The 144,179-nt window shown below is 37.9% G+C and overlaps 4 protein-coding genes and 1 long non-coding RNA gene across 12 annotated transcripts; 2 read left to right on the forward strand and 3 right to left on the reverse strand.

Moving 5' to 3' along the window:
* Positions 1 to 4,754: 4,754 nt before the first annotated feature.
* GUCY1B1 (guanylate cyclase 1 soluble subunit beta 1) lies at positions 4,755 to 47,065 on the forward strand. The gene is made up of 14 exons (XM_048071860.2): positions 4,755 to 5,165; positions 5,427 to 5,500; positions 19,674 to 19,774; positions 20,550 to 20,668; positions 25,584 to 25,781; positions 34,824 to 35,054; positions 36,530 to 36,646; positions 37,482 to 37,615; positions 38,423 to 38,620; positions 39,213 to 39,450; positions 40,318 to 40,458; positions 41,642 to 41,796; positions 42,388 to 42,514; positions 45,737 to 47,065. Exons 1-14 carry the CDS (start codon positions 5,163 to 5,165, stop codon positions 45,758 to 45,760), a joined length of 1,860 nt encoding a protein of 619 aa, XP_047927817.1. The 5' UTR covers positions 4,755 to 5,162; the 3' UTR covers positions 45,761 to 47,065.
* Positions 47,066 to 49,800: 2,735 nt separating this feature from the next.
* On the reverse strand, positions 49,801 to 54,234 carry LOC106032281 (uncharacterized). Of its 2 annotated transcripts, none has more exons than XR_001204745.3 (3): positions 54,096 to 54,234; positions 53,175 to 53,298; positions 49,801 to 50,034 (listed from the first exon to the last, which is right to left on the reverse strand). It is a non-coding gene; the product is annotated as an uncharacterized lncRNA (long non-coding RNA). The 2 variants fall into 2 exon arrangements; XR_001204746.3 differs by lacking the exon at positions 49,801 to 50,034 and adding an exon at positions 51,460 to 51,583.
* A 2,947-nt stretch (positions 54,235 to 57,181) lies between these two features.
* TDO2 (tryptophan 2,3-dioxygenase) lies at positions 57,182 to 102,781 on the forward strand. 7 transcript variants are annotated; one of them, XM_066996095.1, is made up of 14 exons: positions 57,182 to 58,709; positions 65,273 to 65,383; positions 65,617 to 65,690; positions 90,277 to 90,382; positions 91,504 to 91,594; positions 92,448 to 92,518; positions 94,331 to 94,458; positions 96,147 to 96,333; positions 97,590 to 97,697; positions 98,651 to 98,762; positions 98,886 to 98,943; positions 99,445 to 99,524; positions 100,649 to 100,739; positions 101,971 to 102,781. In XM_066996095.1, the coding sequence occupies exons 4-14, from the start codon at positions 90,335 to 90,337 to the stop codon at positions 102,122 to 102,124; spliced, it is 1,128 nt and encodes a 375-aa protein (XP_066852196.1). In that variant the 5' UTR covers positions 57,182 to 58,709; positions 65,273 to 65,383; positions 65,617 to 65,690; positions 90,277 to 90,334; the 3' UTR covers positions 102,125 to 102,781. The 7 variants fall into 7 exon arrangements, with proteins under 7 accessions (XP_066852196.1, XP_066852195.1, XP_066852194.1 ...); XM_066996094.1 differs by lacking the exon at positions 65,617 to 65,690 and adding an exon at positions 81,353 to 81,416; XM_066996098.1 differs by lacking the exon at positions 57,182 to 58,709 and adding an exon at positions 61,892 to 63,649.
* ASIC5 (acid sensing ion channel subunit family member 5) lies at positions 67,631 to 79,015 on the reverse strand. The gene is made up of 11 exons (XM_066996551.1): positions 78,952 to 79,015; positions 78,042 to 78,348; positions 75,865 to 76,096; positions 75,072 to 75,191; positions 73,981 to 74,130; positions 73,268 to 73,415; positions 72,546 to 72,602; positions 70,989 to 71,157; positions 69,014 to 69,137; positions 68,454 to 68,541; positions 67,631 to 67,830 (listed from the first exon to the last, which is right to left on the reverse strand). The coding sequence occupies exons 1-11, from the start codon at positions 79,013 to 79,015 to the stop codon at positions 67,631 to 67,633; spliced, it is 1,659 nt and encodes a 552-aa protein (XP_066852652.1).
* Positions 102,782 to 104,324: 1,543 nt separating the features above from the next.
* Positions 104,325 to 114,622, reverse strand: CTSO (cathepsin O). The gene is made up of 8 exons (XM_048071862.2): positions 114,290 to 114,622; positions 113,198 to 113,303; positions 112,057 to 112,190; positions 110,711 to 110,878; positions 109,123 to 109,244; positions 105,848 to 106,011; positions 105,310 to 105,402; positions 104,325 to 104,784 (listed from the first exon to the last, which is right to left on the reverse strand). The coding sequence occupies exons 1-8, from the start codon at positions 114,440 to 114,442 to the stop codon at positions 104,750 to 104,752; spliced, it is 975 nt and encodes a 324-aa protein (XP_047927819.1). The 5' UTR covers positions 114,443 to 114,622; the 3' UTR covers positions 104,325 to 104,749.
* Positions 114,623 to 144,179: the final 29,557 nt, after the last annotated feature.

Consider the following 144,179-nt stretch of genomic DNA (forward strand, 5'->3'; position numbering starts at 1 on the left):
TTTACTTCTCCCATCACTTTCTTTTGCATTCTCTGCAGAAAGAGAGTATTTCCAGCTGTAAGCTGAAAGCCATTAGAATTAAGGGAAATTTCTCTTGAATCTTGGCAAAGGGACCTTCTTTCAAACCCCACCCATCCTATAACCCAGCAGCTACTCTAACTGCTACCATTTTTTTGTGTGTCTGGTCATTGTTCTGAAAAACCAGTGGAAGGGCAGTTTTTGTTTCCTGGAATAGCAATAATTTTTGTGGCTATTTGCCATACAGCATACAAGAGACTATGTTGCTTTCAAAGGCATGCTTCAGTTCATCCGAATTCAGTTCAGCATGAACCAAAATGAACTTCTCTGAAATGAAAGCTAGGACTTTCTTTTCTACTTCTGAAGTCTGCAAGATATGTGCTACAACAGACTTTAGAGGCCTCTTAAATCATGTCTGGTGGTATGGCTGCTCACAACTGCATAGGAAGGAAATGAATCAGATATAAACCTTTTCCTTTTTTTTTTTTTCCTTAAATTATTTTCCCAGTCCAAATTGCATGAGTTCACTGGCAGTCCTTTTCTGTAAAGGGAGAGAGTAAAACCCAGAGTCCTACATTACTCAGCAGCACTCTGATACAGAAGCACCAATAAAAGGCAGGAGAAAATCAGTGGTTCTGAAACCTCTGCTTCATCCAGATGCAATAGTTTAAAGATATGTTTTCTCCTGAGCACAAGCAGTAGGATCTGAATGTTAAATATGCAGCTAGGCTGGAATATGAACCTGGAGAGCCACTCAAAAAAATAGTAAACTGGAAGAATCTAAAACCAAGTAAACAACCTTATAAAATTGCATGTCTTGAGCTTCAGTGGATTTTTGATGCTGACAGTAAAGTCGAGCCAGCTGTTTCCTAACCTAAATGGAAATGAGGACATACATTTAGTAATGTCCCAAGTATGCGCAAAGGGGCAGATCAAGTAATAGAGAGTTCCACTCTTCTATATTTTTTACCCCAAACTAAACCTGCAAAGAAATATCAAGGACTGTAACTTCCCAGGAACTTCGGACTACAAGTCTATGAAAATAAGCAGGAGTCTTTCCACTGATTGTAGGAGGTGTTAGGAAAGAATTGGTTAAATATGATTACTTTGCTCTGCATTGCTAACATGATATTCCTCTTACAGGAGGATGGAACAGAGCCTGCAAAGTTTCTCAAATCTACACAGATTATTGTATTGACGTATTGAGGGTAGTTTCAGTTATAGCTTGTAAATACCAGAATTAGAAAACAAACAAAATGGTGTATTGCTACATTAAAAATAACTAGTCTTGTTGAAGGGATCTTAAAAAAACGCATGCCTGTTTCTGCACCTTAAAAGCATATTATGACAATCCCAAATTTCAAGTCTCAGACCATTATGATTTGAAATAGAAAAATAAAAAATACCCATAATTCAGTTTGATGTTAGTAAAATAGCTTCGCTAAATGAAATCCAACAATACCATATAAAGCACCATTTTTATTAGGGTTTATATTAACAATATAAACTTTAAGAGCAAAGTCCAAAATTAAAAAATGTAACTTATTAAAATGCTTTGTTTTATAGTGGTTGTGTATTAATACAAACCACACTGAACTGAGTGTAAAAGTTCTTGGCTTTTTATCCCAAGTAGTTATCCCAAAATTATTGTCTCAGCAGTTGTCCTCTCATACAGCATAAAAGGATCTTATGTTACTTTTTCCTTCCACAGACCTCAGCAATTCCCAGATGAAGTTAGTATCTCACATCAGGAAAAACCACGCATATCAACACTTAAAAAGTACAGCAGTTGTTTTTTCTCCTGTAATCTGAGACTGCAACTCTTTTGGCTTTCTGATGGCCAATGCAGGAAACTCCTGAGAAGTATGCAAGGGTTCAGGGGGACGCAAAGGGGAGAAGTTGCCTTGTGGGATTTCAGTTATAGGAAACTTTCTAGAAAGCATTTCACGCCATCATTCCATCCCACGCACATCCCCGCTGTGGCTAGTTCCACAGCTACTCTCCTGCTCTTGAACACTAAAAAGCAGCTGGGCAGCAAGTCATGAACCCAGTGCATGATGGTACCCAAATTGGAATGAGACTGCATGCTATAGAGAATGAGCTGCAGGCTTTATGGAAGTGCAGCTGATACAGCCTAAATGGTTGTGTGAAATGCCAAACTCCGGTGACCAAATGCCTAGTGACTGACGGGGCTGGGCTTTGAAACACAGCCTGGGGTTAACAGCTTAGAGTCTGACATGTACATAGTGTGTCTTGTTGACTTAAAGCCTGTCTGTCCTTCCACCGAAACCAAATGTTGTCTAAGACCTACCAGATAATCTTGATTCAGCTAACACCTCAAAGGAAGGTTGGCCCCTCTCAGCAAATCACGTGGTTGAATTCTTTAATTCAGCATTGTCCAAACCTTTAAAATGGGAACCCTGTTTTAGAAAAGAAAATTAATCACTGTGTGCTTCAACACTGCCTATGCTGTTGAGTCTACCACTTTTCAGTTTACATTTAACAAATCTACATCACCTCTGATGCCAGAACACTTGCATGTAAAGCTTAATCCCAAGAACAGCCTGCAATGCAACCTACAAGCCTGAACCAAACCAAAAGAATTGTATAGAGCGATTTTGAATTTTGCTGATATCAGCACTTTTAAAAAAGTGTCATGCTTGTATGCAAAATTGCCAGGATAATCTACATTCTGAAAACCATATTCAAAAAGAATTTGATGTAATTTCTCTAGTACCTTTTTATAAGCATAGGGGCTTACCCCATATACAGAATAAAGAAGTGAATTTCCTTGAAAGTTTAAAAGAATTGGGATGTTGTTATTACTGATTCTTAATCCACTCTTGTCCCTGCCTTATCCTATTCCAGTATACATCCATCCCCTGCCCAGGACTTCAGAAAAGCAAAGCTTATAAAGATAGAGCAGGATGTGTTTTCCTGTTTTCCCCAAACTTAGTTCCTACCAAACAGGAAAAGTAGACAGCAATCAGAAGTACCCAAATCCTAGTTAACTGGTAAGAAGCTGACCCCTCCTAAGCCTTTTACCCAATTACAGCAGCATGATTTATCACATGATGTCTAATGCAAAGAGAGATTTACATGCCTTCAGATTTTGCTTGTTTTCTACAAAGATATCTTCAACCAATAGTTTGCTTGGTTTTTTTCCGACAATTTTCTTTCCTCCTTTCAAAATTAGCATATTCTGTGCATGGTTTTAACTGGTTATATTGAAACATTCATTCTTGGTCATCATTCAAAATAAAAGCAACCAGAAGTGGCTTTCGCAGTAGACGTGGACTGTGTTAAACTAAGTAGAATTGATTATGCCTGCTTGATGCAAATGCAGGGTGTCCCTCTACTGTTCTTGGAATGCCAACTGAAAAAAGGTTTGCCAACTTTCTGATGTCCATCCATCCATAATTTCTCTCCTCACTTACTAAGAATTTTAACAGATCTTAACACAGATTCAGAAGTTCACCAAGCACTACATGAGATTTCAGAAGATTTTCAATGTTATAATTTTTTTACTTATGTGGCAATTCAAACACATACTCCATTTTTTCATAAAGTATGTCAAGAGCTTAATCAATTTTTAAAGTTACTTTGCTTTATCTTACTAAGGTCTAAACTTTTACAATTTTACTTACATCTAGAATCCATACAGATCCTTACAGCTGGATCTATGAGCATCTGTGGCCCTTCTGGCTTCATGTAGCAAGGTCTCTGCCCAAGAGTTACTACAGCAGTAGCCCATCAAGTATTCGTCCTATAGTCCTCCCAGAAATCTTATTATGTCCTGAATATTCTTTCATTCTTTTTAAATAAGCAAAAAGAATTATAAGTCTCCTTAGGATTTTTATTCCATACACCAATTCTTTAGATGGTATAAAGGGCTTTAAATGTTTTTTACAAGTGCTGCACTACCTCTCTTGTTCCACATAGATTATCACATGTGATGACTGTGTTATTTCTGAAGTCTCCTTGGCATGTTGTCAGCAATCCTCTATTCAAATTTCAGTTGTAAGGGTCATAACTTACTTGGAGATCCCTTTGAAAATCTCTGTTTAGTAGGTTATAACATTGTAACAACACTGTACAGTAATGTCTCTTTCACATTAGCTACTGACAAGGACTTGTCAACGCACACCAAAATGTATTGAAAGCACTTATTATTGTGTTTTTAATTTCATTAACCTTTGAAAATTAACACACAGAAACAGAAGTATCTGCAATCATCTTGCTCTTCTGGTTTTCCACTCTTCAGGGGGCATTTATCTGGCCAAAAGCTGTGATTGCATGTGGATATGAAACAATTCAGGAACCATTTCTATTCCTGCAAAAGCAACCACTGCAAAGGGCATTGACACCAAAGCATACACTGCCCTCCGTGTACCTGCCTAATCACTGTGATTTTGCCAGGCACTTTGACAATCTTCAGACTGTCAGGTGAGTCCTAACAACTCCAGTTGGAGAAAAGCATTTGGAAAATCCCTTTTGATGTGCAGGAAACTCTAGGGCAGTTGTTTGGATGCTTCTCTGCTGGGAAGAGCAATGGGGAAAAAATTAAATGGATGCACGTATTTCACAGGCATCACGTCAGCAACAACGCGGTTTTCCTCTCACGCAACGCACCCCGAACAGAAGGGGGACGTGGCATAAAAACTCCCCTGCCCTCTGCAGGGGTACTCTGGCCATTCTGCCTCCCGTGGCCGAGGCTTTTCGGGGCCCGTCCCTCCATCCCCGTCCCACAGAGGCCTGCCGGGAGCGGAGGAGGAGGAGGAGGAGCCGCCGAGCTGTCGGGCAGCGGGCCGCCTCACGCCGCGAGCCCCGCAGCTCCCCGCTGGAGAAGGCGGCCGCGCCTCCAACCCCCTCGCGGCGGCCGTTAGCCGTGAGGCGACCGTTTGCACGGGGCGGCCGTTAGGCGCGAGGCGACCGTCAGCCGAGGCCCTCGCGCCCAGCCCCCTCCTCCCCGCCGCATCCCCCCTTCCCTCCACGGCCCGTAGTCCCGCCTCCGCCTCCCATTGGCGGACAGCGCGCCGGCCGCGCTCCCCATTGGCTATGGCGGCTGCCACTCGGGGCGGTGGCGGCCGGGGGAGGCGGTGAGGGCAGCGGGGCCGCTCTTCGGCAGCGGCAGCGGCGGCACCATGGTGAGCTCCGGCGGCTGCGCTCCCTGCCCGGCGCTGACGGGGCCGGGCCGGGCCGGCGGCGGGGAGGGGAGAGGCTGGAGCAGCTTGGCAGGGGAGTCAGGCCTCCGCCTTTTATATTTTGGGGGGGTTTTGGGGTGGGGGCGATGAGGGGAGGGGGGCGGTGAGGAGGGGGGGGCGGCGAGGAGGGGGGGGCGGCGGGGGGCTCCCGGGGGCTCCCCAGGCCGCCTCCTGACCGTGCCGCCACCTCGCCCTGCCCCGCAGTACGGCTTCGTCAATCACGCCCTGGAGCTGCTGGTCATCCGCAACTACGGCCCCGCCGTCTGGGAGGACATCAAGTAAGTGTGTGGATGGGGGGCGTGGGGTGTGTACATGGGGTGTGGATGGGGGTGTGGGCGTGTGTCCGGCTCTGGGCCCTCCGTCCCGGGGGCCTGGGCCCGGCAGCGCCCGCTGTGCCGCCCGGTGCGGCGCTCCGGTAGCGGCAGGTGAGGGTTAGCCTCCTGCTGCCGGGAGGCGGCTGCCCGCAGCGCCGAGAGCAGTCCGCATCTCGCCACCTCTCGTCCCGCTCGGGGCCTTTCCCAGCGCTGCAAAGACCCGCCTCGTTGCACCTTTACTACTCTCCAAGAGCCGCAGCGGAGATGAAACTGATCCCTGCGCTTCTCTCGAATGTGTAAAGTCTGGGATAGAAGTAAAGAGCAGGCGAAACATCCCAGAAACCACGGAAACCCTTCCTTGAGTCAGCTGAATCATTTAACACTTATTTTTCTTTGCGTTCGTGGAGGGATTGAAATACATTTTTTGGCTAATAAACTCTATCTACAATTAATGTGAGATTTTGATAACATACTACACTTGAATTAGAAATGTCACTGCATACAGGAACTGTAACTTCATGTACACATAAGAGTGATTTTTGTGTTTCTTCTCTTGAACCTGCTTTCTTGTATCCAACCCTTGCATGTCTGGCAATGACTGTCTCCATTTAAAACTTCTGATGAATTGTGGGATTGCAAGAAATATATGAAATGCATAGTGCCAACAACATTCTGTTTGCCATAAATATGGTAGTTCTGATACATAGCCACAAGTATAAGAAATGTATTAAAAAAAGACATAAATGCTTACAGAGTTGTAAGCTTTGTAAGGCTTCAGGCTGCTCTGTAGTTAGAAGAGATGGTTTAATATGGTCTCTTGATATTGTATGTTTTAAGGGAGAAGGAGATTATCCAACTTAGAGAAAGCAGTCTTCTTTCAACAGGCCAGCTTCTATACTACCCTATCCCATTTATTTTGGGTCAGTTTTAATAATATGTCAGCGTAGTTGTCTTGCCATTGCTCTAATACAATTTTTTGAGTTAAAGGGCTGCCCTTGAATGTGAAGTTATTGTGACCATGATGCTTTTTTTCTTGAATTCATTCATTAAAAATGGGGTAATCTTACCAGAGAATCACAGAAATGTTGACTTGAAGGGACCTCTGGAGGTCATCTAGTCCAGCCTGTGTTCTAGCCAGGACTGTTACCAGCACTGTATCAGGGCTCGGCTGTGACTTTGTCTAGCTGAGTCTTTAACATCACCAGAGATGGATAGTCCACAGTTCCAGTTCAGCAATCACTGTTCCAGTGATCCAAGACAGTTAATCTGTAAATTACACATTGCAAATACAGTTCTATGGATTGCATAGATGAGTCTTCAGTTGAATACCATACAGTTTTGGGCTGCAAGGTAAGTAAGCTATGTAAGTTTATTTTTCTTGCACACCTTAACTAAACACAACGATCTATTTTGAATTCTTATGCCTTGATACTGAGTTTATATGACGTGCAAGTTAAGAGACTTAGTAAGAAAAAGAAACATGTTAGTGGTACATCAATTGTTTTCCATGAAAATTATAATAAAATAAGTATAAAATGTACTAAAGAATGTTCACTTTTTCCTGGCATATCATCTTTAGCAACATGCCTTTGAGTCCCCTTTTGTCCAGATCACCCGCTCAGCAGAACTTGTACAGGAAAGGAATCCATCATAGAAGATAAAAAGTCTTCTCCTCTAATAAGGATCGTGCTGCAGACTGTCAGGACCCCCAGCCATAATTCCTGATGCAGCCTACCTATAAGATTTTTGTACATACCTACTAGAGTACCAGAGATCAACTGAAGCCTATGATCAGTAATACTCATTTAACGTTTTGGAAAAAATTAATAAAAAGATATGAAATGTTTGGCTAAAGGTCAGCTGTGAAAATTCAGGAAGCTGCTACATCCTGTTTCTGTCTTTCAGCTGGGAAACATTTTTGTACTGTTGCAGCCCAACAGCTAGGCTCTGCTATTAACTCCCAGAGAAGATGGCTTTCTGGAAGGAAACAATACCATAACACCACCCAAACAGAAGAGTGGAACATGATCTGCAAGAAAGAGCCAATATATTTTTATATGCAACAACTGCTGTAGCTCCTTATGCAAAAGGAGTTTGCAACTGGATTTTTATTCATCAGGATTTGTCTTAAGAGTTAGTATATTCTAGAGTTGATAAACCAGCGAAGAAACCCTTATAAATCTCCTGGAACAGGTTATAGTGGTTGCGCTGCTTTAGGGGATGGTACAGGGTCCTCTGCTAGCCATTGAAAGGTCCACTGAAAGGATCTGCTATTTTAGGTCCTTTCAGTTCCTCTGTTACACTGACGGAGATGTTGTTAGGTTAGACGTTTGATGCTCTTGTGAAAGTGTTTTTTTTGTTGCCATCATTTGTTGTTAATTGAATCAGAATGATGATTTCATTGTACTTCAGTCCTTGGAAGGAGAGACCTGGAATACATGTAGAAATGCTCTGATCAGCACTCCACCAGTCCTGCAGTCATTTTCTTAGCAAATAAACTGTTACTTAGAATGATTAACCACATTTTTGCTGAGAAGACACTTCTGATTTGTCCCTTCCCTGCTTGAGAACCTGTCTCAAACTCCTTATTTTGTCATTGTCACATCTAGAGAGCTATTTCAGATTGTTTGGCAATTGCAGTGTCCCTAAAAGATAGTTTTCAAGATTCCTTTGGCATTAGATATCTTTATTTCTCCTGCAGCCAACACAAAAGCTAGCTAACGTAAAATTGTCAGGCCTGACCACTCTCGCATACGTGCAGTTTTGTGCTCATGTCTGATCAAGGCCAAATTTGTGCTGCTGGGTAATCCTGCAGTGTGTGAATGTGATGGTAAGTAGTGGGCACAGAATTACTGTCTATATACCTGTCCAAAACAAAATAGATTACCACATCAAAACCAAAACAGCAATAACTACAACAACAACAACAAAAAACACAAAGGAAAGCAAAGCAAACCAACCAAACAGAAACACACAAAAAGGCTTTTTTGTTTGTTTGTTTTGTTTTGTTTTTGGTGGATATATTTAAACAATTGTGTGGTAACATTTTTAAAAGGGACTTATGCTATGATAAAATGTGAGCTCCTTTGCAACAGATGCCACATGTAGCTGAGCAGCACAGCCAGTACATGTGAAAATCTGAGCACTCTGTTCAGCAGCTCTAAAGGCTTAAGTGTGTAAAAAACTGAAGTATTAACAGTGATGTCTTCTTGAAACAGCTCCAGGGTGGTATGTGGGAGCTAGGGCACTGCTGTCTGCTGGGAATATGTACATAGTAGCTTTTCCTGTGTTTCCCTGTGTATCACTTCACTCTGTGTTTGATTAAATGAATACAGGATTTTCCCACAGGCTCCTAAATCTAAATTTAGGCCAGGTTAGATGCTCAAACTGTGACAATTTCAGATATATTGCCAAGAATAGGAACGAGAACTTGAATGTCATATTAAGAAACACATTCAAACGCTTCATCGCAACAGTGTAAAATAAATCAGTGTTTTTCCCATAGAGGTACATGAAAGGTCTAACAGATAGTTTTTGAGAAATGAAATGGTACAGTCACTCAACTGTAGTCTCCATCTTCCTTCTGTTTCTGTTAGAAGTCCCCGCAAAACGTGTAGCCTGCGAGCATAGAAAAACTAGAGCAGAAGTTAAAAACTCTGTTGCAAAAACTAAACATCTAGAGGTAAAACCATTTTTAATTGATTCTAGAAAAGAACATCTGTGTTGAAACTTTCACAGTAGCAAAATACTCATGTTGTGCCCCGAGAGCCACGTATTCTTTGCCAGATGAACCTTAGTCCGGGATGTAGAAAGCAAGAAGTAGTATTATTTTCCTGGTGCTCAGTGCTTAGTGTGGGACCAAAGCATCATCCTGCCCTTTTGCCTCATCCTGCCTCATTTGCCCTTTTGTGGATCAATCTGGCATGTGCTGTCCACACCTGCTCTTAAATGCCAATGCTCAAGGTCTGAGTAGCCTGCTGGGTAACACTAACTTCCCATGGATTCAGGGGCTGGAAGTGTGCACCAAGGAAGATCTAAAGGCAATCACTTTTCCTTTGAGGAAGGAAAGCTTTGTTGTCCTCCCCCAGACTTTATCCATTATCAGCTACCAAGCATCTAGGCTAGTTCACTCATCAGAATTTGTTTTCCGTAACTATCCCGTTATGGTTAAAACAGTGAAACACAGGGGGCTGGGTAATTATCATGCTATAATTATCCTGGTATAACGTAAGCAGAGAGCTTCTCTCCTCAGATTCAACTTGGGTTCAGCTTAGTGTGGTAGAAAAAACTGATCAATTTAAGGGAGTGAAATAGATGGTAGGGCTGGCATTTTCCTTTAGGAAAGGGTACGGACACAGCTTGATGTCAGTAAGGGGTAGCATAGATCAGACTAGTTACTGTAGGCTTTGCAGTAAAAAGTAGATGATTTAAGAATACATGTTTATTGGATAAATTTTCAATGGCATTCCTAGCAGGTGTAATGGTGTTGTTACAAGTTGGCTAATTAAGTCAAGAGAGGTAGATGGTTTTGTTTATTTATACATGTAAAATTGCCCTCCAGTAACTTTCATTAGAGTTTGGGTACTTACGAACTTATGAACTCATTGACAGAATGTGATATTCTCATTAAGTTTATGTGCAGTTATATTCCAGTATAGTAAATAATATAAAGTCAAATAATATAAAAAGAGAAAATCTACTCAACTGTGCCTTTAAGAATTTGTATTACTTTTTTTTTTTTTTTAACAGGGGAGAGAATTGGATTTGGTTTAAACTCACATTGTTCCCTGGGAATTTCTAGTATAACAAAAACTAGATTTTTATGTTTCCTATACAAACAAACAAACTAAAAGAACTTCTTTTGCAGCTGGAAAATAAAGGGACTATACTTCAGTATATAGACTAATGTCTTTATACTGAATTTAGAATGTTACCTTGCCAAAGATAATTTTCTCTGCTTATGTCTATGGCAAAATACAGTTTTTGTTTGTGGCAAATCCTGTAAAAATCGAAGTTTTTGCCTATTACTGTTGCTTAGCAAAATGTTTAGATGTAATAATAGTTTATAGTGTACCAGTTTGCCTTTTCAGATATTATTGACAAAAGCTACAATGAAAGACTTGTTACAAGTTACAACAGTAAGCTCTTAAGAGGTGCTGGAATTGAGATGGATTGCGGATCTGATGCTGGTGACGTGTGAAGTCCATGAAAGCTGTGCTTTGACCATAAAAAGTACAGAGTATCGTGAAAAAACAGGTTCACCTGTCTCAAACTGGGCATTCAAGATTAATGAAACCTTTTGTTCATTTATTGTTACCATTACATGTATTTTTTGATCTGTGGTTTTGTCATCCATTTAAAACAGAAATTATATAATTGGTCTCACTAACCTGTTCATTAATACTTCTCCATGCAAGTATAGGGATATATAGAAAGACAGGCTTCTTGGGAAGGAACAATTCTGTCTTCAGAGCTGGATTATAAAACTATGCTGTATATCAAGCCTGATGTTATATATTGACCAATGGGATAAAATATTGAATAGTTGTGTACTGTCTGTGTAGAGCCTGTCCTCAATACTGAAAGATTCAGTAGCCTTGGGGAAAAGATTTTAGGTGTGATGGGTAGGTTGCATCATGTAGGCTCGGGGAGAGACAGGGAAATGTAGTAAGGAGCAAACTTCACCAAGGTTGCTATAAGCAGTACTTGAGCTCATCTTTCCAGCTTGCGCAAAGCAACAAAAAGAAGCTCATCACATGCTTCTGGCTCTTTATGAGACATTTGTTTTATTTCTTATAGTAATTTCAGAAAATGTTGTGTTCTCTAAGATTTCAGCTAATTTCCATATATAGGGCAATATAAATAGAAAAAAAAAGGCATGTAAATGTACTAGAAATAATGTAAAACTGTACCATAGTCTGTATCAATCTGTACTGTGTTAACAGCATCACTTCTGCTAGGGGAGAAGGTAGGTTAATCATCAGCTTAGAATGTAAAGTTTCTGGAGAAACTATACTTCCCTTTATAGATACATAGGCATAGAAATACTTATGTGTACAGGTATATACGCGCGTGCGTGTGTGCATATCACATCTACATAACCACAATGTGGCCTGGGCAATAAAAATGCAGATTAAATAGGCAAAATCAAAGACCTGTACAAAGTATGAGGTATGGTATTTCAGTTAGGTATCATGTTGTTGAAGCATGGGATAGTCGTTCCATTTTTTTTTTTTTGTGGTATTTCTCAACAAGAGCTGATTTGCATAAGAAGCTTGGTGCCAAACTCCTTTTAGACATCTGAGTGTAGATTTGGATGTGCCTAGGACTTCAATTATTTTATTTTATTTTATTTTATTTTATTTTATTTTATTTTATTTTATTTTATTTTATTTTATTTTAATCTTAATGCCTTTGGGATCACTCCCAGGTTGCTGGCTTTTCTGTACCTTTCCTATGTACTTCTCTTGGCAGGAACTGTAGAAGTCCAGGTGCCTATCAAGCCGGTTTTGGATTTTACCACATAGACATGTAGAACTATATTGCAGCGCTGATAATCAGTCCTGTGTGAATCAACTCTCTTGCTTTGTTGAGCTGCAGGACCTTGCTCAGTATTTGCCCTTCCCAGCCCACAACTAATTTATTACAAGGAATGTTTGCTTTACACTTTACCCAAAGTTACTGATTCCTTCATGCTTAAAGACATTACAGGCATACTGTGTTAATTATCTTAAGTGCCTTTTCACCATGAACACTAATGAAAAAATAGACTCTTCACTACAGCTTTATATATGGGAGACCATACTTTTTCTGGGTTGCGTAGAACCGAGTTATAATTAATTGCAGTGGTCTGTGAAAAGCCAGGAAAATCGATTTTTTCCTGCCTCCATTAGCATTGTGTCTACCCAGTACTGAAGATGGAGTGTTCCCTTTGATCAATCTCATAATAATTAAAAAAAAAATACAGGTTAAGTATAAATAGAGGTCAGAAAGACAATTTGGAAAGCCATTAGTGGTGAAAGGACAATAGATTGATTATTTTAATCCATTACACCTCTTAATGTTAGTAAGTGTTTATCCAGAAAGTGGCTGCTCCTTCAGTTCCTCACAGCAGAAGGACCTGTTTGGAGGTCAGGATTTTAAACTGTGTGGATGACAAATTCTTTAATTCATTTGAGAAAGACCTGGCTAAAAAGAAATAGTGCCATGGTTTGCAGCATGGTGTGACTGTGCTTGCAGTATCTCTCAGGTACTTTTTAGATTTCCCAGAACTGGGAAGTACTTTTAGATCTGTCAGGATACCAGGTGTTATAAACATATCAGTCACTCTTATAAACGAAATGATTAAAAGAAATACCATTCCTTGGTATGGTAAATACCATTCCTTTTAGTCCACTTATGTAAAAGGAAGCAAAATAATACTAGCTTTGTGTTTTTAATAATATTTTTAGTATTTGGATTAGTAACAAAGAACTTGCTCATTTGTTAACTGTATCTTCTAGGATAATCTTGTTTTGAAAACCTACATTAAACACTCTCATCTCCAGCTTGTAAAACTGGGAAATAGCTCAGAGCACTGAAGTCTATAAATACACCTATTTACTTTACCCAGAATGTCATTTTCCTGGACAGATTCCCATTTTTTTCTAATCTTGTAACTTAATATAATTTATGTTTTTCCCAGCTGGGTGTTTAAAATATCTCTAGACCATCCATAGCACGTACAAGTCTTCTTTTTTTACAAGTTTTCTTTTTTTTTTTTTTTTCTGGGAGGAGTGGGAAGCTTGGATCAATATTTTAAATACTTTTAGTAAAGCATCTTTGTGAAATACATGAAAAAAGATTAATAGTGTTTTGAAAACACAAACCATGTGTGAAGGAATACAATAAGCAGTGATTTTGCCATCTTAATGTAAGAGGGATGCAAGGATGATGATTCGGATTTCACTGATATCATCTTTAGTTCTGACACGTAATTCTGCTTAATAATGTTGCTGTTGGAACTGAATTAAGCTTGACATGCTCCTCTCAGTGAGATCAGAATCATGCTGGGTTTCTAAGTGCAGTAGTGTTATTTTGTCAAGAAGATTGTTTTGACTGGTTTCTTCAATTTAACAAGCACTTTTTCCATCCTTGGTACACCAAGAATAGTTAAGCACAATGGTGGCAAAAGTCCCAACAGAAACAACGCCTAGCATGGAAGGAGTCATAGAGGTGGTCTTGGAAGTCGCTGTTGTGGCGTGTTCAAGGTGACACACCCATGGCATGCACTTAAGACCACAGTTTTGATAGGAAGAGGTCCAGTTGTACTTTTGGTACACTAGATGATCTGTTAAAGTGATACCAACAGCTTCTAAATAGTATAGCTGTCACGGATAAGCTTGTGTATCTTGAGGATACAAAGAATTGTTCCACCTAGTCTCCAATCATCTAATTTTCCTGTTTGTAACCATTACATTTTCTCAACATTTACTGCGTGCAAAGTTCTATGACGAGAAGGGTTCTTCTGTAGAAAAAAATGTTTTTTTTCATTGTTGTTGTGTTTTTTGTTGTTGTTGTTTTTTAATTCCAGCCTTACGACTGACTACAGAGATAAAATAACCAAGTGCTACATAACCAAAAATAATAAAGTTCTGAAAGCTGCAACCTTCTACTTAATTATGATTTATTACAATTGCTTTTAAATGCTACAATCTGACCGCAAAACTACATTAAAATCCACTTTGTGGAGGATGTACTACATAAGTAAGAAAAACATGTATACAGGACCAACCTGTCATGGCATCTTGTCCAACTGTGTTGCCTGTAAAATCTCTTAAGATGGCAAAAGAAAATCCTTGAAACATCAAAAGAGAGAAAGTATTTCCCATATGTTTCCAGGACCTTAAAGATCAACATTCATAGCAAGCCTTTTCCCATGCATACAAGTTAGGAATCTCTGTGCTAAGAAAAAATGGGTCTTTTCCAGACCACATTTCATTGAGGTTTACAGTGTGAAGTCTGAGGGTGAAATAAAAATGTGTGCAACCTGTGGTCTAAAAATCCATAGTACAAGATCTGTTATCATTTTAAGAGTGGTTTTTGTCTGAATGTTTGTTAGCACTTAAGATTTCATTCATCTTTGTGAATTATTAACACTACCTTTGAACGTGAGTAGTGTGTTTTCAAATACTAAACTAGCTTCACAATGGAAAAGATTTTCAAAGGGCCCATTGTACACCTTTAACACTATTTTGTGCTTCTAGACCAACGGCAATTTGGGGGTGTTAGCATGACCAATAGCGGAAGGGCTGCTTTTAGGACTTGATCCTGCTTTGATCACCTTGGTAGGAATTTTTCCATTGATTTGGATGATGTCAAGGTCAAACCCGTACGTGAGAAATGTCCTCTGTGTTACTGTTATTTTCCATGGTGCAATGGTTAAGGTTATTTTTCCCCAAGTAAACTTCCACAGATTAACCTGGATAATTTAAACATTCGGGAGGAAAACATTTTAGAAAAAGTCCTGGCTGGAATCTTTGTTTGCCACAGTTGGGATAGCTCTGTGTAATCATTCAAAATTAGCCTAGAGTGAATAAAAAGGACTGCCAGACCACAGCAGTTAGGACAGGCATAACAAAGGATGCAAGTTTTGAACCATGAAATAGCACATCCTGTGTGCTGACAGCAGGAGTCTGTTCAGGCAAGAGCATCAGTCTCCTGGGATTTTTTTAAATTTTTAAACATAAACTTACTGGGGAGCAAAACACACCCTTCTTTTGTTTCTAGAAATGTAAATGAGAAATTAATTGTAAATCATGTTCTATTTGTCTTAGAAGTTGTTTTGAAAGCAAGGGCATATGAAAGTTAAAAGTTTGCTACTGTAGTGCTGCTGCTTCACTAAAGAATTAACCAGAGCTGGAACTGGGAATTTGCCAGAACTTGTTGCTTTTGGTTCATTTCCAGTCAAGCCCTTAAGAAAGTCACCACATGTTATTGCTGTTAATACCTTTGTGATCAAACACCAGGGTCTGCAGAAAACATCTGTTAAAAAAAATGAGAATAATGATTGCAGCAAAACATTTCGAGAGAAGTGCCACAGTTTTTCATAAAGCTGTGGATGATGACGTTTTTTATGAAATATAGTCAGCCAAATGTAAATTCTGTGCATTGAAGGAGGCCATGTTATATTCCAGTTCTAATCCCAGCTCAGGAACCATCTGTCAGCCAGGAGAGAGAAGCTGTTCGGATGAGAGCAGTTGCAGCCTTCTGGTATTTTAAGGTTCAGACACCCAGGCTTATATAGTCACATCTTGTTCCACACAGGCAGGTTTGTTTTCATACATGATACTCATAGGTCGTGGAGTAAAAACAGTTAAAACTGGAAGAATTGCTGGTTTCTTCATATCACCCTTCTTGTAGAAGCAGCTCCTTACTGTAAATGCAGACAGGTTTGATAGAGCAGGTAGGGGTCAGGCAATTAGGTGAGAAAACTGCAGCCGTGAGGAAATAACTTGGGCATTGCCCATTCACCTAAATGATTCACCTGTTTCCTGGGCTGCTGGTGTTAACATTGTGGTCAGCCTCTGGTGCTCATACCTCTGACGCTCTGCTCTCAAAGAAGTTTACTAGAGGACCTGCAATTAGATACATTTGCTGAAGGACAAATGCCTCGGTGGAAATAAAAGTGTTTTCACATTGCATTGGTCATTTTGGATAAACTTACAGCAGCATTTCCTCATCACCTGTAGCCTTAAGGATAATCATGTGTTTCAGAGAGAAGGGTTTCCCAAAGTTCTCATTGATGTCAGATTACCAAGAGAAACAGAAAGGCTTCAGAAACCGCAGTTTGTTTCACTGGAGGCAGGGGAAAAGGCTTCAGCCAACTTCACTGAACTGCCTGTCGTGTCCTCAGCAGCTCTGTCTACCTACATGTTGTTCGGTATGCACAGCAGCTTCTGTGACCAGGGGAGGAAGAGACTGGGAAATCCATCCAGCAGAAAAATAACCCAGTAAAACAAATACTTAGCTGAATTACAAGTCAGTTCTGCATTGAGCTAAATGATTGGGATGTACCAGCACAGCAGGGCTGAGAAGTATGGAGAAGGAATCATAGTGGGAAAAAAAAAAACAAAAAAAAAACTTGATTCTAGTATTTTTCAAGCACTGGTTTTAGAAAAAAGCTGTTTGTCTTTTGACAGAGGTTTACATCAGACATTGTCAGGGGATTTACCATAACTGTAGGACAAACAAAGATTTTTTGACCACACAGTTTTGAGTGAGGAATGTAGTCCCCTGCTAGAGCAAATATTTACTTCAGCAAATTCTCTAGAAAGAAAAAATTTCCCAAAAGGAGGTTGGCTTTTTTTTGGGCCACAATTTTTTAATATCTTTCTGTGTCTTTTTAAAATAAAAATTACTAAAAAGCAGGGCATTATTTTTTCTCTTGGATGATTAGGCTGCAGTACAAACAGCAGTTTCTTTGCCTGTACTGCTGGAATGTCCATCAAGACTGCTGATACTGAGGGAGAGTGAAGCCTTGGAGCTTGCAGTTTCTTCCCAGAAAATTATGTCCAATGCAGACATAATTGCTAATGAACTTTTTTTGTTTAACTTTACCAATAACGTTATTTTAATAGGAAATACATACTAAGGCTACAAAGAAGATGGCTGCTGAGTGATGCAAAGCATGTAGAGAAGAGTGGAGAAAACCCAAAGTATCTGAATAATATAAATGGGGTAGGCATTTAAATAACCAGTGCTAATTTTAAAAAGAGATGGCTCAGAGAAGCTGTAGGCATTGAAGACAAACTTTGATGAAATACAGTGAAGCTAATTAAGAAAGTAAGCATGGCTTGGCACTGAGAAAGAAGCAGGAAAAGTTCCAGTCAATGTAATTGGAAGGAACTAACCATTTTGAAAGAGATACCAGAGTGAACAAACTCGTTCAATTTTTTTTAATACAGAAAATTCTCACACACAAAAGCTGTGTCTAGTGGCTTGTGCAAGTATGCAGTATTTCTGAGGATGTTCATTGCTTTTCCAGATGTGTGTGTAATCCTTTGTGGTTTGGCTGAGAACTGAGAGACTAAGAGAAAGCACAGCGTGTATCAGGGATGTGGGAAAGTTTGTGCACCCTTTGCAAACTTCCCTCTAAACCATATTTGACTTCCAGTTACATACCATTTTATGAGAATCAAAGAATCAAGATGATTTTCTTTTCTCATGTGATTTCAGTTCAGTTCTTAGGAAGTGTAAACACCTTCTTGTCACTGACGGACCTCATATGCTTCAGGATGTTTACCATTAAAAAAACTAGTTATTCTGCTGCTTAGGAAAAGATGGAATATATGGCATAGGAGCTGTTTTCAGGAATCAGTGAGACTTGATATCCTGCAGGCTGATCTGAAGTTTTCAGAGAATGACTGGGGAGGAGGACCAGAAGTACTTTTTTGGAGTATGAAAAAAAGAGTTGTAGGGGACTGTGTGTACACAAACAATTTCTGCTTGATTTTTATAAAAACACTATTTCTTAACGAATAAATTATTGCAATTGGTTACTCATAAAAAATAATACTGTGCTTTTTATTTTTACATATTGTGACAAAACTCTTGCAGCCAGTTTTGCTCTGCTTAATGCTGTCTATTCTTTCATTCCATTTGGGAAGCTCCCAGAGAGTGTAATAAAATAAATAAATAAATAAATAAATAAAAAACACGTTAAGTTTATTAATGTTTTCCATGTCATTTAATAACAAGTGATGTTCCTTTTATATCTATTCCATAGGATGTTTACTTTCATCTAAAGGCTATATAGCCTTGTGAAACTTGTAAAACTTGTGAAACTTGAGAACTTGGGAAAGTTGCTTAGCTTGTTTTTAGCTCATTATGCCTATTCATAGAATGGGTATAAAAAGGCGTATGTCATGTAGATGGTATGAGAGCTCATTAATTAATAAAAAAAAGTCAACATATTTTAAATATAATACCAGTGTAGTATAATTTTTGGTCAGTGGTAAGAATATGATGAGCGTGATTAAAGAAAGTGGAAGAGGAAGAAGAAAATAAAGGATTCCAGACTTCCATTGATAAGTGGGCAGATGGTCAAAGACTGATGATTACTAACTGGAGGGTTAAATGACAAGTAATTTCATTTAGGTCAATAGAATAATATCACATGAGATTGGAATCAGGCCTTATCGACAGTACCATTTGTCATCTAGCAGTTTTAACATGAAACAGAATACTTAATCCTCAGGCCTCTCTTCCCATTGAGTAACACAGAGAATGTTTCTGTGTTTGTATGGATGGATATTTCCAGTACAACTGTAAATACTTGAATTGTTGTATAGGCATTATTAGTTTGTATTATTTTATTTTAAAAAGAAAATATGCTAGCTTTAGAAAATCAGAAGCTAAATGTCAAAGAGTTTTGTTCTAATGATGCATGAAATATGGTGGTAGAGATGGAAGATTTTGTTGTAAAAGGGGATACAGAATTTTAAATAGTAGGTTTAGAATCTAGTTTTTAAAGGTTTATAATCCTAATGATTGTTAGAAGTTTTGAGCCATTAGAATATTTGCTCTTATGCAGTATGTTTCAACCTTATCTCAAGACAAGTTTCTGTCCTTCTCTGGTAGGAGCCCTTCATTACTACAGTACTAGTAAGTAATTTTTCCCCATGGTTGTCTTTCATTTTTCTATTAGAGAAATAATTAGGGTACAGTGGTGAGTTGATGATTGTCTTAAATTCATATGACATATACCTCGTTTTTATTAAAAAAAAAAATTAATCATCTGTCTTTTTGAAAATTTTTCTAATTCTGGTTTATTAGATATTTCCCTTTTTAAACTACAAATTCTATCTTTAATTAGTTCAGCAGCTTCTTTGTGAGGCTCTGTGCTGAAAAATCGTATTTATTTTCTTCCAGCTAATTATTATTTTCAGAGTACAAATGATCATAAGAGAATGGTGTTGTACTTTATTTATCCTGAGGTATGGATCAGATGTATTTCTAATTTTCTACAAGTAATTTCTTAAAGGTATAACCTATGGACTTACCTTATTTAAAGACTAATACCAAACAATATGTAATTGATTTATAGATTTGGTGCTTCTCCCTCAACCAAAAATATTTTGTTATATTTTCTTTTTAGGAAGGAGGCACAGCTAGATGAGGAAGGACAGTTTCTTGTCAGAATAATATATGATGATTCCAAAACCTATGACCTGGTTGCAGCTGCAAGCAAGGTCCTTAGTAAGTAATATGGAAATGTTCTTTGCACACTTATCACATGTATGATTAAAAATAAATAAATCCATGTAGCAGAGAGACACAGGATTTAACAAAGAAGAAATGGAAACATGGTAATGGTCAGAGAGAAAACTAAAAAATCTCGGAAGAAAGGATTTGATCTCTGCATCTTTGATCACTCTGCTGAACTAGCATGCCCAGTTACAGAAGTGTTTATGGCATGTCATATTTCATATCTATCATTAACTGGGGTAGCATGTTTTCAGTCATTCCAACAATGGTCTGTAGTTTAAAAGGCAGAATTATGCCCATCATTTTTATTTTATCTGCAGACCCAAATGCAGTATGAATTTGTTCTGAAAGAGTAATTAGCCAAGAACTCAAAAGACAACGATGACTAGTACATGTTGAATTGGAGCAGCTGATGTGGTTTCACACTATTGTAACCCAGAAGTAACTCCCCTGAGGCGAACATTGACGATTATTTGCAAACAGTGTTTCCTTATCTGTATCAAAATCTAAAACACTACAGATACACGGAATGCACAATGCCCTAAAACCATAAAGGTAATCAGTAAATTGTACTGAAATTCCCGTACTGAATACACATTACTGGGTATGTGGACCCTGAATCTTGTTGTCCCCATATTCTTGGCCTGCTGGATCTGGGTAGAGTTTAGGTACTGTCTTTCTTATTTACGAATATGAGACTAAAGTAGTAAGCAAAGTGCATGAAATGCAATATTTGAACTAAGTCACATTTTCTTGTTTTAACTAGATCTAAACGCTGGGGAAATTCTTCAAATGTTTGGGAAGATGTTTTTTGTGTTTTGTCAAGAATCTGGTTATGATACAATTCTACGTGTCCTGGGCTCAAATGTCAGAGAATTTTTGCAGGTAAGATTTTTACACCTAATTATTTCAAATACATTGGACCAGGCAGAAGTATGGTCTAGCCAACAGGTTAGAATAGGATTTGGAGATAAAATGCCATAATCTGGTATTATCTTCCAGTTACTTGTGGAGAGGTATATGACAAATGTTGGTATTTGTGTTCTATAGATCTTTTCACTACTCAGAAGTTCTGGCATTGCTGTTCTGTTTCCCTCTCGGTTAATATATTCTTCGGTTACCTGATATTTCAGTCCTATTTCAGTACCTGATTTCAGAGTACTATTTTTCTCTTTAAACAATCATCTTTGACTGTTTAGTTACATGAAAAGGGAATGAGAAGGCAGGTAAGCTGGATTTGCAGAGGCATTCATAAATCTAAAAATTAATTTGAAACTGCAAGTAAAAGTTTTGAACAGGAGTTTTCTAGGTAACAGAAGTATGGAGTACAAGAGGCATGAAAATCCCGCACCAAATTGTCTGTGCATGTTAATTAAAAAGGCTTTACGTTGTTTATATTAACAGAGAATGTGGTCTTCAGATTTGCAGGATATTTCTTATCCCAAGTGCTCTTTGACTAATTACAGATACTTGTTATTTCTAATTATACACTATGTACAGAGTGAAGATCATACACAGCTTATCTCTTAAGACAGAGATTTTATTTTCTCCGTGAACTGAGGGTGGGATAGAGTAGCAGTGTTTAAGCCCATTTTTGTGCTTCCCTAACTTAAGAACAGTTTGAAAGTGTGCTATAAAATAAAACAAACTGAACGTAATTTTTCAGTAGCACGGAAGAAGTGTAATGACTTCTCTAAAGTGTGATTTCCAAGCGTAGAAAAAAGGGGTTTCCCTTTCTTGTCACTTCAACATTGTTCATTTCAAAAGCAGTTTGAATTTATGGTTTGTGATATATGTCACTCTTGCGGAGAGGTGCATGCTGTATCGGGTTTAAAAACACTGAACTGATTAAGGTTTCACGGGAGATTGTCCAATTGTTGTGTCAAACCTTTATCAATTTTCACTAGAAATTTAGCAGCTTCTTGTCATCTTTGTCCTTAAAAATCTCTCCAGTAATAACAAGTGAAAAGAGCAGAAAGCATGTTTTGCTGAATTACTGGAATGTTTACTTGTATACCTCAGTACCTGCCCTACAATCTGGATTATTGCAGAGCATCCTAAATTTATTCAACCCAGAATTCTGTTGCAAATCCCATGGACTGTAATTGCTGGGCAGACAGTCAGGTTATATGTATGCTCCCACTGATGCCTACAAGTGTGTGGTCTGTGTACCATTGTCTGTCTGTGGGAAAGGATATCCTTTATATTTTATAGCCTCATTCACAGGCTTCCCTCAAAGCAAGCATTCAGATCAATGTAATTTTTAAAGATGTACTGAAGCTGTGATTAGGGTTGAGAAAGAATAGTAGAGGATGAAAAAAAAAGATGTAGCTGGTCTATTCCTCCATCACTTTGGGTACACACTGGTGGGCTAGTCCTTTCGTCTTCCTCTCATCCCCTTTTCCATCCAGTATACTTCTGTTTCTATTCCTTACTGTGAATAATGGTGGACATGTTTGTAGGACACACCAAACCTCTGTAAAAGTGTGAACAGCATACATTTATATTCTTCTAATGACAGTATTTTAGGCCTTTCTGTTTGCATTTCAATGCTAAAAGATGACATTAGCTATTATGTACTTCTGTAAATTCTATCAAGACTAATATATTAATAGCTGTGCCAACAATGTACTTTTTAGCTTTTAATTATGATGGAAAATCAACATTATCTGTGATTTATTGTTTTTGCAGCTTCCAGCAGTCAGATTAGGTCAGGAAGCTCATTTATATGCTTACAAAAATAGGTTTGATTGGACTTGATGTGCCGAGATTTTGTCAGATTCTTAAAATACATAATACAGTTCCAAAAGGTGCTTTTTGAGACCTGTACAGAGCCCAGGAATGTGTGAAATAATAGAGGGCTGCTGGTTTTTTAAGCGTGTGAAAATAAATCTCATATTTATATTCTATTTCCCTTGACATCTCTGAGAGAATTTAGTTTATTCGTAGATGAAACACAGATACTTCAGGCTTCAAGAAAGAGGAAGAAGACAGCACAACCAAATCTAATATTTATACTTCCTATGAAAAACACAGGGCTGGAAAAATTGCAAATCATACGGAAAGGAGACACTGTGCCAAAGAGAAGTGGTGTGAAAAGAGATACCTCCTAAGAAACCCAAAGTGTGCTTTTGTTATGTTCAGTAGCTTTCTGCTGAAAGAAAATGAAACACTGGAGTAGTGGTTAGTTCTGTCTCATTTAGGAGATCATTTACTTGGCTATTTAATTGTTCGTAATTGCAGTGCAATAAATTTAACGGGACTAATTGCTCTTTTAAAACACTTCCCAGATGCTCTGTACAGCACAGAGCTGAACAGTGTATCTTTGTATTTCAGGTGCCAGTCGTAACTTTGCTGTTTTCAGACAGGCGAGGGCCTGCCTTAGTGTTGCTGGTCCGTGTTCATTCCTGCTTGGAGATCACTTTGTGTTTCACCATGGAGATGATCACTGCTCTCTAGAGCTCTAGAATTAGTGTCTCTGGTTGCAGCACAAGCTCTGGCATAAATCTGAGTAACCTGGGAGCCAAGATTTCAGGGAGAGTACTTAACCTGTTATTATGTGTACCTGACCACTCCTCTGGCCCACAGCAGGTGAACAAACTAGAAAAAAGATGCATTTGTTCTTCTAGAAGCTGCAATGTCAATTTAGAATTGCTCAAACAGAAGAAAGGAGTAGTTGTTAGAGGTGACAATGATGTCTAAATGACAGGATCTGGGAGCAATTTCAGCTCCTGGGTCTTGATGCACATCTCTACTGAGTCTTGACTCCGGTGGAGCAAAGATCTGGATGCAATAAGCTCTTTGCTCAGCCCATAATCTGCATGCACAGGGAGAAAACACACTGGGGACTCAAAAGCAGCTGCAGCGCATTCTGGGCAAGTCCTCTACTCCAGCTGTTTTGACAGTCGAGACTAAAGGGCAAATCATGTGGATTCACCTCTGATGTTGCTTGGACAAAGCCAGTAATGAGGTATTAGGGAAACAAAGTGGTCTTTCACAATTAGGCCACTGCCATTTGTTAGCAACACTTGTGCCAGACTTAAATGTTAATCATTAGACAACCATATTATAAAAATTCTCTGCTTTACTCCTTTTGAGATTCTTCAGGTGTTGATGACTGTATAACTGGATAGTGCACCCTCTGTTTCCGTATATCTCCGTAAGAATCTTTTTTCTAAAAGGTCAGTATATCCCAGCTGTTTCTGAGGCATGTATACTGAAAGAACAGTTCTGCACACAATTAAGGAGATTCAGGAGCACTCCCTTGAAGTCAGCTCTCTCATGTTTTCATCCACGCTCTTTCAAAGCAGTCTCTTCCAATTTCATTGTCTTGAACTCTGTGAAGATCTTAACAGCATTTGCCTTCAAGCCCATTGCAGCTTTTTGCAATTGAATGCCCACTAACAGCTGGAATGAATTGACTCTCAGACTGTTGCCTTTTCAAGGTTTAATTTGGAGGTGTTGATAGAGCAACAAAAACATGAATTTGAAACAAATTAAAAAAACGAAGGAGGAAGTTCCAGGCTGAGTGCCTGCTATGGAATTCATTTCTAAGAGCCTCATTTCCTCTGGAGGCCTCCCAGGAGAAGAGGCAGATGCTTGAGCGCTTCACAGCTCACATGAAATCAAGTTCAGTATGCTTCCACAAATCTAATGATTGACAGATGGTCATGAAAGGTAGAGAATGGCCCAGCCAGCACACGGAAAGTATTTTCACCTCACTTCTTGTGCAAAACAACATGCAAAACCTGATGATAGCAGTTGCTTGTGGTGTGGGGGGAAGTACATTTTAAATATACGGTAATGTTCTGGACTTAGGATGTATACATTGCATACATTTTACAAGAGGTAAATAATTATGTGGGTAGCAACATTAATCAGCACTCCAGATTGCTCTTTCTGTATTAAACATTATACAGTAAACAGCAAGCTGGAGCCTTGATAATTGCTTCCTAATCAAAGTCAGAGCTAGCATTGTATTCTTAGTGTGATTTTGATCTTGTTCTCTTTTTTATTATCTCATTAGATATGCCTGTCAATTTCTCATTTTAACTTTCCTGCCCAGATAACAATTTGTCTTGTGAAAATTTAAAGTTAAGTACGTAAGATGTCCAGGGTATCAGCTAAAAATATAAAAGACCTTTTCTCTTTCTTGAATAGTGTTTTCTGAAACATTTTTGTAGTAGCTATGTGTTCTGTGTTGGTTTTTTTTTTCCCCCCTTATTCCCAAAGTCTGTATTTGAGATCAGTCTTTTTAATCATTTAAAACTTTACTTTGAAGTTTGAGACTTTGTCAGGTCCTGTAAGCTTGGGTTGACTGTTATGATGATAGAGCTAGCATGTTGTTTCATTGACAATATGGAGAAAGATTCATGCTTATTCAGACACACTTATTTGTATTTGACACCTGAATCTGAAGGGGAGATTATAGAGACAAGAATCTGGAAGGGATGCAAATGGATGAGCTACAGGTTTGAGAAACATATACAAGGTCTTTAATCACCAAATGTTTTGAAATACAGCATAACTGAGCATAAATTCTTACTACCTAGAGTAATTTTTATAGTGCTAGTTTTGATGTCATTCATGTCCAAACATTTCCACAGTAGATGGAAAGAACTTTGCAAGCTACCTGAAAAGCCTGCTGAGGGCTGTTTTAGAAATAGTAAGGCAAATGTGCAGGGAGTGTGACCAGTATGAGAAAGGGAATCATGGAATAGATTAGACAAGATATGTATTTATTTTCTTTAAAACTAAGAAGTATATGCCTTATAATTATGTTTTTAATTTCTTCTTCTAGAACCTGGATGCTCTGCATGACCATCTTGCTACTATTTACCCAGGTATGCGAGCCCCTTCCTTCAGATGCACTGATGCAGAGAAGGGGAAAGGACTCATTCTGCATTACTATTCAGAAAGAGAAGGTCTACAGGATATTGTCATTGGAATCATCAAAACAGTAGCTCAGCAGATCCATGGCACAGAAATAGATATGAAGGTAATGTTTGAAGGGTTGTACACATTGAATGTTTATGTCATTAGGATGCAATCAAGACAAGTGAAGTGATGGCAAACAATCGTTGTTGCTGTCCTTTGTTAGATTATGGCTTTACTACTGACTCAGGAAGAGCCACTGTCATTTGGGTTGCTTTAAGGATGGGTCGGTCACATGCTGAGAAGGCCAGCATTTAATGTGCAAGCAGACCTACTCGAGAACAGTTCAGAACAAATTCCCATTGTTCAAAGAAGAAGGTGATGTACAGAAACTTGGTACTGGTTTATTAGGGTTGCTCTTTCCACATTCCTAAATTCTTTATCTGTATGTAAACTGTGAGGCTGATGTGCATTGGTGATACCTGGCTGGAGAGCAGAGTCTTCCTCTCGGCATTCATGCCAGGTCCTTAGCAGAACCAAGATACGTTTGTGTGTCTGGGTTTGTGGGTTCCATTGAATGGGAATGTGACTGGATATGCACCTACAGCTCCAGAAGAGGAAAAATGTTCCTTAGTCATAGTAAACTGTATAGTTTACGTAATATTATGCATGCTAAGTTACTTGTGAAATGGAAAAAGAAACTTCTGCTTTGAGTCCGTACAGAGTAACAGAAAAATTTAACTGATCAGTCTAACAGTGTAAAATCAGGGTTTGATCTAACATGCAGTTAGCCTCAGATACATCAGGGGGAAAATGGCAACATAAAAACTTGTTGGTGTTAGCAATACTGCAGTTCATACCAAATATTTTACATCAAGTACAGAAGAATATAAGCAGGTACAGCAAGCTTTTTTCTTTTTTTTTTTATTAAAAAAACTATTCCCTAACCATACTACCTTTCTAGCACAGTTTCACTACTCTAGCTGAAGTAATACTTTATTTTAGCATTAATTTGGCTAAAGTCTAAAAACAAAAACTTCAGTGTAACGTTCATTCAGTCATTGCTATAAAATATGATTGATTGTTTGCTTGCTTTCATAAGAGATTTAAAAATGACCCAGTGACAAAGGTAATTACTGCTCCTATATTGGAGTATAAACTCCAATATGAACTCCAATATAAAGAGTAAACTCTTAGGTTTCCTGTTATAAGCTATCTCAGGTTTATAATGAATGGCTTTTTCCATATTGCAGTGGTGATATACTTGATGTCCTTTGTTTAAATTCTGCTTGGTAGAAATCCATATTTAAAACTTTTACAGCAAGTGTTAGTACTCAGATAGGTAAGGGTGCAACAGATCACAAAAGTCCTCCTCTTTGGTCCCTGTTTATTCAGTGTTAAGACAGACTAGGAGGACCATGTTGGAAAGTTGGCTGCAAGAATGCTGAAGCTGTTGCTTGACAAACATTTCTTTTGGTGGCGCAGGCAACTTACACAGTCCCCCCTTTTCTTCCTGCTCGAGCTTGTCCTAGGACAGCTTTTTCTGATGTGTCTCTCCAGCTGTTGTGGAGCTATAAAATAAACTAGATGGAGGAAGTGAGCTAGGTTCAAAATAACATTTGTTTTTCTGGGTTATTTTTACCCATATCTGTTCACTTATGTTGTTTGGTGTTCTATCACAGAGAGTTCTGCCAGCATAGTCAAAGGGTTATGCAGAGACAAAAGTGATCACTGGAAAAGAGGAGAAATCCAGGTTGTGCAAAGCAGCTACCAGAACAAAAGTCTGATAAATTGTGTCCTCAGTCTGAATGTTACTTTATTGAGAAGATTGTATTGGACAATACCAATATCCATATAGGACTTCTCACAAGTAATAAATGTCCCAAAGAAGTTTAAATATTGTTTCTAAATTTTACTTTTCATTTTTATTTGTTTTTGTTAGGCTTTTCTGGAGATCTTTTTGTTGTGCTGTAATTAAATAGAATTGTGACAATATTGGTCAAATCCATTGTAAGTGAACACAAAGTTTCATTTAAATCCAAACTGTTCTTCCAGACTCTCTGAGCCAAAGGCATATAGGCCCATAAAATTGGTATTACCTCTTAACTGAAAAAGTGCACATTGTCTCGTATTTTATTACGTCAGTTACCCTGATTTTTCTCATTGCTGTTAAAAAATTATGTCCCTGTTAGAATATTATCTCAGCCCTGAACTTTTCATCTTTGCCAGTTAAAACCTAGCTTTTGACACCTTTAATGACACCAAATAGTGCTTTAATCTGCAGGTAATCACAAACTTCAGTGGTACCTAAGCAGAGAATAAACAGGTACTATGTTTCTGCGGGGTGACAGCACCAAAATTTGCAATTAATCCACACAGACAATAAAAGTCTCTCCCTGTTACACCACAGGTCAGCTATTAATCATTAATGTTACCGAATGAGGATTTTAAAGTAAAGTTTGTCATTGTGGTACCTGGCTAGTTTTACACCATTCTAAAAATGGGAACAGGAGAAAAAAAAACATTTTCTTTCATCTCAATCCCTTGCTCCATAATTTAGTAATTATGCATTTCTGACTGTTAGTAACACATTGTTTAAATAGCACAGCACAGAGGAACAATGCAGTTGCTTTTTATCCCCTCAGTTTTTATAGACCAACCAGTGCCACCTTTTCTGTAAATTATTTCAGTTTGGACTTTAGCTAGATTTTTGCATGAAGAAGAATGTATTTTGGCATCTATTTATTTATTTATTTATTTTGAACTGATTCAGCCTTAATACTCAGCCCTAAGTTTCTGATTTTGTTATGGGAGTTACCTTCCTACTTGCAAGAACAGAGCTGAGATTCCCAAGTTATCCTTCCAAATCTCTTTATTCAAACATTTATATTACAATCCAATATGCGACTGTTTTAGTAAGATCTGTAGTTCTCTTTATATTAGTATAAAGTCCATATCTGCGACATGATGTTTAATACTTTGTTATCCACTTTTATCCTCCAACTGTTCAGAACAAATGCTCACGTAAATCTTCTTGAGATAGTGCAGGCTTCTAAGTTTACGTTTACATAAAATTTTGCTTGAAGTTGTCTTTCATGTTACAGTTGCTGTGAAGTTGGCAGAAGATCTTAATTGTTTACAATATTTTTTTTTTATTTCATTAAGCGTTTAGATTTTGTTTCATGCATTGCACAGAATCACAAAATGGCTGAGGTTGGAAGAGACCTCTGGATTTCATCTTGTCCAACCCTTGCTCAAGCAGGACCACCCAGAGCAGGGTGCCCAGGACCACATCCAGGTAGCTTTTGAAGATCTCCAAGGAGGAGACTCCACCACCTCTTTGGGCAGCCTGTGCCAGTGCTCAGTCACATTTATATGTATGTTCTTGTGGTATACAGTAGGGCTTTCTTTTTCCAGAACAGCGTCCTTCAGGAAAAATGCCTTTTAACACCTGAGACGTGTATGATGAAGGCAAGGAAAAAAGAAAGGTCTGAGTTTGTCTCTGTTAAACTCTGTTAGCACTGAAAGGGATTTTTTTTTTTTTAATTTGAATTCACAATTCCAGCTGAATAGTTCAGGAAAGCCTTGGTTGACATTAATCAACTGATTAGTTCAAATCCAATTTGCCTTATCTTCCCTGATATTGTAATCCATTTTAGCTAAATAGAATTAAGATTATTTTTTTTTCAGCAAATACTGTCCTAAGAATTGTTCCTGACTTTGAGAACACACTAAAAATATTTAACTTCTGCCAGTCTCAGTATGAGAACTAAAAATCGTCATGCTGCTGGTTACTAGCTTTGGCATAAGATCTCTGTAAGCAGCCTTCTGGCTGTGCCTTCTCTTGCTTTGCTTGTCAGAGGTTGTTTGTATATAAATGAGGGTGACCTATAAAGGTGAAGTCAGGACAGAGATTCTCTCAGGGCTACAAATGGTACAGGACAATGAAGTGTTGTAAAATCCTACAAAGCCAAAAAAATCTGTTGGGAAAACAGCATGCTGCAGCTCTGTTAGTATCTGAGAGTGGATTATCAAAATCTGTCTTTCGGACTGTCAGGGAAGATGGTTTACAGTATCAAATGAAAAAGTGCCGGAGGAGATCCTTGACAAGATCCCGGGAGGGCCAACTGTACCCTGGGGAGCATCAGGCACGACATGGCTAGCTGGTTGAGGGAAGGGGTTGTCCTGCTCTGCTCTGTGCTGGTGCAGCCTCACCTCGAGCACTGTGTGCAGTTTTGGGCACCACAGTATAAAAAGAACATAAAGCTATTACAGAGCATCCAAAGGAGGGCAACAAGGATGGTGAAGTGTCTAGAGAGCAAAATGTATGAGGAGCAGCTGAGGCGACACTGCTTGTTCAGCCCAGAGCAGAGCAGGCTGAGGGGAGGCCTCATGGCGGCCTGCAGCTCCCTCACGAGGGGAGCGGAGGGGCAGGCGCTGAGCTCTGCTGTCTGGGGACAGCGACAGGACCCGAGGGAACGGCATGGAGCTGGGACAGGGGAGGGTCAGGCTGGGTGTTAGGAAAAGGTTCTTCACCAAGAGGGTGGTTGGGCACTGGAACAAGCTCTGCAGGGCTGTTGTCACGGCACTGAGCCTGAGGGAGTTCAGGAAGCATTTGCACAATGCTCTCAGACACAGGGTCTGATTTTTTATTTTATTTTTTTTGTGTGGTCCTTTGGGAACCCAGGAGTTGGACTTGATGATCCTTGTGGGTTTCTTCCAACTCGGAAATTCTATGATTCTAAGATGGTAATTTCTGACTGTCTTATATAATGGCAATCCAAAAAACAAAGCCAGAGTGTGACCAGCTGGGGATCTGGCCTAAAAAACTACTTAGGAACTTGTCACGGAGGACAATCAGTACTGAGCTTGTACATTAAAAGGTTAGCTGTGTATGAAGATGAGGCGATCATGGAGCACAATCGGCCTCTGACCCAAGGACAGCTGGAAACTTCAGGAGCTTCATACTCAGAGGTTCAGTGCAGTGAGACAGTCTCCGCCTTGAAACCAGCTGCCAGACATCCCTTCAGTTTTAGCCGTGGGTGTGCAAAGCTAACGATGGTACCACTTGGACACTGAACCACCCTGGAAGAGCTGCAGTGAAATTTGTCAAGTAGCATTGCACGGTCAGTTTTGATCAAAAGAGATCAAGAATGTCATCCTGTATTCAGTTTTAAATGGCAAAAAAAAAATGACTATATATTCATCTTCACAATGCAAAGGAAAAAGATCCTTGTCTAAGGACATTCTTGTTTGTCACTGATGCTGAGATCTGAGTATATCTCGGGGACCCGCTTTTACCTATAGAAATGAGTCTTGTCTTGCAGGTACATTAGAGAAGGCTTAACAGACAGCATGTGTTTGTTATACATGCTGTATCACAGTGATACTGTTTGATTTAATATCTTGTGTGAAGCTCACCGAATATATTAAACCATAGAGGCATGTTTAAAATAATTGTTCTCTAAATTGTTCCTCCCTGAATATTGGTCTGACTTTTCACTTGGCTAAGTAAGAGCAAATGTTGAAAATATATTTTCTGAAAAGCACAGGTGGGTAACCAGTTAGATGTTATATATTCTCTTTGAAACCAAGAGAGTGATTTTCCCTTCAGTTTTTAACTGCAGTTACTATGGTGATTGAGCTCTTAGACGTGGTGAGCTGATGTCACTTCAGCTAAGACCACAGAGGGAGGCAAAAGAATTAGACTTAATTCCTGTCTTTGTCACTTCTGTCACTGAACTTTCATTTGTCAAGCATTTAATTGAGGCTTCCTCAACAATATTAAAATGATGTTGAAATTCTGTGGCTTGCAAACTTTGCTTGCAGAATGAGACAATAGAAGAGTTTTATCCTCGTTAAGCTTACTTCAGAGTAGCTAGAACAGGTCTTTATGCCAAGTAGGTATCTGGCCAATTAGGTTGGACCCGTATGTACAAGGGTGAAAGGACAGACTGTAACATATTATGTTAATTGCCAGAAGTGCTGATTTTAAATTTGCTGACAAGTAGAAGCTCAAGGCATTGTAGGAAAATTGAGTAGGACTTAGTTACTGTGAATGTCACTGTAATTCAAGAATGCACTTGGACAATGTGGTCTCTCTAAGCAGACAGCCCATGTTATTCTGTGTTACCTTCATTACTTTCTTTAGGATGGATTTCATCTCTAGGACAGGAAATATATATATATGTATATATATAATGATATATCAATATATATCATTTTGAAGATTGATTTTTTTCTGTATCTGAAATGCCTCAGAAAAAGGGAAGTTGTAAGTTGTTTGAGGTGGGTGAGATCACACGACAGGAAGATTAGCTAGTGCATAAATTAAATGAACAGGAAAGACATCATGAAATTACATATCCAATAGGGAGTTATTTGAGGATGATTCAGTAGCTTTCTTAGCCTGTAGAGGAATATGACTGTAGCTTCTGTTAATAAGGATCTGTGCATGGAGGATCAGAACCAAATTCAATAAATCCGCCATGTCCACAGCGTATCAGGCTTACCACTAGTGTGCAGCTGGTGCTCTGGCTGTTTTGTAGGTCTGACACATTTCCATGTGTTTTGCCTGTAGTGCATCTGCTGCACTATCATGATGCGCTAGTACAGCCAGCATTTCTAGATGCCCTGGAGTCTAGTCAAAAATAGTGTTGCAAATGAAGTTGAAGATGCTGGGGAAATTTGCAGCTTTATACTGTTACTGACACAGTTCTTATCTATAAAGATAAGGAAAATAGCACAATGTGCATGATGACTGACTTAATCACCGTGAAAGTCTGTAGTAACTGCAGAGGATCATAGCTCAAACATACCTAGACATGTCTTGAAGCATGTAGCAGGTCTAGTTTAATGCTGTTTCTTTTTTAACTAACACTTGAGTTTAGTTTATTGATGCATCATTCATTCTATTAAAAAATGGGAAGCTATGATAAACCCTTACAGTGCTGCATGGTAGCAGGAAAAAACCTGTAAGTACAGGTGTAGCATGGTAACAGAGTATGCAGTGACTAAGATGGTCATTAGGTGGTAATATTAATATCTCTGAATATTATCTGCTGTTATTATGAACATTTCCTTAAAAATATTCAATCTTTAAAAATGAATTTTATGACTGCTTTGGTGAATGAAGAAGCTTTTCATCCAAAGTACTGTTTTGTTTTGTTTTGTTTTGTTTTATTTTGTTTTATTCACCTCTGTTAAGAGCAACTCTTTGAAGTAAGATCCAAGACTGGAAATCATATGGAAGCATAGATGAATTCTAGTGATAATTCTACATAATTTGAAAAAGGTTACTGTGTATAATCTCAGCTATCCTTTGGCCACAATAATAGTAAAGGTTAATAATACAACAAAACCTGTGGGAGCGTACATGAGTGAACATGGAATATAAGAACTGAGACACTAACTGCATTTTATCAATCCTCAGTATGGCCACAGTCCCTCACAATTATTTGAATAAGGATTTATATGAAGAGGAATACATGGAAGACCTTTAAACCATAAATTCAAAAGAAAACTAGGTTTCCATCTCCTGTGTTCCGTTTTACTAGATGAATCCACATAATTTGTTTTCCTCAAATGACCACCACATACTTTTCCTGTGTGGTTCACCTCTTATTAACTAGTAATTTCCCACTTCTCTTTGCTATGCATTGTCACATGGATTACCAACAGTTTTTAAAGGAAATTGGGTTTTATCATCATTAGCATTTGAACTTGTTCTTACATCCAGCTTTAGGTACCTACCTGAGCCAGTAAATTCTGATCTTTTCTAAGTTGTATACACAATAGAAAGAGAAGACTAATGCACCAGATTATATAGAGCACCTCCATCAGACTCCTGCTCCAAACTGTCCTCAAGAAAAGCCTCTCTTTCCTTTAAATGTATAGTCAAATAGGAGATCTAGGAGCACCACCTTCTTAAATTAAGCATCATTTAGAAATAAAATACTATTATGTTGTTTTATGCTGCTGCGTGCAAATAGGAACAAATAAAGTATCATCACACCCCAAACCACCAACTAACCAGTTGTGGAGGGGAAATGTTTTAATAGTCTAAACATCACTGTTTGCACAATCTGTGTTTTGTTTTCATATTTTAACTGTTAGTCTCTGGGGCTAGATATGTAAAGGGCAAAATCAGGATGCATTAGAGATTTTAAGAAGCCTTTTTTTGCTTCAGTGGCAGTTAGGATCAGGCTCTGTGAAAACAGAACCAAGAGCAACATGTTCCAAAAAGTTGCTGCTGAACAATACTGTGTAAATAGAGTTGTTCTGTTCCAGTCATTAAATCTAATTAGGCTTGAGAAGAGGTGAATTTGGCCTCTCAGGGTAAATTATGTTATTCTATTAATTATTAGCTTTAATTATACTATAACATATGACTCTCCCTGCAAACAAAATAATCCCTATTAATTTTGTATTTTTCACCAACTTTCAGTAAAATTACTAAAGTATTACTGCTGTATTCAAGACATTCATTTGAGATTTCACTGATGCAGAATAACCAGTCATCTATGATTTCATTTAATACGGAATACGACTCTGAGAAGATTGTAATTGCTTTTCGTTTTATCTGTTGGGTGTGATCTTGAACTCATCACTGTTTGCTTGGATAAGAACTGCACGTTCAAACCTTTGCTCCATTTACCTCTCTTCTGGCTGACTGTGACATGCCCACCCTCTGATCAAGCACTGTTTGCTGTTGTTTTATAGGCCTTGCAAGCAGCTTTCATTAAAATAAGGATTCGAGTGGTTTGTGTAATTCAAGACTTCACACAGATCCACTCAAGGAGAGGGGAGAGTCCTGTTGTGAGGCACATACCAATAAAAGCAAGCATAACCTGAGCCTGAATCCCTGATTTCAAGATGTAAATTTCACTCATCACATATATATTATATTTGAAGGTTCGTCAGTATGTTGTTCATGTGAAGAACAACTGTTGCTAAGTAAAGACACAATTCCTCCCCTGGAATTATAAATACTTCTTAAAATCAGAAATACTTACTAGAACACAGAATTTTTAAAGACACAGTTACCATTCTTGAATTTGTCTTTCTGGTCTAAACGTATCCCTGTCTTCATAGTAGCATTCCAGTTAATAATGAATAGAAGGGTTTTCAGTCTTTCATCTTTTCCTTCATTACTTTTTTTTTCTAGGTTATTCAACAGAGAAATGAGGAATGTGACCACATTCAATTTTTAATTGAAGAGAAAGAGTCTAAAGAAGAGGACTACTATGAAGACCTTGACAGATTTGAAGAAAATGGTACCCAAGAATCTCGCATCAGTCCCTATACTTTCTGCAAGGCCTTTCCTTTCCACATAATATTTGACAGAGATCTGGTGGTCACACAGTGTGGCAATGCTATATACAGAGTCCTTCCACAGGTTAGATGATTCTGTTACATAGTCATAGAGATGCCTTATGATAGATGTTACACAGCTGTTGTTTATTTATTTATTTATTTTAAAAGATGAATAAAACAGGTTTAGGATTCTCTGTCTAAACAGCATTTCCATTTAAGCGTATAACACTTACTGCACTGTGCTCCTGTTGTTTGAAAAAAGAATATGAAAAATAGCCCTTAACCTGCAACAATTCTGTTCCTTAAAGATCATGTCTATAGTGTGCAGTAACAGACCACAGAGTAAGCTCAGAGAATACCTGATCACCCACACAGCTCAGGTGTTAGCTTGATACCTTCTTTTTTTTAATTTTATTTTTATTTTTTACTTTTCACTAGCCTGCTCCAAGATATATTTGTTACAAAAGTGTTAGATTAACGGGTGGACTTAAGACAGCATGACTTGTTGGCCTGTGGTTTAGGAAATAGTCTTGCACATACTTCTCTATAATGTAGCAGCAGGTACATAGTCTGTATATATTACTTCACAAAAATGCCTTGATATATACTTGAGGTGTGTGATGCACAAAAATGGAAGAGCTTAATAACAAAGTTATATACTTTCTTAGCTTGTGCATTATAAGCATCAATATTAGCTGAGGTGTGCCAAACTATGATTGTGATATAAATCTGTGTTCTGAACTGAATGCAGCTGCTGCGATTTCCTCTGGTTATTTGAAATAGAGGAGCATTCAAAGGCCCATTTAATATTATGTATTCTGTATATGAATAGGATAACTCAGTTCTTGCCTGAAAGGACAGAGCTTCTAAAAATAAGCAGTAGGAAAAAATAGGAAGAAATGATATGATAGAAAGAAACAAAAGGAAAAGAATGAAAAAAACAAATGGCCTTTATGGTTATGTGGACATACTATGTTGTATATGAATCATAGCCATATTTTTTAAATGTAATTTTACATTATTTACTTTTTCCTGCTATTGGCTTGTGGTGATGTCTTCCTGGATTTTGTGGAATGATTTGAAAGAAGAGCTTTGAAAATTTTTCTAAAGGTCGTTCATGGAACAGCTATAACTATTTAGCCTGCTGAGGATGGCCATTGGAATCCTTGCTACCAGATGACACTCTAGAGAATATGGATTATCATTGAAAAAGGAGTTACAGGGAGGATACTTAAGAGGAAAACACTGAAGAGGTTTTTTTATACTTTACTGTAGAATGGGGGCAGTTTGTCACATAATTAATGTGAAATAGCGTAACACAAATTTACACGGTTATCTTGCAGGCTAGAGTTGTACTTTGAATTCTAACATACTTTTGTTGTAAAATCCTTAATTTGAAAACCTTGTGTTCTAATGGAGAAATATATAAAGTACATATTCTCTTCTGTTCAGTATTGTCATCTAAGCTAATTGAATATAATTACTCCATGTATACTTTTATTGTAAAACATTTCATTTTTTCTTTCTTTTTTTTTTTTTTTCCCCTTTACGTTTTAGCTGCAGCCAGGAAATTGCAGTCTGTTGTCAGTTTTCTCCTTGGTCCGGCCTCATATTGATATTAGTTTTCATGGGATTCTCTCACATATCAATACAGTCTTTGTACTGAGGACCAAGGTAATTAGAGAATATTCACCTGGCTTTTATATAAGTAAGTATGCTTTGGAGAGATAAGAAGTGCTGAAAAAGCAGAAGTGTTCAGAAAATATTCTTTGAACAATAGTAAGCTCAATCCCTTTTGAGTCTTGAGACAAGAAAAAGTGTCAGGTCTGAATTCATGTTTAGTAGTTAGGTTAAATGCTTTGTAGGAATGGTGAAGTACACTTACTTCATGCCTGATGCTTTCTTTGCAAGGGGCCAACCCCACATACGGCGTTGTACCAAAGTAAATGTAGAAAGGTAATTACATGCACTTTTGCTTCTTAACAATATGGGAGACAAATATGAAATATGTTATTGCTTGAGCCCATACATTCCTATACATTTCTGTACCCTTTTCTCTAGGGAGGGGAGGAGAGGAGGCAGCAATGTGAAGCAATGCAGCATGTAGAGTAGAGCCTACTATGCTAAAGAGCCTGTTTATTTATAGAAAACTGTACCTGAGAGAAACCAACAAGATTTCTTAAGAGATTCTCCCAGGCACAATTAGAACTTCACAGAATAGGCAATTCTTGTTTCAAACCATTGTGAAGAAATCACACAGAAGAAAACAAGAAGTTACAAACATGAAGATAAAGATACCATGTTTTATAACTTAGAAGTAGAAAATCATAGTATTAAAGTAAGGATAGTGTGTTGTGCTCAAATGATAATTGGGTTTTAACGTTGGGTGTAACTTTTTTAGACATTCTGACAGCCTTCCTTGTGAAAGCACTTACATATATGTTGTGATAAGTAACACATGTGCCAATGCCGTTATATAATAATTGTGACTTTTTTTTTTTATCACCAGGAGGGGCTGTTAGATGTAGAGAAATTGGAGTGTGAAGATGAGTTGACTGGCACAGAAATCAGTTGCTTACGCCTGAAAGGGCAAATGATCTACTTGCCTGAAGCAGACAGCATTCTCTTTCTTTGTTCACCAAGGTACTTTAAACCATAAGAGTTCTGTAATATTGATTTTCATTTTACAATTACTAATTTTATGAGCACTTATGAGAGTAGTTCTACGGAGATGAATTGGCTCAAGTATTGATTTAATTGAATTTGGTTTATACTGAAAGAGGAGGGAGCATTTAAACATCAGAAGTTAGCTGATTATTAAATAATTCAATATAAACATTGGGATGCTCTGTCTTAGTTTGAACAAGTGAGAATATCTCATGATTCAGTGATTTTTGGCAAGTCTTGCCCTTTATTTCTTATTCTGGGAAAGCTGAGATGTCACTATGATTTAGTTTCCTATGAGGATTCTTTTTTTTTTTTTTTTCAGAAGCTTTAATTTAAAAGAGCAGTGATGTTTATAAAAAGAGTGGTTGGGATTGGGAATTGAATGGAGGGCTTTATCTAAAAGTTTATTGACGTAGTATGCCAGATTACCTCATTAATCTCACGTGTAAAAGTGAAACAGAGAGTGGATGAAGACAGGAAGAGTAGAGGCTACCTTAACATAATCTCACTTTTATTTGTTCACTGAAGACTGTGCATTTCATATGTTCATGGAACTCCTCAGTAAGAATTCTATATTTAAATTAAAAAATCAAGAGACATGTTTTAACACAAGTGAACACAAGGTAATTTGTAGATGGAATAATTTATACATTTCATCAGAATTTTAGAAACAATCTTTTTTTTTTCTATTATTCCACAATCTCTGCTGTTCATCTGAAGTTTAAATGCTCCTTTGGCAAACTTAATTGTACCCATATTATTATCTGTTTTTCCACATTGCAGTGTGATGAACTTGGATGATTTAACTAGAAGAGGGTTGTATCTGAGTGATATTCCATTGCATGATGCTACCCGTGATCTGGTTCTTTTGGGAGAGCAGTTCAGAGAGGAATATAAGCTGACTCAAGAGCTTGAGATCCTCACTGACAGACTGCAGCACACACTGCGTGCACTGGAAGATGAAAAGAAAAAGACAGACACGTAAGAACAAAATCCTGATTTTGATCTGAAACAGTCACAGCAATGTATTATTTATAGGTACCTTCTTCACAAAATAAAAGAATCTGGGAAGGAATGTAAAAGATATGCAGCGCCAGTAATTTTGGAGTCAAGAAAGAGCATTTCATTTTAATTCCTGATGGGGTTTTCCTTAATTCAGATTGTCAGATGTCTTCTGCAACGTAGGCTGTAGCTCACACAGGTTTTTTGATGGCTCCTTCCTTTATATGGACAGTTATGAGAAGTGAACTGGCAATCCTTTTGGCTTTACTAATTAACCTAAAATAGCAGTTTTGCAAGCTTTCTTACCTGCCATTGCTGTAGCGAGGTGAATCTGATGAATGCCCAAAATGTTACTATTTGACAGAGTTCTGTAGACCACTTACTTTATCTTTCTGTACCACCACGCTGACGGGTTAGTAGATATAGCAGAAATGCTTAAGCAGTAAGTAGAAATGATCCAAGACACTACTAATGGATCATGTCAGAAGAATTAATAATGTCTGCAATATGTAAAGTCCTTTCTTAAATTTCTTTCTTTTTTGCTTTTGCCTTTCTTTCCTTACTCATTTAGGTTACTGTACTCTGTTCTACCACCATCAGTGGCAAATGAACTGAGACACAAACGTCCTGTTCCAGCTAAGCGGTATGACAATGTCACCATTCTCTTTAGTGGCATTGTTGGATTCAATGCTTTCTGTAGTAAACATGCCTCTGGAGAGGGAGCCATGAAGATTGTTAATCTTTTAAATGATCTTTACACAAGATTTGATATTCTAACTGATTCTCGAAGGAATCCATTTGTTTACAAGGTAAGCGGAAAATTTTCAAGTAATTTAAACTGCGACTTTTCAATAATTTACTGTAATGTCTCTCTTTTCCATCCTTTGGACTTCAGGCTTTTGAAAAAAGTAGTTTTATTTGAACGGTGTTGCCTGATACTACATAGCTAAAGAAGAGTATGTTGTTTATCTCTAATTGTGTGAAGGAACATAAAGGGCATGGTTTCGAGCAGTGTTTCTGCACAGTCACCCATTGGGTGGATATATCATTTTCCTTCCACATTTAGCAAATATAAACACTTAAGTAAGCAGTTTGTTGTTCTGCTGACCCCGTGCTTTAAGTCATATACCTGGGTCTCCTGGTTGTAAATTATAACCTATTACTTGGTTATTCAATGTGAATTTCATTCCTTTGGTAGCAATGAGGTATAGTTGCAGATATAGCTGTTACGAGATAGAAAAGTAGATATGTACGTCTCATATATGTATGTATGTGTGTATGCTTGTGTGTTATATTTATAAAATCCATCGCTAGTTTTTTCTAGAAATAAGTTTTATGTCCTATACCAAGTAAATCGAGTGTGTGAGTCAAAATAAACATGGCACTCAGTTTCTACACAAATTCTAGAAGACCCGAAAAGAGAGGCTGAAGTTCACATAATCGGTGTTATTTTAATTTGTTAATACACTAAATGTTTATCAATACAATAAATGCTTATCAATAACAAGAAGAGGTCATTAGAATTAGGATGATTTGAGTGAATTCGAAGGGAAAATATTTGAAAGGACAAGCCGCCTTGAAGGAAGTACTACATCCATTCTAGTACTCTAAAGTCCACAGTAAGTATTTTGAACTCAAGTAATTGAACGATGCATGTCTTCCCTATTGCACAATAGGTGGAAACAGTTGGGGACAAGTATATGACAGTGAGTGGTCTACCAGAGCCTTGCATTCATCATGCACGATCTATCTGTCACCTGGCATTGGATATGATGGAAATAGCAGGCCAAGTTCAAGTAGATGGTGAGCCTGTACAGGTTAGTAAATGTGTGGGCTTGAATGAAGAGCCTGTTCTTTGATACGATGATAATGCTTTGAAATATCATAATGCTAAAGTCTGTGTCTAATAAAGTCTAATATCATAATGCTAAAGTCTGTGTAAACTTTATTCTGAGACAGATTTCTACAAATAATATGAAGAGTCACATGTAGATGTAGTATGTATAGTTCCTCAGACCTTAAAATTACACTTAGCCATTTAAAGAACTAAATTAGGTCCACGTCATGTGTGTTTGTTTTCTGATCTTTTTAATCTAATCAACAAATTTGCATTGTGCATCAAATACAATTAGTTGAGCCTTCTTCATCTCAATGAACAGAACAATAGTATCCCTTGTTGACATTTTCAGTTGTGCTTGAGATTCTCTTGTCAGCATGGGAAAATAATTGCATTATAAATAGAAAAGTATGGTTCCATAGGCAGTTACAGCTATGATTCTAACAATAATGTATATTAGTGGAAGTTCAGTCATTATGGGACTTTTAAAGGTGTTGGTGCATTAATATAGGATTGATGAGGGTGCATTGACCAGTTAATGACCTGTCCTCATCAAAAAGCTCTGAGGGCAAAATAAATAATGAGTTTGATAGATATTTCTATTTATATGAAGCCTGATGCTCTAACACTTAGCTTAGGTTTGTGTTTTTCACTTTTTCAGTGGGCAAGGAAGTGAGAAGGTTTGATTTGGGGGCTTTACAGTAACCATAATGTGCTATAAGAATGAGTTTCTTCAAACCCCTGTCCTTGAGCTTTTAAGTGCAAAATACCATGATATTTCCTCTGAGAAACAGTCTTTTTCTTGGCCTAAACCATCCATTTCTGCATCTTTGAGAGCTCATTAAACACACACCTGCAGAGTATGCCACTCTCTCCACTTATTTTTATTTCACAGTATGTAATAGCAATATGGCATGGTGCATGTTGGAAAAATATGATGTTTGTTCTTTCTTGTGGAAGGCAGAGACATAACAATACAATAATAAAATAATAAATAAGAGACAAAATGACACAAAATACAAAACTTTGAAGAAGCTGGAATTGTCCACTGGGGAAAAAAAAAAGCTAGTAAATAGAAATGGCATAATACCTGTATTTAGTTGGAAGCAGCAGATTAGCCACACTGATTTTAAATATTCAACCATTATTTTTTCTCTCTAAAGATAACAATAGGAATCCATACTGGTGAGGTAGTCACAGGTGTCATAGGCCAAAGGATGCCACGTTACTGCCTCTTTGGAAATACAGTCAATCTAACAAGCAGAACAGAAACTACTGGAGAAAAAGGAAAGATCAATGTCTCTGAGTATACATACAGGTAAGTGAGTAACCATTTTTACTGTTGTTGACATTTTAAAGCACTTTTTCCATGTAACATCAAACTGTCTTCAGAATTGATAGTGATGGGAACCTATCAAAACATTAGAATCACAGAATCATAGAATGGGTTGGGTTGGAAGGGATCTTAAAGATCACCTACCTAATTCCAACCCCCTGCCATGGGCAGGGACATGTCCCACCAGGCCAAGTTGCTCAGAGCCCCCATCCAATCTGTTGTTAAACTCCTCCTGGGATGGGGAATCCACAGCTTCTCTGGGCAACCTGTTCTAGTGCCTCACCACCCTCATAGTAGAGGACTTCTTCTTAATATCTAATCTAAATCCATCCTTTCTTAGTTTAAAATTATTCCTCCTTATCATCTTGCATTATTTAAGTGCATGAGTTCATATGAAACCACTGCAGAGTGTATTATGATACAACATTATTTGTATGCAAATATAATAATGATCTGAAGATAGACTCAGCTGTTTTGTTAAGTTGCTCACGTATCTGTATGTGTAATATTTTATATAGTGCATGGCATGTGTGCATAGTACATAGATTTACATATTTTCTCTTTCAATTTCAGGTGTCTTATGTCACCAGAAAATTCAGATCCTCAGTTCCACCTGGAATATAGGGGTCCAGTTTCTATGAAGGGTAAAAAAGAACCAATGCAGGTTTGGTTTTTGTCCAGAAAGAGTACAGAGACAGAGGTATGACTAACCAAAGTGTATTTTTTTTTAAACAAGGTATAAATATGACAAATTTAATCTAAACCACTGAGATCCATTTGCATTTGCAAAATAAATGTTCCCTGGAAGAAATGAACAGTTTTGTACACACTTTCATTAATGCATTTATTATCTTGACAGCAGATTAAAGGCCGTGATTATTTGCCTTCGGAGTTTGTGCAATCCCTGAAAGAATACTTTCATATTTTAAAAAGTCCTTGAGGGAATGCCAAGCGTTTAAATATTTATCTCTCTCTCTCTTACGGATTTCTCCACTGTACTAGATTTTGCAATATAATGTCCGTTTCTGTTTAGCTGACATGTCTGGTTATCAGCACTTCAAAATTTACCATTTTATTTCTTACAGTGAGTGAATAAATGTGCCTTCAAATATTTAGGCAACAGTACAGCAACTACTTGCAGGCAAATTTGCACCTGATGTGTGTGGTGTTCTGTTAATCTCAGATGGATCTGCTTGCTTGGACAGAGACTGTTGTGTAATAGAGGTCTTACTTTAAAAATATACAGGGTGAAAAATATGTCTTCTGAATGACATATGAAACTAAATCCTGCTGTCAAAATGACATAGTGTAAAGCTCTTCAAGCACTAAGTGGTCTTTGAGCTTATATGTCTAGTTCAGAAGTTTGGGCACATAGTAACCAAAATCTTATTAAAGGACAATGAGATTTAGACTCATAAGTGGGCTACAAACTTAGACACGTAATCAGGTTACTGTGGGCCAGTTGATTTGCCATAGCTGAGCAGGTGCATACATTCCACCCATTGCAAACGGGGAAAAGTGGGTAAAAGTAATACACATAGCTTGAAATTTGTCCTGAAGTAATACAAAAAGAAAGGGTTCTAAGCTAATGTATTTAATCTTAAAAATACCAGACTAAAATAATGCAAGTCATCAGTTACCTTTACTGAACTGAAAAGTCACAGAGAATTAATTGTACTTTTGAATTCTCATGTGCTTCTGAAAATGAAATTTAGGCTGCTAAACCATTTGGGATCTTTAGGAAATCGGCTCTAACTTTAATACCACTGGAACCCAAGTATATGTATATTGACTTTTTAATGATAACTCCCAATATTAACCCCTCAGTATTAAAATTCAGGGGAAAGCCTGTACTTTAACTCCACTGAATTCTGTATTTTAGTAAATATTACTTGTAATAATATTCTGGGCACCACTTTTGATAGTACTTTTATGATTTTGTTTTATATCAAGGTTAACTGTAATTTCACATGGCTACCATTTTTCAAATCCATACTTGTATATGCAATATATTTTAATTAAACACCTTAGACTTTTTTCTGCATTAAAAAAAATATGTCCTATCATTTGTATCGGGGAATATTGTAATTTGAAATGTAAAACTTCAGATGAGTACTGAGTCAAGGTTGTGTTTTCTATGTTTCAATCTCACATGACTTTAAGTTTAGGTTCAGGAAGTTTATAATTTTCAATATTGCCATTTCCTTTTAGAGATCTTGTATAATATCTGACAGCAGCCCTGCGAGGTACCTGCTGTTACCATTATCTAATAATTCAGCTTTGTAGAGGGGGATATTGGGGCAGAAATAAACCTGACAGAAAACTGCTGTCAGGAGCACTTAAGAGTCACAGCTTAAGCACACTTGAAAAGTCTCTCTTGATTTTTGTTAGTTTCAGTTATACATATAATTATCATACACAGAAGGACTTCCCCCATCACAGGTATCTCTTTTATGTTGTAGTAAGTTTCAGAGAATAGGAAAGTAGAAAGATAATTCATGTGGTGAATGAAACTGATAATCATTTTGTCAGAGGTGACTTTGAAAGAAGATCATTCTCTAATGGTCTTTTCATTCTTTTTCACTCCCTGCACCATTTCATCTGTCCACACACAAAAAGATGCTCTAAGATTTCCTACTTTAAGATTTCCAAACTGTTGTTATTTCTGGCACTTTATAGTCTGTATATAATAGTTGTAATCCAAAAGCAGAAATCAGATAACCAACTTTTTATGTGGTATTACCTTAGAGTAATTGCTTTGCAAAGGTACAGTTTTGGTTTTCTTTTCTGATACTCCATCTGATGTTTCAAACATATACACATGCTTATGTTTATTATCATGTGTAGTGTGATTAATTTCAGCGGGGGCCATTCATAACGATTAATACTGCATGTTAACATATATTTGGAATCTACATGTTATATATATTTCTTGAATGGTCACTCCAGAATATTGCAGGAACTGATTTAAAGAAGTAAACCTGAAAATATTTTTAAGTCATCCTGAAGATATTTCTGCTGATAATTCTTTTACTGTGAAGTTTTCTACCTCCAATATCTTTAAATCTAGGTTTGAGTCATATTAGTGATGTGTTCCCCTCTTCATTATATACCTAAGGGATTGATTAGCTCAGCATTCACAAATCTGTTAGCATATTTTACCCGGAAGCCTAGTAATTGATATATGGTGGGGGAAGAGGACAAAATGGTTACAGCTGGCATAGAGGTATGAAACCAAGGTCTAAAATATGCCATATCTTCACTGAGCCTGTAGAACATGATAGGGTTGGAGCAACTCATCATACTTCAGACTTGATTACCAAGTTGGCATCTCTATAGTGAATGAGCAGCATTTATTTCTGGGAAAGATCTGTTTTACAAGAATCACTGTCTGTTCGGAATGCTGCTCCTTTACATTATTCCCAGTTAAGTTATCTCTTCCATAATACCATTCCAGCAAAATTTAGAATTGTATCAGAAATGTACATAGAACCAAAGCAACTCTGACTACTTACTTGTCTGCTTGCTTGCATGAACAGAGGTTCAACTGCAGCTTCTCTCATGAGAAATTGACTTATAAAACATAAAGCTTGCAGAGAACCTCAGATGTCTGACTGCAATTTCCATCATTCCCCTCTTCCAAATATGTTTTTCTCCCACGTCCCCACATTACTAATTGGAACAAGTTAAAGTATCTCAGAGCTAGTAGTTCATCAGGGAATGTAGGAACTACTACGTTCTTACATACAACAAACATGTACGAAAGAAATGCTTTTGTTAACTATGCTCTGTTCTATTATTTTTATTATTTACTAATACTGGTTGCAAGTTGTCAAACATATTTTGTCACTGCATTGATCCACTATGTTGTTGCTTCAAAGAAAATCCCTTACTTTTCAAATTCTACTTGCATGCACTCAAGGAAACAAAGCAAGATGCTTTCTGAGCTGAGGGAAGAGGAAAAGGATGCTGAACAGGGTGCAATACTGTCTCCAAATAGAGGGCCAGGCAGTAAGGATGAGTTTATGGATGTTACTTCACTTTGTATCTCCCATTGCCATGTGCAGTAACATTGTCTTTTGTCCTAGTCCTGAAATCATATTCATCATTTTCCTCCAGGCTTGCTTGCTACTTTTTCCTTAGTGTTTGGTATTGTTATATCTCTGCTATGGGCATGTATTTCAAGCTTTCTTTTTTCTTTTTAATATGCGTTTTTGCATGTCAGTTATGTGGCCCTTCCTATCACCGAATAAAAATTTCATAATATGCACGCCACAAATAACCACTTCAGTCTGATGCTTCATACCATCTTCATCTCCATCTTTGCAGTACAGTGGTTGCAAAAATCAGTGACATTTCTGGAAAGATGGGAAGCATTTCAATTGTTTGGCAGAACGAAGAACCTAAAGAACTATTTGTAAAACTAATACATAAAGCACCATTATGAAAACTATTCTATAAAACTTGTTTATCAGATTTACTTCTGCTATTACCATGCTTCCTGTTCATTTTGTGAATAACACTTGATGCACTGTTAAAACTTGGTTAGAAAAAGGTACCTCTTTTGATGTCATCCTGCATTTTGGCTTTGTAGACACTAAGTAAACATTGTCTATGTTGAAAGGAGGCAGTTGTTTGTCTGACGCTGCCATTTGAAGCATGTGCTGATGTACTTTTACTGAAACGCTGTTCTCTTGCAATGTATTTTGCATTGTTTTATATTAACTAAATTAAGTTGTCATGTTAATAATAGTTTGCTGGACAATTTTAGGCCACTAATAGTGCTCTAATTCTTTTCTGATAGAGCTCCCAGAATTGACAGGCATACTGCTAGGACATGATTGTCATGGTTGCCTTTTGTTTTGGTCTCTAATTTTTAGAAAAAAATTTATATTACTCCTTGGGAGAACCTGATGGTATTCTTGGCATCATGGCATAATTAAAAGATATATAGCTTGTAAGGGGACATAGTATCTTTTATTTTACCAGCTGATACATTTGGTAAAATTGGACAAGGTTTCAGATGTGTTAGACCTTCCGTAACTTCAATGTATGCTGCATTTTTGCGTGAATAATATCCATTCTTATCTGTTTGACATTTCTGAATATTTGCATTATAAAATAGGATAGTGCAATTACTTTGTGTATAAAAATTGTCTATCTACTATACTTTATGAGCACAGAATATATATGTATAAATGTTTCATGTTAATGTGCAAAATAAATTGCAATAAATTATTTTTTCCACTGATTTTAGAAATCTTGGGGTTTTCTTTTTAATGAAAATTGCTTTTTAGTGTTGCAGTTGATACAGAACAAGCATGTTCTCCATTCTGTAATTCCAAGTTCATGTTTAAGTAATTTCTCAAGTCATTGTTCCAATGTGTACATATGTTTAAGAGTCTCCCATGTTCAGGTTTGTGGATAACATCCTCAGGTTAAAGTGGTGTTAAAAATGTGTAGATTAGTGCTCCAAAAATAGTAGAAGAGATCACAGAAATACCTACATGGTATTTCCTTTGCAAAGTCTTCAGGTAAATGCTGCACTCAACAGCTAAAAATAAAATTGCTTAAACATTTCTCTCAGATAACTTTGGGTATTTAGTTCCTTAGTGTGTGCTCTCTTGCCTCTTTGATTTAAATATAGTGATTTGCTTTTTCAATAGAGGCTCTCTAATTGAAACGTGAGGTAAAATAATTTAAAAAGTCTGTTTCAAAATCTGTTTCATTTACAAATACATCTGCTTTATCTTAGTATTGTTTTGTTAAAAAAAAAAAGTTGAAACAAGAAGAAAAGTGAAAGCAGCAATGAAACTACAAATTACAGAATGCTTAGCTGTTTCTAATCTTCTGGATCAAATGCTTTTCTTTGAATTCATATATGCAAAAGAATTTGGTTTTCTGTGGTTTTACTAACTAAGGCTGGCTGTGCAGAGGACTCTGCTAATATGTCTTAAAGTTGGTGCTGCAGTTGACTTGAGAAGTCTGACTGTTGCTAGTGTTTCTTGGATAATGTATGCACTTTTATCTATTATGGGGCTTGAAAACAGCGAAAGGACTCTCACTGGCTTTAGTAAATTTTGAAGCAATCTTATTAAGCACATACTCTCAATCCTTGGAAGCTATATTATAAAGGCTCACAATGAATGAAGCCATTTGATAACATGGCCTATATTTGCTGATCTTTTCATTGACCTTCCCCATGCAGAGTTCCATCAAAACTAGATTTTTATTATTATTATTTACAGGGCTAGGCAAATATATCTCTGTACTTTTTAGCAAAAATATTAACAATTCTAGCATATTAAGAGGAATGTCTTATTATCATATATTACTTTTTAATCACCATTACACTTCTCTCAGGCTGTGTTTGGATTGAGATGTTACAGCTCATGAGCCTTATGCAGTTGATTTTTATTTATATTTACATGCCATAAAATAGAATCTGTAAATTTTCAGTGGGAACAAATTCTGGAAACATAACTTCGTGTTTGTTAACTTAGGGGGAAAACAGAATAATAAGCAATGATTAAGGTACTCGTTTGAATATATGTTCTTATCACAACATTTATTCTTGTATTTTTTACTTACAAAAATAAATCATACCACTGTGTACAAGGAACTAAAAAGACTTTATAAATAAGCATAGTTTGAAAATTAGCTTGAACCTTTAATTGACAGGAGGGGTGGCATACTGCTGTTTTTAACTCTTAGGTATGTTTCTGAAAAGTTAGACAGACCAAGTAATAATAAGCTACATAAGCAGAACTCCAGCTTCTTGAGTGTGGGTCTTTCAAATTTTGCCTTCTTGGCAAACACATCTACAGATGCCATAATCAGGCTATTGATGGCAAGAGTGAACAAGTCAGCAGATAGAGCAGAAGACAACGTTAGGATGGCAGCTCTCATTTTTCTGACTGATTGGTATCAAAAGCTATTACGCAGCTCATACACAGTTCTTTTCCTTCACGTATGCAACAGCAGCTTCGCTATAATGATCCCAGAGATACAAAGTCTCTGCCTTGCACCAGAATTAAATGATATAAAAAAAGGATGCATTATTCATGAAAGTGGTGGCCTTTTCATTATTACTGTGATTTCTGTTGGGACCATTCGCTACCTTCAGCTGAGTGCACACTTAAATTTTGCAGGATCTAGGCAGTTTTTGTTCACTAAGTCACTAGACAGCAATATGTCTTAGAGTTGGGTACAGTAATAAAAACTATTGCCCAAAGGAGTTTTAATTCACCCTTCCCTATCTGCTGCTATTGGGCTGCTATTTTTTGTGGGTTTATTTTTAGAGGAACCTCACATTTTTATTACCTCACAAAGGCATCATTGGCAGCAATGGTTTACTAGCACCCAATATGTTCATTTAGCTCTTTTTTATATACGTGTACACACGCGCACACACACACACACACAAAATCCCTCAGGAAGGAGACCTGAAGACAAAAGTACAAAAAAACAATTAGGGTGTGTGAGTTTTTTTTCATGACTTGTTTACAGTGTTTAATGTAGGTTGGAGTACATCTGACAAGTTCATGTTTAAAAGACAATCATCTACATACGAAGGAAATAGGAAACAATAAGGTAGCATTTGATATGAATAGGGGCTGGCTGGAGCTGAAGACCCCAGAGCATTTTCTATTAACAAAACTCCTGTAAAATCTAAAGCTAGTAAACATTTGAGTGTGCTGCAGCCAAGCTGTACACTGCATTTGACATTTTTGTACTCTGAAACCTTGATAGCCTTATCAATAACACCCATCTCCGTGGAGCCAGAGCATGGTCTGAGGCATCTGTATCCTGATGTGTTTTTAATTCACCATGGTGACAGGTCAACAGTAGACATACGTTGTCACAAACTGTAAAATGGTTATTCAGGGCATTTTCAGAGCCATCATGAAAAAAAAGGAAAGGAAAAGGAATAGGAAAGGGAAAGGGAAAAGGCTTATGGACTACAGTAAGATAATTTTGCCACTGTGTTGGCTCCAAGCAAAGGGATGTTCCTAGACTTTCAGTCCTTATTTACCGGAGTGCCATGGTCACACAGAGGAACCGTGTTACTATTTTTCAATAAATGTTCCTCTTCATTGCTTGCTGACATGATCCTCTCTTTTCTGTGGGAGAGGCTGAAACTGTTGTCATTTCATGCACCTACCTGACGATGAGAGGCGAACAAGGAATAAGCCAGTAAACAGAGCAGTGCTGATCTAACTGTAAAAACAAATGAACAAACAAACAAGCAGAAGTCGTTCCATTCCACAATCTATAACCACACATACAAGGCACTATTTTTTTCTCTATTGTTCTTCAGAGCTCTGGCCAGCTTTGGGTGACAATTGTGGAAAAACAGCAACAATACATGCTGTCTCCACCAAATCACTCATTGTTTATTATTAGCAGGAAAAGGGTAATGTTCATTATCATCATAATGGTCAATGGGTCCTTCTGCCAATGTGACTGGTTTGGAGATAAAGATGACTAGGAATATAAGAACAATTTTTTGATTATTATTCTGGGATAAAAAGAGAACAAGCTCTCTGTTACAGAGGTTTGTTCCGGATGTAAACTCTGCAGTGGTTACCAGATACCAGTCAGATTGACATGACCTTTGTTATTTTTTTCCCCAGAAATTATTAGGGAGATTTCAATCTAGATAAAGGACCTACTGCGAGTTTTAGGCTACAGTACAGTTATATTCTTTGGGGAAGTGATTTTGTGTCATGAGCGTATATGAATTCACAGCAGTTAGCCAATGCTAGCACACATTTATTTTTATCTGTTTACGTGCAGGACACCACTGGCATGAAACCTGTACATTTTTTATATTGCAGATTCTCAGGATCATTCTAGCCTTCCAAAACTGATTTTACACTTTGATAAATATGGTATTCTGTCTGGAGCTCAAGCAAGGGACTTGTGATTGAAATGACAGAATTTAGCTGAGTGCAGACAAAAGACTGAAAATATACATAGTTCCTCACAGCTGTTAATCGTAATCCCAAACTGGAAAACAATTAATAGTCCTCGAGGCTTTGTTTAAAAATAAACAAACAAACAACAACAACAAAACCCACACAAACTACACAGCCATAGTTTCCAGATGAAAAATAAAACCAAGTTCAGCATTACGGGCTTCAGCCCTTACGTCAAAACATGCATAATGAAAAATGAATTGTGAAACTAGCTTCATAAATCTCACTGATATGTGATGTACTAAATGTGAAAAAACACACATTTCTAACAAGTCCTGAACACTGGGTGTAAGCTTCCTAGAAAGAAAAGAAAGGTTATGTCGTGTTATTTTCAGATATTTTGTGCAAATCAACTTAATGAATGGCAGTTTTCATAGGGAAAGAGTTCAGAAGCAATCTCATTCTCAACAAAAAGCTTGTATAAAGAGGTCCAAGGGTAAGTACTCTTTTTTCTTCAGAGGGTATAGTGAATCATTCAGAGATTTAACAGCCTGTACAAGAAACCAAAGCCTTGCCTTCTGTCACATATAGCAGAAATTGTGGGCATTTATGTAAAGATAAGGTAAAAGACTTGCCCCAAAAGGGAGGATACATGCCATTTCACAGAGCCTTCCTTTGCCGTATCATCCTATCCCTCAGGTTATATATCAACAGATAGATAGACGGACAGACAGATAGATAGATAGATAGATAGGTAGATATAGCTTTAACTTCTGCAGAGGCTATCTTGCATCTATATAGCTTTAACTTCTGCAGAGGCTATCTTGCATCTTTCCTTGCTGCTTGGCCTGTGTAAGGGAGAAAGACAATACTCATGAGACCTGTAAAACAAGTACTGCAGTACTACAGTAACCCAACAAAGGCATTTAAGTGGGGTCTGGGACTGCCCCTGCAGGCCCTCTTTTCTGGTTAATGTAAAATGTATGAGTAATCTTGGGAGCACAATTATTGACAGGAAAGGATACCACTAGGGACAGGAGGGGAACAACTGAACTCCAACTAGAATTCCAAAAGAAGGCTCTTGGATTACGAAGAAACATTTTTTTTTGTCACCTATGGCTCATACCACAGATATCCCAACCAAACTTAAGGTTCAGTGTACATACATTGCGAATCTGGAGATCATAGTATTTTCTTAAGCTTTAATTAATTGATGTTTTATCATGGAAATGCCAAGAAAAAGGCTGCATTTATTTATGTAAAACTTGTCCAAGGACAAGTTTCTTGCTTACTCGAATTGCTGGGCATGAGTCATTTTCCCAGTGTGGTATCTGTGGGTAAATATTGACTTGTATTTTCAGTTGGAAAACACAGCACTACAGCTGGAGGCAGTCTCCTCTGTCTCTTGCATTCCCAGGTATGTCCCATTTTAACTATGACACTTCCTTATCTTTGGATGACATTTTTGCTGGCACTACCAGCACTGCAAAACATTGCTCTCTCACAGAGTACTGTAGCCTGTGAAAAATATCCAGACTGAACCCAACACTTTAAAAAGCCACTGATTCCTTTTCTCATTGCACTTTCTTCCTTTCTGGCCTCACCAGGCTAAAAACTCTTTAACAAATTGTTCAGAAAGAAGCTGCAAAATGACGAGCTGCTGTCCCATCGGGAGACCAGGCCGCAGTCAGCCAGTCAGCCTGACTGGTAGCTCCTCACTGGCACGGCTGCTGGTCCCCAGGTTTTTGTTCCTTCCTGCCTAATGGCAGAGCCTGTTCTCTGTCAGGTGACGTCATGGTTAATTGAATGCTGCAGAGCACTAATATTTTCTCCCCCTGTTGCTACAATAATACTAGGCAATCTATACAGAACACTGTGACCCTCTCGAAGGAAACAAAAAGCATGCCGTGCTAGACTGCACTGTCCAGTTTTAAGGGCTCTTTGTAGCTGGGAGGACAAAGCCACAGCTGCCGCTCCGCACGTGATGCTGCTCGTAGCCCTCAGGTCTAGACCCCCAGACACAGTGGCAGAGACACACTGTAGGGGCATTTGTGTCCTCCGGTGTGAGAGCAAGGACTTACTTCTCCTCCTTCCCTAATATATTTTTAGACATAACAAGATGGTGCCCTGGACAAAAAACAACAGAAGAAGTGCACCTGTATGTCCCACTGTAGTACCACCCGAGTAAAGTACTCTCCATCTGAAAACCTCTTTTTAAAAGGATGTAAAAGGATGACAAGATGTAAAAGGATGACATGATTTTAAAAGGATGTAAAAGGATGACAAGAAGTTGGAGGAACACACTTTACAAAAGGAAATTGTACTTTTTCTAAATAGAAACATAAATGGTGGGCAATGAGATGGGCTGCTGAACAGGAATTCATGCTTGTCTCACTAACATTGTCAGGGACATTTTGGTAAGACATTTGCTCAACTCACCTGGTATCACTGCATGTATAATGTCTTTAGTGATTTGACAAGAGTGGAAGGAATGATGTGCAGTTCTCCAGTTTTTACCATAGACTGTAGTAGTAGCGCTGACATGTCAGTGTTGAAGAGCTCACTGAAGGAAAAAAAAAAGTGGGTGAGTTGCAAGATCCCATTCATCAGGTATGGCACCACAATTAAGACTAACAAAATTCTAACTACATTTGTCTCAGTCTACAAAAATATGTAGGCATAGCTGACCTTAGGATCCCACACCTGGCCTGTGACTCCAACAAGGGTAACAGCCGGGTATAGGCCTCTGTTCACAGATCTGTGAACCAGCTGCTCCTTTTTTGTTCCCTAACATTTACCTAGAAGTGTCATTTTTGTTGGGCAGCAACTCAAAACTGATTAAAGTATAACAGGCTGTAAACATTGGGAAATAGTAACAGTAGGCCTCGCTCTGCCCAGCACAAGAGGAGTTAACAGCCTCAAACAAGTGGTCCTGGAACAGCAGCAGGCCCAGGGTGGAAAGGGAGCTGTCTGAAAAAGAAATGTGTTTGTCTGGTGTTTTTTTAAATTGAAGTCTGTAAGAGAAGATGCTGTGAACTGGATAGTTTGATCCTATTGTGTTTTAATGTTTATCATCTGCTTATACGTGATTGGGAGATAAAGCTTTCCCTGGAAACGAGGAGCTCACTGAGTGGGGCTGTGTGTTAGGCCCTGAGTCACTTTGTGCTCACTAGGTCGTGTTGTGAACACACAAACATTTCACACTGCGAGGGGGTTTCTTTCTGCGTCCTTCTTGGCTGGTGGCCATAGTCTGAGGCCGTCACCTCTGCCGAGAGCAGGGCCTGCAGTCCCATTTAGCTTTCCTCCATAAAGCCTCTCTTGGAAAAAGGAGAAAGGAGGTGCTGGATCATGCCAACCTACCAAGTGCTTATCTTCGAGCTGTTGACCTCCGTGGGAGTCGATGACGTGCACAGATGCCACACCGTGTCACTTCCCTTTTTGAAGGAGGACAAGGACCCTGGAGGCTTGGTGAGCAGGTGGTGAGTGAGGCCCTTGGGAGGTGGCCTGATGCTGGCGGGCATTTCCATCCCATCCGTGGGATGCCTGATTTGCAATCATGAGCAGAGACTCTGCTGCCAAACGGGGAAGGGCAAAGATCTCTCTGGCAGCAGGACTGTGCAGCTCCAGGCTTTAGTCAAACCCTCATGTTGTCACCATGCTGGCAAAAGGGTCTAGAGAAGCCGCTAGGGGGCCAAGGGGCTTACAGCGGGTACCGCTGTAGTGAAGGCTTGCTTTTGTAGTAGTCTTGCTTTTGGTTGGAGGCAGCAGGATTTTGCAGATACTTGTTAGGGAAGAAGACCAAGGTCCTGGTCACCTTGCCAGTTCTTATTGTTTTTATGCTAGACTAGGGATAATACTGAGGAAAGCAAATCTGAGATGGATGGAGGTTCTCCATCTCCATGAGCGTACAGAGGGAGAAAGAGGGGCGTTAGGTGTTTGGTCAGCTTTACCCTTCCCCACAATTGCAGAGGGGTGTCCCTTCCTAGGAGGGCTCAGGAGAAGGCCCAGATAAGACTTTTAGTCAAATAACTCTTCTCAAAAGGAAGTTTTCCTCTGAAAATAGGTTGTGCATTATTGCCCAAGGGATAGCGAAGCCCTTTGTGAAGACTAAGAAAATGCTATGTACTGGGGCCTGATTTAATACTGGCAAAAGTCAGTAAATCTAGAGGCATAACTAGCAGGCAGGCAGCACTCCTGCCTAAAAGGTGAGGAATTAATCACTGACTAAACAGGCACCTTTCTGCACCCGTTTGTGTACTGTACAATTTTGCGTGTGGTCTAAGCATCTGACATGACAAACATGGAAGTGCTCCAAATATCAGAGGTGGTAAAAGCGCTGGTTAGAAGTGAACTCCTGATTGTTTTTCAATAGCTTGTGGTACAATGGTTATGATACGCCAATGTATAAGGGCGAGCTGTAGTGCTATTTTTGGCAGTAGAGCACATTAAAAAAAGAAAGCCTCAGAGGTGTTTAAAAAAGAAGAATGTAACGCACTCCAGAACGTTGTTGTGTTCCTTCTCAAGAAGGATAGCTTCTCACTGTGGTATGTTCTTAAAACAGAATCTGTAAGGCTCCTCTGGGCTTGATGTAACCAAGGCTGTGATTATCAGCAGTAAGAGCTGATTTCTGATTTAAGGAGATCACTGTAGACATTGCCTTGGGCTCTTGCCTAGAAATGCGCTGGTGTTTAAAGGCCTGTTTTTCCTCAAATGCAAATGTGAATCAAATGGCTAGTATTATCTTTATTATTAGAAGAAAAGAGAACTCCAACAGGGTAAATAAATAGGATAACACAAATAACTCCTAACCTAGAATGAAAATGCTGTTTCATCTTACCCTCCAGAGGAGTAACAGTGAGTCCATCTTTTTCCTTATTTTCTGGTAATCTTTTCTCACAATTTAGGATTCCTGTCTGGTTGATTGAGGTGAGACTTGCAAACAGAAGAGGTAGTATGGAATAGTTTGATTTCTTTAGCTGTGCCATGGTCAGGGTGCTGTTGGCTCTGCTTCATTCTGCTCCCTACATTGCTCAGGGAGCTGCTCTGTCTACTGCCAACAGCTTGGCTAAACACCTTTCATGCCTGCTGCTTGATCCTTTTTGTTTATTCACCTTTTCACAATCAGAAGATACCATAATGCCCTCACTCCCTCTTAGTGTTCCCTTTTCCTTAAAAACCTGGGGCAGGGAACACGGGGATTTGTAGTACAAAATGAACTTACTGATGGGGCATTTTCCAGAAACGCTTCTGAGATGTTCTTCCTGACAGAAAGATAAAATCTATTGCATTGGGAGTTACGATGAGGAGAAAGCTACTCAAAAGCTAACAGTCAGAATTAATTATGTTCATGACAATACTGAACAGTTACAAAATGATTGTCCTATGGCATACAGACTGTAAAATCTAAAGTCAACACCTGTTGGAAAAACTTGCATTCCTGAGATACTGAACTCTCCTCCTAAGCAAGACCATGAAAATAATTGCCTCTTCGTTTGTTCAATGGAGGAAGAGAAAAACCAGTTTTGTTAAACAGGGAAATATTTATATTCAAAAGCATTTTCTTCCTTCAATGCATAATAATCTGTCACGGTACAGAATTACATATATTATTTTCCATTTCTCAATTTACAAGGCTGAAAAGAGAGGCTATCTGGACAAAAGTGCTGGTTTAATCATCAGATCTCTACCTCTGTAAGAGGTTTTACTTCAACTTTCGCCTGAACCATATTTCCTAGGGAAATGGTCCCTAAGCCGTGCTGCATACCTGTTGAAGAACACTCTCCATCCTTTTAGTTAAAAGTTGTTCTGCTTCCTCTGAGGTACTGGTTGAAACAGAAGACAGAAGACTAGACTGGCTGGCTAGACCCATTTTGGACACTAGCCACCTCAGAGGGGGCTTGATTCCCATGATCGTTCACTCCTGGGCCTCTTGTCCAACTCCTGTGCCCAAGAGAGTCTCTCCCAGCAACCACTCTCTGAATCCAGGCCTTAAAAGTGCTTTTCAGCTGAAATCAACAAATACCTTGGGGTCAACTGAATTGCTTCTTTGGCTTTACTTTTACTAAGTTGTGAATTCCCTTCTTACCCCTGCCTGCCCCTGCAACCCCCAAGAAAATCACAAACATTTCCATTCCTGACTTCTAACCTTCCTTTGGACTTTGGGTGTCAGTTAAATGTTTGTGGTTGGTGTTCAAGGCATTGAATACTGGCAGTATTCATGTTATTTGAAAACCATACATCTTGTAGTTCATTACATTTTAGTTTAGGAAAACACAAAACAGATGTTTTATCTCTGATGGATATGCTGATACTTTGCATTGTAGCAGCTGTCTCGTGTGAAAGGATGTGACATAACCTAGCATTTTAAATGAGCATAACATATTCCAGTATCTAAATATGAAATGAGTAAAAGGTCATTGATCTTTAACTTTTTTTTTTTTTTTTTTTGGTGAGGATTCTGTAATAGTACTGTTATGTAGTAATGTCAATTCAAGGTAAATGAGTTAAACTTTTCCTGAGCAGCAGCATAAATTATTCCTTTAACTACCTTTACAGGAAGCTTAGCTTCCAGCTCAATAAAATAAAATAAAATAAAATGCCATAGATGAAACGAAAACATGTTACAAAGCAATTGCTTAAAGAGAAGACTTGTAAGCCAAAGTTAATATGCTAGCACAAGTTACTAAACATTTCATTTGATGTATATTTTTTTACAGATTTTTTGTGTAATTTCTGCTTGCATACTGGCCAGTTTATTGCCCTTATGAACCTGGAGAATTCTTTTAGCAACCACATTGCTGCAAGACAATGTGATATTAAGGCATTACCATGATGAGTTTTATCTGTTCTGTTAATGCAATTAGTTGACTGAAATAGCTCGTTAGCACTTCAAGAATGGCTTCTTTTGTGAAGTGCTCACTTTTCTGGTAGGAATTTCCAGCTTCTGCTGAAAATATTCATCCACAGCATCACTCCCAGTGCAGAGTAGTCCATTTTACAGTTCTGTGCCTCATTTTCATTTTGAACACTGTACTCAAAGTGAAGTTTTGACCTCTAGTGAAAGTACAGAAAAAGTTCTAGTAAGACAATTGGTACTGAAGTTGTCTCTGAATTGGAGACAGGATTGAAAATACTTAAAACAAACAAACAAACAAAAGTAAAAACTAATATTCTTTGTATCCAGGCTGTTTCTTGTACTTGGAATGTGCTAAAAGCCCCTAAGTCTATTGTTTCTGTTGTATTCTACAGTTCTTACATCTTAAAAATACTTCATAATCTTTAACGATGAGGATTTGCATAAACTGGCTGGAGTGATGCTATGGAGTCTTAACTTCTTTCCCCCTTCTGTTTCTGTAAAAATTCCCTTTCCCTTCCATTCATCTCAACAACACAGATTTGAACTTTTGGTCACTTTTATCAAAATTGTTTTACTTGCTCCCTGTACTTGAAAACATCCATAAGTCATCAGTAGCAGGGTCAGCTAGGAACATCTCCTGCTCCTAAAGAAAAAACACATGCTGGAAAACTCCTTGCCTGTGAAAAGATACCAAAAAGCAGCTTTCTTCTGGCTGCCATGCAAACAGTTAATTCTATCGCCACATAAATTGGTGCAACAAAATGTAGAAGCAATCAGGAAATAAGGACCTAAGCTGGAAATTGCTCAGAGAGGAGGAACAGACATGATGGTTTCTGACCGTTAGGTCTCTTTCACATCCTTTTTATTGTCTGGGCACTTCCGTGAACGGCAGCTTGTGGGATGCATCTGCCTTGCCCTGCAACAGAGTGAGTGTGGCTTTTTGTATGCAGAGGACCTGGGCGAGGGAGGTGTAAGGGGGCATGGAAGGTGCTGGAAGGTCTGGTCCTTGCTGAGAACTTTCTCCCCTTTGGCACCCAGAGAAACAGCACAAAACAACATCGCTGAATTTTCATTTCAGTAAGAAAAGGAGGGACAGAAATCAGGCACTAGCTGATTCTGTAAGTGTGGCCATTTTGTGTTGTGTCTGCAAGTCACCTTGCATCTGTTGTCTGTTCTGCTGTCCTTCATGTTCCTTAGGCCAAATATTTCTCTGTTTATAGGTTTTCATTTTAATTAGCAGGTGCTGAATGTGCTTTATTTCATTAATCTGCTGTTAGTAATACAGTTAGAATATGTGCTGTAAATCCCTTCCTCTTGAAGCTTTCTCAGCAGGACAACAGTTCTGTCCTGCTGGCTGGCTGCTGCAGAATCTTGAAAACTAACCCTTGCCCTTTTTCAGCTGATTATTTGAAGGACAAGACCCTTTGCATAAGCTAATGTTTATAAATCCAGCTAGGAAGACTGAAAAAGTAGTCAGATTTTATCCTTGATGTAATGTGTAGAATTCGGCCAGCTTTAGCCACTATTTTTTTGTTAATGAAATCTATGTTGATAGATGACTTCTACATATTTTCTTTATAGGGTACCTTAGAGCTGGTATTGAATTAATATAAATGACTGATCAATTTGTGGAGGATTTTATGTGCTTTGTTCTAGCGAGGGACCAATGTCAGAATTATGCAGTTGAATATTTGTCAACTTGAAGCTGTGAGAGTGTGATGAAAACTCCCATACGGGTAAATTCACTGAGCCTAGCTCCAGTGCTGAGTGCACACACACTAGCAGGTTCTGGGTTTAGAAGGTGTCTTTCCAAGTTGGTGTTATGAAAGACACAGAAGTTAAGAAAGAAGCCAGATGTTTAGGGAACTCTTTACCAAGGATCTGCTTGGATCCTTAGCCCTCTCATTGGAAATATCACAATAAGTACTCTATCCCTCTGTTGAAAGCTACCCTTTTCCCCAAAGAGATCGTTTCCCATATTTATCACATCTTTGGTATTAAAAGAAGTGATTAATTTGTTTACAGTATTCGTGACTTCCAGATAGAACTTTTTGCTGTAATTTTCTTATCCGCTTATTGTACTGAAAACCTTTTATGGGATGTGCACGAACTGGCAATGACACCTAGAGAGAATTTGGTTATGTATCAGCAGTAAAGAATGAATAGATCATCTCTGGATTTAGGTATAAATCTCATATTAGATATTAGATTTAGGTATAAATCTCATAGCCTGGTGTTTGCATAGCCTGGTCTGCTCATTGGTTGGGCCATTTATTTTGTATTAAAACACCTGAGCTTTCTTTGCACGCAGGCGGGAATAGGTAATATGAAAGTGGGGCTACATAGGGAAGGGCTGTCTGACCATCTAAGGTGACATCCCAAAATATTTTGACACTTTGGATTCAGTGCTTTGAGTTGAGAGACAGAGCAGATATTTTATCTTTTTCTAAGAGTGCAGGACCTTTTGAGCAGGGTCCGCATCTTTTGAAGTACTTTAGAAAATGAATCATAGAATCATAGTATGTCCTGACTTGGAAGGGACCCACAAGAATCACCAAGTCCAGCTCCTGGCTCCTCAAAGGACCAGCCAAAAATCAGACCATATGTCTGAGAGCGTTGTCCAAATGATTCTTGAACACCCAACCACAGTCTGGGTGCAGAACCTTTCCCTAGCACCCAGCCAGACCCTCCCCTGTCCCAGCTCCATGCCATTCCCTCGGGTCCTGTCACTGTCACCAGAGAGCAGAGCTCAGCGCCTGCCCCTCCGCTCCCCTCGTGAGGGAGCTGCAGGCCGCCATGAGGCCTCCCCTTGGCCTGCTCTGCTCTGGGCTGAACAAACCAAGGGACCTCAGCTGCTCCTCATACGTCTTGTCTTCTAGAACCTTTGCCATCTTTGTAGCCCTCCTTTGGAAACTCTCTGATAGTTTTACACCCTTCTTGTATGGTGGTATCCAAAGCTGCACACAGTGCTGGAAGTGAAGCTGCACCAGCACAGAGCAGAGCAGGACAACCCCTTCCCTCAACCAGCTAGCCATGTCGTGCCTGATGCACCCCACGGTACGGTTGGCCCTCCTGGGCCGCTGCTGACTCCTACTCAACTTGCCATCAACCAGAACTCCCAGATCCCTTTCCACAGGGCTGCTCTCCAGCCTCTCTTGCCCCTGTCTATACATATAGCCACGGTTGCCCTGTCGCAGGTGCAGAACCTGGCACTTGCTCTTGTTAAATTTCACGTAGTTGATGACTGCCCAGCCCTCTAATTTGTCAAGATCTCTCTGCAAGGCCTCACTCCTCGTCAGAGTCAACAGCTCCTTCCAATTTAGTGTCATCTGCAAACTCACTTACGCATTTTTGTCCTGCATCTGGATAATTTATAAAAACACTAAAAAGAACTGGCTCCCGAATGAAGCCCTGGGGAGCGCAACTAGTGACTGGCCACCAGCCAGATGTAACCCCATTTACTATAAATATGGTGCTGTGCTTCATGATGTTGCTTTGTTTCCTTCTGTTTTTTTTTTTTTATTTATTTATTTCCCCCTTTTTTTTGAATTATGGAGGCCTCTTTACTGTTTGCTAGATTTTCTTGTTTCAACAGTGAACAGCTTCTTACAATTAGTCTTAAAGCAGACATTTTGTGATGTTTCTTTAGTTGAATATTTTTGTTTTCTCATATCTGGTTTGTTTCAGGTGAGGCACTGTTTGCTATTTTCTTCATACTTTTCTGAGAAGTTTGAACTAAAATAACCTAAAAAGCTTCAAATGGAAGCTTTCAGACTGCAGGAAAGGATCAAGATGCAGTGCAGCCCTTCCAGACTAAAGCATGCACAATCTATAAGTGAACTGTAGTTCACATGGGCATGACCTGAAGTTGTTTGTTGTTTTTAGGGTGGAAAATTTCCACTGAGCTAACCAGATCAAGTCTATAACAATTTCTGTGGCTAGAAAAGTTAAGGGTCTATAAAAGGTTGCAAGCACAGCAGACAAGTTGACCAATAGCCAAATCTTCCAGGGCACATTCTCTTAGCCTGGAGTAGTAGTAGGCTTTCTAAGCGTGTTCTTTGGCAGCCTCTGCACACAAAGACCTGTTGGTTACACCAAGAAAAGAGGTTACATTAAAATTCTTAACTGAAGATATTGGGAGTGTCAGTTATAGAAATTGCACTAAGAATTGAGTCATTGTTGTGGGAGGCATATGGGTTGGGTTGAACAAAACCAGAAGGTTTTTTTTTTTTTTTTTTAGGAATGCTTGTTTACACTTTATGGCACATGTGTAACCCCAAGACCATGTATTTCACAACTTATTTACAAAATTTTTCTTCATGTAACTGTTCCTATTTTTTATCTCTAATTGATTCACCATTTAAAACGAAGCCTTTAAGGATGTGGTAGATACATCAGTAATGGTCAAATAGGTAATCAACAAGTATAATCAACAATCCCTTCTTGAATGCCTATTTTCTAAGCCCTCGGTAAGGGAACCTGTTGCTGTACTTACATTGAGACCTACAGGGGACATGTCCACCATATGTTAATCTAGGTGTCCATGACTTCAAACAACTGGCCAGGTTGAAAGTGGTTTTGAAAGTGTAATGGTTTGTTACTGTTTTTGCTTACTTTGACAGTGTGGGCTACAAACCTTTTTCATCAAGGACCCTGAAGTGTACTGGAAGTATACTGAATCTTCCAAGGCCCAGGGACATTTCTTTGAAGGGAAACCCCACAATTAGCAAGGCAAAAATAGACACATTTGATCAGGCTTAATGAAGCAAAATGACACATTTTTTCTAGAGGTAGAAGGGCTTCAGTATATGAGACTGGAAAGATCCACATGTGAATCCCTTTACCTCCTACGGCTTGTAAAAGCACTTCTTCAAAGCACTTAGCCAAAAAGAGGTTTTAAAAATCACCATGACTGTTCCTGTCCTGGGACAGGGGGTGGGTATGGAGCCCCTACTACTATGTTGGTTGTGTGTGCGGTGGGAAGGGCCATGCAGGAGTTTTTTCTCCTCAGAAGAAGCTGCCCATTGTTGTGTGAGGACTTTGCTGCCAGTGAGGACTCAGCAAAGGTGAGCTTCTCCAGGTGGATGAAGGCACTTACAGAGCAAGAGAGTAACAGGACCAGGATGATCATAAGCAGCATCAACAAGATGTGATGCTAGTCCTAGATCCACAGCAGTATCCTGTTCATGTAGAGTTTATTGTTTATAACCTATTCATGTTTCAACATCGCAGTAAGTAATTGCTACAATACAAGCTTGAAGATGCTTCCTGTATCCTGAGGTTTAATAAACACAGCAGCTGTTAGCCTGAGAACATGTTTAACTCAGGATAGAATTACAGCAACTCGATGTACTAAAGTTTATAGTATAATAAGGGATATTCTTCTAAAATACTGTGTAATTTGGCAGGCAGTATGAGTGAACCATTGTGGTTTATCTTGGCCTGGGCTTTTTAAAATTGCATGATGATCCTTGGATTTCTTATATACAGAGTAACCCCAGAGCATTTCTAAACTGGAAAGGATCTATAAGAAACCAAGAGGCTGTATCATGCTGCCACGGTGCATTACTTAGGTGGGGAGGGCTGCCCTCCTGGAGTTCTGCCAGCACCCGATCCACACACAGTGCAAAAAGTTGTGTTAGGGCTAGTGGGTAGACACAGCTTCAAACTTCAGTGATTTTATAGGGAAATTCAGCTCAGAATCAGTGAGGATTGAGGAGATTCTTCTTTGCACTTAACCAACAGTAGATCAGCTGGCTTGTATAAGCTCATTAAGAGATCCAATAATCAGCTTACTCTGATGCAGAGGGGAGTTGGTTATATTTTTGCTTTGTTTACCTCAGAAATTAACTTAAACATTGGGCTGCAAATACACTATCACTCAGTTCAGGTTGAGTAACATCAAGTTTGTCAGCAAATCCTTTGAAATACTTCTCAAGCTCATATATCATTAAGGAGAGGGAAATAAACGGACTCAAGTTATACTGAGTAATTCTGTAATGGATGCTGGGAAAATGACTCCATGCACAAGAAGCCTGCTGAACAGGAGAAGCCTAAGGTAAGTGGGGCATCTACTGGTGAGACACTGCAATGAACTAACCTACTGTGTGAATGTCTGATCCAAAACCTGTACAGGCCATTCTGTGCTCATTTTGCTTTGCCAGATAAGCAAGTGCCAGGCCTGCCTGCTGAGCTCTTTTGCCGAAATCATGCAGCTTCTCCTTGCATAAATCCTTACTTTACTGGCACTCCTTTAGAGATGTCTGCCACATACATTGCAAGAGTAGTTATGAATACAGTTAGAAGAAGAAAAGAAGTGAGATAATGAAACTTTTCAGAAGATGTAATGCAAGTCCCTAAGCATCTCCAACCATCCCCCATCCCAATCTGTCACTGCAGAGTCTCTGTCTGTTAGATTATAAAGCTTCCTTCCTTGTACCAGGAGATACTTTGATACCCTGGTCTGCTGCCCAAGGGTGTGAAAACCCATATGGAGCATAAGAAAACGCAACAATGCTCTAGGGAGATAAAATCCAGATCAACCAAACACAGGTTGTTATCCACACCACCCAATTTTCCTTCCTCCATTGTTCAGAAAATGTTATATGCAACAGCATGATATTCTCTACAGTGTTAAATACCCCTTAATGACTTCTTCAGAAGTCATTTAAAAATGTTCCATTTTTAACATGCAACATTTTGGGCCAGGTGGAGGGTGTCATCTTCAGGCTGACAAGTTTATAGCTATAAATTTCTATGTTGCATCCCATTATGCACATGAGGCATTGATTTGAAGGGAACTCAAGTGGGCTTGCCCAGTCATGTCATTAATTTCATTGTTAGGATTTAACATTTTAGATTCAAACAGTCAGCATGTGAAAAGCTTGCTTCTCTGCACTGAGAGCATGGAGGTGCATTTGCAAAAAGGAAACATGAACAAATAAGCAGCAAAGTAATGCTAAATTAAGAGAGAATTTGATCATGCTGTTAAATTACCTTGCTTATGTTGCCTTTGTAGAGTTATCACCTTTACTTATCCAGTAAAGTCACATCTTTTCCTAAGCCAACTTTAGATTCTTTTGTCTTTCTAGAGCCACAGTCACAAGTTGAAATACAAAAGCACCCTTACTTCTGCTCTGCTGCACAGCACACATTTGCTATATTTAGCTGTGCTGAGGAATCAATTGCTTTATATAATCTCATCACAAGCCATTGTTGAAAAAGCATCCAAGTCTGTCACTTGATCCTGGGGAAAACACTGGTCTTTGTGCTTTCTTCAGGGCTTCTTCTGCCACGTATGTCAGAAGAATATGTAACCAAGAAGTGCTTTCAGCCATTCTTGTCCAAAAGTCAGTGGAGTAAGCAAAAGTCATCTTACTCCGGTACTTAGATCTTTGCTTAGTTAAACAGTTAAACCTTCCCTTTCTGAGAACTGGCCTTTTTTTTTTTCTGATTCTGTAGCATGTTCTGTGGTTCATTTAATTTGAAATTTGGCACAGCAGAAACAATTCCAGTTTTCTTTTGTTTACTGTTTACAATACCAATTTTCTTTTATTTAGCCCTTATTTGCAGAAGCAAGCAAGAAAAAGCATTGTGATTGAAAGCTGCAAAACACTTTGGTCTCTACACAAAGTATGTTAGATCACTGTTTAATCTGTCCCTTGCTTTTCTTTTTATCCAGATGCCAGATAATATCTGATTCCTACTCCTAAAAAGAGAATTTCTTCTGGCTCAGGAGTTCCACAGCTACAAACTGTTTAAGGCTGGGAGAAGTCTTTAGAGAACTATCATGGTACGTTCACTCTGTTCCTTCCACATTGACCAATATACACCTCGGACAGTGGGGTTAGGTAGACCTGCCCTTATGGCTGCTGCTACAAGTGTGCGTGCACTGGATAACAGGGAGCAGGGAAGTCCCAGCAGAAATGACAAATAAAAAATAACTGAGCAACAATCTGTATGTTAACCTTAAGGTGTCTCAAACCTGTGGTTACTGAGGAGTAAAATCAAGGCATCTCTTTCTAGGAAAGCAGAAACATTTGTTTCCTGAATTGCTTTTCCAGAGCTTACGTTCAAGGGAAGCTGTTGATGGCCAAATGGTAACATTTTCATTACTTTATAATTAACTGTAAGAACTTAGATGCTGAGCACGTCCATTTACTACTTTCTTTACAGAAAACGATCTATTGTTAGTTGCTGAAGTTGCGTGGATGGTATGGAAGAATAGCACAGTTTATAGAGCATGGCTATGGCTGACTGTACCTGGCTTTTCAGGCACTGTGTTGGTGTTATCTAAGAGCCTGGGGAGTGGTGGTTCAGAAGATACGGTGTTGTAGTCAGTGTGAGCTTTCTAATTGGACTTCAAATGCTTTGATCAGCAAAGTTAATTAAGTCTGTACGGTGCTACTCTGAAGTATAGGCAACTATCAGTAGGCTTTTAAATAAAGCTACCTATTGCTCTTACATATAGCTAATTGAACAGAAGTCAGTGCTTCAAATCAGGATAAACCTTTATCACATATTCTTAAATTCAGTCCTGGGTGCATTTTATATAAGACAGTTCTGTGTCTACATCTCCTAAAGGGTCTCCACCCAGGCTCTGGCACCTCCAAAAGCTCTGAGTGTCTGGCAAGACACTTAGGCAAGTGTGGATTTTTTCAGAGCTGTGTCCAGACACCATCTAGATAAATTCACTTTATACAATATCTTCAATACATTTCTTTATCCTATTAACTTTCACAGTTTTTAATGACTCTGAAGTTTACTAAAATGTACTTTAAAAGAAAAAAAGTCCTCTCCCCCTTCCCCCCCCCCCCCCCCCCCCAATAACCACCAACAACCCAGTGCACACTCCTGTTCTATGATCTTTAGTGTGTTTGTGTGGGAACGGTATCTATTTACTCTACATTATTGTACATCTTTGGAAGTTTATTTACTCACCAATGTCTTCTTTAAAAACATGAGACTCTAAAGCACTGCTCCAAGGGCCCACACAGATGTAGGAAAGTACAGCAGCTTTTCTGGGCACTTTTAAAGAAATAAACTTTCAGGAAGCCTGACTCAGCACTAAAGCCACTGAATTCTTACTGTCACTGATTTTAGTAAGACATAGATTAAGCCTTTAGTCTTAATTATCCTCTTTTATGACATTAAACATTAAAATTTTGTTGTTCAGTCCTACTGAGCCTTCCTGAAGTTTTATTGCTTCCAGCAATGATAAACTCAGTCAATAGAGTCTATAAAATGTGGGGTCAGTAGTTTCATTGACATAATGAAGCAATCTTTTTGGCAATTAAATTAGAACTCTGCCATATATCATACAATTTTATGTCTATTAAAAATAATAGAAGGAAAACAGGTCTGTTTTCAGTCTCTAGGGTCCAACAACATGAACTTGGCCTATGTTTGCCCTCTTGCCATCTACCCAGATGCTCTAGGTTTCTCAGCTTTGTATTAATAGTAGTTGACGGATTCATGAGATTTTTAAAAATATTTTTGATGCATTTCTGACAGACAATGTACTGTAGCAGTTATTGTTATTAGGTGTCCTCTTAATTTTGATAGGCAGATCTACAATATCCTTCTCTGGAACATGTAAACCTAGGAGCAAAGACTGTCGTTAATACAGAATCTGCTTTTTCAGCTTAGCAGTGCTACACCTTTATGGTGGTTAAGAAACTTCTTGTGTGTTAATTTGGCATGTGTATTATTTCTCCTCACTCAGAATACAGAAGATAAACTGGGTCAGAAATGCAAAATTGCATGGAATGTCAGTAACACTTGCTGTGCTATTAATAAAAATTGGTAATTTAAAATAAAATTTTAGGTAAAAATTACATTTTTCAGTACATGACAAAGAAAGTAAGTCATTCCAAAGTTCATTCTTTGAAAAATTTTCTATCACAGTGAAATGGCTCTAGGTGCTAAAAAAAGCAGGAAGAATAAAGGAAGGGAGCCTTGGAAGATATTACTGTCTCCTTTGCATCTTAAAAAGGCAGGAAAGTAGCAGAAACAATTAGTTTTGTAAGTCTACAAGCCACTAACATTCTTGTATTCCTGTATTTTTCTCCTTGTGTGTTGGTTGGTTCTGGGATGTATTATTCCACTGAGGCATTTCAGGAGCTTTCAGTAGAAGAAAGATGCACATCCAACAGAAATTAGTAAAAATATACTCAAGCAGTTCTATGAGTGTAATCATACTGGCACCACAAAACAATCCAAGCTGGCCACCTACATCAGCTGTAATAGAAAGAAATAAACATACGTCATCCTAAGTATTTGGTTTAGTCTAGCAGGCAAACAAAACTCTGCTAGTACTCAAGCACTAAATAAATTCAAAATACATAATCCATCACTTTAAGAAAACAGAATTAATATTCTTAAGAATGTTTGTGGGAAAAAGATGAATGTGTTTCTTAAAATTTTAAATAAAGCAAGTACAGCACAACACATCCTACGGTGGAACATGTGCTTAAAATATCTCCTGTTTCTGTTCCTGTTAAGCCATTTTCTTGCCTCTCCTCCCTATGTTCTCCCTCTCCCCTTTAAATCCCAGAAGCTTCCCTATGCTTACAGTTCAGCATGTAGTGTAGCTGTAAATTAGTGCAGAATTTAATTATTACTCTCTGTTGTTGTCTCTACTGCAGGTCATTCAATGGTATGGCAGGAGACCATATCAAAAATGAGCATGAAGCAAACATGATCATTACCATTATAATATAAAAGGCATTGCTTTTTGTTTATAAACCCAGATAGCCTATGACTTTGGAGAGGAGAAAATAATACCTATTTATATATATTTAGTATTATCATTTTAGATTAAATATTGATGAGCAATAAATAAACGTCAAGCATTCACTTACCAAGCAACTCAGATACAGACAAGGCCTTCTGCTGCTGAGTTATTTTGTAGCTCAGATCATGGTACTTAATGTCAATAAGCACAAGGTTCTGCCTAATGACAAGCACATACAGTATTACATAACACAGCCAGGAGTCAGGCTGTTCTTTTTTACCAACATCCATCAGTATGAACTGCCTTTGTGGAGAGTGATGTATCTTTAAAAGAGCAATCCACTAAGAGGTATAAAAATTAGTTAGATGACTGAAAAACAATGTTTTCTAATAGCAATAGTTATAAAAGGAGCTAATTAGAGGAGCTGATCTCCAGGCTATGTTAAAAGAACAACTCAGCACTATTGAGATAAAATCCTAAAGGGTTGCAGAGATAAGCTTAAGTGGAAGTGTCAAGCATCCTGAACTACAGCAGATACACTGCTTGGAAATGTAGTCTAATATAGCCTGTCGTTTATGTGCAAATGCATATTTAATCCTGATGATCTCAGTGACTGTATTTGTGCAGAAAAGCCCTTGTCCTATACTCAGATGCTTAGTTCTACCCTCTGCTAATAGCTTCTCTTACTTGCCTGCTGCAAAAGTGGAAGAGCAGGCAAATCTTTGGTGGAGCAGGATCTGTGGAATGATTCAGCGAGAATAAAGAGCTCATCTTTGTGATATCGTGACTACTGAAAGAGTCAGCGTAGCTGCTAAATAGAAGATAAACATAACAGTAGAGGAATAAAACAGACGCAAAAACTGATTGCATAAATAATGTCATATCATTTAAGAATAAAAGTAGTGTTTATTATTCAGAAGTGTAAACAGCTACAGTTTTTGAGGTTGAAAATGATAATGAGCTTATTAATTTGATATTCACTGAAAATACAGTATTGGTTATATAAAATGACTTCCATTTCTTTAGGTGATAATTCTAAAATGTAGGTAACATTGGGTAATAAAAATAATCCTACTTTCATGGCTTTTACTGTAAGACCTACAATTGTCATAGAGTTCCTAGTGGTTCTATCCAATAAGGTAGTAAATAGTTAACTTTTCCCTTCCTAAATTTTCAGAAATTAATCAGTGTCTATGTTTTACCGTTCAGAATATGTACTTTTTAATACATGGGCAGGATTCCTATTGGTTAAGTCTTGGTAACAGGAGAATGTTCTCTATTTTCGCTTGCCTAATTAAATAATTGCTGGGCTGTGCATGATGTTTACATACAATAAAATAATCAATAAAGATAAAATGTTCTCAAAGGATTATTATCTTTTGCATATAATAATAGATTTAATTTTCATAATACTCATATAGTTCCTGTTCATGTATAAATATATGGAAGCATTTGCAGATTGATGGTTTCAAGAGTGAGAAAACTAAAGTCACTGAAACAATGAAATACTCAGAGATAGTTCATTAGCCAGATTTTCTACGGTTCTTTATAAATATGTTTGAATCCATGAATATTATTGGTTCATGTAGAATTTGTGTTAATACTTATGTGTACAAGTAACATCTACCTCCGTGAGTAAGAGGTAATTTGGACTACAAAACTGTATTGAATGCTCTTTGAGAAGTATCTTTCTAGCAGAAAATTATGGAAATCATTCTACTGGGTATATAATGCATGCATTTTCAAGGAAATTCAGCATCAATTTATTATATTGCAAGTGTAAGGTATGTATGTTTTATTAAATCATAAGTATATTTGATATTTCTTCCACAAACTTAAAAGTATTCAGATCGTGTTAGCTCAGTGCTACTACTGAATAACACAGCTCTGTGCATAACTTAATTTCTAACATAATTTACCAGATAAAATGTGTAGTCAGTACCATAGAGACATATTTTTACACCAGAAGGTCTCTTCTTTGGGTATAGTCCTACTTTGTTGTTGTTGTTGGGTAGGTAGCATTTTCAATCACACAGATAGAACCATCTTATTTTGCTACCTTATGAGAATATTTCATCAAATATTTTCTGAATATATTTCATAATGTAAACAGTATCAATAGATTTTACTAACAATAGAAAAGAATTTTAAACTTGTGACATTTTTGTCACAATAAAACCTAGCTCTTCAGAGCTTTTGAAGCTTTTTTTGGTAATGCACTGAGAGAAAGAAGGACTTTATCTAGCATCTATTTAGGTTGTTCACTGAATTCAGGTGTGAAAAATCTGTCTTCTTCGTTGGGTGGATTGCTCATGTGGGTTGTGAATAGGTTTGATAACCCTGCCCTTTCTTTATACCTAATTGCAAAGAATGATTAAAAATAATGCAAAAGGTAGCATAGAACATTACTTTTCAACTGAGGTATCTATTTTATGTTATCCACAGGTCTTAGATGTATCTAAGTATAGTTTAGACCTCCATGAACATGTATAAATCCTAAACTAATCTCTTAGACAAGATTGGTTACATCGCAGACAACATGTTAAATACCACACACTTCAGAGTATATTTTTAAAAGGTCACATTTACATCATACACTCTGTTCACACACTTGGATGTAATGGATTATTTCCTTGTTAGACAAAGTGTTAAGCGAGATTACCTGATGTATTCTGGGCTTTTCTTCAGCTTTGCAGAAATGTATTTTATGGCTTTTTCTCCTCCAAAACTTGAATAGGTGACAGTAGTAGGATATTCCATTTCTTCACAAGGGGCAGGGCAAGTGGAATTGTGAGTTCCTACTGTACACAATCCTTTTATCTCTATATCATCTGAAATTTCAGGAGAAAGAACTTGCATGTTTCTAAAACAACACACAGTGTTAGGACTTTTTTTAACCTTACAAAATGACTTTAATAAAGACTTTGGTTAATTATCCCTAGAAAGGTTGGTACATACTAGTTTGAAGGAAGAAACACGTATTTGTAAAAGGCACTTAGGTAGCTGGAGCACAGTATTAAGGGTTGAAATTTTTGGTTTTGATTTATTCCCCCTTTCTATGCCCCCCTACAGAAATTCAGCACTTGCAAGTCTTTTCACCTTCATTAGGACTTTATGCACTTACTCTTTCTCATCCATGATTTATCAGTAGAACAACAGAAGGGTGCCCATGTTCTGTGCTAGCCTTCTGGTTACATACTTAGGTTTATAATCCTTGGTCTTGATGTTTGCCTAGCTCCTTTCAACGCACAGGAGTAGGTTCTAGAGCAGTGGCAGTGGTAATTTATTGTCATCTGATAACTTCATAAAAGTTTTGCTAAACTGAGCTCACTTAACACCCCTGTCCTTTTACTTTTGGGCTTAAGTCAGCTGAGGGGGATCCTTCTGTTTCCTCAAATACCAAACAGATGTGACAAAATTCTGCAGGTGTGACTGCTCTGGGAGGCCATTCCTCTGACAAGGCTTTAACAGAAAGAAATCACTGAGTAAATCTGGAAAAGCTGCAGAAAATCAATGTAGAAAAAAATGGTAAGACATAAATACTTCCTGAAGCATAAACCCTAACCTAAAGGCCTCCACTCTGAGGCGAGTAGTGTAACCTCCTGCCTGTGGTGCTCAGTTTGCCCTGGTGTAGTGGCAGCTGCTGCACCTTCCCTCTGTATGTGGGCTTCTCATGCTAGCATGCTGGGGAAGAGGAAGTATCTCAGCCTGTTAGGTGACAATTTGAAGCACTCTCTTCCTCCAGAAATAAACTTGTTAATCTACGTGGTTTCCTAATTGTTCTTTCCTCTGGGAAGAGAGAGTCACATCACATAGCTGAATCCATAAGAATTAAAAAGGAGGATTTCCAAAACTCATGAGAAGTTACTTCTGAGATTATCACTCACAGTGTTTTCCAGGAAGTCTGCTGTAGTGACTTAAGAATTTCATATCTACTGTGTGTAGATTATTTGCTCATAAAAAAGAATTATATTTGAAGCATTTTGAAAATATGATTCATTTCATTTTTTTTAACTATAGAATCTTGAACTCCAGTGATTTAGTGTTATTTTTTCATCAGTTACCAAACTTCTCATTACTGTGTCTGATCTCTGTTTTCAGAGTCTTAAATGAACTGGGATGTACTTCATTTCAGTACTACTTTCAGTATTTTAACTGATAGATATTTTCTACTATTTGGAATGGGCTTAGAAAATATGAATATGAAATTAATACTTACAGACTGCAGGATAAACGCAATTGTAAAACTTCAGCAAATCACATTCGGTTCCATTGCCTTAAAAATAAAGAAGTATCTTTAGGAACTTAAATCAACAATCTAGCCATTAGCTCTATTTGTGCTAAACTTAAAAATAATGTCATCAAAGCCTAGACACCACTTTGTGCTTCTCTTTGTACAACTGAGAAAACAATTCAGTACGGCACAGTGCATTTATGCCACAAGGGGTACCTAGCAATAGAAAACAATAGACCAAGCCAAGAGGCTCACTGGAGGACTGAATATTATTATTAGGTTTGCCAGCTAGAACTGCCTTTAAGGCTATGGCTCACTCTTTGTATTAGCTTGCTAAGGAATTTCTGTCTTAGTGGTGAAAATACAAAACAAGATGGGTAGATGTAAGTTATGATTACATCCCACGTTTCAGCAAAGGTTTCAAATTTCATGGAAGATTACTCAGACACCAACTTATCTTTTTCAAGATTTTTGGTGTGTATCCTAAAAATAGTTAATGGACAGATGCTAAGTCTAGAGTTGACCAAATATCTTGCTGCTTTTCTCTGAATTAAAAAAAAAAAAAAAAAGAGATTTAAGAAAATTAAACAATCCAAGTTATAAATATCCCACAAAGATGTACCCTGTCTCCTTTGCCATTCAATATTGAGTTAGTTCTCCTAGTAAGATAGTCATTAATTAGAGCATATGGTAGTCCTAAAAAATACCTGGGAGAATGAAAGGCAAACAGCCACACCAGTCCTGTATGTACCGGGCCTTGCATTCCTGCAAACAGCCATTAGTACTATAAATATTCTGGTACTGAAGCTTTATATCAGGCTTGCACTCTCCCCATGGGTATTCTTGGATAATTGACTGTAAAGTAATAATAACAGAATACATAAATTTCTCTTTTAATTTAGATATTGCTTTATCACATTTTACAGTGCTAAAAGAAGCCTGTTTAAGACATGAGCAGTAATATCGTGATTTAATTGGAGGAGATTACAGTTTATGCTTTTAGGATTATAAAATAATCGTCACTCTCACACAGCAAAACCAGGACCTGATCGGACAGCCCAGTGCAGCGGGGTAATTTTCTCTGGTTGTATTAGGAGAGGACTATCAGGAATCTGATACAAAATTAGTTGTGATGGAACATATTGATGCTACTGCACTATCTTTGTATTGTTGTGTCAGTGAGACTGTGAGAGGTTAACTTGAGTACAAACAGATTAGGCAGACCATTAATATCTTGGAAAAAAATAACAGGTTTGTTGGTGAGTTTTTTTTATATAGCTGGTTGAAATGTTATTCTTAGGACTCACTGTGGCATGATAAATATTAAATAACTGCAAAAGTTTGTAATTTATTGCCATGCCTCAGAAAAGATTAGCAATGGTATAGACTAATATTTCCACCTGATGGACAAGGTGCTTACCTTCAGCTGGCGGATTGCGACCTGTGCATGCATGCCGACTGGTGTTAATAGACCTAAACCATCAAAGCGTGGAACCTCTTTGGGTGAATGGATAACAAAAGTGATGCCAGCATCAGTATAACCAAGGGAGGGATCATCAGTGAATTGCTCCTGATACAAAAAGAAGTATTTTAAATAGTTTTGGCTTTGCTTATGCTCTGAAGTTTAAGCTATATTTAAAATGGTGCTGCTTTTATTATTATTATTATTTGGTCTTATTTCTCTTGTTACCTCTTTAGCAATTTACAGGAAAATGTAGAAGTAAGCTGACTCGAATTTTCTTTATTAACTTTGTAGGTTTCCTTCCAGTTACTCTAAATTTTAGTGTTTTTTCCTTCCTTCTGTGCTCTCCCACTTTCAAAAGCAAGAAGGCATAGATGAACCTTTTTCATAAGTTGGAAATACACTTCTTCTTGCAACTACTCCATGTTTCAGCAAGCTTTCCATTACTCTCTTGAGAACCTGTCACTCCTCTCCCCTATAGCTGCTAGGGAACAAAAGTGAATGTCTAACTCTTATCGTTCTAGGTTTTAGTTTTCTTCCCTGATCTCATAAGGTGATACTCCCTGAGCTTTCTGTATTTTGCGACCAAAGACAATCCTAATAAAGTCTTTACAGTGCAAAGACCAGATCTTAGCTGACAAGAGACACTTAAGATGCTGCTGAAACAAAAATTCAGTACTACTTAGAAATTGGCATCATGTGACCTCCCCTAGTGGGTCTTTTACTGAGATAGAGATGTTATCCTGAGTTGCTTGTATAAAATTATATTATTTGTCTGATGATATTTTTCAGCTGTAGGTGAATCGTGTATATATACGTATATATGCTCACTTGCAACTTTCTACACCATTTGGTTTGGGGACACAGTCAATAGTTATTCAGAATTTTTAAACTAGTTTTGGATCTTTCCTTTAAAATATGCTTTTACTCAGGAATAGTCTTGAAAAATAATTTTGTGCATGGAATTCTGAAGGTCTGTGTAAAACGAAAAATCTACTGATCTATGAATTATTACATGATTTTGTATATAATCATTGGTATATCTGTACCTGCTGGACATCAAAAAGTAAACGTAAGCCTCTTCCAGACAAACTCACGCTTCTTGCTGGAAGACCATTGTAATTAAAAGTAAAGCAGTTTCCATATTCAGTGAAAATATGTTCAAAATCCTTCAATAAAGAAAAATATGGAAGTGTAAAATAAAAGAAAAAATCACTTAAAATTTCATTAGTAAATCACTATGTAAGAGATGGACTAGTGTTTTTTTGGTTTAGTCTCCCCCCGCCCCTCCCCCATGGCAGTGCTAAGAATAAGGCTAACCTGCAAGAATATGGGACTGATTTTTCTGTTCACATATTCTATTGAAGTTGGGAGTTGTTGTATGGCAGAACTGAGACACAAATGAGAGGATCATATTCGTTTGTTGCTGTTGCAGAACTAATTACATCAGCTGAGTGCAACAATGCAACCATGTTGTGCAAAAAAACTCCATTCACACTGATGTTGGTTATAGGCCATTGATGGGAAAGGTTGCTGCATGAAGCCTGGAGGCATGACAGTTTTCAAAGGCTGCTATCTATGCAGACGTGGGACTAGGCGGAGAGCAATTTAAACTGAAATTCCATGTTATAGCTCAGGTAGGCCAGCGGGCTGCCTCTGTGGTCACTGGGAGAGCTGGGGTGCTCCTCAGGGTGGTTTAGAGCAGGATGTTTTCTCTCAATTGACCAGCTGTGAAGGGAAGGCAGGGGAGTAGCTGGCAAAACCAGGTGTCTGAAGTTGAGTGGTAAGAATACATCCCCTTCCTCTCCATGCTTCTGATGTAATAAAAGGAAAAATATTTACCTCTGGGTGACATGTCTTTCCAAAGAATTCACATTCTAGCAATGTGCTGTGGTTTAGATAAAACCCATTTTTCCTTGTAAACTCTTTAATGCTGAAGTTCTGGTTTCCAAGAAGAAAATCATTTATCTCTTGAGAATATTTGTCTTCCATAGCAAATTTCTGGACAACTCCAGACACGATGTTCCAAAGGAGAAAAATGACTTGGAGGTTGCTCACTGCATGAGCTTGAAACCTGTCAGTGGGAAGGAAAAAGAATGGCTTGGAGTTCTGTAGAGTTACAGGACTGATCTCAGTGCTCTCACCAAACCCATGACGTGGTTTGTTGCCTGCTTGTTAACTCTATCTGATTCTTGCCCACTATGCCTGCACTTGCACTTTGATCTCTCTAACATGGATAAACAATATAGTCTCCATTTCTAGGAAAAGGTTATTTTCCAAACAAGAAAGCAGGAAAGGGACCCCTTTCCAGGGTTATTCTAGAAACATTTCTGTTGTGTGTGGTTATTTAATAAATAAGAACAGTCATCTGCATAAGGCAACCTCCAGATTTCTAGAGCTGAAGAAAAGCAGGACAATTGCATTTACATGAGGAAAATAGCTGGAAGGAGCTGTTCCTTAAAAAAAGGGGGGGGGGGGGGGGGGGGGGGGCAAGAAAAAAGAAAGCTGTGTTCCATCCTTTAGAAAATTGATTACTAAGTACATCTCATGTACCTGTGTTGCTAAGGCACTACCTTCTCATGAACCCTGTAGTTGGTGACAGTGGCATGAACCAAGGGTGACCCTTACTCCTAGAATCCACTTGAAAACTGAAAAAATATGGTAAGGTTTTGGAGGTGCTTTCCTGATGTACAGGATCTTGCATTGAAGACCTTTGCTGAAGTAAATTAAGGGTTCAGAGAACTGTTATGGTAAGTTTAATCTCAAAATACTAAAATGAGAATAAGACCTAAGAAAACAGCAATACTGTGTTCTTCAGAATCATTATCTTATATAATCCTATTTTACAAAACATATCAATGTATTTGTATAATAGATCTTAATGCACAAGCTTAAGAAAGATCAGTAGGAACAGCTCTTCAACTGAATTTGAGTCAAAAAATAAAGGCAGAGGTAGAGCTATGCCTCTTTGTTCCACCAGCAAAGAAAACAGTCACTAAAAACAGGAGGAAAGAATAAGCATGACATGAACAACAGATGGATATGGCAGCAAACTGCCTCTTAGGCAGATAGCTGCTGTGCTGAGGAGCTGTTTGCTCACAAGGTGTTGCCGCTATAGATGCAAGAAGTGAGACGTTTTTATAATACACACTGTACTCTACTCCCAGTGTATGTTCTACAGAATAACCCAAAATGGCTTTACAAAGGGCAATGGGAAGGAAAAATAGTGAGGTGGAAAGGCTTCAGATATTTGAGACTTGGACTTCTGGTTGATTCTGCCAACAAGAGGTAGAAGTTCTTAAAACTTACATTGTTTTCCCAAGAATGCTAAGATTTCTCCATTACTAAAACAGTTGTTAAATTACATATTTGCTCTAAAAATCAGGCAGTAGTTTTACTGCATTATTTTTAAAGTTGTTGCATCTGAATCCTGGCCAGTATCTTCACCTGTAGAAACCTGTAGTGAAGTTTCTGCTTAGATATGACTTTCAAACATGCCAAATGCTTTCCTCCTACAACTCCCACTGACATCAGCTCGAACCATAAAGGCATTGAGCACCTCTGAGGAAAAATAACTGCTTCGACTAAGGTTTCTACATTTGCATGAGGTTTTATTTGAACCTCTCTATTTGCAAATGTTGTTTTATTTTTAGCTTGGGTATGACTGACTGTGCCTCAGTTACACTATAGAAGGAACACTCGAGGTTTATGATTATACATAGAAGAATAATGCCAGAGAGGATTTTATACCCCCCCTTACTTTTTGAATCTTAGAAATCTGTGGTGCCGTTCCTCATTTGAAGAAGGGGAAAGATTAAAGACAACCTCCCCTGATTCTCATGTTTTCCTCCTCAGTGGAATCTCACGTGGTGGTGTGGAAGACAGACCCCTTGGAGACATGTTTTTTTTGGCTTTGTTTTATGTAATTTGTTAAATCAAGCTGTGGGTCCCAGCTGCTTTATGTTAGCCAGAAAAAGAGGTGTTGCCTCTCAAGAGCGAACAACAAACCCAACTTTTACCTGTTCAAGTTGCAAAAAGTCACAGCAGGGAATTTGACGTTTTCCACATACTGAACTACCACCGTGGTTGTGGTTGGCCAGCTGAAGTAATATATAAAGCGACTGCAGATTTGCCAAATGACAATGCCAAGACAGCCTGTGACCACTAAGAGCCACAGCCCTCTATGTGTCCTGCTCCGCCTTCGGACAATATTTTGCACTCCATGAAATGAAGTGGATGAGGCGAACTCCTGGTGATACCTCCTTCTGTCTTCCAAGCACGGCTGCAGTTTCTTTATTAAGTACAATCGTATCTTTTCCAATTTTCCTTAATATTGAACAAAATGAAAACACGTTTTTTAAAATTAGCATTTAAATGGCACTTTGGAAAGGAAACTGTAACTCTGGTACTCAAACGCATCTTGTAAGAGTTGTAAATTCTCTTTTTGATTAGCGAGCTTCCTTCCAAGGATGGTCTAGAGCCCTGGAAGTCTTGTGTGCTAGATTAGCTCAGTTCTCTCTTCTCTGCCTGAGAACAGACTATGCCTTGCAATATTTTATGTATACATATTCTTAAACATATTAATATAAATGAGGAGCTCCACCTCTGTGGAAAAGAATGTTTTTGACATACCTCAGTAATCTAAAACCACAGGATGCTGTGAAACTACTGTAAAAAGCTAAGCATCTGATTATTACAGTAACATCCTATTGAAGTCCTGGTCCCTCCTGCTTGCTCTAATAAATCAGGTAAAAAAGGAATTACATATTTTTCAGGCTTTTACTATTTCATTATTGAAACTCTGGGTAAAATTTGAAAGGTTACAGATTCAAAGGGAAATCTACTCTCTTCCTTGGGTTTATATGAGTAAACTTTAGGGTATGGCATGTTTTGTAGGATGAACATATACACTTTATCAGACTGATTTACTAGAGGCTGTTACAGTTGGGCAGAGGAACGAAGGGATGTGAGATTCATCTGCTATTGCAATCATGACCACATCAACACTCTGGGATTTTTTTTTGTCTTATGTGCAGACTGTGATAATTAAATCCCAATTTTGGATTTCAAAATGTTTCCAAAAGAAAATATATATATATATTTAATGCTTCATATGAGAACTTTGATCAATACTAGTATGATTTACTCTAACTCCTTTTAATCATCAAACAGCTACTTCTGCTGGAAAACTGCTCAGAAGTTTTTCTTCTAGCTCTAATGACTGTTAGATTCCTTTGCAAAGCTGTTCAGCCGTGGGTGCTTTTGCACTTCACATTGTAATAAAGGGGAAATGATTAGGAACTATGTCTTCTGTGCAGACTATAATGTTGGTCCAAGAAGTACAGGTAGAACATAAATTTTATATTCCACCATTGCCAGATATAGATGCTGGCAACTGTTTTCAGGATCTGAAGATGCAATTTTTCTTTAATCATTCATCTTTGGTCTCAGTCTGGTTCTTGTAAAACGAGCTATGACTTCATTGACTTTAAATGATTTCATAATGTCACTAAACTTTGACTTCAGCCATGGCTTCTCAGATTCTTTCTGTTGCAAGCTAGATATTTCTTTCTAACATCTTTTCTTATTGTTATAATAGAATGGTTATTCCAGGTTTCAATTAATGAATGGTAAAGTAATACACCAATATAATGTCAATGAGTGCGATATTATAAATGATTAACCCTTCATCTTATGCTCTATAAAATTAGGTTGTGTGTATCTGGGCTAAGGCTGTGTATCCAACACAGTTGAACTAGCTGTGACTAGGTGAGTTAGAGTATCCAAGCTGGTGCTAGATAGACGGTAAGACCTTAGCCATACATTAGACCTCAGATATATCATTCTTTTGGTAGCAATACAAAGTACATTTAATGCAGCTACTATGATAAAAAAAAGTCAAATGTGGATAAAAACAATTTTAATAAAGGATCCAAGGGTTAAAGGGTGGATAAGAAAGGAAATGAGAGAGGAATCCAGGTTCAGGAGAAAACCACATTTCAGGGTAGGCAAGTATGGAACATGCATCTAAGAACAAGCAGGGTAGACTATACGTTCAGGATGGGCTGTAGGTGCTTTGCCTCAGAAAATTCTGATTGCTGAAGAAGCCCCAAGAACCGTGATGGTTAGTCAGATGAACCTGATTTCCCAGTCCAATGTTTTTAAAGGAGAAATGAGTTCCCTGTATGTATAACCCAGGGATACATGTCCAGGGGCATGCTATTTTAAGTTTGCCTAAAGACTTCAGAAATTCACCGTATCTTTACATCCAACTTAGTGTTAACATAAAGAAGGTTTTTTTAAGTTCAATAAATAGGTAATTGATCACTACTTGTATAGGAAACTGATAGGTAATAATAATAAGCTCTTTTGACCCAGTGGGGAAAAAAGATATAAAAGGTCCCATTGGAAAGAACTGGAAGCTAAGCTCTTGCACAACAGAAATTAAGTACAACATATTTATTTCTGCATTCCCAGTGGTAAATTTTGATTGGATTTTCATTAATGAACTTATCAAAAAGGAACAGCTTTGTGAAAGACAGCTCAACTTCAGCCAGAACTCTTACCTGGAAGGAGTGATTTCAGGGAGGTTACATGTGACTTCTGCCTATGCAAAGGTTAGTTAGTCCAGATAGTTTCAGGATTTCCTTTTTGCCTTAATCTAAAAATCATTAAAGTATGGCATCACTCAGAAAAGTCATTGCCTAGTTAAAGCTCTGTTAGTTTTATTCTAAATGCAGGACCAATAACTAGAGAGTTTCCCTCGTGTCCTAAGTGTAACATTATCTCTGCAAGCTCTTTTTCATCTCTCCCTTCTTCTTTATATCTTGAAAAATGTACATTACTGCTATTTTTGGACAAGGTTACAACAGAAGAGAGAGAACTTTTCTCATTCTGTTTGGCGACCCTGAAAAAAACTACCGAAATGCAACACTTTTGGTAAGGCACTCTAATATGTCTAAGTTACATACCTTTAGCATCCAATTGAGTGAATCTCCCCAGTTGGTCCATGAGGCTCTGCTTATTTCAGTAAGGAAAGAAAGGATACAGTAAGCTGGTTTATCACTGTGATCATTGCTAGCTAATGGCTTTTATAGAAAACTAAATGGGAGGTGATACTTGATGACACATAGCACTGGGCAATTTACCTGCCGGGGTTGCTATGTTTTGCCTTTAAATAACTTGGTCTGCAAAGTACAAGAGAAGATTAGTTTTATGACAGGATCAGATGTTTAAGTACTTATTATACCAATAATAATAGAAGTGCAGACTTCTGTCCTGTTGCATCAGCGTGCAAATTATTTTTTCATAATTTTTCCTTTTATTTCAGAAAGATCGGTCATCTTCACTAAAGTACTGTGCTGTTCAGAACTGAATAAATTATCTTTAAGTAGGTAAGGAAACCTTTCCCTGGAGGGCGATGAATGTCTGCCAGTGGGTTCCCACCAGCTGTAGGATGGAGTTCACCCTTGCTTTGAATAACTGTCCTCATAACCACCTCCAGATTTCACATTCGTGTGGGCTTTAGCAAGAAATGGGCTGTTATTCCTGAGAACTAACTCTGAGGGTGAGGAAGAAAATACATGGAGAGTCAATCATTCCATTAACTCCTTATGGAAAAAAAAAAAAAAGAAAAAAGAAAAAAAAAAGAAACTGGTGGATGTGTGGTATCAGCTTGTTTGAAATTCGTTTCAAGTAAAGAACTGAGCATTTAATTAAAGGCAATAGAAAGCACTCAAAAGCTCAGACCTGGGATGTACTTGATGAATCATCTAGGAAGATCTAAAAAACTGTCACAGTCCCTCTCTGATTTGCAGGGGGTGGAGATTTTGGGACTGCTTCATCTCTCATTTTTCTCTTAGTAAAGCTCCTAAAGTTAATGCCCACAGTGTCCTTGGGTTTCTAGGTGCACTAGCTCAGCCCCTTGGTACCTCACTGGCCGGTTGTTCGCTGACTGCTTTCTGGCCGTGTTGGTCAAGCGATGAGCTGCAAGATGAAGCACTGAGCTCCATTTAGTCATTCCAGTGTGGCAAGCAGATTTCTGTACCCGGCTTCTTGGAAATCCCTCTTCCTTTTGTTACTCTTGCCTCACAGACGAGGCTCTCTGCCAGGGCAAGCTTTGAGCAGCACTTGCGTTCACTCGAGCAGTAAAGTACTTAACAGTGAACTGTTTTTCAACATCTATACATAACTCAACCACACCTAATGTACTGCTGAGCAGTTATTTGCAGATCCACTGATTCCTATTAATGCAAAACACTCTAATTCACAGTACCCAGACAACGCTTCTACCTCACGTAAAATTTGCTTGAGTTCTTAAAACAAAATTATATTGGTGTTTTATACTGCTATGTGCATAGGATTTAAGAGGTACAAACTGTAAGTTGCTCTTTACATAGCAAATATGCTTCATCTTACTATCTTAAACATATATTACAAAGAGTCTGTATTCGGGATATATTAGATGAACATGGGTTATGTTCTTTGGTTGTTTTACAAAAGAAATTGAATTTTCAAATGTTCTTTCTTTTATGGTTGTTTTACATTAATTCTTATGCAAACAGCAGGGGGCGAAGATCAACCATCTTGTATTTGTTCAACTTTCCAGATGGCTTCTAGAAGTAGCTTTCATGTCATAAATTGGTCACAGATTTGTCCATTCACTCCTTGTGGTGTGTATCTGGTTACCTAAACCACACAGTCCCTAATTCTTAATGCAGTAAAGGTTAGGAAAACCAGGCGATGACAGAGGTGATCTCAATTTTCTATATTCACGTATATTGTAAATTTTGTATTTCAAATGTGTTTAGAAGTCAGTCGTCGTCAGTGCTTTTCAATTCCTTTCTTGTGGTTCCAACTTTAAAAAGATGCTGCAGCCAGCGTAACTACATAGCTATTTGTTGAGACAAATAGATGAGGTGTTTCAGACAAAGTTCTGCTTTTATGGCCTAGTTGCCAGAAAATATCTTGTAGAAATAGTTACGGGCTGCTGAGAGAAAGTACATGCATACATATGTACACACAGACATACATGTTCAGCGCATTTAGATTTTATTGGACTTTTTTCATAAAATGTCAAAATGTTTCCTTTCAACTTCTGTCTCATTGTATGAAGCTCTGTGACTGCTTTATGGACAATAATGCTTTTAAAAATGTTTTTCCAGGATCTCTTTTCTGTCTCTGGACAGAATCTCTGTCTTTCTCTGCGTGTCTCCACATCCCCTCTCTCTCTCCTCCCCCCCCCGCCCCCCTTCTTTCAAGAAGTTGCTCAAATATTATTTCCTTTTAAGACAGAATAAGTAAGGCATTTAGTTATACGGAGGGCTGCAAATACTCATACTCATTTTGTACAGAAAATATTAGTAAAAAAGAATAATGGAGAAGAAGAAAAGGAATTGACCACCATTTGGACTTTTATAATACAGTGTCAGTGTGATTTGATGGCAAATGCTGGGACGTGCAAAATGGTAGCTAACTGTAAATGCAAGTAGGTATGCCAGTGGATTCAGCAATGGGGGGTCGGCTGCAAGAAAGAGGGCTCGAAGAGACTTGAAAGACTCATTGGGCCTATCTCTATCCATCAATGCAGAATCAGCTATGCGAGAAGAAATTATAAGCTCTCATTTGTGTTTTTTAGTGCTCTACAGACAGTAGAAATTTCTCTATTTCTCTATTTGTTTGTTTATTTTGATCCCTCTTATTTGGCCATAAAGTAAACTGGTTACTCCTTCTCTTGTCCCTCTGTATATGAGGGACTGTTTATTACTCTTCCCTTTGAAGGAAAAGTATTTATTACTCTTCCCCAAAATCTTCTCTTGGCTATAGTAAAATTTATCATCTCTCTTAATGGGCCATATTTTCTATGCCAAATGCTCATTTTTCTTGCCATTTTCTTCTGAGCTCTTTCCAAGTAGTCTTCATCTTTCTAGAAGAGTGGTGCTGAGGACATAGTACAACAGACATCCCTTCTGATGCTGGAAGAAAAAGAAGCTTTCCATGCCACGTGGAAAGCTTCCATGTAAAATTTCCAGTATGGAATTCACTCTTTCCAACAGCTTTGACTTTTGTTGCTTAATATATTATTTTTGACTATCTGGAGTATCCAGCTCATTTCTTTAAAAAAAATCTTATTTGCTGGTTCGGTTATCACTGCTGAAGTTCAAAAGTACTGCTCTTTGCTTCGCTGAAACTCCACATTGTTTATTTCAGTGCATTAAGATCACTTTGATTTCTAGCCCCCATCTGCCAACATGCTATTATACGTTCCAGGCTGTTCTCATTTGTCAATTTAAAAAGTGTACAAGCTATTCCATCATCCAGGCCATTTATGATAATACTGAATAGCATCAGATTAGCAAATTGTTACTGGAGTTTGTCCTGAAGCAGCCCTTTGCTCTTACTAGGCAGCTCTACCATGGAGTAAACAGCAGCACAGACTGAGCCACGTGGAGGCACGGCATGGCAGCAGCTTACGGCTCTAGATTTTGACTTTTCTGTACCTAACTAGTAGCCAAGATTCATGTCTTTAGGAGAGAAAAATAACAGTTTTCCTGTAGGAAAAAATTGAAACTTGTAATGTGTGATTGTGAGGCATTAAAAGAGGATAGATTAGCCTTGGGAAAACTCAGTGGCAGCCTACGTGTTCTTATCTGTGTTCAAGCTTTGTTGTTTTTCATAAATTTATAGCTTTGGTTGATATTGATGCATTTCTCAAATGAAAGGAGAAAGGTTTGGTATTAAGAGAGAAAGAACATCTTCCTCTGTGATTTGGAAGTTAGTTGTCAGTTGGAATATGAGGAAGATAAAATGTTCTTCTGGGACAATTGTGAGAGCAGGCACTTCAGACAGCGTCCGAGAACAACTAGAAGACAGCAAGTGAAAGCAGAATCACTGTCAGAGCTCTATATTAAGAAAATAGAGGTGTTGGGGGAACCGGTGGTAATCTAAGCAAAGTACCCTTTTAATCACAGTTTGGGGCAGGATATTTGATGTCGGCACTTCTGACTGTGTGATGTGAAAGAAATTCTGCAGGGATGTAAATGATAGGCACTGAGGAGTGTGTAGGGATTGTGCTGGGACATGTGAAACGTAAACGGAAGTTAAAGGTATGTTGAGAAGTGACGACATGGTTCTTTGTGTTTAAGTAGAACAAATACAATATTAAAAAAAAAATAAATAAATTCTTGCAGCACTATCTCTTCGCTTTGTTTGTAGTTTGCAAGACCTTGAGCTCTGTTCCTCCCCCAGATACAAATGTCTGATTGGATTATTAATCTTGCATCAACTTTAAGCTAGTTTGTTTAAGCCTTGAGTCACTGAATTTTATTTTTCTTAAACCAGACTGCAAATTTCAAATGTTGCTTAAATACCAATGCCAGTTTTGGAAATCACAAAATGCTCAATTGAGAGGGGAACATGTTTTGGTGCCAAACCTATTATCTCCTCCTCATCTTCCCTTCTTGTGTCTTTACTCATGTCTCTCTCATTATATGTTTATTATTAAATTGACTGGGGATGTAGGTTTCGTTCAGTGGTTGTATAGCAGCTAGCACAGTGAGGTTCTGGCGTAGGCTACTAGGTGCTTCAGCTGTGCAGTAGGCACTAGAAGGAAGTCAAACAAGGATACACAAATGTAGTGTGCTGGACTGAGCTTTATGGTAAAAAAAATTAACTGTCAAATGCAGTTTGACCAATGTAATTGCCAACTTATTAAAAAAAAAAAAAGAGAGAGAAAACAACACATACTTAAAGTTTTGTAAAGCCTTTTTGAGACAGCATTTCTGTTCCAGACATTAAGTAATGTATAACAATTTCAGTTACCTTCTCAACCAAAAGCCTACCAGTAGTTGCCATCCTGCTTGCTTTTGGCATTTCACTATTACATTTGCAGTTTTGTTGTCCAAGAGACCAACTCTTTCATTGCTCTTATTTTGTGGACCTAGCAATGCTCCCATCTGAACATCAGTAAGATATTTTTCCTTTTAAGTGCTTCAGCTTAGAAACAGAATTTGAGCAATTGCAGATAAGGGGGACTGGGACTATAAAGCAGTTATTTCTAGCAAGCTCATAAGCCATGACTTAATACCACGTGGTAATTAAAATTACTTGATTACTTGGCAGGAAGTTTGAAACAAGCACAGGGAAACACTCTTTCATGTGATATGAACGTCGGTTATGGAAGTTGTGGCAGGCTGTGGATTCACAGGAGGGTTATTAAATGGCAGGGACAGATGTATCTCAGGCAGTCCTCAACTATCAGGATTCAGAAGTTAGATGGAGAAGTTATTTCACTGTAAGCGTGCTTTTTGTTGTTTGTTTGATTGATTGATTTTTCTAATAGCTCTTCCCAAGAAATTTTCTACTTTCTAGTAGAAACTCTTAAGCGTGGCGTGACCTATTTGGATCTTGTATCCAACCCACTACAGCCATTGTTATGTAGGTAGAAACTATTTGTGCTGGATAACTCCTAGTTTGTGTTTCTAGGATAACAGTGTTGGGAAGCTTCAAGCGTCACTTGTTTATTGCAGGAAGGTCTCCAAGCTCTTTGTTCAAGTTAATGAACTTCAGAAAAACAAATTGATCCGTGATGATTTTGAAATCAGATTGAGACTATGAGCAGGAGAATGGGTAACACTGTCCAAACTATTTGTACGTGCATTTTTTTCTCCATCATCACTTTTATGTAGGGTAACTTTAGATTCTGTTTAGGTGAAGGCAGCACTTCTAAGTTCATAGGAGAGAGGGCTCTTGCTGGGTTCATGACATTACACAGGCAGGCAGTCATTCATACTTGCCTCTCCTCATCAAGCTAATGGTTTGGACATAGAGCCCTACGCAGTAAGAACAAGTGGACTCTCGGCTCCATCTGTATCGACAAAATAAGGCACAGGATGCCTCTGACTTGCACCAAACCTGCCATTGGCCAGGCTGGAGGGAAGCTCCTTTTTTGCCCTTACAATTCCCTTCTTTCAGTCCCAGTGAGCTCAGTTTGTCTCCTCTCTGCAACCTTGTTGCAGGTGAGACAACCCAAATTAGTCCATCCACCCCATGTCTACAGCTGGGGATGGGGAGGCAAACAGTGGATGAGGGTGGGTTAAGAAAGGGTTTTAATGATTTCCGTGCTTGGTCATTAAGACCAGGACAGCTTGAAGGCCACAAAGTGCAGTTCCTGGAATCAGCGATTTTTTTTTTCTGCTGTGTTTAATTGTTTGTCTTGTGTTCAGCCCAATCACAAAACAGAACATTCTCCCTGCTGAAGGTTAGAGTCCTGTGATATGTTTCTGGGATGAACAGAAGCTTTTCTGTCTGACTATCATGCTATAAAAATAAGTAAGCAAGGAAACGGAGAGAGAGAGAGAGAAAGAAAAGCTCAAGGGCATGCGCATGCTTCTGGCTCTCATAGACTTGCTCAGTCATCCGTGGCATGAACAGCAAGTTGTGTGCATGGTTACATCTGCTTTTACATGGCTCTGAGTGTTCAGCAGGGAAAAGATGGAGCATTTTGAGAAAAAGGTAATACCATCAGTTAAAATCAGGGTTATGTTTTGCTTCATATCTATTCACATGGAGGAGCTTTTTCCATCAAGATACCTTTATGAAGGATTATACTAGAAAAAAGTGATGGCAAAGAATCAGAGCATAAAGGCCACTCAAAGAAGAATTAGGTCCCTACGGTGAGCCCCAAGTTTGAGCAGCATGGCAGATGCACAAAGAGACATTTACTTCCCCATCAGTTGTAAGGGTGTCTGCAGCCAAGCCAGAGTTGAAGGCTCAGAGCTGAGCCAAGCCTTAGGACTCTTTCAGTCTGTGCTGTTGTCCGTATTGCCAGTGGAAAATTTCATAATCAGGTAGTACAAGTCAGGCTTTTTTTTTTTTCTTTTTTCTTCTCTGTTTATCATTACACCCTTGTGAGGCCTTGCTGAGCTCACATTAAGGCAGCCAGTAAGATGAATGAGTGACGGGACCAATCAGTTGTGAGGGCCTCAAACAGAGTCTGGACATGTTGGAAATACTGGAGGTACTTCCTAAATTGTGGCAGTCTGGCGGATTTGTTTCACTGACTGAAACTTGTCTGCTGCTGAATCAGAATGGGAGTTTGTATAGCTCTTGATTCAGACAGTATCCTCAGCTAGATTTCGAGGGAGATTAGTAACCCTGAAGTAATTAAGGGTAGCATTACTTCCCAAATAGGGAGTTAATGTTTTGTTAAGCACAGAGTTTAAAAGGGCTCTGAGACTTCAAAGTCCTTCCCCTACAGGGCAGGCAATGTAAAGGTTGCAAGTCAGAGCATTGCTCTGGTAGTTTATTATTCTCTGGGCTCCACAGTAGAAACTAAAGCTGCACAAGAAAACAGACAGTAACTTCTTTGAAATTAAGGGTCCAATATTTTTCATCTATCCTTGTTGTTTTTTGTTTCTTTGTTTTTTTTACTACGTTCACACTCTTTCTTTGCATGTGCCTTGAGAAAAGATAAGTTTGATTTCACTGTGGAGGTTCAGGCTGGATGTTTCAGCTAAAGGTATACAGAAATGACAACCTAAGCCTTCCTTGCCCATGCCTTTGAGATCTGCAAAGGGGGCAGGTTATATTATGATGTTCGTAATAATGCTGTTTCATGGGAACAGCACATTTTTCGGTGCTGAATTTCCGATGTATACACAGTCTTCACCTTCATCTCTACTTGCCTGCATCCAGAGCAGATGTACAGATAGATGTGTGTGGTGAGGATTATTTTTCTCTATCAGCTTTTACATCAGGAAGGAAGAACACCTTGACCTTCCTGATGGGGGCACCTCCGTGGTGTCCCACTTTCCTTGTGGCCCAGCTGTATGAGAATACAGTTCTAAACTAATATTTGTATAGCCTGACTTACAGTGTCTGACTTAGCAGGGTATACATCCCATCACCCACGTGCCACATCACATGTAACTTTTTTTTTACATGTTTTTTTTGGTGATGCCACTGCTCTGAGTGACTGGAACAGCTGAAGCCAGCACACAGGCACCGCTGCCCAGTGCAGGTCTTGCAGAGAGTGGATTAACTTTTTTTTTTTTTTTGGGAACAGGCTGGCAGGCACAGAAGTGCACACTAGTTACACGTTACTTCATAGTGTGTTCGGCTGATGATTTACCAGAATTGAGTAACATTTGTCAACAAATGAGAGTGAAACATCCGCAGGAGGAAATAAAATCAAGAAATTGTCATGAATTAAACCACTGGAAAAATAACAGGAGATGTATATGGCTATTTTTACTTGTTTTACTTAATGTGTGCACATTTTGAAAATAAGTGTATTACTTGAAAGCCTTTAACAAACTTTGTTCAGTCTGCCTTAGAGATATGTTCTCTTTCCCATCCCCTCCCCTTTCCTTTCCTTTTCCGTATGTTTCACTTTTTTAAGGTTCAAAGTATCTTGATGTTTTGATACAAGGGGTTGCAGGTTACAAACCTACTTAAACAATTCCCGATTTATATATTGAATATTGCTTTTATTCACACACAAGCATCTCATTGACTAACTCCTGACACCAGCCTGAGTCCCCAAACAGCAACTGGTCGAAACCTTGAAGGAAAAAGCACAAATGTTGTGTGATATGGGACAAAGCAGGTATCCCAGTCATTCTTCTTTTGATTGAAAAAATAATTTAAAAAAAAGAAAAAAAAGGGAGAGCCAAACCCACATGAACTTACTGACCTTTGTGCCAAGGTAGTTGCTGAAATTATGGAATAGCAGGGATGGGCTGAGGGCTAAGGAGGAGAATTTGGGGGTTGGCCTATGCAGTGAGGTGAGGTTATATATAAGGTGGCTGCAGCGGATTTGGGCAAACTAACGGAGCATATTCCCCAGAGCGCTGCTCAGCGAGTTTGGACATTGGAACTATGAGTGGGTGCCCCTTTGCAGGGAGCAAATACCTGTGAGTCCATCTTCTCTCTATTTTGCTTTAAAATATATAACTTTATATTAAAGTTCGGAGGGGTTATCAGCAAATAGACTGCTGCACTTCTTGCTAAGGGAGAAGATGTTGTGCGAGGACTTTTCAGAGCATGGATTATTTGATGAACTACATTTAATGCTACCAGTTGTTACCGCGGCAAGATGCATGCTTGGTGCGCTGTTTTTCTCACAAGACTGCTTTAGTGGTTCATTTTGCTCAAAACAAGGCATTGTTTGAATTTTAGTTGCATCTCAATAAAAAGGCAGGCGTAGTCATAGATGCCTAATTAAATAGTTTATTTGCTTACTTTTCTTCTTAGATTTAATTTTAGCAAGCTATCTTTGGAAGATGAAAAAGAAGACAAATCACAAGAAGGGATGAATAAAGCCAGCAAAGGTGGACTTATCTATGGAGACTACCTACAAGTAAGTACAAGGATTTGATTTTTACTGCACCAGTTGCTCTGAAGGCTTGAGTCAGGACTCGTGATTGACAATTCTCCCTGTTATACACTGACAGAAGTCAGGCAGTCACCGAGGCAGGTCTCAAAGTGTCCTTTCTCTGCCTGAGCTCCCCAGGTGTACTCGCAGCACCAGAATCAGCGGAGATGGTTGCAGGCAGACTGTGGGATGGCTTCTCAAATTGCAGGGAAGCTGGGTATTTGAGGGGGTTGGTAGGGAAATTGTTTGTACTGCCAAACCTCAGCTGTGACGTGGTGCACCACAGAAGGCTTTCTCTGGCCTGACAATTGCCAGTTGGCAGTTTCTCTGCATGTCAGCAGGCCATGTGTAACTTCCCCAGATTATGGCATGAAAGCCCAGACTATTTGGCTGGAAAAATACATTGCAGTAATCTGGGGTGTGATACAGAAAACAATCAATCAAACAAACAAACAAACAAACAAAAATCACTAGAAGTAATCAAGAAATATGCAAAAATAAAATGGCATAAGTAATAATATAATTCAGACATTTTCTTTTTTTTTTGTGACAGCAAGAACTGAAGTGAATGCCCAAAAGATTAATTTGTTGATGTATGATACAGAATCTTGTAAAGATTTCTTTTAAAGCAAGTGAGATTGCGAGTTTGACTGAGTAAAAAATCAGTAACACCAGAACTGAAATAACTAGTACAGCCTCAAATCAGAGCTCTTGCATGGTTATGCTATTATGTGATTACACAGAATCTTACTATAGGACTTCTGTTGCACTGAACATGACAGTATCGATATAAGATCTGGAGAACGCACTGGATATTTGGTTTTCCCTCTCTTTTTTTTTTTTTTAATAATTAAAAACCCTTAAGATAGTTTCCAAACTTTACTACTTGAAGTACCAAAATGTTAATTTCAGGCAAGATTTTTTTTTTTTAATTAAAAAATAATGCCTGAGACCGCTTCGTCTAACTTCTCATATAACCTGGAATATTTTTTTTAAATATTAAAATATTTTTTCTTAAATATTAGCTCTACACAGTGGGACTACAGTACACTGTGTCTAATAGCAGAATTGAGAACTTTACAAATAGCCTTATTTTCATTTTTAAGCTGAACAAAATACTGAATGCTCAAGAGCTTCAGAGTGAAAAGAAAGGAAACAAAATCCATGATGAGCATCTTTTCATTGTGACACATCAAGGTAAGTGGTTGGGAGGACTAAAGTGATGTTTTCTGACATTCTTGCCACAGGGAGTAATTTAATGCTGAAACACTCTATGCATAATTTGTTTTCACTTTAGACATAGTCACTACAATCACTGTCTTTTTATCTGCATTTGTTGTATCCCTGTATCTTTTGTAAGGCATTAATCCACTCTATGCTTATGAAGCCATAAATATAAAATTTGGATTTGGAAAACCAAGAGTTCAACGGTTCTTTTTCTAGAGAAATTAAGGTGGGGAAATTCATTCTTGGCTTGAGTAACAGGCTGCTATGCAGATTATCGTAGGCAAGGTTTGTGTGTTGGCTTGTGCTTTCTCTGAAACTTCAATCCAACTTTTTAACCATCATGAGGCTCTCTAGAAGCCAGCACAATGGTTAGGTGCACCCCTAACTGCTTGCAGACACTGGTCTGATAATATTTTCCTGTTGATGGGAGATATTTAGATGGCATTAAGGTTGTAAGCAGCTCTGGGGAATGTTGTAAGCAGAGGGGAACGCCATAATGCTTTTAATGAAGTATTGGAGCTGGATTTTCTCTTAACCTCTTTTGTAATCTGCATTCAGTACATCTAATAACTGACATGAAAAACATGCCTTAAAAATCTGTTTACATTCTGGATGCTAGATAGTTTCACGTAATAGTTTTGGTAACAGACAGCATACTTGAACAGGCAATACATTTGTGTATCAGTGCTTTTTTATACAGTGGCATTGTAAACATAGGCTATTCATTTAACATCAAAATCTGAGAATTTTACTTCATCAATGCTATCAAGAAAAAAACACAGTAATGTTGAAGATAATGCTAACAATAACTTTCTTGTTGTAGCTTATGAACTTTGGTTTAAGCAGATTCTGTGGGAATTGGATTCTGTTCGGGTGATCTTTCAAAATGGCCATGTAAGTCAAGAGCAAATATTCATTTTGGGAAAATCCAGTCCCCTATTTCTCTTGTCTCTTTCTTCCCAGACTGATATATATTGTATTTTCTAAATCAACATGTGCTGTATTTGTATATAAAAACAGCGCACACCCCCTCCATCTCACACCTCCACCCCCACCCAAAAAAAAGAAAGAAAAAAAAAGGAAAGAAATCTTGCTGTGTGGCTCTTGTATCTTGATATATGTACAGATGTTTGATCTGTAAAATCCTATGTCCTCCTGATGTCTGCCTTTTACATAGATCACTCTCCAAGACCAGTTTCATTGGCTAAAATTCTCTCATACTTTCCTGCTAATAGTGGGTAATTGCAGGAGCTAACTCAGGTATATTATACCGCAGAAAAGCCATGCTCAGAGGCAAAACTGAAAACAGAGCTAACAGGTATCTTAACATTGAAATGTCACTTCCGTATTTCTTCAAGTTTTTGAGGTCTACATACCATTTTCTTCTATCCAATAAATACTATATGAAAGCAAAACTGTTTTTGATAGTTGAATTGTATTAAATCCAACAGAAGGGCAATAATCAAAATCACAATGTACAATTGCCTGAGAATTTCTTAAAATATAAAAGGAATATTTTTAAAGCTCTAAACATTTATCCAACATTAAACACACCTCATAACTAGATAACAAAGGAAGACTCCTCACTGAGTATTGTACTCACAGAAAAAGGCTGACTACATTTATTTTGAGAAATGCCTTGAATACCTTGAATAACAACCCAAGTACCTGTATATGAAGAAAATCTAGAAGTAGATCAGACCTTCTTTCAGAAAGAAGTAGCCTTTTCCTTATAACGCTCAATGAGAATGATCTTTCTTGTCCTCTGCAGTCATAATTTTGTTGGCTTTTTAGTTGAAAATTGTATCAAAATATAACTGACCATAATCAGCTCTTAATAGAATCATTTCTCATTATTTATTTTTGTGATAAATGAAAGCTACCTTATAATCAGAATCTGAAATGTCAATGTTAAAGTTGAGAACACAGCAGGATGATTAAGGAAATGGTTTTCATTTTTCATTTTTGTAGTTTGATATTTCCTTGTTGTGTGCCCTGGTCTTAGAGGTAAACTTGATCCCATTAAAGTTAATAGGAATTTTAGCAGATTTCTCTGGAGGCAAAGCATTCAACTTATCCTTAAGAGAGTTCCTTGTTTTCCATTTCATATTTTCTATTTCCCACTAGACACTGTCTTTTCTGTTTTCTTCTGCTTGCTAGTGCAAGTCTTTGACAAGCATCTGTTCAGATGTTCTGTCCTGATATATCTCAGATTGTTCTGCTTCTCAACTTTAAGTACTTTCTGCACTTGCCTTATGGCTTGTTCTTTCACAGTATAGATTATAGGAATGATTATAATAGAAAACATAATATAATTATCATGTTGTAATTTATGTCATTAAGATCATATTGTAATAATTATAAATGTTTATTCTAGAAATGATTTTGGTCTAGAATTTAATTTCTTGCAGTGACTTTTATTTTGGTCAAAATACATGAAAGAAAAAAAAACATTGTCCAAGTTGCAATGTGTCATCATTGAGAGAAAAAAAGCTGTTGATCTTTGAAAATCATACTTTCAGTTTTCAGTTAAAAACAGGGCTTTATATTCAATATAAGATTCTGCTGCTATGGATTTCACGTGGAATGGACTTGAAACTTGAAGGACTATAGTGATACACAACAGTGGAAAGACCTGAAATAAATTGGTAGAAGTTAAAGAGAACACCATTCTCTCTCTGCTTACAGTCTTTATTTTTTGTTAAGGTAAGAGATGAGAGAAACATGCTGAAGGTTATCACTCGAATGAACAGAATTTCAATGATTCTGAAATTACTTGTGGAACAGTTCTCCGTTTTGGAAACTATGACCGCATTGGACTTCTTTGATTTCAGGTAAATACTTACTATTGCTCCACAGTAATCCATGAGCTAGTAATTCTCATCCTTAGAGTAGGCTGTGAAGTTAAGCAAGGTCTTTAATGTGCCCTGGCAGCTTTCAGTATCTGGATTGTTCAGCAAGGTGAGAACATGTCTGAGAAGTAGCCGTAATATTACAGTACAAGAGTCAACTAAGAACCTGAGCTTGAATACTAGTCCAGCATACCCTGTAATGAAGTACAAGTTAACTGTTGGTGATTATGTGTGCTGCTGATAAATGTCTTCAGATAAAAATAAAGAATAGCAGAAACAGTAGAAATAGCTCTTGGTTCTGTTAACACTTTACTAGAAACTTACCACTGCACAGTTGCAGTCATGTCATAAAAGAGTCAAGTTCATAAGTCACAAGTCATAAAAGAGTTTGGGTGACAGAAATGCACTCTCTATGTATTATCAAACAGACATTTAAACTGTCTTGCTTGGGACAGTGTTTCATTGCTTCCCAATGTGGGCATGCACTGCTGGAGGCTTCAAGTGGCTGAAGGAAACGTTGCTCTCTTCTTATTTCTACCCTAGAATTTCTGCTCTCCAGTAGCTGCCCAAAATATTGTTGCACCAGCTGGTTGGTAGCTCATCTGCCTTCTGCTCAGGCTTTATTTGGGATCAATTGGTTTGTCTCATCTCTCACTTGGCATTTCCTCTTGCTTCCCTCACCACAACTAGCTCCTTCCACTGCCATGCATGAGAGCTTCATCCACAATCCACCATCTGCTTTTCTGCTTCCGTTCTGCTTGCGTCCCTGACCCGTCTGACTCATGAACATAGTGCTGTCCAGCATCCCACCCACTTCTGCATTGCTTTAGTACCATTTTCCGTCTGTTTTTTAATGGTCCCTAACTAAAAAGCATGTGAAACTACAATTTGGCTTCCTGTGGAAGTTTGAAATATCTGTCTTCTACAGAAAGGGAAATACATGGGTTAATCATTTCTTTTGAGGAGTTCTTTCTTCTGATTTTCAGTGACATACTGTATGTAATATGATAAGCAAATATAAAATCAGATCAATTACTTGTTTTTTCCAAATCTTATATTTGCAATTCTAAGTGCATTATGATTATCTAGCGATGTGGGATTTCAGATTACTTTTATATATCGGTTCTTCTAAAGTGGTCACACAATTTAAACCAGAAAGAGTCCTATTAATGAATCCTTCAGAATTATGTTCAGAAAAAAATTTAGTAGATTTTTATTTATTTCATACATAACAATTATTCTGAAGTATAACAAGCCTACTTAAAGACCATTTACTGGTACTTGAGTGATGTGGAAATTTCCCTGATACCTATTTGGGGTGAAGCTGCTTATGGTATGTGGAAAGAAAATTATATTCACAGATGTTTTGTCTTTTACAACATGTGTACACACACACACACAGCTGCAACTTTAAAACACAATATAAACATAAGTGAGTATATGTCTATGTATATAATTTTCTAATTAGAACATATTATACATATGTTATAGTTGCACTAAAATACCATTTTTTTTTCTTAATTGGAAGCATACCATAAATGTTTGGCCACATATTTGATATTATTCAAATGTGAAATATGTCATTCATTCTTTAGGTGAGAACCAGAGAACCCCATTATTGTAAAATAATATCCCACATTTTTGTATGTTTTCCTCTTCTATTCCCAAAGAGACTACCTAAGCCCAGCCTCAGGTTTTCAGAGCCTGCAGTTTCGCTTGCTAGAGAACAAGATTGGTGTTCCCCAAAGCCTGAGAGTCCCCTATAACAGAAGGCATTATCGTGATAACTTCAAGGGACAGGATTATGAACTACTGCTTAAATCAGAGCAAGAACCAACACTTCTGCAACTTGTGGAGGTAAGAAAGTCTGTCTGAGAACTTGCTTAAATGTTTTCCCCTGTTCTCCAAGAATGTCCTTCATTGGTATCAGTGACAAATTCTTCTCCCTGGATAGAAGCAAACATGCTGGCAGCTTCCCAATGAATCACATTTTGGATGCTTATCAAATTTAGTATGAGAGTTGGTCATTAGTAAGCCAACTGATTTTTTCACAGCTTCTGTCTGAAAAAACTGCTAAACTAGTAAATGGCATTGCAGAAATTTGAGTTGTTCAAGACTATAAATGTACTGGTTTGTTTGCGTTTTTCATGACCACAAACCCTTTTCAGAAGAAAACTTTAAAAATACTTTCACTGTTAGTGAGGTGTAGTAAAGAGGCTAAAAAACAGAACGTGAAAAATGCCAATCCAAAATGGAAAGGAGAAAAGATGTTTAAACAAGTGTTTCTTTCTCACTTACCTTGATTTAATGGTGTTGTCTCAAAGTTATGAATCACTCAAACATGGTGATTTCTTTAACTTCCTTTTCCTTTTCACACGCAAACTTAACTTGCTAAAGAATAATGCAATATAAACCTCAGACATCTGCCTCTATGTGACAAAATTATTCTCTTATTGGAATGATATGGAGTTATATGGAATCATTCCATTCATCTACTGACACCTGAATATATAAGAAACCCATGCAACTTTTCTTCATTAAGACTTCATGCTATTAGATAAGGCGTAGCTAAATTAAATTATCTCTAAAGGGAGTTTGACCATAAAGATTCCTTGTCTTTTTTCTACTATGTTATTTCCCATTATTAAACGGAAATCAAAGAGGAGGCTTTGCTAACTGCTACATAAATTTGTCTTGTATTATTGCATATTTTGGTGTAAGTTAATGGCAGATGGTGTGATCAGCATTCAGCCTGACCTGATAAAAAATGGTTGTATTAGCAGATGGTTCTACATCTTCCTTCTGAGATTTATCTTTATGTTTATCATAAATATGTGGAATAAGATTGTATTCCTGTGTCTACAAGGGAATTGATTTTAACAAGACAGCTTTTGTCTTCCAACAGTCATCTTTTAATTTGGAACCTGTGGGTGTGTTTGCATGGCATCATTGTACAGGTATAAATCTTCCATGTAGACATGCTTATTCCAGTGATTAGCACCTATATACAGGTTATTATATTATCCTGCTACAGTTGTTCTGGTTTATGTTGTAATTTTAGGGTAATGTATTTGCATTATTAATACTTGAACACATTATTATTACTATTAAAGGCATGGCTGGAAAGAACTCCAGGACTCGAGGCAGAAGGATTTGATTTCTGGGGACAATTTGAAGTGAATGTTTTAAAAGGTTTAGAAGAGGAATTTGCCATAGTGCAGGTTAGTAGTGTTCTGTTGATCCAATTATAAGGAAAGACAGCTGGAAAATCACATATTTTTGACTGGCATTTTGGCCCAGTCATGGTTTCTCACTCATTTTACTTAATCTTCAGCAGCCTGTGTTTGCAAGAAACAGGAAAATTACAAACTTTTCCTGGATATCTGAATACATTTATAATTTGACATCTAAGAACTCTTACAGTATCTAATACATGAAATGATTGCAAAAGAAAAGGGAAAGTATGAATGGAAGGTCTGAAGTTCATTTTACTTAAACCATGTCACCTTGAGTGCTTGTATTTGCAGTTCAGAGTAAAACTCCACAAAGTTTGGGTCCATGACCTGTGAGTATAGAGTGTCACTATAAAGTGGCTATTTTTATTTAACAGTATATGGCACTTTGCTGCTATGTGATCATTTGAATTACACTGGCAAATAAGCATGAGAAAATACCGAGATACTGTAAAGTAGGTATAAGTACATTTTTAATGGAAAAACACCATAACATAAGAATTCATTAAGTTCTTGGGAATATGTTTACACCTTTCTAATTTACACACCCTTTCTATATACAATTTTCTAACCCATAGCTGTGCAAAGGTGTCTTTTGCCTTGAAAATGAAGAACTAAAATAATTAGGCCTAAAAGAAATTAAGATTAGGTATTCCAAGGCCTCTAGACCTAAAGAAAATTGATAAACTGCCAGTTTGTTTGCACATTCATTCATCTGAATTGTTTTGACAGCTTATTAATTGCACATTTTGTGGCAATTGTTTTTTTTAAAGGACAGTGACTCAGTGACTTGTCTATCTTCTTTGAAAATACAGTTCATACATTTAAAGTGTAAACTTGACGGGTGTTTATAGTAAAAATAGAAGTTATATTAAGGCTCACTAAAGAGCGTAATTTTCCCTACTGAATTCTAAAAACTCCGTTTGCTTTAAATATGAAAGGCCAAACCAGAATCAGAAGAAAAAGAAGACTTCTTATCTGAATTCCAAAAACAGAAAGATGTATTACTTTCACTATTTGATGAAAAACGGCATGAACACCTGCTTAGTAAAGGTACAGTATATTCATATATGCTTTGGGTTGACATTTTTTGTATTCGACACTTATAGAATAATCACGATAACATTATATTTGCAGGAGAATCAGCATCAAACTAAAGATGCTTGTATTTTACAGGAGAAAGAAGACTGTCTTACAAAGCACTGAAGGGTGCCCTGATGATCTACTTCTACAGGTAATGTTAGAAGATTTGTCTTCAGTGCTTACGGGCAACAGGAGAGGTGAAGGTTAAGTACAACAGCATAGGCTCATTTAGGTTGGAATGGACCTTGGAAAGTCATCTGGTCCAACCCGACACTAAAACCCAGGGCCATATAGTAGATCCAACCTGAAAGTCAAATCAGGCTGCACAGGACTGCATCCTGTTGAGTTTTGAATACCTTCAAGGATGGGGGTTCCACTGTCTCAACAGGTGTTGCTCCTCGGGCCAAAACTAGCAAATGCCCTATTCAGGCTGTTATACAAAGTGTCCTAGAAAGTTTTAGATTATTTTTCCAATGAAGGAAAAAGGACAGATTGAGACTTACATGTCAGAAGTATTTGTTAGAATATCTACTGGTATTTCAATACCAATTTAGAAAAAACATACATCGAGTGTTTTGCATTGCTGAAGTGATACTTTGAAAAATAAAGCACACTATAAGAGATCTTACTATCTCCTCTTTCATTTTTCAAGAGAGGAGCCTCGTTTTCAGGTTCCCTTTCAGCTTCTTACCTCTCTTATGGATATCGATGTTCTCATGACCAAATGGAGATGTAAGTTGCACTTTTTTTACTCTGATATTCTTTTAGATGCAAGTAAACTGTTCTATTTTATACTTCTTAGACTAGTTATACCCAGAGTTTTAGAACCAAGCTTGTGAGTTCTTCCTTTAAGAATACATATATATATATATACATATACATATATATATACACACATATATATATATATAATTTTGGCCAAGAGGAAAGATGAACAGCTTCCTCTGTGGTCATTAGACACATAGGTAGAGCTATCAATTCCATTACATGCTTTAAATTAGGTGGACAATTTTATTTAAGGTGCAGCAATGTATTTTCCAATGCCTTCCAAACCCTCATCATGACAACTCTTCACATGCAAACATTCCTTCTGTTCTTTCTCTACTTAGACAACTATAATTGAATGTATTAATTCTGTACAAACAGAGCACAATCACAGTATCACAGTATCACAGATTTCTAGGTTGGAAGAGACCTCAAGATCATCGAGTCCAACCTCCGACCTAACACTAAGTACTCCACTAAACCATATTGCTAAGCTCTACATCTAAACGTCTTTTAAAGACCTCCAGGGATGGTGACTCCACCACCTCCCTGGGCAGCCCGTTCCAATGCTTAATAACCCTTTCGGTAAAGAAGTACTTCCTAACATCCAACCTAAAACTCCCCTGTCGCAACTTTCGCCCATTCCCCCTCGTCCTGTCACCAGGCACGTGGGAGAACAGACCAACCCCCACCTCTTTACAGCCTCCTTTAAGGTAACTGTAGAGAGCGATAAGGTCGCCCCTGAGCCTCCTCTTCTCCGGGCTGAACAAGCCCAGCTCCCTCAGCCGCTCCTCGTAAGACTTGTTCTCCAGACCCCTCACCAGCTTGGTCGCCCTTCTCTGGACTCGCTCGAGCACGTCCATGTCCTTCCTGTAGCGAGGGGCTATGATGTATAATAGTGTGTTAATTCTGTATTAACTATCATTTTATGTTAGTTGACTGAAGAGTGGCATAATTTACCCCTGTATTGCTGAAAACCTAGTAGCTCATCTCTCTGTTATCTTTAATATTTCAATGATTCACCTTGATGTGACCTTTTGTTTCAATCTTAACACTGGCTATTTGCCATGCCCTTGGTTTGTGTGACTTAGATAACCATGTCTGCATGGTGCACAGAATGATTGGCAGTAAGGCTGGCACAGGAGGGTCATCAGGCTACCACTATTTGCGCTCAACAGTGAGGTAAGAATAACGCATTTCCCCCATTACTTACAATAATGCAGTTTGTAGGCATTGTACTGCCAGGAGACAGATTTCAGACAGCTCACTGGAGGTTAGGGGGCTGTTGTTTCTCTTTTGGGACTCTGTCATTTCCTCCTCTTTCTGCCCGTTGTACATTTACTTATCAGGTTGACATACATAAATTCAAAACCTTTTGGGGCAAAGGGCTTTGATCACTCATGCAAAATGCCATTTATAAGTCTCAAGCAAGGGATCTAGGCATTACCGTAATAGAAATAATATTAATTCTGCATCGTTTAGCTTGTGTGCTATCCAGCCCAAGTTAATTAGGTGATACAGGCTGGAAATGAGTCCCGTCTGCTGTGCAGCTAATGACAGTTGCTTTAATCCTTAGAATGACTCTAAGTATATAACCTAAGGTACTGAAATTTAGGGTTGAGTATATTTTGAAAGCTGATATTTATTGATACCCTCTAGCTGCGCAGGCAAAAAATCAGAAACCTGTTTCCTTCTGTTGGATAAAGCAGAGAGAAAATTTAAAATTCGTCTTTTAATGGATGGTTTGGGCCTGAGTGCAGAATTCTCTGAATGAGCAGAGAGAGACTTACTTACACAAAATTTGAGAATTCAGCTAGTTTGGTTTGAACTTTTTAGGCTCAACTGCGTCCTCACTATGTCCCAAACCACATTATGTCAAAAAGCAAAAGAACACTTGAAATATTTTCTAAGAGGACCTTCTTTTAGGATTGTTTTCAAAGAGACAGTACGCAGCCAGTGACTGGCATCTATAGCTGCAGGCAATGATTCCTATCTAAAACATTATAATACAGCGGGGGAAAGAAAGCAGGCAGGTTATATTGAATTCAGTGAAGATGGCTTAAAATTCAAGGTTCATTATCTTTTCAGCAATCCTTCTCACTTTTTCTTAATTTCAGATTAACATTCTTCCCAGATACATTCCCCTTCATACCTACTACAAGAGCGGAGGTCTGGAGGTTAGAGCCCCTGTAGTCTGCAGTTTTAGGAGAAGGATGTGGCTACTTCCCTTTAAATATAATTTAATCTGCTATGCCCTAGAAACAGTTAGTATGGGACTTTTATTCTGAAATATTAAGGAGAAGGATGGTTAGTGCAGAAATCTTCAATAAATGAGAGGGAACAATTCCTGAGGTTTTGGAAATTACTCCTATGCCAACACAGCAAAATTAATTGTTCCAATTATCTTTTTCAGTGACAGATACAAGGTGTTCGTGGATTTGTTCAATCTTTCAACATTTCTAGTGCCAAGACCCTGGATACCAAAAATGAATCCAACTATTCATAAATTCCTTTATACAGCAGAATACTGTGACAGCTCCTACTTTAGCAGCGACGACTCTGATTGAACTACCTCCTTTCTAGACTGATTGCTGTAAAGAACTTCAGAACTTCCATCTTGATGGGTGCTATCCCTCAAGTATAGCAACTGTTCTCATGCAGCATGGGTGTGTAAATATTTATTTATGTATGACAATTATGTGAATAGTATGATCGACTAATGGAAGAAATTTAACCATTTGTAGAAAAAATAATCTGTATTGAATTATACTATATTAAAGCTAAAATGATAACCCAATTCAAATCAGTGGCCAGTTTAACTTAGCAGAAGTGTTGAAAATTGTTGAAAATAAAGCCCACACTTATGGAAAGAGAGCAAATTATAATGAATTATCACAATCATGTCTTATTTGTACATATTGTTGTGTGTTAGTTTGCCTAATGGCTTTTAGTAATGTAATTCTTCGAGTCAAAGATATAATTATTCTCATCAGCTTCAAAAGAAAATTAATTTCTGAGCAGTAGTGGAATTTCAAAAGTAATTTTGGGTTAAGATTTTCAAAAGCTCCACTTTGAAAAAATATTAAGTCTTCAATCTGTGGAAACCCAAACCTCCTGAATTGTATTACACATGAATGTAAATCCCTTCAGTAGAAATACTTAGCATTAAGAATAGTAGATATAAGTAAGTACTTTGCACTTTAAATAAAGCAGTATTAAAGCTCTTCTTTTGTTAAGTCTTCTTCTAAAGCAAGCACAGTGTTCAAACAACAGTATAGCAGAAATTTAAAGTGTTTTTTTTTTTAATTTAAAATATCATTAAAATAAGGATAAAATTGTTATATCATAAAAGTGAAGTGACTTTGGCCATAAGGTATTGATAGAGCTGGGTCGTCAACTCATGAGTGGACTCTCATCTGCATAAATGCTTTCCCTGGAAATACACATACACCGCAGGCCTTAATTTCTGTTGTTTGGTCTAATAATGCTTTTTAGGTACTTAGGCTTGGCTGTACGGCTTCAAAAGCACAGATGAAACTTCTGTGTTTGATACTACTATAACAACATTACTCTTATTAATGTCAATTTAGAACTTTAGCTGGTTTTGTTCCGGTTAGGGAAATGTGCTATTTGTTGTTTGTAATCTGCTAAGGCAATACTACAGAAGACTTCTCCTTTTGGTTAATATGAAGTTTTCAGACAGTAAAACTTGGTAAGTAGCAGAACCTGAAGTAGTGAAACACAGTACTTGGTCTTTTTTTTTTTCCACTGAAAATATTAGAAGTCCTTCAAAGTAGAAGTACTAAAACGACAATATTTACACAGACAATTATGAACATTCATGGCATCTGTTACAAAAGGATTATACTACAGAGACCTATTAACATGGTACTATGAGTGCAAAAATTACAGAATTGCTTCAATACTTTTCCTAGTAGCACTTCATCAGTGATACAGGTAAAGAGTTCCAGATGACAGAACACTTTGAAAGTGCATGAGTGCATGTTTAGTTGTCAATTCTAGTTACATTTTTCTCCAACTGCAGTTATACAGGTCAGCAAATCTAGAACCACTCTTTGGTTCCCAGCAAGTCTCCTGTGAGTTCAATAAAGTTCAATAATTTTGTAGGGTAATTCAGCATCTACCCTACTTGGAGTATTCTGTAATTGCTGATTTCTAAAAGGTGGCAAATATATCAACAGCACTCTACTGCCATCATTTTTTCTATAATAGACAATTTTTTTGCATTTATGCTTTGCCACTGGTTTCGCTGTTAGTTATGAAGTAGAGAAGATTTGTGGAACTGACACAGCTATCAAAAGGCAGAATTAGTTGATTTGCAAACACTTATGTCCTGTCAAGGCATGGGATGTTAAGCCACTAGACGTGTCTTGGGTTTGTCTAAATATAGTTTCTGCTTGCTTTTCTATCCATCTAACAAATTAATTCAGAAGACTGTGACATTCCAGGCACTTTCTAAAACACTCCCTACTCTAAAGAGCTCTGAATTTGTATCTATACAAGAAAGGTGTCAGACTGAAATGGAAGGACTGCAGCACTACACTGACCCTGGGTGCTAAGGAGACAACTTTAACTATCCATTCCCCTCCTCTATTCTTCTAGCTTTAGAGAAAATGTAGAATTTCACAAAAAGGAGGAAGACAAAACGTCTGAGGCGCTACAAAAGACAAGATGGGTATAAAAGCATAACAGAGAGAATGTTTTCTTCCAACCTCCCCTTTCCCCACCCAATAAAACCAGACATAATCATAGTTCATCTCATGTTCTATGTTCATGGATTATACTCCATCACACTGTTGATTAGTGGATTCAGGTTCCTTATTTGTCATCAATTTTTTCCTAGCAAGATTTTTATGGAGTGTATTCTTTAGTATACAGCACCTTGATAGGGTTTCACATTCACAGTTCCAATCCATTTTTTTAACCTCTTTCTGCACACTCTGTGGTTGATTTTAAGTCTTCTTATTCCATGAGAGGTTTGATACACAATACACATTCCAAATAAAAACACTTTTAAAAACTCCAGCCAAACCAATTCCTGTAAAGCCTAAAATCAGGGCTTCCTCATACAGTTGTTTCTTACTTTAGAAAAGGTTGCTTTGGAGTAAAGTCTTCACATACAGTGTATGTCAAATGATTATGCAAATAACAGTCATGGTCTTTGGCCAGTGTCAAACAAATACTGATGAAACTGTATCTGCTATACCTGCAAGTGAAATGAAAAAAAAAAGAAAGAATGAGTAAGTCTTAGAAACAGAGACTTACCAGAAATAAGTTACCAGAATTGATACTCATGTTACGTCCCCTCTCTTCCATATGTTGACAATAGGTAAATTGTTGGGGTGGGGACAGAAAAAAAAACAAACAAAAAAACGCTGCAACTCTTATTTCTTCATTGCCTGATGCTATTTATAGTTGAGCTCTACCCTCCTCCCTCCTCTGCTTTCATGTTCAAAATTTCACTCTTTTTTGAGGATTCAGCATTAGTGATATTTGGGTGCTGAAAATCAATCTAAACCTTGATATCCTCTTCCCTTTCAATCATATGCGTTAGTTATGGACATTATGTTATATGGTTTGGTTAACTAGCAGTGACTATTTTTCTACCTGAACTCATCTACCCTTTTTTAAAGCATACCAATGATTTGTATTTCCTCTGTGAGGATCCCAATATATCACTTTTCTTACATATATGGCCTTTACCACTTGCATTATTTTTCATCAGACTTACCACAGACATTGCTGCCTATCTTAACACGAACATAACCGTCTATTCCCCATGTACGTCCCCAGGAGTTCTGTACAATCCAGTAAGGGATGCTACCTGCAAAAGATATTTTCATAAAGAAAAGGCAACATGAGATTTGGGAAGCATAAAAAAATAATAATATAACACTCTTTGATTAGCATTTTAGTGTCTCATAGGATGCTGATTGGATGACAGTACAGACAAACCTACTGTTGTTCACAGAGAAGGCAGCTAATACACCAGCGTTGAACAGACTGGATATATCCTCTGCTAGGGTAAAGACATAGATGCTCACGTTCTTGTCTTTACAAGGACATGAAGTCCCACAGAACCAAAGGAAAAGAAGAGGTTCTTTCCTGGGATCAGACCTCACTTCCAGAACTGAGGTGACACCAAATCAAACAGTTCTCAAAAGCACAACCAGTTGAAGCATTATGCATTGTAATCACTTGCACTACAGGGGGCCAAGTTGCAAGTAAGAGAATGCAAAAACCTAAAAACTCAGTTGATGGAAACATACCTGTTCTGTCAAAACCCGTGATAAGTACAGCATGATTTGCTCGTCCACTAGAGCAGTGATACTGTATGATCCCACCAAGATAATCCTGCCAGCTAACTGCATCTACTGTTACTACCAAAGGACCCCAGTTAACAAGCATCCTCATCATTTCCTCTTCTTGGCCACTGCAAAAGAAGTGAGTGATAACGCAGTTAAAGTTAGCATAATAATGCAATTTGAGAGGTAGTAGTCGACTTAAGTATGATCTAATAATCAAATAATTACACTTTTCCCTGTGAGTGCTACACATTACATAACATACATCAATAAATATGAATTTTATTTACAATGCAGTAACATAAAAGTAGGGCACACAGACTATGGAAAAGGTGCTGATCAAAAGATATGCTATTAAAAAACTCTGGGTCAAATTGGTGGGCAACACTAAACACCACATACCTTTTATGCACTGCTCCTCTCAATTAAAAATCAGCTTTGGACAAACCATTAGTCTACATTGTTATTGCCTGTTAATTTTCAAACATACAGAAGTACCTCTTCCATATTTTATTGCATTGTTATGTATGATGTATCTCAAACACATCAAAACACAGGACATTACCAGTAACAGATATTTGCCATTAGCATCTGCATATAATTTTACTTATGTAATGTATTGTAGGAGGAAATATTTATCATTGCATGGCATCTGTAATATCTAAATTTGGCATACACAGAGTGGCAAAGCTATAATTGGTTTTAGTTCCTTATATCCGGCAGTAATTCGCTTCCTGGATAAATTATATTTCTTGTCTTGAAGTTCAGTATGCAGCTGTATTGTACTGATAAAAATTAGAAACAATGTTTCTCAGTACAAAAGCCTAAAAAGCTATCAGTTGCATTTACAAAATTCAGTTGACAATACTGTTTGCTAAGTCACAGACTGGAGGAGGATGTGGGTATGTAAGCAGATAAATACTGAACTAACTGAATACTTCCTAAGTTTTTCAACAAATTCTGATTAAAGTCATAGGATCATACTGTTACTGACTCACGGTTCCAATTTAAAGATAGCCAATTTAAAAGACCTAATTTAAAGACACTGACTTAAGCTTTCTAACTTGAACACGATTAGTGCCTACAAATTATTAGTTGCTGTAGTACTTGCCCCATCCAGCCACACTCAAAAGTAAGATACATTTAAGAAAATAACTCATGTTTATTGCTAAACCCTTACCTAGATCCTGAAACAAACCTAGTGCATACCTCCATATTAAGGGGAAAGGTTTAAACATTAACTGTTTACAGAGTCTCTGAATAAGTACTCCTACCATCAAGACTCCAACAACAAATGTGAGTGCCTTCACAGAAAAGCAGGTTTCATCTCCTCCAACTGACTACATGGAAAGTCAAAGCTTTCAATTTTGTTATTTTGGCACGCAATTAGTCCACAAAATTCTCCATTTAAAGATCTCCTTGGGGTGCATTTTCCTTAAGAATACAGGAGTTTTTATTAAGCTTTGTTCACTTCAGCATGATGCAAGTCTGACCTTATATATTCCCCTGCCTTCAAAAGAAAGGATAGTTTTGAAGGTCTGCTTGTACATATGAAAGTACAACAGCGGTAATAATTAAAACAAAACTACTGTTATCACTATTTTAAGACAGAATCAAAGTCCCTCTTATGTAGGTGTGAAAACGCACAAAGGCATCTTCCACCCCTGGGCAAAATCACCATTATCCAAATAGAGACGATCTTAATAGAGATGATATACAATTACTGAACCTGAATGAACAATGACAAAAAGCAAACGACTTCAAATGTGTGAGTTTCAAAAACATCCTTAAACACATACACAAACATACTCACTCACTCATTCCTGTCTTGTCTGTAGAAAGAGATTAGAATGTTCCAAAATGTGGGGAAGAAACGAAACAATCCACAGAAAACTCTGCAATGAGCCCCCACATCTGACTAAATAAGAGGAATTTGCCTCAAAATATATTAATAAATAAATCTACCAACCAACCAAATCAGTACTGTCTCGTTTGCATCTTCTCTGATTTTAATCACCTACATGAAACCTAGCAGACAGAAGGAACAGATACCAGTCATTAGCAGGGATCAGTTTTCAACACACTGCCATAGATGTTGAGGATGGTTAATAGCTATAAATTGCAGGTATTTGTGAAGAGTGGGGATTTCCTTGGGAAGCTTGTACACAGATAAAGGGTAGACAAGGAATAACCATTACTTATCCTCCACACTCCCCCCTCCCCCCCGCCCCCCAGAAGCAGCAGTAGGGGAATGAAATGAAACTAAGAGACAGGTTCAGAACTAACAGAAATAGTTTTTCCTCCTGTGCGTGTTTAGGTTGTGACACCTAACCTCTTTGCCATCAGATGCTGTGTGCGCTACAAGTTTATATAGAACCAAGAGGCATCTGGAAAAGTTTGGAAAATACACGGAGGGTTATGGAAGAAAGACGAGGCTGGCTCAGAGAGCCTTAGAGCCACTGATGCTTTGAGAAAGTATGGTAGCTACTCGCGCCCTGTTCATTTCTGTCTGGTTCTTAAGTACTTTTGTCTACTCCTGGAAATAAGATGCTAGGCTGAATAGAGCCTTGGTCGGACAGCGCAGCTGCTGTTCCACCTCCGACCCTTACCACTCTTGGTGGAAAGACCTAGCAGTAGAACTACAAAACAGCAAGAGGTTTTCAAACTGTGCCATTAAAATTACTTATTAAATTGCCTCCTGTATTTTTTTTTAAGTGACCCAACTCACAAAATTGGAAATACTAGTGGAGAAAACACGGGGGGAGGGGAAAATAAACTGCTTATGCCGTCCCCGGAGCTATTTAAGAGGTGTGTGTATGTGGCACTGGTTTAGCTGTGGACATGTAGTGTTAGGTGGATAGCTGCACTTGACAATCTTGAAGGTCTTTTTCAAACTAAATGATTCTATGTTTTTATGATTTAGATGTTTTTATGCAACCGGGTTCAAGCAGTTTTTCCATGTTTTCAAAATCATCAGCTGAAATTTCAAAACTTTAATTAGAAAGAATATAAACATCTTAAAACTAACAATGGCCTGGATTCTAGGGTTACAGTTCCTCAGAGAAGAACATTTATGACTGTTGATAGTTTATTGCAAAGAGACTAGTACCTCTGTTTTAATCTCATCTGAAAAGTCCGGTGCTAGTAACAACTTGCACAATACCACATTAATCAAAATCAAATTAAGTATCCCAATAAAGAAACTAGCAAATAATAATAATAAAAAAGCTAGCAGTTACCTGAAGTCATATGCAGCAAATCCTGTTATTGAAACTCCAAAATCTGAGTGACCAAAATAATGGCACAGTCCTGTCTGAGCTTTAAAAGTGTATTCTGAATCTCTCACAAGTTTTACTTTTGTCTGCAAGAAGAGAAATGAATGAGAATTTAATGTGTTTGAGTTCAGCTCTATGCAGATCACACCAGGCATTGAAACCAACCACAGAACTGACTCAAAATACAGTATGTTCTTAGTGACATTACAAATAAGAATATGATGTTGGGAGATAAAATATTTACTATCTGTAGTTTCTCTGTTTGCAGAGACAGTTCCAGAAGGGATTCAGCTGTTCCTTCATTCTCTCCAAATGACATCCACACACAAAATTATCCTTTCTTTGGAACAGTTCACGAACCACAAATATCCCATGTACAGTTATACAAAAAATCTGAAATTAAGTCCAATTCTGCCATTGACTTCAAATATTTATGCCACTATATAACTGCATTACGGATGCCATCGTTCAAAGTCCAGCTGCAAAGCTATTGTATCAACCTTTTGTACTTGTCTTCTGCAATACAGTATTTTGAGATAGTGTCTTCTCCAGTCTAATTCACTTGTGGGCCCTCTGCTGTCAGCCAAGAGGTAATTTTGCTTTGGAGGAATCCAGGTGAATATCCTCTATCTTTCTCGAAATGCAAACATAAACAAGTCATCTAGACTACTACTAGTAGGGATTATATGAATCTTTATGGGTAGAATTATAGAGTTCCTTAAAAAGGAGAATCAGCCTTTTAAAAAAAAATAAAATAAAAAACTGAGGGATTCTTTTTATATTCTTGTAACTCAAACTGTCTTCCTAGAAAGTACTTTTTATTTCAAAATATATTAAAACGTTTCTGCTTACACATATTATAAACACGTTTTGCATTTTTAGAATGGAATGTACCAGCTATAGGTAAAGTAGAATTAATTTTTGAAATTATGGCTGCATTTTGATTGTTTCAGGTTGCAAGTGATACAAAGATAAATGAGGTCAATTTTATTCTGAGATCCCCAAACTTCTGCATGATTTTACAGTGTTTGCAACAAAACCACAGAAATTTGAAAACAGAAAATCTCCACATCCCTCCTTTTCCCCAGATGTTGGTGCCTAAATCAGACACTCAGATCCACATAATGACACTTGAATAAATGGCTCCTTCTACACTGGTACTGTACGTCTGTTATTTCAATTGAGTTCAGTGGCAATACTGCACCTCTCGAAGAACATTATTCTCAGACCTGTAGGTTGAATTATTATATTCACAAGCAACATATATAGATGCTAAAATTCAAATTTCAATTCTGCTTGAAGCAATGCTTAATTCCAGACTAAATACATACATGTATACATACAAATACATACATGTGTATATGCATACACACGTATACATACACATAGCTCATCCTTTTTTTTATATAAAAGTATATGTATTTTTTATATGCATGTGTGTGCGTAAAGCATACACTCACCCTTCCCCATCATTTTTCCCCAGTAAAAAAAAAAAAAAAAAAGCCAATATGAAAACTAAGGAAGGGTTCAAGATGTATGAAAAGTTTCAAACCTGATTCAGCCAGTTCAGAGCACTTATAGTGGATCCCCCGCTGCAACCGTAGTTATTGTATGAACAATCAATAACCTGCTGTACACTGAGTTCTTCCAGGTTATTTCCTTTAATTGCATAGGCAGACTCTATACCACCCACAACACTGAAGGCCCAGCAGCCTCCACACTGGTACAAAGAGAAGGAAAATGGGAGAAAAAAATTAAAAAGTCAGCTTTGTTTTTCAAGTCTGATATGGAGAAAAAAAAAGTTAAAAGGGTTTTCCAAGGCTCTTCATTTACTACATCATCTTAAATCAATATTTTTAAAGTCTTGTTAAATTTCTTTCCTACTGCCTTAAATTTTTTATTTTTTTTTTCCCCTCCTGTAGTACACTGTGAAAAATATAAATGCATTATCAGTATCTTATTTTAAGGATTCCTTCCTGACTCATTTTTGCTATGATAAAAAACAGCCCTTTAAAATAGGTCTGAAGATGCTTTTTACTGTGAGATATGTATTTCCTTAGAGACCAAGGCTCAGGAAGAAATTATTTTTTAATCATCTTAGTAAGTTTTTGAAAGGGAGGCACTTAAGGAGACAGTCAATGGCTTTCTTTAGACTACAGATTTTTCCAAAACTATATTAGATTACAGCTTAAGAGACAGTAAATTCAAATTCAATGCAAGAGAAAAAATCTTAGCTCGTAACAGAATCTATATTATAGTTCTCAGCTCCTTAAATTGTGATGTTTCAAATAGAGAGTACAGGTTATTCCTAGGCATGGTCTAGGTGAAGCACAGGCAGGAAATATATTGGGGATTTAAAAGCTGAGTTGTTTCTTACCCTACTAACAAGTTACCAGTCCTATAGTCAATTTGGGATAAACTGTAATCAGTTGGGTTCCATTATTTTCCTGTCATGTGTACATCTCCTGAGGTATTTCATGGTAAAGATATTGGTCTTGACCAGTCATGGGCACTCCAAGCAAGGGATCTGTACCCAGGTGTACAGGGGACAAGAGGTCAAGTACTGAATCTACCTCAGTCTCTCCAGAAAAATACAAGATACTTAGAGTGCAAAATATTTGCAGACTTAGTTAACTAGATCCAAAAACATATTACATAAAATTCACAATTGCACAATTCCTAAATACACAACAACTTTTACATCTTATGCTTTTAAGTCTAATCCTACTCTGTATATGCCCAACTAGCCATACTTGTGTCAGTGCTCCAAGAGTCTTGAGGTAGTGCTTATCCTTTCCTTTCCTTCATTGCGCTTGCTGTACATGTACTTGCTGGAACTTGCTGGAACTGCCTCTGAGCAGTGCTTGAGAATCAGGAAAGGAAAACACCAGGACTTACTGTTTGCTGATTTCTCACTTCTGCAATGACCTTCTTGTCCCTCCAGTCAAACTTCTTTGGCAAAGGTTTTTCCTTTCCCTTTGGCACTTTTATGTATCTGGGAAGTTTGTGAGGTATGCTTCTTAAGTAAATAGCTAAACACAGAATACAAACATTTATAAATCTAGTAATTTAGTAACTCAAAAAAAAAAAACAAAACACTTTTTTTTTTTAGAAGCCATAAAGGTAACTTTTATCTGTAGTTACAATCGTGCGATTATATCTCATTCTCAAGTCCACAGAGAAATTAATGTCTTTTAAAATACTGATTATACTCCAGAATGAATTTAAGTATACCTACATTTCTAGAAAGAAGAGAACTACTCCATGTGGGGAATGTGAGTACAGAGTATGAAGACTTACTGAAGCTAATCAATAATAAATAAGTTTTGTTAGAATGTTCACAATATTTTACTTACTGAAAATATTACTTTATTTTAGTCAGAAAAAAATGGAAAAAATAGATGAAAATTTAAAGATTTTGAAACACACTCAACTTTAAGTTTTTCACTTAAGAAAAAAGCTCTTTAGTTATTTAAAATCAAAAAGAGGTTTGAAATCACTGCAATTAATAGTATGGTATCTAACAGCAGACTTGAACTGTAGAGTGAAAAATCAGGTTAGGTAACAGACAAATCTCAGTAAAAAAGGAAAAAAAAAAAAAAAGAAGCTTGCCATATTGCTCCTGATAGTCATAGCTATAATTGCACAGCCTTTGACTGATGTGCACTGTTTGGATTGTAGCCCATTTTGCCTTAGGATTGGGAAAAGGAACTTAAGACTACTCAAGAACATTGACTATTTTTCGCTTTTAAAACTGTTGTAACTGAAAAAGATCTGAAGGCCCTGTGAGAAGAAAGAAAGAAGAACAAGTCTGCATGCTAAATCAAACTCAGGCTCTAAGCTATTCAATCTTGCAAGACCAGAGAAACATGATGAGGATTGTTGTATCCTTCAGAAGTACTTACAGTTTGGTACCAGACATTGTAAACTAGCTGATTAGCAGCACTGGAAGAATCTGTAAATGTGAAAAATACAAGGTTCTGGAAAAGAGTAAGAAGAAAACAACAGGAAAGACATTAGCAGCAGCCAAAAACTGTACCTTTGAACTCTTCAGGAAACAGGTGAGAAAACTGGTTTATTCCATAGAAAGCAGATGCGTTATCATTTGATGATGAATTCAGAAATCTAACTCTTTTAGCGCTTTCCTAAAGAAAAAACAAAAGTATTGTGGACATTATTAAGTTACCAGTAGTGACAAAACCGTAAGAGCAGAAAAAGGTTACAAACAGTAAACATGAACTTGGATAACAAGACAGCTGTTCACCTCAGATTCAACCCAGATTCATCCTGTATTCCTATCAAACCAAAGCAATGACTAATTTCAACTCCAAGAAAGATACCAAGAAACATTTGTAAAAGCATACAGAAGGAAGGAACGTGATTCAAGGCAAGCCAAACAAATAAGCTGAGAACAAATTGTGTCAAACTCATCTGATGCCCTTCTTTGACAGCACAACTAACCTTGTAGTTCAGAGATACGTAAAAACCTCTTGTCTTTAGATTAGATTTAATCCTGCCTTGTTTTATGTTTGTATAAAACAAAAGGGCTGTACAATGGCCAAAAGACTTTCAGAAACCTAAACTTATCAGGAAACTAGATCTCTGAAAAAAAACAAGTTTCTGAAATATGAAAGCAAGATGATCTGACCCCCCTGCAACTTCTGCTGACAAAGCTCAACATGCAACATGAAAAACTTAACACCATCTCCTCTGCGTACATAACCCAGCCTTCATCACGTACCCTTCAGTAGAAGGCATCGGTTGGCCCGTGCTGGTTTATGGCACAAGGGAGGCAGGAACACACCCCAAGCCCAAAGGTGCCTGTGGGTTACCTTTAGTCCCACCAGCACGAACAGTCACCGAACCCGGCGGGGGCTGCCACCAGGCTGGCCCTCAGTCTCCCTGCCCTGTCAGAGCGGGCACCCCAGCACGGTGGGCAAGGGGGGCACCCGGGGGGAGGCTGACACCTCGTGTCCGAAACGGAGAAGGAAGAACAGCAACAACTGCTCCCTCCTCTTCCTCCTCCTCCTCCTCCTCCTCCTCCTCCTCCTCCTCCTCCTCCTCCTCCTCCTCCAGCGGTAGCCGCTACCAAGCGCGGATCGCGAGGGTAGGGGCATGCAGGGACACCTACCCGCAGGGCCGCCGCCACCGCTTCCCTCTCCCGGCCGCCTCCATCCCACGGAGGGTGTCCCGGCCCACCGTCGCCCTCCTCCCCACGCCAGGTGCTAGCAGGCACTTGGGCAGCGGCACTAGCCAGCCACAGCAGGGAGCACAAGAGCACCATCGCTGAGGACCTCCCAGGCCTCGGCGGACAGCGGAACACCGCTCCCTGCCAGCTGCCCCGCCGCCGCCCCGCCCCCGGCGGTCATGTCATGGCGGGGTGGAGCCGAGGGGGAACACCCCCTGCTCCCCGCAGGGCTTGCAGTCGGGCTATTTTTGTGGGAAGATGGGGGTCTGAAGACTTTTTTTTTTTTCAAGCCTCTACCCAAACGCAGCCCCCATTTCGTCCCGCAGCGGGACCCTACAAGCCCACAGGGTTCCAGCCGCCGTGAGGCGGGGCAGAGCGGGCGGGGCATAAGATGGTTGCCGCCCCCAAGGGGCCGGGCGTACTGCTTCAGGTGGTTCTGGGCTGGCACTGCTGCACTGGCTCGGGTTTTGTTGAGTTTCGGGCACTTGGCAGCTCCTGGAAAAAAACTCGTGTTTCAAACAGTGTTTTTCAGTGTGGGTGATGAGCCGTGAGGCTGCATGAGAGCTGTGCGGTGCAGCAGGCAGGCCGTGCCGGTGTGTGAAACAACAGCTGCAGGCTTCAGGGACAAAAACTAGGGGAAAAGAGGCGTTGAGCGTTCAATTAAGTACGAGGTTGAAAACCAATGCAAGGCTTTCCCTGACAGGAAAATGAGTTGATACATGCAAACTGGACTCTTATTAGGAAGGAGGGGTAGTTACTTCCTTGAGGCAGCTTAGTTCGTGGCCTTTAGCATGGGAAGGCTTTATTGGCATGTGAAGAGCTACAATGTACTACAAAGCCAATCTCCACAGCCTTTGGTATCCAGTACACCTGTTACAGTAGAAGAAAATCCTTGAAAGAAACTAACTGCATATGCTCATGGCAGCTCATCTGTTTCTTTAGAGACTATTCAAGTGCTGATATTAAAGAAAGCAGGTTAGTGTTTGGCATCTAAAGCTTTTTGTTATGCAGGTGTAAATTAACAAAATTCTATTTTGTTTATTTCCATTGTCAAGTGCTTTATATATTCAATGTTTGTAAATAGAGTAGTTCTGTGTTTAAACTTAATGTATTACTTTTCAGTTACCTCTGTTACTTTTTCTCCCACCATCTTGCTACAACAAAATGAAAACACACGCCCTGTCCCAGGGTAGCAGCAGCAAAACCTGCTGCTCTGAGTTTACTGAATGCTGAAAGTTTAAGTTACGGAGTGGGAAGTTTTGTAGTTTTGCTGTCACAACTGTGCTGTATAACACTAAACTTTGTGTCAGCATTCACTCTGTAAAGCATTGCACCAATACCTATTTTTTGTAGCATGTAGCATTTTACTTGATAATACAAATTTGAAAGAGAAATTATAGTGTACGAAACATAAGAGGCCCAGATATTTAATTTCTATATGGGTAGGTATATACAGTCGTGGCAAGTAAAACACAAAAAACTAATGGTTTCAAACTAACAGCTCCAGTGTGTGGAGCGTGCCTGCTGGGTGCAGGGTTGGCTGGGGAGGGCCCACAGCCCAGCTGCTGGGCTCTGAGGCGATGGAGCTGCACCACTCCCTGTCCTGTCAGTCATGGCTCAAATACCTGAGATACCTGGGTTTGCTGGCTTCTGAGATTTTATTTTATTTTATTTTATTTTATTTTATTTTATTTTATTTTATTTTATTTTATTTTATTTTATTTTATTTTATATTTTGAAGTGTTTCTCATTAAAATTTTAACTCCTGTTTGAGGAGATGCTGGGTGACTTCAATATGAGTGCTTTACTGATGTCTGCCACCTCACCATGTGTGACTGGAAAATTTAAAATTTAAATTTTAAGTAGCTTTTATCAGAAGCACTATGGAGTCCTCCATGTTGCATAATAATTTTAATTTCCTCCTCCCTCTCATAAAATGGACTTTGCTGTTTTCTGTGACTAGAATGGTAGAAGTATTTTGATGTTGGCTGTATCTTCTTGGACATCAAGAAATGATGATATATGAATGGCACTTGAAAAGCTTTTGTGAATATCACTGTGGTTTTCCAAAGCAGGACTAAGAATGATAAATTTGGGATAACAAAGGAAGGGTTTCAGATCACATTTTCTATTTGATTTTTGTTTTATTTTGATTTGCTTTATTCCATCTTATTCTGCCAACCTAAGATTTTTATGCGTGTACCAAAACCAGTGCAGGTCTTGAATAGCTTCTCCTTTAGATGCTGTGTTTGCTAGCTTAAAGTGAGCAACTAAACAGCTTTTTTTTTTTTTCCTGGAATGAGACTACATTAACAGAATTATTATCTGTCAGGGGAAGTGAGAACAAAAACCACTACTTCATTCATGAGAGGACAGCAGTTCCTTCCAGTTTACCCTGCTGATAAAGGAGCACTTGTATTTATTTGCACACTTACAGACCAAGTTTTTTTTTAATGATAAAAATAAAAAAAAAATCATTATTCTTCTCCGTAGCCTGGAGTTCTGCATACTCTTGTAGTAAAGAGAAAAGTTAACATACTGTCATTACTGAGAAGCTGAAACAGTCTAAGGAACTCATACGTTGGCAGATCGATTAATGATAAAACAATCATGGCAGTTCAGGAACCTCCTGGCAGTATAAGTAAAACTCTGATATGATCCCACCACATAGCTCATGTCCAGGGCTGAATAAACCTGTAGCTAATCATGATCCAGCTCTGCCTTCCCCCTCCCATCAAGTTGCTGTTGAGTTTCAGCTGAACTGTTGCAAGCTTTGATGCATAAGCACTACTTATGCCTTATATCCAGAGTATGAAAGAGTATCTTAACAAAACAGATGTTACCGAGTGCTCTGATATGTTTTATCACTGCAAACTCAGGACTGGCATAAGAGATACTGTAGTATTATAAATTTGTGCTGACATAATGAGCATAGGAACTCAATAAGACAAAGATAGCAATATGGGAAGTGAATGGCGAAACCGTTTTAACAAGAGCCTGAACCACAGTAGCCAAATTCTGAGTGCAAAACTGAGTTTGGGCATCTACTAATAGTGTCTGTTGGGTTGCAGTACCAGATGGACCCTTTTGTCCAGGTCTTCATCTTGGGAGAGACCCTTGGGAGGAGCGCAGGGCAGTGGCTCACAAGGAATGTCAAAAGAAAGCTTGATTTGTGAACCATTGCTTTGGATGTAGTGGTCATAAGAATACAGGAGGGTTTACTACTGCAATGGTCACATGATTTTATTTTGCATAGGATGGTGTAATGGAACAGGAAAGAAGTTAAATGTGATAAAGGATGAGTAAAGCATGATTACCTTAAACTGAAGATATTTTCTTATTTTTAATATATAATCATTCTTGTAAATCAGTTGGCTTGTTCAGAATTCAACAAACTTTAGTTATTTTTCAGTTTTTATTTCCATTGACTGTGTATTGTTCGTAACAGGAGAAGCTGTTGTCTCAGTCAGAAAAGCTTTCTTTTTCTGTGTAGAGACGTTGAGCTGTTTTTTCCTGAGAAACACATGAGGGCAGCAAAGGACCTTTGGAAAGGTGTTTGCAAACCATGCGGTTATTTGAAAAACAAAAGCAAAACGAGAAACAAACAAACAAAAAAACCTCATATTTTGGGAAAATAGATTTATCCTAGATTGATCACATTAAAAAAAAAAAGCATATGAGCAGGAAAAAGTATTTTGTTTTGTTTCTGAATTTACCCTCTCAGTGCCTCAATAGATGCCTCAATTTACCTTGTTCATGAGGAAAGGGAGAGTGTGCCAGAAAAATCAGTGTCTCCTCTGATGACAAGCTCAGGGAGAATAGAAGTGTAACAAACAGTTAAAGGTAGGTGACTGACAGCCAAAGTGTTTCAGAATATTTCATTTTTCCACTAAACTACTGTACGACAAAGCACTTTGTTCTTGGGCTTAGATGAACAAAACCTCACACAAGTACATGGAGAGCTCTGCCTCCAGGTACACAGTCTCTGCTCTATTTTGAATTACTCCAGTGTAAATCCATTTCTGCTTCATAAAGATAAAAGGAAACAGACATGTAAAAATATCATAATCAGGCCTGTGAAAAAGGAATAGCATGTAAAGTTTTTTTAAAGGCCTTGTTGATTTATTTATGTTGATTACAATTCCTCCAGTGACACAAAAAAGTCATATGTTAAGTTACACAAGTCACCATAGGCAGGTGATTAAAATCTTTTGTACATAAGTGTATGTTTTGTTTATATTGCAGGACTTTTTTTTTTTTTTTTTCAAAAAGTCTAACACTGAATGTTATAACTGTAAATGTTTATATTTAATTATATTTTAATAGCATTTACATATCTCTTTACTCTTCTGGCTGTTCACTAGAAATATTTCACTAGTCCAAACAATGCATACTAAAGGAAGAAACAGTAATGATTATATATTTTGGAACTTATAAATTAATTTTAAAATACTTTCTTTAAATGAATACATTCCTGTATTAACAGAATATAGTTCTCATCTAGTGCAAAATACTCACCCTAAAGTGATCCATAGCTTCCAGCAATGTAATTAGTGGGTGGATTTTCATAGTATTACAGGGTCAGAATTATCATATTAATATTTAGTAGACTAGCTTCCCCCTCACCTCTGGTGACTTTTAATAGCTATTTGAAATGGTTAATTGAATCTTGTAAGACAGTTTAACTTCAGTGCACTTTGGCTTCTGTGTTTATAATTATAATAGCAAACAAGGAAAAAGTACAACAAATTACTTCTGAGTTGAAGATGGGTCTTCCAGGATGGGAAGTGCGACTGCTAAGGTCAGTAATGAGATGTGGTAATCAAGTGTTAATGAATATGTGGGGAAGATGTACGGTTTCCACTTTGATAGTTATCTACCTAGCTATCTGCATAGTTTGGACTATTGCCTTTTGCACGTGTATAAGATGTTTAAAGAATGGAAGACAAATCCCTTTCTATTGTGCAGTCCTCAGCCTGTTAGAAATAATCTAAATCTAGCAGCAGATGGAGCTGAGCAACTTTTCTTAAGAAAGCTTGTTGGGAAATATGCTTTCAGGATAAGTCTAAGGCTCTGTCTATTTTAAGACCTTGCTATGGTGTTGTTGAATAATATAGTTGCACTGGTAACAATTACTAAATGTAAACAAAGCAAGTGTGAATTGCAGTTTTGGAATGAAATCTGGCCCCATTTAAGCCAATGCAAGGGTAAATAAGCAGCATTGCTGCAGCTAACGTTCAGAAGTCTTCTTTTTTTGCGTCGTGGATTAGACTTTGAATATTGTAAACAGGGAGAAAATTATTCATGGTAATAGTTGGATTTATGAGAATAACCAAGATGTATAAGGAGTAGCCCTAGCTAGATTGTGAGAAATATCTTTGTTGACCAGGAACTTTTTCCTGTTAGAGCTCTCTTCCTTTGCAAATAATGAAAGAACTGTAGGACCTGCTTCTCAAGCCTGGCTCTTCTGTATTTCAGCTAAATATCCAAGCCACTAGTAAGTCTCTGACCTTTTTTCCTTTTCTTTTTTTTTTATTTTTTTTTTCCTTTCTCTCTCTCTCTTCAGTCTTGTCAGTAGGGGTTGAATTATGAACGAAGAAGGCTGGCAGTGGAGTTAATAATTCAAACCAAATGATGAACAAATATTTGAAAATGCACAAAAATGCAGCTAGGTGTTACACTGTCATAAGAGGAGCAACAGCCATTCTGGGTGAGACTGAAGTAAAAACTCATGAGAGTGCGAGAGCTGGCTTTTAAGTTAGGGACTGCAGTCTCTTATTTTCTCTATCCTTGTTGTCAGTCCTACTTTCTTGTGTGTATAACACCTTGACGTTAAGTGTTAACAGCAAACTTCTCAGATCCAGAGCACTAAAGCTTATTTTCCTTTTGACTTTTTTTTTCCTTCTTTAATATTTAATTATCCCCTGAGACTGAGATAAATAGTCAAGTTTCAGGAAGAAATTTGTGCAGTGCTGGGTGCAGCCTGGTTCAAGGACACAAGGTATTGATAAATATTTATTCACTTAAATCATTTTTATTTCTTCCAGTAAAGAGTTTCATTATGGGAGGTGGGCAGAGTGCTCATGAGTAGGAGTAGTAACTGTTTTGCAGAATCACCTCTGGCAATTTTTGCAAATTCCCCAATTAACTCATTTATATATCCTTCATGAATCCATCAGTGGCTTTGTTGGTAGAGGGATTTATCAAGAGAGCAGGAGGACTTGACGTATTCAAGTAGAAGGAGAAAGAAGTACTGTTCAGAAGTCTGGTTATTTCTTACCCTACATAGATATTTTTTTTCCCCCACTTCCCCATATTTGAAGAATCTGGTCACTTACACTGGAGACTGTAGCTCAAAAATGCTATTTAACCACCCCTGCCTTATATTCCTTCTGTTCCATGTAGGATAACTTCCCCTTTTGTTTTACCATGGAACTTAAAAGGACTGATTTTCCACTCGCATCGAGGTGAATCAGTTATGACTATTGCTGCTATGATTATAATACTCAAGAAATTATAAATTGTCCCTATGGTGCTTTATATGTGTAGATTTCCAGTGCTCTTTGTGGGAAGGTCAACAATGCAAAAACAATTGCAAATTTGCACCACAGGTATGAAGTCTGTGTCTGTGACCAGCCTGTGCACAGAAATAGAGGGTCTGTTTTGCATCAATGGCTGACATCAGCCTTCCTCAGATTTTGTTGTTTGTATGTCACATGCTGTTAAGGTCTGACATAATGTCCTTGCAATAAGGCATACTATTTTGGTCTGTAAAATTTTGGTGGAAGGTTTATGCACGTGTTCTTTGGTTTTTTTTTTTGTTTGTTTGTTTGTTTCTCTCCTCCAGTCTTTGTTCTAACTATAGGCTTTTATGCAAGAGAAGTGACTGTACTGTCTTCCCTACTGCTGCTTATGCAAAATTTGCCCCCACGTTGTCCCTATTTCCATACAGGCTGCTAAAGGTGCTGAGCTTTTCTGAAGTCTTGCAGTTCCTCTAAGCTAGGAGGGTAGCATCCAGCTGCTTGTTTTGAATGGGAGGATTTATGTGAGGAAAATAGGGGAGAGGCAAGAATTACGACTGTGCCCTTGATTTCCTCTTCTCCTGCTATGGGGAACACATAACCGGGAATGGTTGTCAGTGTCTTCAGTCAGCATCTACACCCAGTAGTATATTTGTGCTGTGCCCTTGTCACGGTATTTTAATCCTCTGATCCTGAGTGGTGGTGCAGATACACATAGGGAATTTCCATCTTTTTCTCTGTATAGTTTGCCTTTGTATGCACTGTCTCACTGCAAAAGCAGAGCTATTAACATTTTGTATCTGTTTTACTTCTCTACATTTTAACCTTTTACTGTGTGTTCTAATCTTTTGTTATTTTATTTATTTTATTATTATTTTTTCCCCACTCCCTTTTGTTTATGAAACTTTCTGCAGGCTTTGGTTAGGATGTGTGTGCGCATGTTCAGATAGGACAGTAAATAATCAATTTTGAAGACTTCACAAATATTTTAAGCTAAACTGAATGCATTTAAACTTGGAGCTACTAATGGAGAAAGTACCTATTGGATATTTATAAAGGAGATGCTGGAGAAAGTTCACTACTGTATGCTGCTGAAGGGCAAAGAAATGAACTGGGTGTCAGATAGGGACCTTCAGCTTTGATTTCTCTGATTGAATGATTGTATTTACACTGGAATCCCTTCCTTATTTTGGAATGTTTCCTATTCAGTTGCAAGAACTGAATTTGCTATTTAGAAAGAAAAAGGTGCAGTAGGAATGTATGATTTAAAGGGGACTTGGAAGTTATTACACTGATTAAAAATTTGGATCCAAAGTAAAAGGTTAAAATGTTTTTATTATGTAGAAAGACAAAATGGCTTAGGGTTCAGATAGCTTTCCTTTCACTGAGATTAATATAATCATTTTAAGAATCAGAATTTGAGCATATTTAGAAGCTAGGGTGTCATGTGGAAAATAAGCTATGCATATGTAAATTGTGTCAGTCAACCAAATCAATTCTGGGATTATTATTTGTACTTGACGTAGTTCTTGGATTTAACATTTATTGTTAAAATAACATTCTGATTATTCTGTTAAGCTGATTCTTCTTTAAGGCTGTAAACAAAAGTACAGTTCCACAGTTATTGTGTGGTCCTAGTAGTGACTTTCAGTATCACAGTATCACAGATTTCTAGGTTGGAAGAGACCTCAAGATCATCGAGTCCAACCTCCGACCTAACACTAAGTACTCCACTAAACCATATCGCTAAGCTCTACATCTAAACGTCTTTTAAAGACCTCCAGGGATGGTGACTCCACCACCTCCCTGGGCAGCCCGTTCCAATGCTTAATAACCCTTTCGGTAAAGAAGTACTTCCTAACATCCAACCTAAAACTCCCCTGTCGCAACTTTCGCCCATTCCCCCTCGTCCTGTCACCAGGCACGTAGGAGAATAGACCAACCCCCACCTCTTTACAGCCTCCTTTAAGGTAACTGTAGAGAGCGATAAGGTCGCCCCTGAGCCTCCTCTTCTCCAGGCTGAACAAGCCCAGCTCCCTCAGCCGCTCCTCGTAAGACTTGTTCTCCAGACCCCTCACCAGCTTGGTCACCCTTCTCTGGACTCGCTTGAGCACCTCCATGTCCTTCCTGTAGCGAGGGGCCCAAAACTGAACACAGTACTCGAGGTGCGGCCTCACCAGAGCCGAGTACAGGGGCACAATCACTTCCCTAGACCTGCTGGCCACACTGCTTCTTATGCAGGCCAGGATGCTGTTGGCCTTCTTGGCCACCTGGGCACACTGCTGGCTCATATTCAGCCGACTGTCAACCAATACTCCCAGGTCCTTCTCGGCTAGGCAGCTTTCCAGCCACTCATCTCCCCGCCTGTAGCTCTGCTTGGGGTTGTTGCGCCCCAGGTGCAGGACCCGGCACTTTAGGGTCTACTACTTTAGGTAGTGCAAAGCAGGAAGAGTTCCATTTAAGGGAGTGTGGAATTTTCCTGATGTAAAATTAAAGCCATGGTGAGCACAGCTGAGCCTTGTATATTTATCTTAGTTATGGACCTTGAACTTGAGTCTAGCTGTCAGGCGGAAGGGAGAAATCCTATTACAGCTTCTCACTTTTGTCTTACCAAACAGTACTGCAGCCTTCTCTGGGAGACCATACATGGCAGTGCAAGTAATTTCCCAGATGATTAAATTACATTGCTCTGAAAATTTGAGATGATGTCAGGAATGGTTGCACAAAGAAACAAATTTCCATTAATTACTCAAATATTTATTGTATTTGGGATAATCAAAATACAATGACAGCTTATTTCACCCTTTCTCTACTAGCAATACTTAATCCTAGTTTTAAAAGGATATTGGGATATTGCCAAGTTTTTGCAGCTTGTGGTCTGTCTGGCTTTGGTTCATGTGGATACTACATTTCTGTTCTGATTTGCCCAGGAAGTAGAAACCTTATAGGTAATCTTATTGTAAAGCAGTTATGACTTAGTTTTCTTCATGATGCAGTTAGTTTTTCATGTTCTATACCTTAGAGGTTCTCATGCATAGCTGGCCATAAAGGAGAACTGGAAAGGCACTTTCTTTTGAAAATCCTGATCATGGCAAGTGTTACACACTACCCTCTAAAGAGGAAAAGTTTCTTGTAGCTCTTCTTTTCCTTGGAACATTAAGAATTTATTGAAATTTGAAGCTGTTCATCCTAGTAGGCACAGAGATAATTGAAAAGATCATCCTTTAAAACAGATTCCAGAATAGTCTACTTTTACAAAAGGCATTGAGTTCTTTTGTATTTTTTTCATGCATTTTAATTAACAGGTTAGCCATAACCATGGTACCTAGGGTGCATTTGTTGTCATAACTGGATATTCAGAGTACAAGATCACAGCCTGCTAGAATTCAAGGGAAAATATTCTGTAGTTATTATAGATGTAAAGAATTTAACATCTAATTAAACATCTACATTTGTTCTGAGTTAAAATGAAAACACTTTTTTTTTCACATGTTTAACTGAATAGATTGAGGTAATTCTTAAGGGAACATATAGTCTGAAGAAATACGTACGTAAAGGATGTTCAAGCTGAAACTTCTATGAAAGCTATATTGTAGCTTACTTTGAGCCTGTTAGCTTTGTCAAAACATCTATGTTAAGTTACTAGGGTATAACATTGCTGGTGAAATGTAGTGTCTTAATTTTTTTTTTTTTTTGTGGTTATTTCTGGGGACTATAGGCATGATATTCATGGACAGGTGTTAATGTGTCTGCGATCAGCATACGCTCTGGCCTGTCTGATGAAGAGTTCTGCTAGCTGTGCATGGCGTGCTGCCATCTGCTCTGGAGTAGAGCACTGCTTTTTGTTGACATGTTTCTATGTAGGGATGCACACAGCATTTTTATTTTGAGATGCCTGTGCTTCCTTTTAAGTTGAACACAATTTATTTTTGGGGTAGTTAAAGGAGTTGTAGTAACTTTGTTACCAGGTTACAGCCAACAACAGGCACACTTCTTTATTTGGTTAACTGTGAACATACAACAACAATTTTTATATTTTCTGTGCTTGGTCTAACAGTTTGTCTCGTTGGAAATATTAAGTATTTTGAGACATCTGAAAGTTAAATTACATTACTCTATAGTTTTATCAGAGGAGAACAGTATATATGTTTGGAGGATATTTCTTAAACGATGTACTTTTTTGATGATAGAAAGACAGGATATTTAGGTTAACATTATTTCCAGACAAAATGAATGCAAAGTGAGTATAAAATGCTACCAAATTAGATGTTAGATGTTTGCAGACTGCACGTAGGTGATTACAGGAGGAAATCAGGAATAATGAGTGCTTAAGAGTTTGTTATTAAGCACCTTTGTGTTCTTATATTAGGAGGAATATGCATTACCTGAAACTTGTTTCATATTTAAAACACAGACTGCCTGGTCTTGGCTATTAAATAACTGAGATCTTATTTGCCTTAAAAAATTATTGTAATTTGTAGCAAATGTTATGGTGAAGTATATGCAATTAAAATGGGAAACTAACTGTTGCGGCAAGAGGCCCTTACCTCAGCTTCACAAGTAGAGAACTGTTTCCAGGAACTCCTTTTCCCCAGCAGGTCTGCCAGATCCCACTCTGCCCTCACTAATTAGACAGGCACTCTGCCTTAAATTGTGCTGGGTAGGGTTCAGTGCCGAGCTTGAATTACCAGAGGACTCTTCCTTTCTCTATCAAGAGGAGTATATTGGGCTGGAACCTGCAACCCAAGTGCCCTGGCTGTAAGCCATGAGCTCCTCCTTACCATGTCATAGGTGGGCTACAAAGCAGGAACATGCTTATCAGCAAAGCAAAGTGTAGGAGCGTGCAGTTCTTTCAGGTTGCTCTGTCTCATAGCTGTGGGAGAACTTTATTCAGAGATCCTTGTTTTCAAGTCTATATAGACTTGTGTTAATTTTGCGTCTTTGGCTGAATTTTATCCACAGGAATTTAGTATTTCTCATTCTTCTGTTTTGAGTGTGATTCTCCACAGTCGAAGGTATCCTCTGGGTCATGCAGCAGGTGGTGAGCACCAGAGGTAGCATGCTGGGCAGGTGCAAGGAGGCACACTGGCAAGCATGGCTGGGGAAATGGGCGCAAAGCCTGGCTCTTTCTTCAGTGCATTGCAGGAAAGGAAGTAAACTCATGAGGTGAGGTGAATTTGTTCCTTTCTATGCATTAAAAAGAATCCTTTATTTATGGATCCAAATGCATAGAGCAGGATTTCTGCCTGCCCTGACAGGGTATGGCCCCAGTACAGACTCCCAGTTATGTCCTCCAGCTGACTGCAGACTTGGCAGCCTTCTATGTCCCTGGTGAGCAGCTGGTGCAGCTGTCCTGCGCTCAGGAGATACCAGCTGACATGCAGACAAAAATGAAGACTTTGGTTGTGTTATTGTGATGCTGAGAAAAATGACTGTTGATATTTTGTCACTTTCATTTTTATCAGCGTTGACCTCTTTTTAGGACCACAAGGTTAAGTGTTAGGCTTAATTCCATCTCACTTAAAAACCAAGTATGCAGCGTGCTATAATTTTCTTTCTAATTAAAAGAATATCTCATCAGTCTGTAGTATTTTGATCACCTGTTTTTCTAATCATCTTGGAAAGGGAAGGTGTTATTTCAACCTCTAATGCAAATCCAAATATGAAGACAAAAAGATCAGCATCTGGTGTGCTTGCTGTAAATCCCCAAATAGCTCTTTCCTAAGTGTGGATATAATGCCTAGCTAGAATAGCAAGAACTACTGCAACATGAAAGCTTGATAAGTCATTGATGAGTTGCAGACCCCTCTGGCTTGCCTGGTTTGCCTTCCTTAAATTCATTAAAAAAGCCTCAAGTGGATTGTAGCCTCTGACCACTTTCTTCTGTATTAATCCTGCAGTTTCTGAATGACTACCTCTGGGGAATAAGAAGAGAATCTAACAAGATGACAGAAATCTAAAAATATCTCCATTGCTTGCCATATGAAGTATCCTTACAAATGCATTTGGTTCATTGAAACATTAAACTCATTAAACATTAAACTCCAGACTGTTGAAGTAGTTGTCAGTGTTTATAAGGAAGAAATACAGAGTGGTTTAAATACAAGCTTAGCACTTGAATACTGATTAGTCATCAGAGACGACACAAATTTTGACTTCACTACTTAGTCTTAGTTCAGTTTGATTTTTTCAGTGGACATCACTGAGCAGTCATATATTTTACTACCAGGAGTAAAATCTTGAAGGTAAGCAGTCCCACTGAATAGAGGAGGTAATAATTGAAAAGGATGATTAATTTGTGATTTAAAAAATAAAAATAAAACCAGTTTTAAATCAATTACTCTGTAGGTAATTAAGAAGTTGTGAATGTGAATAAATTAACTTGATGAATTGTGGTCGTCCATGAATGGCTTAGATGTATTTTGGGTAAGGGGAGTCTATCAAATTAAAGTTAGTAGTATGTTTTCTGATAGCCTCTCAACAGACAAAGAAGCCTCACTGGGACTAGTTTTAGAAACACTGTTTGTAAATGAATTATCTTCACCTCACTCTTTGAGGGTTCTGCCCAAGAATTAACTGCAACTTTTAGCAGTATGAATCCACAAGATATGGACAAAATACATTCCTCTGAATACTTTTAATGTGATTAACAGCTTTTTAATGAAGTATTCATAATATTCCAGTTACACTCCTGAAAGTACTACAAGCAATTTTACTTTTCTGAACCAAATGTACATTGCAATAGTTATGTGGTATACTAGAAGAACGTAGGAGGATATAAAGCATTATAATAGCTTAATTGTGTTAAGAATTAGTTAATAGGTGAAAATCACAACATTTTTTCATGGAGGATTGTTTGAGTAGGACATTAGAGTGCGGACTGCAGAACAAAATTTGACCTTTCCTAAACATCAAATTCATAGCTATTTGATTGGCACCTGTGGAAATCATAATTTAAAGCTTGTGGAGAGTATTTCTTATCACCAACCTCTAGACCTGAAGACTTTTGCATCTTCTAAATGCAGGACTGACTAATGGTTTACTATGGAATTGATTTACTGTAGATTAATGGAACTATAAACCAAGAAGAATCACAAGCAAGGTTCTTACAAGAGGACTTGGACAGTATATTATTCCATAAACCAGCTTTCAGATATCATTGTCCAGCAGCTAAAGGAGGAGTGAGGAGCACTAGCTGACAGCAGAATATCTTGGCTCTTATGGAGTCATTCAGGTGTACTCCTGCTGTAAGAAAGAAGAGAAGTCCTCCAGAAAAGCTGGCAGCCCAGGAGAGGACAGTGCAGAGATGCTGCCATTCTTCAGGGATCCTCTTGCCTCTGAGCACTCCAAGTTACCAAGATAGGGAGGGCATGTTCAGTTTTTACTCAGTACCCAATAATATAATATCTGAATAAACACTTGTATTTAGTGTTTAAAAGAGCAAAAAATATTTGAGGGTACATGGCTTCCCCCCATCATATTTCCATCGGTGAAATCCTGTAGGTCTATTGGAAGGACAGTTCATTCTTAGAAAACTCTCAGTGCAGCATAATCAAGCAATATGCTAAATCTGAGCAAAATCTGTACTAGTCTGTAGTGAGAATATATCATCACATTTAACATTACCAAAATTAATGGGTGTAAAGGTGATCTGAACTTTTAAAATCTGCTTATCTGGAAACCATCTTTAAGTATACCTTGTAGTAAGAGTAAAGCGGGCTCTTTGTACACAGTAAGAAGCTGGACACAAAATACTTCAGTAGACGGTATTCAGTCAAATAAACTGCACAAAAGTGGCATATATTTGTCCTTAAACTTTCAAGGGTTGATTTAATAGTTAATCTTGTATACCATATTCATTCTTTAAACTGTCAGGTATGATGTATGTCCCACTCACAGAGCAGCTGGGATGAAAATGGTATTCTGCAACTGCATATGTATGATAGAGACACTAGTTAAATAGATTTCCGCAACTGTTCTGCAGTGAATTGTTTTGCATTCAAACATAGCTTAATATCAGGGAACCATGGTGTGATATGTTATTTTCTTGTACTTTTTCTTCAATTATATTCTGCTACACCATGTAAGAATGCAGCCGTTTAAAGGGAGGTTCAAATGGGTAGCTGCGGAAATGTCTACAGAAAGGTTACAGTGTTCTTATGCCACTCCAGGTTAGTTTTCCTGAAACAGTTACATAACTGGAGAGTTAAAGCAGGCAGGATCCTCCGGTGTTATGTAATACTTTTTCACATATAACTCAATGTTCACGGTCAAACTAGAATGCATTTTAAGGTCAGGAGTGATTAAATGATGGAAGCACCTACTATGTCGAGGATTTATTGTAGATCAGCTGTTTAAACAAGACTGATAATCAAGTTGTCAACCTCTTCTGGCTGATATGACTTATATCTTGGTTATGGGAGTTTTACAGTAAAGAATAAAAAAAATGCCTGCACTAATGATCAGCAGTTGTGAAACTCTGGTTTGATTGCTTTCCAGTGAACTACCTCCATGAGGCAAACATTTTACTTTTTTCACAAATGTCTCTGTTTTAAAAGAGTTGCTTGATCAACCAGGAAAAAAAAAAATAAATCAAAGCCACAAGTGAGCTTTGTGACAGTGTTTCTAATACAGTGTGAAGCTTAATATCCAAATTTCAGGTTTAACTAAAATTGACTTTTTCTTTCCTATCATAGGTCTATGTTTTACTTATTTCCAGAAGAAAATCTCAAGTTCAGAGCAGCAAGTCAGACAAGGGTTTGTCATCTTTGAGATTTCCCCCTTAAGAAATGGGATTAGATTTCCAAGAAACTGTTGCACCTACAAATATGTACATACTAAGAACTGACAGAAGGCACTATTTCCAGTTCCATTTCCTCAGTCTCGCAGGTAAGTATGATTATTGGGGAGATTTCTCTAACTGCAACTTCTTAACAAGTCATGTCCAAAGAACTATACTACTTTTGTTATTCCCCGTGCTGTTTTCTGACACAGAGTTCTGTGTGAATTAGGACCAGGAAGACTGTTCTAATTTAGCAGTCTGGTGTGCCACATTTCAGGTGCTGCCCCATTATTCTTTTCCATATTTCCTTCTGGTTTCTTTTATCCTTGTTTTGCTGTTACACTAATGAGGCTGTGAATAGTTTTCCTAAGTCTGTACCTCCCTCCATAAGGGCTGCTATTTGAGCCAAGCTGGCAGTACTGCACAAATAAATGTTTTGCATTATCTTTTCAGTACTGCAGTTCTTAAAATGGATTCTTTTTATTAAATCAACACCTATAAATGACTGCCTTAACCATTTCTGTAATCTCATTAACTTTCTTTGCCTGTTGGAATAGAAATATGTATTTATAGTGTTCTGAAGTAGATAAGCAAGTTAACAGAAGGTGAAAGTAACAAGAATGACACACAGATTATTAGTATTTAACTTCCTTGAAGTGTGATTATTTGTAGGAACATGCTAGCTAAAGCAGATTTTGAAACAGACATTAAATAGGTGCTTTACTATGAAATAGGTATAGTGATTTTGTTTGTAAAAATGCTATGTGCGTATTGTTGAATTTTCTTCTGGAATGTTTGTCTTCTCATATCCTTACGTTATATCCCTATTCTGTAATGTATTTCAGAGTGTTCAATGCAGGGATTGTCTGCCATCCTGTCTGTGAATCTTTAATGTAAACACAGAATTTATATAAGCTTATATACTTAACGTATAAAATGGCAATTCAGGAATTAACATATTTTTTCCCTTTTTAAATGCATTATTGAAAGAGGAGAGGTATGAACTAGGAGTCAGCACCATGTGACCATTCTGCTGAATTTGAATAGTTGGTATGCTCCATAGATTATTCTTGGAAATGCTGTCTTGGGATCATTTTACTAAATCTTCACAGAAATTCAATTCTGGTCAAAGAAGTTCTATTTTAGTGCTAAAAATCAGTTTCAAGACTAATGCCTAGAATGAATAGATCAAGATTTCAGTAAGCTGTCCTTGGGACATTTGACAGATTTCTCTCTGTAAAGTGAATAAGAAACATATCCTACCACAATGGTAGTGTTTCACTCTCATTCTTTACAGGTGTATGGGAACACACAAGATGTAAAAAGTGGAGAATTAGGCATTCATTTATGGTACCAGGCTAATATGATCAATGTATTACTGTCTAGCAACATCAGCAAATTACAGTATTAAGCTCTGTGGTTTTTATTTAATTTTTAAAATGATATTTCCAGTATATTAATAAATCATTATGATTTCTGCCTGCAGATATGAGGATATCAGTATTGAGCTAAGCAGTACAAAGTAAATAAAACAGAGATTTTGTATCTATTTATGGCCAAATACTTCTTTCAGCTCTTCTCTCTACAGAGTAACCTCACTTTACTTGTCCAGATATTTACTAGCGTGAAAGAACGTGATATTTTTTGAGCCAAATGAGGAATAAGAGATATCAATTTCTGTGCATCACATGCCAAAGAACAAGAAGAATTAAAAAATGAAGTAAATGGTAGAATGTGTTTTTTGTTGTTGTTGCTTTTCCTGTTTGTTTGTTTTGTTTTAACAAACAACAACAAATGCTGCTAATGTTATCTCCTGGCTGTATGGTGACGATACCAAGTTTCTCAGGTTGGTATAACATTACAGCATTCTAGAGTTGACCCATAGCAATCTTCCACAGATGCATACCAGAGAAATCAAGGATTTACAAGGTGGTACATGGTTACCTGGCCTTCTGCCAGCACTGTCTCATCCTTGGTTGAAAATCCTGGTTCTTCCCTGGATGATTGAAAGGTTCAGCTGGCCTTCTGTACTTTCATTTCATGCAAAAATAGAGCAATAAGCCGAACTAAGCTTGATATACTGTGAAGATGAGTGATGGTATGAAGTGCTCAGGTGTGAGAGATTGTTGCAGCCCAGATATTCATAGAAACATCCACTGTGAAGATGAATTTATCTACAAGAATCAAACTAGAAGAGTACAGTCTGTGGAGACCTGAAACTTTGCAGAAAATGGTCCTTGTGTTCCAGTAGATAGGCCGAACATCTGAAAGTGGTGTGCCTTCTCAGTAAAGGTACCAGCTTACATATTAGGCTGTAGTAGCAAGGGCATAGAGAGCAGGTTGAGGGAAGTGATTGTTCCCCTCTATTTGGCACTTGTAAAACTGCATTTGGAGTACTGTATTCAGCTCTGGGCTCCCCAGTACAAGAAATACATTGATATATTGGAGTGAGTCCAGAGAAAGACCATCAGGATGCTAGAGCGTGTTATACAGGAAAGGCTGAGAGCTGGGTTTGTATAGCCTGAAGAGAAGAAGGCCAAGTGAAGGTGTTACTGCTGTCCTAAATTATCTGACGATCTGATGCTAAAGGAAGATGAAACTCAACTCTTTTGGTAGGTGCACAGTGACAGGACAAGGCATCAAATCCAAGTTGTAACAGGGTAAATCCAAACTAATATTAGGAAAAGTACTTTATATTGAGCGTGGTTAGACAACAGAACTGGTTATCCAGAGAGGCTGTGCAAGCTTCGTGTTTGAAGATACTCAAAACTCAAGCAGGGAGCCTCACCTAACTGTAAACATTTTAACCTCTGCGATCTTCAGAGATCTTCCCAATCTGTATTACTCTATGAGTTAAATTTCATAGTTTGCCAGAAATGGTTTTAAAAAAAATATTCAAATCTGCTATTTTGCAAGAGGTTAGTCTTAAGGGGGTTATTTAAAAGATTTTTAAGACATTTCATTGTTGTCTACTTTTATAGCACTGAGTTTGTGTGAGCATTTATTGCATATGTGTAGTATGAGCACTGGATTTCCTGTACGTGATCTGCAGTTAGCGTTACATATTCTGGTATACAAACAACATGATTTTCATGCCAAGGTAGCATTCAGAAAGGAAGTTGTGTCCTTTCGGGACTAAAGGAATAAGGGATGAAAAGGATGACAAGTAGATTGTTTATCTAGGATATCTAGGACTGGAATACTCCTAAAATTTTCAGTGTCCTTGCTTCTAAGCTATCAGAAATCCGTATTATTTTCATTCACTTTCATGTTATAAAGTAATCTTGTGTGGATATGTAACTAAGTGTTGTTTCCCAGAGCTTCAGTCTTCTGTTGCAAAGAAAATTGGCAAAATGAGTTCTTCTTGCAAAATCAAGCTCCTGGCTATATTTATTTATTTGGAAATGTAAAGTCATTCAAAGTATGATTGCATTTAATTGTTAGTGTAGAACAACATGAACAAAATCTATGCTGTTGTACTAAAATTTGTGCAAATACACGTACACTAGAGAAGAATTTGACTTTCAAGACAAATTTATATGAAAGGAGTATAAGGCAGTCAGGTTACTTACAGTAAATACAGTTCCCATAATATTTTTCCAGATATTAGTAATTAATTTTACTAATTTCTACAGTATTCATTGTACACAGAGGTAAAGTTTAGATCACAGCTTCGCAATCTTAGCTGCAGTTTTGTAATTTTTCATGTTCCTACATTTATTTGCCTTAAGTTCCTCATAAATATGAGGTCTTTAGAATGAATTGTGTTAAATTAAAAAGATTTCATAGTGAATAAAGAAGTAAACTCTTTGGAGTTTTTATACTACCTGCACTAGATTATTTTCAGATTATTATCTACCTTAATTGCTGTATATCATCCATTGGGTGTGATGACTTTACAGTGCTATTTACTAAGTAGCTGTGAGTAGGTGGTCTGAATGTTTCATTATTTTCTTGAGATATTTGTCTAATACTTTCAGATTATATATTGTATCTTCATCCATGCCCTTTAAACTGCAATGAGCATATTAGATTAGATGGAATAAAATGTCACAATCTGTCTTCTTTATTCAAAAATAAACTTTGGGAACAAAGTAAAACAAACCATACGGAGTGTAATTGTGAAAACGGTGGTGCTTGCGTGCGGCTGTGTGGGTGGGTTCACAGTGGCTAACAGCTCAGAACCCACCCAGTCGCTTGCTCACTCCCCCCCACAGTGGGATGGGGAGAGGATCAAAAAGACAAAATCTGAAATCTCATGGTTCTTTAAGTTCTTTACATTTTTAACAAGTTTAATAAGTGAAGCAAAGCCATGTTGCAAGCAGAGCAAAATTAATGAATGTATTTGCTATTTGTCACCGCTAGGTAGATGGTTACCTGCTTCTTGGAAAGAAGGGCTTCTGCATGGGTAATGGTTACATGGGAAGATGAAAAGCATGAACACAAATGTTCCTCCTTCTTTCCCTGAGTTTTTATTGCTGAGCACAGTGTCACGTGGTATGGAATATCCCCTGGGTCAGTTCGAGTCAGCTGTCCCAGCTATGCCACCTCCCAGCTTCCGGCACACCTTCCCTACTCACTGAGAGGGGCAGAGTAAGTAAGGAAAAAAAAGCGTGATGCTGTGCAAGCACTCCTCAGCAATGTCCAAAACACTGGTGTTTTCAACAGTGTTATCAACACTGGTTTAATCACAAGTTCAAAATACAGCACTATACAGGCAGCTATGAAGAAAATTAACTCTATCCCAGCAAGGCCCAGTACAGCTGAGAAGGGCAGTATTCATTCAGAATAACAGTTTGCCTGTTCCCTGCAACAGTTATTAGCAAACAAATTGTGAAGTACACTAGGTTATAAATATAACATCTGCTTAGAACTCTACCTTCCTGTTAAAAATGCTTTAGATTAAAAGGAGGGAACTGTACAACCAAGTATAAACTTTTTTTTTTTTTATATATATATAATTTTATGGATTGCTTTTAACTTTGTGGCTGTGATACCATTAGGGAACTTAGATTGTGTTTTCAACCTTGCTGCTGTTTACCTCTTTACATCAATTGCTATTAGTTATTGCTGTTTAGTTAGCATGCTTTGTAAACATGCATTTCACATTGTGACAGCCTTCAGTTAATTTCAGTAGTGAGTCTGTGTAATATTATATTAATTTGTATAGAATCTCACAAAACAACAGATGCTGTACGTTAAAACAAATTTGGAGAAAAAAAAGATTTATTAATAAATATTTTCCTAAAACCACCCCCCTGAAGAATTTCTGGCTAGAACTTGTGGCTTTGTGTTACTACTAGCAACAAGGAGGAAAGGGGAGAAAAATAATGGATCAAATGCTGGGATTCTGTGCATTAAAATATTTCTCTTATCTTAATATCCCCAGTAAAATGATGTTTTGCTTTGTTTGAAAGAGCAGGATATATGTGTGTGTGTGTGTATATATATATTTATACATATGTATAAGTTCAAAGATATATATAGATCTGATTTTGGACTCTACTAGTTATTACATCATGGCAGGACATTGCCATGTATGACTTCTGTTGCCTTCCATGCCTGTAGATGTTTCCTGTTGTCTAAAAGGGGTGAAACCAGATATTTCTAGAAATGCTTGGTAAAAATGGTCATCTTCATGATGTAAAGGTCAGAATGTAGAGGATAGATTCTCAGCCTGCTTTAGGTCTTTCTGCTCCCACAAATACATTTCCCTATGTCACTAAACCATTGTGTGGTTTGGGCAGTGAATTTTGCTAACTGTTAGTAGCATGAATGTACACGGAACTGATTTTCTACATCTATTACTGTGACTTTGCCCTACTACTAGACCCCTTGGACAGAGTGCATGTGGTCTGGTATTGTTGACTTTGGTCTTCATATTTCAGTGTTCACATTTTTTCTTGGTTTTGCTTATTTGCTGATTTTCTCTGTGCTGCAGTTTTTCGTCTCCATGAATGGGATGTAGTTCAAGACTAACTCATACTATCCATTTCCAGATTGTCTAGAAAACATAAAATACAAAAATCTTATATCAGTTAAAAGTCTCATTTTGCTAATGAGATTCCTAATTAGGTTCCATCAAAAGTAGTGCAGTATTTGCTCAAGATTAAAAACTTTTTAATAGTAACTTAAGTGATTCCCCCAAGATGGTGAAAAGTAATGACAGAACCATCCAAATGACCATTACATTACACCATAGCTTGCTATTTCAGTGGTAGATTATGATTAATGTTACAGAACCATAAAAAAAAATAAAGCCCCCAGACACTTTTTTCCAGCCTCAAAAGACTTGTTGCATAAGAAATACGATGGTGAAGCAACACAGTGTGATATTAAGATGAGTCCAAGCAGATGTTTTATTTTTAGCATGATTATTCTCCAAAATTGATGCTGTCTGTAATTTCAGTTCAATGAAGTGCTTAAATCGACCTTTCTTCATTCAGGCACTTGGGTCAGTGTTGGAGGATGGCTTGCAGGATCTGGGCCCCTGTTTGGAATAATAGTTTGGAAAAAAAAGAGTTTCTGTGAGATTGGATTGCTACAAACTCATGTCTAAACCTTTTGTCATGTCTGCATTATGGCAAGAAAAATATTTTTAAAGGCTTAAATTACAGGGAAATTCAATATTACATACTGTGCAGCCTGACAATCTCTGCTAGTGCTGTTAAAGCACTGGTATATGGAAGGATCTTCCTATGTTACTTTTTTTTTTTTTTATTTTTGAATAGTTACAATCTGTCTTAGATTTCTCTTAGCATTATCAGGGCCATAGGCTATGGATCTATCAGGTCAGGCAAATAAAATGTGCTATTGCACGTTATCACAAAGAGATGAAGTGGTCATTAAGCTTTGCTGAATGCATTTTTCCCAGGGAAGAGGATTTACAGTGAAATGAACCATATCTGAGAGATGCTGGTTACGCTGCTCACTGTATTTTTCAAAAAGTACTCTGAATGATGATAGTTCGAGAACTGTGTAAAACCTGTATAGCTTTTAACAGATGATCAGAGAACAAGCTTATAAGTGGCTTGCTATTGTTTTTAACAACTCTTAACCTTCTAAATTTTAGATAAACATTGTCCTCTGAAAAGGACCATATGCAACATCCCACGCATACGGAACTCAATGTGTCATGTTTCTTTAACCTATAACTAAAAAATTGTTTTAGACGGAAACCTGAAAATTTTCACAAAAACACTGAGAACCTGTCTTCCTGAAGTTTACTTATGAGATGTTATTGTATATTCTATTTTGAGTTCCATTAGATCAAGCAAGTGTACTGGATGAATAAGCTATTGCCTGAGTTGAGGAATTGTGCTTTACTAACTCTCTGCATTTGTTCTGTGTTTGTATGACTATTGATAGATGTAACAGGAAATATAATAATCACTGTAGTTTTATTTTATTTTCCAACAAAAACATTTTTTGTGTTATATTTTTCTTCTGTTTTCAGCAAAATTGTGAAGCTGCTACAATCTTGAATGAAATGCTGGTATCTCATTTTAAGTCTGCTAGAGCTGTGTGCTGCTGAAATTATTTATATTCTTTCCTCTTTCTGCTTATTGTATAACAGAAAGGACACATTTCAGGTGGTCATGCTTAATTGAAACTTCATTATTTAGGCAGGGAGCTGATTTACATACTTGAATATTTTTATATCTTCTGTAATCACTAAGTAATGACTGCATACAGATGGCAATCAGGTTTCTGATCTAAATACAAAAATAGTAGATTTTGAATGCAAGCAAGGGCTATCTGAAGGTTGTGACCTCTACTCTGTCAGAATTAAAGATTATGAATGTGATGTGTCTCCTGTGATTATGAAAGTGGAGGAAGTAAGGGCTTTTTCATTAGTACTTTCTAAGGATTATTGCTAATTTACTCAAAAAGGTGATATCTTCTGGAGGAGCAGGTAAGTGGAATGAGTACTTTTTTCTTTTCTTTTCTTTTTTTTTTTTTTTTTTTAACCTGAAACAAAATTTTCTCCTTTCTCAGTCTTCTGGCTCCATATGGAAAGGGGACGCTCCATGAAGGTGCACAAAAAGTCCTCCTGTATGTCCCATAGAAGATCATTGACCCTGTAATTGATTCTTGCTTCCTAGTTGCCCTAAATTTTCTTAGCACTTTAGATCCATCCATATAGATTGTTTTAAGTCCATCTTCAGACAAAACTCCCACTGATTGCAGTTACTATTTTCCTGTCTTCCAGTTTTTGACTCAAAAGGCACAGTGGTAATTGTAACTGAACAGCATGCCACTTTTTCGCAAAGAGAACTCTGTCGTGCTATGTATTCATTTATTCATGTTCAGTCTTTTAAGACAATTAGCAAGCCGAATGGTCTTTGTATTTCCAAATTTGAGTATGTAGAGCAGCTATAGTGCTGTGTAATATATGCAAGTTCAAAATGGAGAGGTTCTTGAAAATACATAGATCCAAATTATGTCATGTATGTTTAGTGACACCTAGTTTTTCAGGTTTTGTTCCATTGCCAACCAGAAGTGAAGAGTCCACTTTACTGCTCTGATTAATTGCACAGTCAGGAATATCTATAAAAAAAAAAAAATCAATTTTTTTTTTTTATATGATCTTAATTGAAGGTTTAGAACCATATGAAGGTTAACTTTTATGGTGGAAGCTCTACAAGCTCTATGGCCAAGCTCTACACTGTTATGCACTGTAACATTAACGTTTCTTTATTTGGGGAAAACTTATATTTCTTCATTTCATATTGTTAGCCATCATTGAAATGCTATAAAGGATTATGCGCTTTGGGGGTACTAAGGAATGTGATTTAGGTATGATGGAGAAGCCCAACCATGGGCATGAGAACAGCATTTATGAGTGGGTATTTTATATCCAGATACCTCGTCCAGTCACTTAAAATACTATTTTGAAGGGGCAGAAGAAGTTTTAGTCATTCTGCAAATGGAACGAAATTGAACTTTTAGATCACTATTACTGTCGTTATTTTTTAAGCACTTCATAAATCTCTTGTAAAACATTGTATTTTTGTTGTGTATTTCAGCAGCCTAAGACAGTGAGATGCATTAGCCTGCTTTATTTATCAGTGATGCAAGCAGTATTTTTTTTTTTTATTTCTAAATGGTGAGCCTAAAAATATGTTTTGACGTCTATAGTTACTTTTTTTTTTCATCTTGTTGTTCAGTGGTCCATAGCCACTTCAGCCTTGGAAATGACTTCTTTCCTTGAGTGTTGTCAGCTATAAAATTCACTGTTGACCTATCAGCAGAGTTGTCCCTGAAAACAATTAAACTTCAGAACTGCGATCTTTCAAGGAACTTGACCTCTAACAGGCTTGACCTTCGATTGACTTCCCAGCCTGCTTTGCACTCAATGGAAATTTCTTTGATGGAACACCATTAAGGATGCAATTTCCTTTTCCTCTTAAGTATTAGCTACATTGGCAAAATCCCTCCTAAAGCATATAAAAATGTGAAAAAACAAAAACAAAACTGTTTGTTCAAGGAGAAACACTGATACTGCATGTTGCATTAGAGTATTCATTAGGTATGTTGCAGTGATAAAATGAAATGAGCTCTGCATTAGGTGAATCTGCTGGCATCTCTCTTATAACTAGTGAGGCCATTAGCCAGAAACCTCTTTTTTCAGATGTTCCAGAGTGTTGACATTTACGCCTATTACCTACCAGTTTCATAAGATCCTTCAAGATCTCCAAATGCCTTAAATAGAACAGAAGATGAATAGCATTTTTTTCTTCTTTTTTTTCCTGCCCAACATTTCAATACTTGCGTTAACAGTGTACTCTAAAGCTTACTTTTATATGCAAGTTATGTTTTCATAATCCTTTACGTTACAAAACAAGCTGCTATTGATTTTAGCTGAAACTACTGCATAACTGTTTCATTGCTTGTAGTATAGTTAAGAGCAGCCAATAACATTATAACACAGGATCGTTTTAACACAAGGTTGTTTTTCATGTAAGAATACTAAGATAAATGGGTTTTATACAGTATATTATTCAATTTAACTTTCTATTAAATGGAGTAATCAAGTTGAATAAGGCAGCTTTTCAAAATAATGAGATTTTCTTTCATCAGAATAGATGTTTGCTTTAAATAAGTCATTAATCATGTAGTTAAAGCACTGATTAAAATATTCTGTTTGATCTGCTTTCCTCTGTCTAAATTTGATCTAGGAGAGGGACTATGATAAGCGGCTGATAAAGTTATTTATTATAAAGAAATTAATACTGCTAGTATCTTGTATAACCTTTGCTATTCGATGTCTATGCTCGATTTTACTTACTGGGCCTAATTTTCCAAGCTCTAGAATAGAATGGTTTAATATTTTTCTTTTCAAAAAAACTCATGTACTATGGAATTAGTCAAATTCATTTAAAATACTTCTGCATCTTCACTATAAGTGAGTGCCTGGGGCTTCAAGTGTCTGGGGCTTTCCAAAGTCCTTTGCTGCATCGCCATGAGTTTTTCTTTGGTGCCTGCATTCTGCCCAGTCTCCAAGTGCCCAGGTACTAGCAGTGCCTGTATGTGCCCTCAGTCTGCCTGCAAGTTAGACTCCACGTTGGTTTTTGGGGTGGAGGGGGAAGACCTGCTGCATGTGAGCCTCCTGCTGCCTGGCAGCACAGCTCAGCAGTGCTAGGACCTGCTAAGCCACAGAGTGAGAGCCTTGAAAATCAGAGATGTGAGTCTTGAAAGTTATGGTAACATTGTAGAAAACAGTCTAAAAATAAAAGTAGTTAAGAAATTTCTGTTGACATTTTTTATAGGCTAGGAGAATGGCATCAATACACATTTTTATACCCTGCTCTTTGAACTCCCATTCTGTCACTCAAGTTTGTGTGTGGAAGAGTTGGGGAAGAAGTGCAGTGAAAGTCACCACTACAGCACACAAGCTCGAAGCAAGCACCCTGCACTGTGCTGTGACTGGTCAGTAATTCTCCATCACTGTCTGTCTCCCAGCCTTCTGTAACTGATGCTGGGATAAAACAGTGTCCTGGTTACTGAACCCGTTTTAGGATTGAGACTTCTGCTTAAATGCAAAATTGTATGACATGTCAGGTTTGCCCTTTTGTTTCTAACTTGCAAGGAAACCTCTTTATTTTTCTCTTTGCTTGAATAAAATAAAAAGTGAAATAGTGCACTCCACCTTTGTACTTCTGGGGACAGATACAAACCAGAAGTTTGCAAATTATCTTCATCACTTCCACACATGCTTCAGAGCTGAAGCTTTGCTTTCATAAATTTTAGAAAACTTAACTTTTTTTCCCCCTGAAAATTAAAGGCTCAAAATATAACAAATAGTTCCCATGAGAACTCTTGCAAAGATACTGCAAGAGTATAGGGCAAGAGGGCTTATACATTACTGTACGCATATCTTACTTTTCCACGGCTGAGCAGCCAAGTGGTATAAAATATTTATTTTATCTCTTAACCAGTTATCAGGTGTAACAAAAAAGAAATCTTTGTTCCATAGTAGTTTTTCAGAATTTAATTGTATTTCAGAAACACAAATGTTAATTGGAGTTCTTGTGCAAGAGTCTTAAGCTCAATATTTTAAAATCTAAATGTAAACTAACACTTCATAGATGTAAATTGTGAAAGGGCTTTTTGTTACTTTCTTCCTTTCCCTCCTTTGAAATCTTACCTCAAGGTCAGGTTAGAAAAAGGCTATGCATGGCCAGGAGCAAGTTGCTGGAATTCAGTGTAAATTTAAAACAGCCCCTGCACAATTAAGTGCTGTTTACAGTCAGGGTTACTAATATCATTTTCGAAAAGCTTTGGATTAAAAGAATGTGCACTCTGATGCTACAGACCAAAGGAGGATACAGAACAGAAATGTGTCTGAAAGAGAAAACAGCTCCTTGTTGAAAAATTGTATGAGTACTGTAAGTCAACATGTTGCAGGTGTTCACACTCCATCTTCTCTCTTTGATAAATGGAGAGACCAGTTAACAATAACCACAGATAATACTCTGTGTAGGGTTATGTAGTTGTAGGTTGTTCTTTTTCTTCTTTTTTCTTTACATATCCCTGGTATTTGTTGTCACAATTTTGTTAAATTACATTGATAGATCTGACAGCGACATATGTTTCATGTGGCTGTTTTAATTCAGCAGGTGTACTAGGCTGAAATATGTTTCATGATGAGTTATTCAGATTCAAAAAGCAGTAAAAATGTGGTTCCAAGTCAAATGATCAATAAACATTTGCTAACCTAATCTTAATCCTTTTTAAGATTAGCCTGCTCTGTAGTAAAGGTGACGCTTTTGAAAATTGATGGTAATATTTATTCAAATCACTTTCTGAGCTACAGAGGAAGCTCTAATACTGTATTGAAGTAGTCAGGGGATTTTTACCTCCCCTGCTGTTATGATACCTTCTTGGTAGCAAGAGGTGGTTGCTGGCCTCATCCAAAATTGGGATACTACTCGCCTTCCCAAGGGAAGCCTCCCACAGGAATCCCTGGATCCCTGTCCAGAACCATCCACTGGACTGGGGCAATTGTGCACCTTGACCATAAGTTTGGCTTTGGCCTATGTACAGGTCATTAATTCTGATTGGACTTGGTGATTAAGTAATATTTTTTGTCTATTATGTTGTTCTGCTTTTATTGGTATTAGCCAGCATTGCCATTGAGGCTTAGAATTAGACTCCTTTTGTTTGTTAGGTGAGATTTTTCCAAACAATTCACTGTTGGTCTCTATTTTCATGTTGGCTACCAATCCTTGCTGGTACTTGAAAGGAGAGTGGAAGAGACGGCAGTGCTTAAGGCCACTTTCTGGTACTATCTGTTGGAAGTGAAAGCTGTGTGATGTGTCTATAAATCTGAGAACTCTCTTGGAAACACAGAAACAGAAAGGAACAGGCTGCTGTTGGGTCTGCACGTGTTATTGCAGAGGGCTGCCGTAAAGAAACACGACGAGGCCACAGAGTCTCTTAACTAGGAGGGTGAGACTCCCCCTTAGCTGCATAAAGGCACACTGTGACAATTCCTCTGAATTAATACGTGTAGCGATACACTGGTTTCCAGCTGTTTATGCCACTACTGTTGCCCTCACAGTGAAGTGTTTGCTCTCCAGCCACAAACCTGTCATATTAACTTAATTTTAGATTTCAGTTTACAGCACTCTCATCTGCAAAGATGGCAGTAAATTCTGTTGATGGAGCACACAGAATGGTGCCAGAGACTTAGCTTGTATCTAACCTCTCAAGTCTTAAGGCACCTAAACTTGCCTTACTCTGGCTCAGAAGTTCATGCAAATGCAAGACAGTCTAACATATGTTTTAAAAATGTTTGTTACTGCTGTGCTGAAACAAATCAACTAGTTTAAAAAGGAAAAAAAAAAAAAAAAAGAAAAAGAAATCTACAGCCAGCATTTTAAAGTAGCAGGGGGAAAAATGGTCTAAAAATATGAGGACTTGTATTTCTTTTATGTAGGATATTTTTTTTGTGGTCACATCCATACACTCACTGGGAATTATTTTTGCCTACAGCTGTTTCATGATATAGACACCTTCTTTTTTTTTGTATCAGTATCTTTATACTTTCCCGCAAAATAGTTATAAGCAATATTTTTGTACTTTCCTTCATAAGCTAGATATGATTACGATGCATTGTGGATTTCTTGTAAGAGTGACCTTTAGAAAAACGATAGTTGTATCTCAAATTTCAGGCAAAAAAGCAAAACTGGCAGCAGTGGTGGCAGCTGCCACCCTTTTTAAAGGGTTCTCTAATCTTTAAATCTGGTTGGAGGAAAAGGGAGTGTGTAAAATCAGGTAAAAAGACTATAAAATCAAGAAAAAGACTATAGATATTCCTACCAGCAGATACTTGCAGGAATATTGGGGATCTTGGATGAAATAGGTTGTGTCTTAGGTTGGAGGAAGAAAGGGTGTCACTGAAATGGGAATACTTCGTTGGCAGAGAAGAATGAGAAGAAATAGGTGCTAGAACAAGAAGGTGAGTTGTGAAAAGTAATAGGGTGTTTAAGGCCATAGTTTTCGGTCTAGAATAGGCTGGGGAGGGTGGATGAAAGAAGAGAGGAAACATTTAAACTGGAGGGAAATCTGAGGCTTTAGTGCACTTGGTGCCACCAAGGAACACTGTCTGGGTACCTGTAAATAAAATTTTGGTGTTCTGATCCCTAAAGGGAAGTTCCTAGGTCAAACGTGTGAAAATACAGGGATAGCAGCAAGAAATGCCCCATAAACTGCCTATAAAGTTTCTAATGGTTAGGTTTAAACTATGCTGGAAAGAGATGGTCTCCTGAAGAACCCGTGGACAGAGCATCATTCTGATGGGGAGAAAACAAAACAAACAAAAATAACTAACACCCTACTGTGGCCATCTTGCTGCAGTCTTGGATGCTACTGTGATCCTTTTAAAGTTTTTTCCTTTTTTTTTTTTTTTTCCTGATTGCTGGTTCCTTTTGTCAAAATAATAGTAATAATAAAAATCATTGAATTGAAAGACATTTACATTGGAATGTGTAAAATATGTTTCCCATTTTTTTGGGGGGGAAAA

This window comes from Anser cygnoides, chromosome 4 (assembly GCF_040182565.1).
Source record: "Anser cygnoides isolate HZ-2024a breed goose chromosome 4, Taihu_goose_T2T_genome, whole genome shotgun sequence".
NCBI lineage: Eukaryota > Metazoa > Chordata > Aves > Anseriformes > Anatidae > Anser > Anser cygnoides.

Excerpts from the sequence above, each read along its gene's own strand:
- TDO2 (XM_048071861.2), top strand. The coding sequence starts at position 89,902 with ATGAGTGGGTGCCCCTTTGCAGGGAGCAAATACCT. Across the intron at positions 92,519-94,330 it reads TGATCTTTCAAAATGGCCAT|GTAAGAGATGAGAGAAACAT; the intron begins GTAAGTCAAGAG and ends TTTTTTGTTAAG. Across the intron at positions 96,334-97,589 it reads CACTTCTGCAACTTGTGGAG|GCATGGCTGGAAAGAACTCC; the intron begins GTAAGAAAGTCT and ends TTACTATTAAAG.
- ASIC5 (XM_066996551.1), bottom strand. The coding sequence starts at position 79,015 with ATGATTGCAATAGCAGATGAATCTCACATCCCTTCGTTCCTCTGCCCA. Across the intron at positions 76,097-78,041 it reads ACTTTTTGCAACTTGAACAG|GTTTCAAGCTCATGCAGTGA; the intron begins GTAAAAGTTGGG and ends TCCCACTGACAG. Across the intron at positions 72,603-73,267 it reads TTTGCCTTTCATTCTCCCAG|GCAATGGAACCGAATGTGAT; the intron begins GTATTTTTTAGG and ends TTTATTTTTAAG.
- GUCY1B1 (XM_048071860.2), top strand. Across the intron at positions 38,621-39,212 it reads GAAAAGAAAAAGACAGACAC|GTTACTGTACTCTGTTCTAC; the intron begins GTAAGAACAAAA and ends TTACTCATTTAG. Across the intron at positions 42,515-45,736 it reads GAAAGAGTACAGAGACAGAG|GAAACAAAGCAAGATGCTTT; the intron begins GTATGACTAACC and ends CATGCACTCAAG.
- CTSO (XM_048071862.2), bottom strand. The coding sequence starts at position 114,442 with ATGGTGCTCTTGTGCTCCCTGCTGTGGCTGGCTAGTGCCGCTGCCCAA. Across the intron at positions 110,879-112,056 it reads AAGTGAGAAATCAGCAAACA|TGTGGAGGCTGCTGGGCCTT; the intron begins GTAAGTCCTGGT and ends TCTTTGTACCAG. Across the intron at positions 104,785-105,309 it reads GATAGGCAGCAATGTCTGTG|GTATAGCAGATACAGTTTCA; the intron begins GTAAGTCTGATG and ends TTTCACTTGCAG.